General features: G+C 40.2%; 4 protein-coding genes across 4 annotated transcripts; 1 reads left to right on the top strand and 3 right to left on the bottom strand.

The window, feature by feature from the left end:
• Window positions 1-27459: 27459 nt before the first annotated feature.
• On the bottom strand, window positions 27460-42753 carry LOC140243505 (uncharacterized). The gene is made up of 13 exons (XM_072323176.1): window positions 42714-42753; window positions 41824-42053; window positions 40874-41086; window positions 40312-40453; window positions 39376-39701; window positions 38488-38629; window positions 37158-37579; window positions 36033-36113; window positions 34679-34775; window positions 33630-33758; window positions 32567-32758; window positions 31668-31733; window positions 27460-30461 (listed from the first exon to the last, which is right to left on the bottom strand). The coding sequence occupies exons 1-13, from the start codon at window positions 42751-42753 to the stop codon at window positions 27466-27468; spliced, it is 5076 nt and encodes a 1691-aa protein (XP_072179277.1). The 3' UTR covers window positions 27460-27465.
• A 1788-nt stretch (window positions 42754-44541) lies between these two features.
• On the top strand, window positions 44542-62517 carry LOC140244112 (uncharacterized). The gene is made up of 16 exons (XM_072323757.1): window positions 44542-44707; window positions 45377-45428; window positions 45824-45873; window positions 46491-46607; window positions 47376-47550; window positions 48151-48284; window positions 49163-49346; window positions 51158-51238; window positions 51830-55893; window positions 56532-56687; window positions 57948-58037; window positions 58738-58846; window positions 59291-59416; window positions 60082-60159; window positions 60655-60732; window positions 61726-62517. The coding sequence occupies exons 1-16, from the start codon at window positions 44585-44587 to the stop codon at window positions 62232-62234; spliced, it is 6126 nt and encodes a 2041-aa protein (XP_072179858.1). The 5' UTR covers window positions 44542-44584; the 3' UTR covers window positions 62235-62517.
• A 6936-nt stretch (window positions 62518-69453) lies between these two features.
• On the bottom strand, window positions 69454-88828 carry LOC140243504 (low-density lipoprotein receptor-related protein 6-like). Its single transcript, XM_072323174.1, has 14 exons — window positions 88741-88828; window positions 87641-87724; window positions 86539-86706; window positions 85598-85751; window positions 84598-84732; window positions 83514-83631; window positions 82843-83011; window positions 82405-82521; window positions 81501-81785; window positions 80579-80741; window positions 72487-72614; window positions 71537-71815; window positions 70594-70756; window positions 69454-69919 (listed from the first exon to the last, which is right to left on the bottom strand). Exons 1-14 carry the CDS (start codon window positions 88826-88828, stop codon window positions 69454-69456), a joined length of 2517 nt encoding a protein of 838 aa, XP_072179275.1.
• LOC140243960 (E3 ubiquitin-protein ligase TRIM56-like) lies at window positions 77140-78417 on the bottom strand. The gene has a single exon (XM_072323625.1). It carries the CDS (start codon window positions 78415-78417, stop codon window positions 77140-77142), a length of 1278 nt encoding a protein of 425 aa, XP_072179726.1.
• Window positions 88829-108656: the final 19828 nt, after the last annotated feature.

The raw sequence follows: 108656 nt of genomic DNA, 5'->3' as shown, positions 1-108656 counted from the left end.
AGCGTGGCCTAATGCGAGGCCAATTTTGGCCCCGCATTGGGCCTTTTGCGCATAATTTACACCGAAATGAAGGTGGGCTCGGCGCGGCCGAGCCGCGGCCGAGCCTCGCACTGTAAACGGGGTCCAAGTGATCCTCGACACGTACAAATAAAACATGACAATTAAGTGTTTATAACCATCTTGGCTTTAACAGTGGCCTTTTAAAACATGACCTTTGACCATTATGACTCCCTCTAATCTTGCTATCATAATGATTCTTTCAGAGAGCTCTTACAGCTATATACAAGCCTGTGAGATTTACCAGCAGTAAAACCAATGAAGCCTCCGATACAAAACAAGGGATATTGAGCAAGTGAGTCTGTTTACATGAGAATGTGATTTATCCTGGACGAAAGTGATGCCTCAATTAAAGAGAAAAGGGCAAAAGAAACACGGGCCAAACGTACGGCTCCAGCGAAAGAGACATCGCCTTTAACCATGTAACTATAGGTCTCCTCCAACTAAGAGTACACTTTGAACGTAAGCTTATACGTGAATGATAATTTATGACGATCTCACGTGATCTACACACATTCAAAGGGGACAGTTAGAAGTGGAAGGAGTGCTTAATTGTGTCATTAATTCCTAATCAATGACACCACTACTATAGGCATATCATAATTTCTCATCTAAAATCAATGGCCTATAGGACTCAAGCACCATTACTTGTATCGTGCATAAACTTTGTTTTTTAAGCTTTGAGTGAAACGTGTCATAACATAATTCTGTAATTCCATCAGCAGTGATTGACATAATAAAGAAGAGAGATATATCACCGTATTGAACGCTTAGAACCTAACGGGGGGGGGGGGGTATTATAGCATGATACTCGGTTCTTTTCTGCCCAGATGCCAACAACACCCATCACCCACGGCCACGCATAGAGAAACAGCCATGGCGAAAATAAAACTTTGCTTTCTCATAGGCAGAATGACACAGAACCCCGTCAAACACACTTCACTTTTATTGGCAGGGATGGACATGAAAAAAATCATTACTAATACTAAACAGCGTATGCATTCCATTCATGTGGCGCGAGATACCTCTATAGCAACATAAAGCCTGTCTTCAACTCCGTTGATCGAACAATGACAACCTGAAATTTCAAAGAGATGAGCGAGACGCTATATACACCTGGCCTAGAGTTAATCTATTCAGTTCTCATTCCTACTTCAAGTTGGGTTATGTTATTGTAATCATTCCCATCTGCAGTATAACAAAACCAAAGTGAGGGAAAAGGGGAGAGAAAAACGAAAGGTGGCGGAAGTAAAACTGCATACACAACTGCAATCCATATCATTGCGTGTGACAAGTGAAGCAAATGTATTAGTTGTTATAGCAGTGTTTTATGAGCATAAACAGGCAAATAGACAGACAATGTCAAATATAAAAACCATCAATTTAATGTCAGAGAAGATGGTAAACAAGATGCATTGAAACTGTAACTAAATCGCTGCTCGGTCACGGAACGTCCAACTTTATATTCAACCAAAAACATGTTAGGGGAAAGAAACACATTTAGATATAACATTCTTAAATTAAAAACAAGAAAAAGAAAATGTCCACGTCAGGATTTAAAAAAAAAACGCCGCACGAACATGCATTATATTCTAGATGGGAATACGGTTTGATGCAAAGGTCCAATGATTGTCTCATTACTTTAAAAGCAATCTATGGTTCCCTTACCATCACCAGTACCACACCACAATGACGTCTCTAAAATCAATGGTAGCACATTTATCATTGCATCATGCATTAACTCCCTTTTCCTAAACTACCAATGGAACGTGTCATATAATATTGTGTATTTCGATCAGTAGTGATTGACTTTAAAGAAGAAAGATAATGCAAAAAATTGAACGCTTACCACATTGCTTATAGGGCTATTCCAGTTTGGTACTCATCTGTTCTATTCTCCCAGATGCCAACAACATAATATCACCTATGGCTAAACTAGTGAAACAGCCATGACGAAAATAAACGACAGAGAACCCCGTCATAATCACTACACTTGGAAAGGTGTTGCCCGAAATTCCTCATTATGAAGCAATATCAAGTCACTTCCTTCCCTGCCTGTCTTTAACTCCGTTATTGGTCAAACAATAACCGACAACCTGGAATTCCAAAGAGATACAAAGCGAGACGCCATGCACCTGTCCTGGACTAGAGTTAATTAATTCAGTTCCCATTCCTGTTAGTTATGTAAACGTACACGTTCCTAAATATCCTACTACAGTATAACAAGAACAAATGAAGAGAAAAGGAAAGAGAAAACGAATGGTGGCAAGCGGGGTACTGTTTCAAGGGGCAATTTACAACATAACGTGTGACAAAATTAAAGAAGCAAGCCCAACCTCCAAACTCCAATACAAAACAAGGGAAATAGAGTAGCTGTGTTCATGACATCAGAGTGAAGCTGAACTGCAGAAAAAAAAAAGAAAAAAAGAAATAAAAGGAAAAAGTCCTGCGGGACTCGATTAACTTCTCTCCTTCCGGTCGGGCATTATAAACACGCAGCGTGCTAAGCGATTCTGCCTCACGGAAGATCCGAAGATCTTTTGCGAAACTTAAATCTATCTATGGATGCTATACACAACACAAATTTACATTGATATTCAGTTTTTTGGCGATATACGTCAAGTGACTGATAGCGCTATTCAACTTCCCACGAGTGGCCGCGTAGATTCGATCAATATACAGTTGCAAAGATAAATCGGGAATCGGTTCGACCAGATTCCATTCTCATTTTCAGTGATCGACAACGAAAATAATGTTAAGTAGCGACTTGAAGTAATATTGAGAAATATTCGTGAAGTCCAATTCTTTATACAGTCCTACATAATTCAGATGGAATTGTTTCTGTCATGCAACCAATTGAAAATTTCGTGTGGTGTCGGCGTGTCCAAGTAAGTTGATTGGAAAGGATATGTGAATGAGTATTTACCAATAGGTCTTTATATTGTAAAAGAAAATCAAACATGGCCATGCGGTCTTTTAAGAGTCATCTTCACTTTAACATTTGTAATTTCAAGTCCAAGTTGACAGTCAAAGCAATGTGGTCTCCAGCACAAAACAAAGGGATATTGTATGTGTGTGTGTGTGTGTGTGTGTACCTGTGTTTGTGTGTACGTTTACATGAAAACGTGATTTCTACATGGACGAAGGTGAATACTCCATAAAAGAAAAAAAGCAAAAGATGTAAGCATTTTAATTGTTTCGTGCTCTTATGGGGTTCGAACCCGTACGTATGCAACCTCACGTCTCTTGTGACGTCGCCTTTATCCTCTCGGCCATGTACGTCTTGACGAGAAAATATGAGGAACGTAAGCTTATATGTGAAAGATGATTCAGGAATCGTTTGGTCCACATTCCATTCTCATTTTCAGTTTTTAGCTGCAAAATTATCAACCTGATGAGGAGATTTGAAAAAAATAAAATGCATGATTACTGCAGCTTATTGTCTGAGCTACCACATACTTAAGTTTCAGAGGAAATGGAGCAAAATCAGCTGAAATAAAGGTGCTTAAACGTTGTCAAGTCAATGCATGGTTTAAAAAAAAAAAATCACCTCCCATAGACATAACACGTCAACTTGTCTGATTTTGAGTCTTTACCTTTAATCATAATTTGAAGTATGATGGTAAGTCTTCTCGAACTAAGAGTGTGGAACGGAAGCTTCTACGTGAAAGATGAATCACGATGATCACCCGTGACCGACACATCTTCAAAGGGATCAGTTATCAGAAGTGGAAGCCCTCGTGCCAAGATAATTATTGTCTCAGCAATTCCAAAGCAATGATACCCTTACATTTAGGTATACCATAATTTCCCTCTGAAATCATTGGTATTATTCATGTACAATTGCTTGCCTTGTCCATAAACTTTGCTATACAAACTTTCAGTGAAAGGTGTCATAACATAATTCTGTAACTCCATTAGCAGTGATTGACTACATAAATAAAGATATATCAAATTGAACGCTTAGCGCGTATAACTAAGGGGGATTTTAGCCTGATGCTGTGTTATTCACTGCTCAGATACCAACAACACTCATCACCTACGGTTACGTATAGAGAAATAGCAATGACGAATATAAGGTTTTCCTTTTCTTCGGCAGATAGACACACAACCCCTTTGAACACACTATAATTGACATGGAGGGACATGAAAAAGTTCATTACTACTACTAAACAGTGATGCCTTCTACTCATGTGGCACAAGATACCTCTATAGCAACATAAAACCTGTCTACAATTCCGTTATTGGGTCAAACAATAACAACCTGGAATTTCAAAGAGACGAGCGAGACGCCATACACCTGACCTAGAGTTAATTTATTCAGTTGCCATTCCTGCTCCAGTTGAGTTATGTAAATTATTTTCCGACCTGTCTTGTGCAGTGTATAACAGGAACAAACGTAGAGAAAAGGAAAGAGAAAACGAAAGGTGGCAAGCGGGGCACTGTATACCAAGGGCAATTTACAACATTACGTATGATAAATGAAGCAAATCTAACCTCCAGCCTCCGAGAAAAAAAAAAAAGGAACTTGAGTGACAGTGTGTCGTGGGGTAATGACATCGGAATGAAGCTGAACTGCCAAAAGAAAAACAAAGAAAGAGAGAGAAAAAAATAATAGCGTCCTGCGGGTCCCGAACATCTCGTCCTAAGGTAGTGCATAATGACCATGCAGCGCGCTAAGCGACTATAAGGCCACACGGCTGTCCCGAAGATTGGATGTGAAATTCATATCTTTATATCATTTACAACATGAAAAAGTTCATTACTACTACTAAACCGTGATGCCTTCCATTCATGTGGCACAAGATACCTCTATAGCAACATAATACCTGTATACAACTCCGATATTGGGTCAAACAATAACAACCTGGAATTTCAAAGAGATGAGCGAGACGCCATACACCTGGACTAGAGTTAATCATATCAGCTCCCATTCCTGCCAGTTATCTAAACGTACATGTTCCTACCTATCCTGTTACAATATAACAAGAACCAATGAAGAGAAAAGGAACGAGCAAACGAAAGGTGGCAAGCGGGACACTGTAACAAGGGGCAATTTACAACATTAAGTGTGACAAAATTAATGAAGCAAACCCAATCTCCAAATCTCCAATACAAAACAAGGGAAATAGAGCAGCCGTGTTCACAGGTTACGTATACTTGATAAAATAATTCGATAAATGACATCGGAGTAAAGCTGAACTGCCGAAAAAAAAGAAAAAGAAAGAAAGAGAAAACTCCTGCGGGAGTCGAACTTCTCGCCGTCCGGGTATGGAGTTATTAACACCCAGCGCGCTAAGCGATTACGCCACACGGCTATCCTGAAGATCCCATGAGAAACTTAAATATATGATAATACTATCGTGACACTGCTGATTGAGATGGCGCTATTCAACTTCCCACATGTGGCCGCGTGGATTCGACCAATATACAGTTGCAAAGAACAATCGGGAATCGTTCCGTACAGATTGCGTTCTCATTTTCATTCTTTAACTACAAAATTGTCGACCTGATGAGGAGATTTGAAAATATAAAATGCATGATGACTGCAGCTTATTGTCTGAGCTACAACATACTTAAGTTTCAGAGGAAATGAAGCAAAATCAGCTGAGGTAAAGGTGCTTAAACGTTGTCAAGTGAATGCATGGTTCTAAAAAAAATCACCTCCCATAGACATAACACGTAAACCTGTCCAATTTTGAGTCTTTACCTTTAATCACAATTTCTAGTATGATGACGTCATCATATTTCAAAACCATCACGTGGACTTGAGAGGCAAATGTTCAAAGTACAACATATCTGAATTTGGGATAATATTGAGCTTAAACAACAGAGATACGAGCAAATGAATGTCAGAAACAGTACCTCAAAAAAATCAATTCCACTTTTTTTATTTAAAATGACGATATGATGACGTCATCGCGTTTTCCTGGCAATATTGATACTTGGAATGTTATTTACAATTCATATGCTTTTGTAATATGCAATAGAAATATAGGGTCGACGGACGATTTAAAGAGCTATGGCGAAATAAACAAAGACATATTTTTTCACTATATTTGCAGAAAGACGCGCACGCGGAAATTCAACTTTGACGCCAGTGCATTCCTTTGTTATAGGTCGAAATCGATCGGAAATCAATGGATATTGTTACTCAAAGTATCAGGAATCCAAATCAGTCAAAAAAAATGCATTTTCATGTTGCTTACCGGCTCTGCGCGCGAAATTGCGCGGACGGACGCGCACGCGAGAAAATGTTTGAAACGCTTAAAATTGTCTGAAACTTCGAGATTTCCCATTGGGAAGTCGTTTTGAGCCTTTTAAAATTTTGACGCGCGCTTATGCGCGCGTAATGATGACCTGTGTAACTAGCGTTAAAAAGTAAGATAGAGCGTGACCTGAACTTCATGTCCACCGAAAATGATACAGAAATGACATCTAGTTATGAAGTTATGATCGATCATGTGACAAGGTCCGAAAATCACAAAATGGCGCCTAGATGACGTCATAGATATGTTACTGTAATGAAAACCTTATTGTGGCTAGATTTTGTCATGAGACATGTTGACTGAAAATGTCATGTTATTTCGTAATGTCATTCTTGAGATATTGACGACACAAAATTGTCCAGAAAGAAAGAAGAATAAAAAACGAGATATGAAACTCGTCACACTAAAGACGAGTTAGGTGATACGCTTGGGGTCATCAGATGTCGGTCATCCGTGATCGACAAAGAAAAGAATGTAATATAGCACCTTGAAGTTATAATGAGATACTTAGTTGAACTTTTTTGGGGGCCTACATTTATTATTCAGATCACATTTGTTTTTCTGTCACACAAACTATGTGGAAATTCTGTGCGTGTACGACTAAGTCGATTTACGGACTTTTTGAGCCTCAATTGCGCGGCCGAGCCCCGCAATTTAGTCCATTTACACTGCCGGGCTCGGCCGCGCTTTTGATTCAAACCTTTCAATATTTTGTCGTAGTGGCGAAGTCGCCGTTCGGGCAAAGGCCTTTGCCGAAGGAGAAAATCCTTTGCAGGACAAAACCACCTTAAACTATACTAGTTTTCGACGTTGAAGTGGTTAATATCCTGAATAGCGAAATAGTACAGGCGAGTGTTTGGAAGCCACAATAAAATTGGCCGCGCATTTAGCCCAGTTTGCGTTTACACTGAGAAAAAGGCCGGGCGCGACCGCGGCTCGGCCGCGGCCGAGACCACATTAGCGTGGCCTAATGCGAGGCCATTTTGGCCCCGCATTTGGCCTTTTGCGCGTTTACACCGAAATGAAGGCGGTCTCGGCGCGGCCGAGCCGCGGCCGAACCTCGCACTGTAAACGGGATCCAAGTGATCCTCGGCACGTACAAATAAAACATGACAATTAAGTGTTTATAACCATCCTGGCTTTAACAGTGGCCTTTTAAAATATGACCTTTGACCATTATTTACATAACCAATATGACTCCCTCTCATCTTGCTATCATAGTGATCAGTTCAAAGAGCTCTTACAGCTATATACAAGCCTGTGAGATTTACAAGCAGTAAATCCAATGAAGCCTCCGATACAAAACAAGGGATATAGAGCAAGTGAGTCTGTTTTACATGAGAATGTGATTTATACCTGGACGAAAGTGATATCTCAATTAAAGAGAAAAGGGCAAAAGAAAAACGGGCCAAACGTACGGCTCCAGCGAAAGAGACATCGCCTTTAACCATGTAACTATAGGTCTCCTCCAACTAAGAGTACACTTCGAACGTAAGCTTATACGTGAATGATAATTTATGACGATCTCACATGATCGACACACATTCATAGGGGACAGTTAGAAGTGGAAGGTGTGCTTAATCGTTTCATTAATTCCTAATCAATGACAATCCTACTATAGGCATGTCATAATTTCTCATCTAAAATCAATGGCCTATAGGACTCATGCACCATTACTTGTATCGTGCATATACTTTGTTTTTTAAGCTTTGAGTGAAACGTGTCATAACATAATTCTGTAATTCCATCAGCAGTGATTGACATAATAAAGAAGAAAGCTATATCACCGTATTGAACGCTTAGAACCTAACCGGGGGAGGGGGGTATTATAGCATAATACTCGGTTCTTTACTGGCCAGATGCCAACAACACCCATCACCCACGGCTACGCATAGAGAAACAGCCATGGCGAAAATAAAACTTTGCTTTCTCATAGGCACAATGACACAAAACCCCATCAAACACACTTTTATTGGCAGGGATGGACATGAAAAAGTTCATTACTAATACTAAACAGCGTATGCATTCCATTCATGTGGAGCGAGATACCTCTATAGCAACATAAAGCCTGTCTTCAACTCCGTTGATCGAACAATGACAACCTGAAATTTCAAAGAGATGAGCGAGACGCTATATACACCTGGCCTAGAGTTAATTTATTCAGTTCTCATTCCTACTTCAAGTTGGGTTATGTCATTGTAATCATTCCCATCTGCAGTATAACAAAACCAAAATGAGGGAAAAGGGGAGAGAAAAACGAGAGGTGGCAAAAGAAAAAATGCATGCACAACTGCAATCCACATCATTGCGTGTGACAAGTGAAGCAAATGTATTAGTTGTTATAGCAGTGTTTTATGAGCATAAACAGGCAAATTGCTTTATAGACAGACAATGTCAAATTTAAAAACAATCAATTTAATGTCAGAGAAGATGGTAAACAAGATGCATTGAAACTGTAACTAAATCGCTGCTCTTTTACTCGGTCACGGAACGTCCAACTTTATATCCAACAATAAAAAAATGTTAGGGGAAAGAAACAAATTTAGATATAACATTCTTAAATTAAAAACAAGGAAAAGAAAATGTCCACGTCAGGATTAAAAAAAAAAAACTCCGCACGAACATGCATTATATTCTAGATGGGAATACGGTCTTGATGCAAAGGTCCAATGATTGTCTCATTACTTTAAAAGCAATCTATGGTTCCCTTACCATCACCAGTACCACACCACAACGACGTCTCTAAAATCAATGGTAGCACATTTATCATTGCATCGTGCATTAACTCCCTTTTCCTAAACTACCATGGAACGTGTCATATTATTGTGTATTTCGATCAGTAGTGACTGACTTTGAAGAAGAAAGATAATGCAAAAAATTGAACGCTTACCACATTACTTATAGGGCTATTCCAGTTTGGTACTGATCTGTTCTATTCTCCCAAATGCCAACAACATATGTCACCTATGGCTAAACTAGTGAAACAGCCATGACGAAAATAAACGACAGAGAACCCCGTCATAATCACTACGCTTGGAAAGGTGTTGCCCAAAATTCCTCATTATGAAGCAATATCAAGTCACTTCCTTCCCTGCCTGTCTTTAACTCCGTTATTTGGTCAAACAATAACAACCTGGAATTCCAAAGAGATCAGCGAGACGCCATGCACCTGGACTAGAGTTAATTAATTCAGTTCCCATTCCTGTTAGTTATGTAAACGTACACGTTCCTAAATATCCTGCTACAGTATAACAAGAACAAATGAAGAGAAAAGGAAAGAGAAAACGAATGGTGGCAAGCGGGGCACTGTTTCAAGGGGCAATTTACAACATTACGTGTGACAAAATTAATGAAGCAAACCCAACCTCCAAACTCCAATACAAAACAAGGGAAATAGAGTAGCTGTGTTCATGACATCAGTGTGAAGCTGAACTGCTGAAAAAAAAAAGAAAAAAGAAATAAAAGGAAAAAGTCCTGCGGGACTCGATTAACTTCTCTCCTTCCGGTCGGGCATTATAAACACGCAGCGTGCTAAGCGATTCTGCCGCACGGAAGATCCGAAGATCCTGTGCGAAACTTAAATCTATCTATGTATGCTATACACAACACAAATTTACATTGATATTCAGTTTTTTGGCGATATACGTAAAGTGACTGATAGCGCTATTCAACTTCCCACGAGTGGCCGCGAGGATTCGATCAATATACAGTTGCAAAGATAAATCGGGAATCGTTTCGACCAGATTCCATTCTCATTTTCAGTGATCGACAACGAAAATAATGTTAAGTTGCGACTTGAAGTAATATTGAGAAATATTCGTGAAGTCCAATTCTTTATACAGTCCTATATAATTCAGATGAAATTGTTTCTGTCATGCAACCAATTGAAAATTTCGTGTGGTGTCACCGTGTCCAAGTAAGTTGATTGGAAATGATATGTGAATGAATATTTTCCAATAGGTCTTCATATTGTTAAAAAAAAACCAAGCATGGCCATGCTGTCTTTTAAGAGTCATCTTCACTTTGTAATTTCAAGTCCAAGTTGCCAGTCAAAGCAATGTGGTCTCCAACACAAAACAAAGGGATATTGTGTGTGTGTGTGTGTGTGTGTGTGTGCCTGTGTGTGTGTACGTTTACATGAAAACGTGCTTTCTACATGGACGAAGGTGAATACTCCATAAAAAAAAAAAGATATACGTATTTTGTTTCGTGCTCTTATGGGGTTCGAACCCGTACGTGTGCAACCTCACGTCTCTTGTGACGTCGCTTTTATCCTCTCGGCCATGTACGTCTTGACGAGAAAATATGAGGAACGTAAGCTTATATGTGAAAGATGATTCAGGAATCGTTTGGTCCACATTCCATTCTCATTTTCAGTTTTTAGCTGCAAAATTATCAACCTGACGAGGAGATTTGAAAAACATAAAATGCATGATCACTGCAGCTTATTGTCTCAGCTACCACATACATAAGTTTCAGAGGAAATGGAGCAAAATCAGCTGAGATAAAGGTGCTTAAACGTTGTCAAGTCAATGCATGGTTAAAAAAAAAATCACCTCCCATAGACATAACACGTCAACTTGTCTGATTTTGAGTCTTTACCTTTAATCACAATTTGAAGTATGATGGTAAGTCTTCTCGAACGAAGAGTGTGGAACGGAAGCTTCTACGTGAAAGATAAATCATGACGATCACCCGTGACCGACACATCTTCAAAGAGATCAGTTATTAGAAGTGGAAGCCCTCGTGCCAAGATAATATTGTCTCAGCAATTCCAAAGCAATGATACCCTTACATTTAGGTATACCATAATTTCCCTCTGAAATCAATGGTATTATTCATGTACAATTGCTTGCCTTGTCCATAAACTTTGCTTTACAAACTTTCAGTGCAATGTGTCATAACATAATTCTGTAACTCCATTAGCAGTGATTGACTACATAAATAAAGATATATCAAATTGAACGCTTAGCGCGTATAACTAAGGGGGATTTTAGCCTGATGCTCTGTTCTTCACTGCTCAGATACCAACAACACTCATCACCTACGGCTACGTATAGAGAAACAGCCATGACGAAAATAAGGTTTTCCTTTTCTTTAGCAGATAGACACACAACCCCTTTAAACACACTATAATTGACATGGAGGGACAAGAAAAGGTTTATTACTACTACTAAACAGTGATGCCTTCTACTCATGTGGCACAAGATACCTCTATAGCAACATAAAACCTGTCTACAATTCCGTTCTTGGGTCAAACAATAACAACCTGGAATTTCAAAGAGATGAGCGAGACGCCATACACCTGGCCTAGAGTTAATCTATTCAGTTGCCATTCCTGCTCCAGTTGAGTTATGTAAATTATTTTCCGACCTGTCTTGTGCAGTGTAACATGAACAAACGTAGAGAAAAGGAAAGAGAAAACAAAGGTGGCAAGCGGGGCACTGTATACCAAGGGCAATTTACAACATTACACGTATGATAAATGAAGCAAATCCAACCTCCAGTCTGCGACAAAAAAAAGGGGGGGGGAATTGAGTGACTGTGTGTTGTGGGGTAATGACATCGGAATGAAGCTGAACTGCCAAACGAAAAACAAAGAAAGAGAGAGAAAAAAAAATAATAGCGTCCTGCGGGTCTCGAAGGTAGTGCATAATGACCATGGAGCGCGCTAAGCGACTATAAAGCAACACGGCTGTCCCGAAGATTGGATGTGAAATTCATATCTTTATATCATTTACAACATGAAAAGGTTCATTACTACGACTTAACAGTGATGCCTTCCATTTATGTGGCACAAAATACCTCTATATCAACATAAAACCTGTCTACAACTTCGTTATTGGGTCAAACAATAACAACCTGGAATTTCAAAGAGATGAGCGAGACGCCATACACCTGGACTAGAGTTAATCAATTCAGCTCCCATTCCTGCCAGTTATCTAAACGTACATGTTCCTACATGTTCCTAACAAGAGCCAATGAAGAGAAAAGGAAAGAGCAAACGAAAGGTGGCAAGCGGGACACTGTAACAAGGGGCAATTTACAACATTAAGTGTGACAAAATTAATGAAGCAAACCCAATGTCCAAACTCCAATACAAAACAAGGGAAATAGAGCAGCCGTGTTCACGGGTTACGTACACTTAATAAAATAATATGATAAATGACATCGGAGTAAAGCTGAATTGCCGAAAAAAAAAAGAAAAAGAAAAAACGGGAAAAATCCTGCGGGAGTCGAACTTCTCTCTTTCCGGTATGGCATTATGAACACTCAGCGCGCTAAGCGATTACGCCACACGGCTGTCCTGAAGACCGAGTGCGAAACTTAAACGTATAATAATACTGTCGTGACTGGTTGACTTGTGATGGCGCTATTCAACTTCTCACAAGTGGCAGCGTGGATTCGATCAATATACAGTTGCAAAGATAAATTGGGAATCGTTCTGTACAGATTGCATTCTCATTTTCAGTTTTAAACTACAAAATTATCAACCTAATGAGGAGATTTGAAAACATAAAATGCACGATTACTAAAGCTTATTGTCTCAGCTACAACATACGTATGTTTCAGAGGAAATGGAGCAAAATCAGATGAGGTAAAGGTGCTTAAACGTTGTCAAGTCAATGCATGGTTTAAAAAAAAATCACCTCCCATAGACATAACACGTAAACTTGTCTGATTTTGAGTCTTTACCTTTAATCACAATTTCTAGTATGATGACGTCATTATATTTCAAAACCATCACATGGACTTGAGAGGCAAATGTTCAAAGTACAACATATCTGAATTTGGGATAATATTGAGCTTAAACAACAGAGATACGAGCAAATGAATGTCTGAAAGAGTACCTGAAAAAAATCAATTCCACTTTTTTTATTTAAAATGACGATATGATGACGTCATCGCGTGTTCCTGGCAATATTGATACTTGGAATGTTATTTACAATTCATATACTTTTGTAATATGCAATAGAAATATAGGGTCAACGGACGATTTAAAGAGCTATGGCGAAATAAACAAAGACATGTTTTTTCACTATATTTGCAGAAAGACGCGCACGCGGAATTTCAACTTTGACGCCAGTGCATTCCTTTGTTATAGGTCGAAATCGAGCGGAAATCAATGGATATTGTTACTCCAAGTATAAGGAATCCAAATCAGTCAAAAAAATTGCATTTTCATGTTGCTTACGGGCTCTGCGCGCGAAATTGCGCGGACGGACGCGCACGCGAGAAAATGTTTGAAACGCTTAAAATTGTCTGAAACTTCGAGATTTCCCATTGGGAAGTCGTTTTGAGTCTTTTAAAATTTTGACGCGCGCTTACGCGCGCGTAATGATGACCTGTGTAACTAGCGTTAAAAAGTAAGATAGAGCGTGACCTGAACTTCATGTCCACCGAAAATGATACAGAAATGACATCTAGTTATGAAGTTATGATCGATCACGTGACAAGGTCCGAAAATCACAAAATGGCGCCTAGATGACGTCATAGATATGTTACTGTCATGAAAACCTTATTGTGGCTAGATTTTGTCATGAGACATGTTGACTGAAAATGTCATGTCATTCCGTAATGTCATTATTGAGATATTGACGACACAAAATGTGGCAGAAAGAAAGAAGAATAAAAAAAAAGAGAAATTTTGACAATCACAATAGGTGATACGCTGATAGCGTATCACCTAATAAGTGATTCTTATGAATAGCAGGGGATGTCTCTACCCGACACAAGTGTTGCCAATTTAAAAATTCACTGATTATTTTCATTTTACGTATTGGCAACTAGAATGGTATGTATAACAGAGAATCAGGGAGGAGGGAGCTCCTCTCTCCACTGGGTTAAGGAGCCCTTGAATTTCATACGTATTGTACATAAAGTGTAAGAAAGAAAATGTATAAGACGGAATAAGGTGTAAGAAAAAAAAACAATATGGGACAGATTAAGGGGCTGGAAATGACGGCCAAAAGGCATATTAGGGATTAAATTACTCAGGATCACTCAGTTTTACATGGCCGGAATACGCGTGGGTAACCACAAAAGAAAACAATAACAACTAATCTTATGCGGTTAAAAGATTGAGTAATCTTATTAAACATGCACAATAATTATGATTGACCACATTCATATAAACATGCATATTTTCCGTGGATCAATGAGTAGCAAAAATAATTTCCGATCTATACTATCAAGTGACTCGCCAAAGGGATTGACGCAAATCACATCAAATCATTCAACATCTGAATAAAACGACATACCCTTGAGTTGCGTGAACTCGGGAACCAAACTCATTCGGATAGAGTCATAGCCGAAGACCAAGCAGTGTGGATATGTGAAATACAAAGATAATTCCAGATACATTTTTCAGCTAGTTCAGTCAGGTTTTGCGGGACATAATCTCAATTGTAAATGAAATGTGTGCTTGACAAGGGATAGGAGTAATCGTAAGAATTGAGAGCAGCTGGTATCATAGCTTGGTGGTATAGTTGGTAGAATTTATAAAACACAAAAGATATAAGACGAAATCACCGCATACATGTAGGTTAAAGACCTTTTATCTATGGACTGGTTGTATCACATGAGAGAAATTCAAAGACGTATGGGGACAAAAAGTATTGATTGCCAAGCACTCAAACATGAGGACAGGTGAAAAGGACTTCACTTCTATCACAGATAGACATTAGTAGCATAACAGTTTGGGTTCATTCACCTGCGATTTCACGGCAATGTGAAAGAAATTTGGCCTTTGAAGAAATAGAGTCTGTTGGTTTAATAGACAAAATTGCTCACAGTTTTGTAGGTTAATTGTTGCGAATAGCTATCTAAGCCGATGACTGAAAACATACCACTGTGAAGCCAACGTTTGGCCTGTATGTAAACATTTTACATCATAATATCATAATGATAGCAATGCTCGTGATTGTGATTTTGACGGAGAGTAGAGACATGATTTTGTAGAATGCTATAGAGCGCAGATGATCATGACATCTGCACTTCATTTCGAAAAGCTATCACAGACGTGTAATTAATTGCCGGCCAACAGATCGTTATAGTCTTACGGAAAATTAACTTTTAGGTTCAAATGGAGTCAAGTTTACAGACGATTAGTCATGTAAATAAATATTGTCGCTTTTAAAATTTTACTTCACAAACATCTACAAATTCCAAAACGTTTATGGACTTGAAAATTCGAAGAGAGGCTGTTAATATGATATGAAACCTTCCATTTCTGAACAAATATGATATTTGTTCTAATCTTCCCAATCACGTATATCGAAGTTTTTAAGATAACAGCCGTGTGAGGGTAACTTGCACTGAGATAAGCTTTAATATAGGAAAGCGGCTGAAAAACTGGCTATAGCAAAACAACCTGTAGCATGTGCTTACTTTTTATTCAGCTCTATATACCACGATACAGAAGGGCTCTGAGGAAACAATCAATAAAAATGTGTTATCATGATCCCATCCCTTTTTAAAATGGGCTGTGCGTATATTGTGTGTGATACGAGTGGTGTGTTTGGTGTGTGTGTCTGTGTGTGTCTGTGTGTGTGTGTTCATTGGAAGAGAGAAAAAGAGGGAAAGAGGAGAGAGAGGGAGAGAGAGAGAGGAAAAGATGTAAAATTTAAAAAAAAAAATGAGAGGAAGAAAAAAAAGAGTCAGTGTAACTTCGCTCTTGCCGCGACAGGCCTATACGGCACACAGGTAAGCTGTGAAACAATGGTGTGAAGATTGTGTGAACTTTGTACGCCAGCAAAGGCTTAGTACACACAAACGTTGGCTGTGTATGCGTGCGTAAATGTGGTGTGTGTCCCAACGAATCAAATCAAGCCCATGAGGTACAATAAGGAAATGAAGGGTGAAAAAAAAAGCACAGCAAAGGCTAATGAATGTGTCAATTACAATATTAATGATTGTGTTTTTGTTTTGTTTGTTGTTGTTTTTTCAGCGTGCTTACCATATCTTTCATGTCTTATGTCCCTAACTGGTATTCATACAACTGTAATTTTACAATCTGGGAGGATTGTTTGTTTATTTGTTTGTGTGTTTGCGTTCATTCTGCTTCTCCAGTCAATTTGAAATTTATATTATTGTAAATAATCAAACAAAACTAAACTAAATTACAAAGGAACGATACTATCACATGTAATTCTAGTACATTCTCATTATGAGATAATTTATGGTTCCATAAATCATAAAAGGCAGTACATGTATAGGCCTACATATGATTCAACAAGGAAGCAGAAGGGTTTAAGTTCGTTATTCCGAAGGTTCGTTATTCCGAAGTTTCTTTAGTCCGGAGGTTTGTTATTCCGAAGGTTCGTTATTCCGAAGATTTGTTATTCCGAAGGTTCGTTAATCCGAAAATGTGATAAGGTTTGTTATTCCGAAGGTTCATTAATCCGAAAGTGAAATAAGGTTCGTTATTCCGAAGGTTCGTTACGGACCCTATTTCATTTCGGATCAACGAACCTTCGGAATAGCGAACCCTATTTCATTTTCGGATTAACGAACCTTCGGAATAACGAACCCTATTTCATTTTCGGATAAACGAGCCTTCGGAATAGCGACCCCTATTTCATTGTTGGATTAACGAACCTTCGGAATAACGAACCTTCCGAATAACGCCACAAATGTTCGGATTAACGAGCCCTTTTTCATTTTCGGATTAACGAACCTCTATAGGTAGAGGGAATTTGTGTGTTCCGGATTAACGAATCTTCGGAATAACGAACAGCACCCAACAGAAGATCGTCAGCATAAGAGTGGAGCTACCAACTAAGAACATAACATTTATAGTTCCATGGTATAAGCATGTCTTGACTGAACTAACGGCATGACTGATCACTGTGTGTACGGCCCGAACTCGAGCATCTGAGCGAATAAATTAAGAAAAAAGAATATCAGCAATGGATTGGGAAAAACAGGTGATTATAAATAGATATTAATTGATGTGTTGGAGGCAGGCAGGGAGAAAATGCAATAGAGGTTCGGAAAAGTGCAGGATTCCATCCATCTGCATTGTAATTTCACGAGCAGTTTGAAAAGTTCGGTTGGATCACAAAACTATGCTCTATTTTGATAGTGCAGCAGTATTTGTTTATATTGACCTACATTTATTTTGCTGTAAATGACTGCTTACCGGAAAGGTGATACATGTGATTTCGTTAAAAACTGCAAAGTGCAACAATATATCGTTTCAATGAAACTTCTGTGGTTCAGACAAGCATTACCAGTGCGAACATGAAAACAAAAGAGATAGTGGTAATAGGCCTAAGCATGATGGTAGAATAGTAGAATTCACAAATTTCTCAAAAACTATCGTGGCTTTAAGGCGGAATGGGACGTAACAGAGACGGATGTGGGCAAAACTTATGCACTATACGCTCCTTTCTGTTTACATTTATCTTATCTGGCTTAGACCGCTTCCGAATTTGCCATTCTGTCTGAACTCCGTTTCCATGACAACTCGTGCAGACAGACATTAACTGTTGGCAGCGCTATCTCGGGTCACTGTACTTTTCTTCCAGCGGTGATCATACGATCCCAACAACCTCATGCGATAAAAAAAAAACAACAACAATAGTGTGTCGAAAAGTTCACACTTTAAAAAGGCTGTAGCATCATCAAGCGCAGACTCCCACAGTTCGGAATACCGTCAGGGAAATGGATTTTTTCCGATTGGGATATTGTTCAGGTGTGTTTTTCCTTTCATTTCTTCAATTTACCACCATTATGTTTACTTTAACATGGAACCTTTCATCAACGAAGCAAATTCGAGGAGGTTCATAGTGTTTGTTATTTGGAAAAAGTGTCCCCGTTACAGGAACTTGTGCTTCGTAATATTTTCACACAAAACAACACAAATGACTGTAGAAGATGTAGTCATTTCCATCAGCAATGATTATGCGATATTACTTGAGAGATGAAAAAAACAACATTGATAGTATTAAACGATGACAAAACTAATCAAAACATTAATGGTATAATGACGGAGATGATGGCAATGATGATACCAATAATGATAATAAAAATGATGCTACTACTTCTAGTAGTAGTAGTATAGTAGTAGTAGTGGTAGTATTACTACTAATACTAATACTAATACTAATACTAATACTAATACGAATGCGAATACTAATGCTAATAATAATAATAATAATAATAATAATAATAATAATAATAATAATAATAATAATAATAATAATTATAAAAAGAAGAAGTAGAAAAAATGAGATAATCATAATGATTGTATATGTTATATTTAGCAGAATAAGCAGAAGCAGCCGAAAAAGGTGCCAAAACCGACACAACAGAAAGAGGCAGCAGAGACCAGTGTGTAGAATTAACGACGAAAATATAACACACGCCAAACGTGGGTAAACACCGTATTCAATCTATTCTCTATTTCTGACGTACAGATTCTCAACGATGCATGGGTTTCCTATAATGTCTATATGCACCGTGCGTAGTTCTTAAAAGCCAGTGATGGATATCCCGACTGTTCGGAGTAATCAAATTATTAGATTAAACGAGACAATGTTGGCCAATAATGCGGGATGCGGGGAAAGACGAATAATGACTTTTGGGAGGCAGCATTCGGATTTACAATTCACTTAATGCCTTCATTATAAGACAATATTATGCATGCATTGCGTCTCTTCCCTCCCCACCCCCCTCAATTTCCATCGCTCGCGAAACAGGACCAGTAGAGATTCAATTTGATTAACCCTTAAATTCCCGGGAGGATTTAACTGCAGAAAGTATCATCTTGTCGTCATCATCAAATTGGCACCTCTCAATTGCACTAAATAATCATAAAGGATAAACAAAAACGTTATTTAGATAATTAAAGCTGCGAAAAATCTGACAAAATTGTATTTTTCTGAAATGTGTTGCCAATTTGAGAATCAGATATAAATCAAGCAGCTATTTATGTGACTCTTGAAGATTTTGCAACTGAAATAAACAGGGGGCTCAAATGGAGGAGTTTTTTTCACTCTGCCATTTGAAACACTGATGGTGCGTGACAACTAACACATCATCCAGATGATTTCCAAAATGTCAAATCATGAAGTACTATTGTACATAAATTAAAACGAGTGAATTGCGTATTGGAAAGTAACAGTTTAGAGTCCCATGACACGTTTTTTTATAGTAAAAAAAGTAAAAGATTCTTTTTAAAGATATGTTGTAAGCCTTTAATGATAGTTAATTTTCTGTCGTAACGATACTTCGACAGAAGACATGATGGAGTGGCAAGAGGTGCACACCTTCTATTATACAGATAAGCGAAAGGAGGCAACGTTCAAGCAATCAAGACCGAACAGAACACTTACAAGGCAAACAATACACAAAAGCAAACAAAAACTCCTCTGATTTTATCCCGTATACATTTAAAGACAGTTTCTAGCGAAAGGTCCAATCCTTCCTCCTATCTTTTGCTTCCTCCGCGTCTTCGAACTCTTCTCCTTTCTCCTTTTATTCTCCGTCATCGTCTTCCACTTCTTCATCTCCTCACTCTTTCTCTACTTATTCCTGCTCCATATGCTTTTGTTCTTCTTCTTCTTCTTCTTCTTCTTCTTTTCCTCCTCCTCCTGCTCCCCTCCCCCTCTTCCTCCTCCTCTCCTCCTCCTCCCCCTTCCCTTCCTCCTCCTCCTTCTCCTCCTCTTCATTCTCTTCCTCTCCTAAAAATTGCGACATTTGCTATTCCCCTTCAAATTTTCTGTCAGGACAAATCAGTTACATGGCTCAAAGGTTTGGTTTAGAATAATAATGACTTGGTGTGTTTAACCCTTAAAATCCGAGATACTGTAATTCACAATAGGGGTTGCATATTAGGGGTTGCTCATCCGGTTCACGTAAGCGATTATGGGTCAACATATAACCGCGGAAATGCGGTTACGTATCTGTCTTTCTGCGAGGCAAAGAATGATATTTTTAGACGCATAAAAGAGGCGGGAATGGCCGCCTATCAGTTGCGGTTAAACAGTGTGTCCCGGGGTGATGGCAATTTCCCGGCATTCCCTGCTGAGTGTAAACATTGTGGACTTCCTGCTTACATGGATGGCCTTTGACCTCAAAAAAAAAATACTACAGATATCTGGATGCACGGTGTGAACGTTTGAAAGTAGGAGTGTACTAAAAAAAAAAAAAAAAAAAAAAAAAAGATCCCTTAAATGCCAGGTAGGGTGAGGTAATAGGGTGTAGATGATGACCAGAAGAAATTGCCATGTATATTCAAAATCCAACGTTCTCCTTGTCTAGATTGAAATATATTGAACATGGAGATGGAGATATATTATCTTTTAAACCGATTCCCAATAACCGCCCCCCCCCCCCAACATCCCACACGTCACAGAGCTACCTTTTATCAGAATACAGTATTACATAAACTGTAGTCTGTCTTGCAGTATCCTTAAAATCCGTAAACTTAGACGTGTGTACTCTCAAATAAATTCACTCTCAAATAAACCTTCCTTTTTGGGGAGAGGGATGCGTTTACGGGAAAAGTGACGCCGCCCATTTCCAAATTACGGGAATATGTACGGTGAAAACACAAGTTCTGTGCAATCTTTGAGATAACGCCCCAACAACCTTGGCTGATCAAGTTGCACTGTGCAGTAAAACTTCGTAAAAATATAAAGGGGAATTATAGTTCAACAGGGTGACATCTAGAGTAGGTGACTCAAGGAAAATGCTGATGCTCAAATTTTCTCAGTATTTAGTCGCATTTCGCCTGTCTTTGCGGTGCCGCTTTGCTCCTCCCTTTCCTAGTCTTTTGCCTCCTTTACCGCGTCCAGACATGATGGCGTGAGTTGATTGTGGTTTAGCTGATGAGAGATCCATTTCTGATGGTAATGGTTATGTCTGCACCCCAATAGATGCATTTATTCTGTCCTCTCTGTACATTGTCTGTGCTCGCAAGGACAATCATCGATTGGAATCAATACGGTCGTGTTCTTTTGGACCACTTTATATAAGATTATACTGAAACACTAAGTTAGCACATGACAAACCATGTACCAAGCAGTGGGTTAAGACATGATTATGATGCAATATTCCTTGTAAAGAAATAATAACCGCACCCATTTCATTTTAATAGGTATAGTTCTTACGGTCACAATATGTATTACTGTACAAATATTTGTAGATAGCATGACAAATCATGTTATGCTTTTGTGGTATTCCTCAATTCATACAGGAGAACCCCAAAATCGACATGCTAGTGTTCATCTGATATTATAATTGTTCTTACTAACAAAGTAATAAGCATAAAATTATTCTATTTTCAACGTGGTCTTTGAAGCAAGAGCATACCCCTATAATATATTTAAAAAAAAATGAATATAAGTTGAGGAATATCACGGTAAAGAATTATAGCGCATAACACGATATCATGATAGGAGGTGTTACGCACTACTTGCATAATGTTAAACGGCATACATGAGTGCGTACATGAGTGAAAAAACAATGAGAGATATGTTGTACCAGTAATAGGGGGAAGAAATAAGTGGCAATTGGTTTCACAAAATTTACTATTTCTAATAATCACAGCATTCAAAGAATCCGTACTCAAAAATACAGAGGAAAAAATACATTCAAGGTCCTGTTTTATGTTGACGTAATATGATGAAGAAAAGTGCACTCTTATACTTACAGAAAATGGAGATATCACGCAACAGTGGCAGAGGAGCTGAGACCGCAAAGGGAAACTACCGCCTGGTTAAACACGCGCGGAGTGTGCGGACTGTAGCTGATCGAATCGGCGGTGGATGTACAAATTACACTTTTTTTTTCCTTTTTAAATTTCGTCGGTTCTGCAGACGATCAACGCTCATAACGCTTCGATTTGCCTCCCTCTCTCTCCCTCTCTCCCCCTCTCTCTCCCTCCCTTTCTTTCCCTCTCTCTCTCTCTCTCTCTCTCTCTTCCCACCCTCTCTCTCCCCTCCTCCCCTCTCTCTTTCTGTTTATGTCACTCACTTTCTCTGCTCACAAAATCATCGATTATCTGCTAGGATGTGAGATCATCATGCAAATGCAACGCCAAAGTTTTTGTTTTTATTCATTCAAATCATATAGACACGCAGCTGACGCACTCCGTCTGAATCTTGCCCCACCCCCACCTCCCTTTTCCCATTTTTTCCAGTGACTAAATAAATTGACAATGTCGTACTTTAACACAGCTGGTACCATTTTAAGTACCAGATGTTGTATACTCTGTGTTCCACATAGTGGATTACAAGAGCCATGATAATACATGTATATCATACGTGGGCAAAATGAAAACTGATATTCCAGCTTTCTACAAGAAAATCTTTGCCTCTATACCCGCTTTTCTTTCATCTAGGCCATTGAGATGCAGTGTCATACAATGCCTACTGTCACACAGTGAGCCTAATTCTTTCCGTTGTCTTAGCCAGCATCGATAAACTCGTTGCACACGGTTATCGGACTTGTCGTGTACTATCCCTTTAGGGGAAATACAATATCTAGGAGGGGAAGGGGTACGCTATCAAAGTACATAGTGCTATAGTTCTATAACCTGATTTACCAGACAGTCAATGGGCTTAGTTATGTGAGGCATCTGAAGGGAAGCTTGTAGCATAATGTCCTCAAGAAGATACATTTGCTTTAATGAGTACAGTGAGGTAAAAATTTATAGTGATAATTCAAATCACCCTTGTGGTGCATCATTACCATTGTATTCACATTGCGTCTTCACGTTGTTCCACACAGATGATAGATGTTAAAGGGATGGTATAGTATCGGTTGAGGTGGGGATTAAGCTTTTAACTTTTTGACAGATAATTAGAAACCACTCTACGAAATGTTAAAAAGCATACAATTCTGAGAGGAATTCAAAGTTTATATGATGAAAATCCGTTTTAAAATGGCTGAGATATCTATAAACAAAGTGAAACAAAGCTATCCTATCTATAAAAGGTGGGACCCAACTTTTATTATGATTTCTTCGTTTTGGATATCTCAGCTATTTCAAAACCAATTTTCATCAAATAACCTCTGAATTCCTCTTAAAATTATACGCTCTTTCATATTTCATATAATGAGGTTTTCAATCATTTTTTTTAATCATCATCAAAAAAAAAGTTGGAAACCTTTATCCCCATCTCAACCGAAATTGTACCATCCCTTTAATACCGAGATCTTTGAGTTGCGCCTGGAACAATGTCGGCAGTAACGATTTGCAACAAAGCAAATCAGAACAGTTACTGATGTGCAACGAATAGAAAAACTTACATCCTCGACAGCCTCTGTGGTTACAGAAATGGCATTAAATGAGAAAACGAAATCAAGCACGTGGCATCGACTGAAAGTTTTATGGCAAGTAGCACCACCTCTATGCTTGTGCAAATATTAGGATAACATGATCAGAGGGTGTGTATGAAATTAGAAGAAGCAATCCCCCCTCCCCCCTTGAAAAAAAAGAACTTAATTATGATAAGATGCCGGGTGATTTTTGAATTTCTAGCAACATCGTTCGAAAAATTCATGTCGCAGTCCATGATTCAATATCAATTTTATATCCCTAGCTGTGAGCTCAGCGAGCATTTAAGAGAGAGAGAGACTCATTTACTCTCAATCAATTCGTATTTACCTTTTCCCGCGTTGGTCTTATGCGTCTATTTGCATGTAACGCATAACACACCTGTTGCCAGCACACGGTGTCGGAATAACGTGCTCTCGTAATTACATTCGCGAGAAGCAGCTTTGTGTGGATTGAGTTGGGTAATTGCAAGGTGGAGATACCAGAGGTAATGGTTATAATTGCACTGCACACTGAGTGAGGTGTGCATGTGTGGTAAACAGTTTAAAGGGGCATTAAGCCTATATGTACGTACGTATGTATGTATGTATGTATGTATGGATAGATAGATAGATAGATAGATAATAGTAGCAAGATAGAGAGGCAGGAAATACATATCATATATATATATATATATATTGTACATTTGAAAATAGATAGATAGATAGACAGATAGATAGATAGACAGTTATGAATTCAATAAATGCGGATCAGCGAAGTCAGAGCAAAATTGGACTATCGTTCAAAAGTTTTGAAATATTTAGCACTTGGTTATATCTTTGTGCCATTATTGCGGGATGAGAATACAATGCGTCATGTCACAGGCTGAGGTAGTGATGAAATTTCATTAAAGATTCAATGCGATTTTGTTAAATTCACCCCATTTTTTTTATTATAGGTTTTCTTTACATCGTTCCAATACTGTGACCACTACAAAACGAAAAACTTGAACAAATTCACAAATTTTAGATAGAATGTCCGATTGAACTAAAACTTTGTCACAGATGTGTTTTACTAATACTCCTGCACTTAAGTGAATCCATGTGTATTTGGGTGAATTCTCCTTTATGCTGATGTAAAACACACACACACACACACACACATATAGGCACGCACACATAAACACACATACACACAGCACAGTCGCACATACACACTCAAATACATCGTGTTACGAGATATCTAAGAATACCAGAATATTCAATTTAGAAAATTTCCGTTCAGATTTTCAATGTTTTCCTCATACTCTCATAATAAAAGTAGATTTGCGTTAAGAAAACAAAAATCGTGTCGTGAAACGGTAGGAATAATCAAGAGCCTCGCTACAGGAATCTTCTTTTTTCTCTGATTTCCTACATAAACGAAGAAAATTAATGTGAGGATGGAAGCAATTGCACGAGATTACAAGACGTGGAGAGTTGCTTCTCTGTGCCAGGGACTATGGACAGTGCTTACAACACGGATTTTGTGTGCCAATCAACACTTACAGTATACAAAGGGTTAATATGCAAGGGAAGACAAAAACAAAACAAAGACACAATGAGTGAGGCAGGGTGCTCAAAAAGGGATTTTCTTTTTGGTCCAATTATTAACTTTCTTTGAATTGTAAGGTATGCTTTTCACTGATGTGCTGATACTCGGGTAATTGGTACTACCAAAGAGGTATACCTCCTTGGTACTACGCATGTGAAACATGGATACAGGCACATTCACTCGCACACACACACACATACACATACACACACAAATATGAGCAGATTCCTTTATTTCAAATTGTTTTACATGTTCCTATGCGCTTCGTGTTTCTGCATGGAGTCTGTGTGCGCAACAGCCGCTTAAGTAGTAAGTATCTAGACTGAGACCACGATACCTGCATATCCATCCCCATTACACAGACACACACGCACAATCAAATTAACCCGCTTAGAAGAGATCCAGATATCCCCATAGACGCCGTACATGAACGTCTAGGCTCTCTCTAGGAGTGTTGGTGGCAATGAATCGCTTTGCTCTTTGCAATACGCCCTCATACATTGACCAAAGAAGTGCAAGTGGTAAGGCTCTAGGCAGTTTTGTCGTACCTTCACACACAGACACACTCCCAAACACGGCAACTGTGAGCATTGGACAGACACAAGGAACATCCCTGTTTGTCAGATGCTTGAGAAGAACTAAGACACTTTCTTATTCTGTTGATATATTTGATTTTATGATAAGTTCATAACAGGAAAACAGAATTGGACTTAAAACATCTCATCTAAACTGCCACAGAAATATTCGTCATCACAAGGATATCAAATTCTGAAACTGCCACAGAAATAACAGGCTATGAATGAAAGTGATCATTCCGGCAATGATTTTGTCGTTCTTTATACATACAATACGACATTATACACAACACGATGAATATTGACACAAATGTTTAGAAACTTTTCTCTTTTTCGGAGGCTTCCTTTCAAAATCCAACATAATATTTTACTCTCCGGAAATAGCCACTGTTGTAATCTTACATCAGCAATCGTCTTGTAAAAGGGATTTATAATTGGAATGGGATTCACTCACTCTTTACGGGGAAAGGCTATTGATTTGTTTTGAGAAAATCAAGCAAAATAACTTCCTTTTCTAAAATCCTTAATCATAATTAAGTCATGAAAGCGCAGAGGCAAAATTCAAATGTTTTAAATGCAAACACTGTTTCTTGATAGATAATAATTGCCGTGCATGGTCTAACATGATCTTATCAAATTTTCCTGTTACTCAGCGTCCTTCGTCTCATTGAGACGGTGAATGAAAGTGAAGTAGAATATTGCAAATAAAGCAAGTGTTAAAACTGCGTCACAAATTGACATGTTAATAAGAACAACACGTAATTTTTTTTTTTTTTGGGGGGGGGGGTCATAACTGAGCACTCTCATGATTTACCCTCTGTCGTGTAAGTTTCTTTCTCGTTGCATTAACACGGTCCTTTGACTCATCGTGTGAATGTAGACAGTTGTTATAAAGTGTCCTTGGCGCTTTTAGGGATTTTTGTTTCGCAGTATTCTCAAGTGTCTTTAAAGGGGAAGGCTAGTAACTGATCAGTGGGAATCAGTGGAAATGCTGGGAGATGATTGTTCCAATCCTTATGGGATTCATTCAAGAGTTCATTGTATATCTATTGTTGTGTGAAAATGATTTGCTTCAGAATGGTCTCATATTCAAGTAATGTGCAGTTTAATGCTTCCAGGTTAGCGTCCCTGGTCAGTGACGGGGCATTAATCTGCACATTACTTGAATATGAGACCGTTCTGAAGCAAATCATTTTCACACAACAATACATATACAATGAACTCTTGAATGAATCCCATAAGGATTAGAACAATCATCTAACAGCATTTCCACTGATTCCCACTGATCAGTTACTAGCCTTCCCCTTTAACCCTGTGAAATCTTTTGCATCCCCCCCCCCCCCCACAATCTGGAGTATACGCTGTTACTAATGTGGTCATCCATTTATGATCACCATTTGGTCGATGTACGGTTCGTTTTTCATTATACCTTTTATACTGCTTGGTAATGATTCACATCCACATAGATCTCCGTAGATCTTTTCACATGTTGGGCACATACCACTTTGAATGATTTCCGAGATTATTTTCCTTTTCTGGCCTCTATTGAATGACGTTAAATTTTCGAGATCAAAGATAATGAGGTTTCAGCAAAATAGACTTAAAATTCTATAAAGTGGATACAGAAACGTGATTTTTTTCCCCCTTTTTAAATTGTGGTCTCATGGACAGACACGGAATTAAGTGAATTGAGCAAATTTAGTTAGGGTCTTGTGCCGTAAGGGTCATGTATTGGTACAACATTTTGAGGCTCGTAATTTGGTCTACTATCTTGAGGCAAATACTGTCCTGATCGTGCAGGTTCATACGGCCTTGGTCTAACTTCTGAAGGCTCGTATAGTTGCGGCCGTACGTGTTGCTCGTACAGCTGTGGCCTAGTTTCTTCAGGTACGTATGGTTGCGGCCTCGTCTGTTCGGGTTCATATGGTCTGGGTCTCTCGTAATCAGGATTATATGGTATTGGTCTATTTTCAACAGGCCCATATGGCTGCGGCCTAGCCTCTTCAGGCTCATACGGTCTTGGTTTAACATTTGTAGGCTCGTATGGCGGTGGTCGTACCTGTTCGGGTTCGTATGGCTGTGGCCTGGTCTCTTCAGGCTCGTATGGTCGAGGTCTTGTCTCTCCAGGTTCATATGGTCGAGGTCTTGTCTCTTCGGGTTCATATGGTTGTGGCCTTGTCTCGTCAGGTCTGTAAGCTTGAGGCCTTGTCTCTTCAGGTTCGTATGAATTTGGTCTTGTTTCTTCAGGGCGGTATGGTTGTGGCCTTGTTTCTTCAGGCTCGTAAGGTTGTGGTCTTGTTTGTTCGGGCTCGTACGGTTGAGGTCTTATTTCTTCGGGTTCGTATGGTCGAGGTCTAGTCTCTTCGGGTTGATATGGCTGTGGTCTGGTATCTTCAGGTCGGTATGGCTGCGGTCTTGTCTCTTCAGGAGAGTATGGTTGAGGCCTTGTCTCCTCAGTTTCGTATGGACGAGGTCTTGTTTCTTCAGGGCGGTATGGCTCTGGTCTTGTCTCTTCAGGCTCGTATGGCTGTGGTCTTGTTTCTTCAGGTCGGTATGGCTGCGGTCTTGTCTCTTCGGGTTCATATGGATTTGGTCTTGTTTCTTCAGGGCGGTATGGCTGTGGCCTTGTCTCCTCAGGCTGGTACGGCTGAGGCCTCGTCTCTTCAGGCTCATATGGACGAGGTCTTGTTTCTTCAGGGCGGTATGGCTCTGGCCTTGTCTCTTCAGGCTCGTATGGCTGTGGTCTTGTTTCTTCAGGTCGGTATGGCTGCGGTCTTGTCTCCTCAGGCTGGTACGGCTGAGGCCTCGTCTCTTCAGGTTTATATGGAAGAGGTCGTGTTTCTTCAGGGCGGTATGTCTCTGGTCTTGTCTCTTCAGGCTCGTACGGTTGAGGTCTTGTCTCTTCAGGCTCGTATGGTTGTGGTCTTGTTTCTTCAGGTCGGTATGGCTGCGGTCTTGTTTCCTCAGGCCGGTACGGCTGAGGCCTCGTCTCTTCAGGTTTATATGGAAGAGGTCGTGTTTCTTCAGGGCGGTATGTCTCTGGTCTTGTCTCTTCAGGCTCGTACGGTTGAGGTCTTGTCTCTTCAGGCTGGTATGGTTGTGGTCTTGTTTGTTCGGGCTCGTATGGTCGAGGTCTTGTCTCTTCGGGTTCATATGGCTGTGGTCTTGTTTCTTCTGGTCTGTATGGCTGTGGTCTCGTTTCTTCAGGCCTGTACGGATGAGGCCTTGTCTCTTCAGGGCGGTATGGCTCTGGAATTGTCTCTGCAGGCTCGTATGGTTGTGGTCTTGTCTCCTCTGGTTCGTAAGGCTGTGGTCTTGTCTGTTCGGGTTCGTATGGTTGTGGCCTTGTCTCCTCTGGTTCGTATGGCTGTGGTTTTGTCTCCTCTGTTTCATATGGCTGTGGCCTTGTCTGTTCGGGTGCGTATGGTTGTGGCCTTGTTTCTTCGGGTTCGTATGGTTGTGGCCTTGTTTCTTCTGGTTCGTATGGCTGTGGTCTTGTCTCTTCGGGTTCGTATGGTTGCGGCCTTGTCTCTTCGGGTTCGTATGGTTGTGGTCTTGTCTCTTCGGGTTTGTATGGTTGTGGCCTTGCTTCTTCTGGTTCGTATGGCTGTGGCCTTGTTTCTTCTGGTTCGTATGGTTGTGGCCTTGTTTCTTCTGGTTCGTATGGTTGCGGCCTTGTCTCTTCGGGTTCGTATGGTTGTGGTCTTGTCTGTTCGGGTGCGTATGGTTGTGGCCTTGTTTCTTCTGGTTTGTATGGCTGGGGTCTTGTCTCCTCTGGTCCATATGGCTGTGGTCTTGTCTCTTCGGGTTCGTATGATTGTGGCCTTGTTTCTTCGGGTTCGTATGGCTGGGGTCTTGTCTCCTCTGGTTCGTATGGCTGTGGTCTTGTCTCCTCTGGTTCGTATGGCTGTGGCCTTGTTTCTTCTGGTTCGTATGGCTGGGGTCTTGTCTCCTCTGGTTCATATGGCTGTGGCCTTGTCTCTTCGGGTTCGTATGGCTGTGGTCTTGTCTCTTCGTATTCGTATGGTTGTGGCCTCGTTTCTTCTGGTTCGTATTGCTGTGGCCTTGTTTCTTCTGGTTCGTATGGCTGTGGTTTTGTCTCCTCTGGTTCATATGGCTGTGGACTCGTCTGTTCGTTTTCGTATTGCTCCGCTCCAGCTTGTTCTGGTTCATATGGCTGTGGTCTTGTCTTTTCGGGTTCGTATGATTGTGGCCTTGTTTCTTCTGGTTCGTATGGCTGTGGTCTTGTCTCCTCTGGTTCGTATGGCTGTGGCCTTGTTTCTTCTGGTTCGTATGGCTGTGGTCTTGTCTCCTCTGGTTTATATGGCTGTGGTCTTGTCTCTTCTGGTTCGTATGCTTGCGGTCTTGTTTCTTCTGGTTCGTATGCTTGCGGCCTTGTTTCTTCTGGTTCGTATGGTTGCGGCCTTGTCTCTTCGGGTTCGTAAGGCTGCGGTACTGTCTCTTCAGGTTCATACAGTGGAGGTTTTGTTTTTTCAGGTTCGTATTGATTAGAGGGTGATTCATAGGGTCTATTCTCCTCGGGGATTTGAGGTCGGTAAGGGGTGGTTTCTTGAGGCCTGTACGACTCTGCTAGTTCTTGTTTGACTTCCATTAGATCCTCTTTTAGGTCCTCAACGTCAGTTTCTAGATTGGTTGCTCTTCCTTCTAAGCTGACGATGTTTCCCACCAAAAGAGCAACTAGAACCAAATAATACAATCATGTAACAATGGGTTACGATCAAGAAAGTCTTTGAAATCTAGTATTTTGTTTCAACATCCACGAATGCAAATGCTGGGTGTTTCTTATGGTTTCTCTGCTATGTAGTTCGTTCTTCTTCATACAAATCACGTCTAATATGATTGATAGAAGACAATGTATGGACAAACGTTGAAGTTGTGCTCAGTTTATATGGAAATGTGCATCCCTATGACTTTTGTTCGTTATATAAGTTATTTAGCAGTAACTGACAGATGAGACGATGTCATTTACAGAATCTTGGGTGGGCAGCTTTTTTCTTCGTGAGCCTGTCGAAATGACTTGAAGAAAGATGAAAAAAAAAAACCTTTATAAAATATAGGACACGTATTTAGATTTTTTTTTTTTTTTTTGGCCACATACGTGATGATCAGGGTATCATAAATCAACACAAGTAAACATGTATTTGCTTTGCACAGGTCTTTTAAGCGCCTTTTTTGCAGTCATGGACAGACAGCGAATGCCACCGTCATGTTGTCTGCTATAAATAGACGATGAGTTCAACAACAGAGAGACATGACGGCTTCATGTGACCGAGTGTATCACAACTTAATCGTTATGGGAAACCATTCATTCAACTCCATAATGTTGCATGATTAGAGTGCTACATGAGTGAATGATATTGTACAGTCCGACCTCTCCTATCCGGACATGTTGGGACCGGCGCTCATCCGGATGAGGGATTTGGCCGGATATGTGAAACTCAATGTTAAATACACGCAGCTGCCAAAGAACGATCGCCTGTACCATGCCCTGGCATAATGAAAAGTTTTCTGTCTATGTTCTTGCGGTGATTTGGGAGAAGTGAATGTCTGACTGCATGTTATTTTAATACATGAATATTTTGATGTAAATGTATATTAATTGTGTTGGGAATAATATGTAATTCATGTGAGTTTGTGTAGGAATTTTGTTTTAGTTTGACATCCCCCTTTTCCGCATAATTATTAGCTGAAAAAAAAAAAACATGCAGAGATGGCATCCGGTTGATAGAGAGATCCGGATAGGGGAGGCCGGATAGGAGCTGTCAGACTGTGTTTATGAATTTGGAAATGGATTGACCGGTGTAGCGTTTGCTTGGATCGCATTCGAAGCGTCAGTTAACTGCATTCGAAGCGTCGGTGAACTCCACAGAGACAAAGACTAACCTTCATCGGCAATGATATCAACTTCTGTCCGTAGATTCGCCAAGCTCTTTTCGACGTCCTCGAGGCCTGATACAAGGAAATTTGCGCGTTTCGATAAACAGTGAATTAACTTTCATAATGCACCACTTTGCAAAAGAAAAAAAAGGCCCTGTTGCATAAAGAGACGAAATCCAAGACGAATCAGAAAAATCCAACACGAATCAGAAAATCAAAAATCAAAGTCATGTATCAGCCAATCAGAATTGAGTATTCAGAGACTTATGTTTCATTTTCTGACCTATGTTTCATCCCACTTTAATTCAACACGGCCTTTTTTTTTTTAATTTACGCATTCCTCCATTACAAATATTATTCTTGACAACCTCACGATTGCGTCCAACTCAATTTGTATTGATACTCAAATAGTAGTATCATGCATTTAAAATGACTAACAGTACGCCCTTGGAGAAAAAAAATAACATAAATATATTTCAATACCATGGTAGTAAAGCGACTTTACGAATTTCGTGCAACAACTTTTGTGTTTCTTGTCTTCTATAGATGTTGTACGTGATTTCGTTTTTCACAATTTGCGGAGGCAAGCCTTGTGTCTAAGCCAGCTCCTCCGCCCCCTCAAAAAAGGCACAGAGATTTATGTGTTAAAATGTATTTGATGTATGATACAATTCATTAATTGTGCACATTATTGCAGTCATATTTAACGACCACCCTTTCTGCTCTAGCTGGAAAACGGCGAAGGTAGAAGACTTTTGCCGAGTTTGATGGAACAAGATGTTTTCAACAGTATGAAGGAAAACCCTCGTACTACTACTTCTCATGTTCTTCTGGTATCACATGAAGTTGATTTTCACTGGTATTGAGGAAGTCAACTGGCGGCTGAGAAGAAAAAACCAACTAACCTGTAAATGGGAGCTGGACGAACCCTAGCGGTAGCCTGCAGTCAAGGCCACACCCCCGAGGAAGTGGACAACATTTCATTTCACCTGGACAGTCGCCATCGTGGAAACAGGCATCGATGCAGAGATCAATGTCGTTGTCGTTGCGCTCATAAGTACCCGGATGCGAAGGACAGATCCCGGGCTTTACTTGACCTGTTTTCCAAGACAAAAACGGAAGCAGAATGGCCATGCTATTTCTTCTCACATGGTATTTCTACCTAGATAGAATGCTGGTTAAATAGTTGTTAATCATGCGTATTCTACTTATCTTTGATCTAATGTTTATCCCTAAACACCATAGATGGAGAGGCATTAAAGAAGACCTCCAGATTTTTTTTTTTTACTTTTGTATTAAAGTATCTCTAAATTGGTTCTGCTTGGTAAAGAATTTCAGAATTTATTGTGTATTTTAAAAACATTCTTCTTTCTCAACCCAATGAGAAAGAAAAATGTTTTCAAAATTCATAACAAATCACAATAAAGGAAAATGATAACATAGCAGCTTCACGTATAAGAATTCATAATTGGGTGTTCAACGAAGCACCACGAAAGAAGAAAAGTATGCTTAAATTCTACCCGAGTTGATTTGTTAAACAAGTGGTATTGTAAAGGAATCATATTACTTATTATATTATATTTGCATGTGCTAGCATCTTAATGTCACCATTATTGTTCATTATATTTTTTTTGTGTGTGTTTTCCAGAGTATTATTTCATCTGCTCAAGTAACACAATAAACTCCACAAATATGTACATGACACTATTGATTTATGTACTACCTGACGTGAACTGTCTGGACAACCTCTTTAATGGAGGGTATGCATATTTTTCAGGGACATCCGGGAATTCTTAGAAGTTTTGCTTATCTCATTTGATACGGCGCACGAAACGTTTTTGTTTTGTTTTTGTGGGAGCGTGACACTCTCTGTGTTTTGGTATAAATCTCTATATTCATCGTTGAGCCATTACAAGACGTGATTGGAATCGATTTCAGTGGTGATGGCAGGAGTCCTTTCCGACTCACTTTCAACAGGCGACACGCAGTCGTCTTCATCCTCCCCGCTGCCGCAGTCGATAACGTCGTTGCATCGATGGTAGACCGACAGGCATTCTCCACTCAGGCAGGCAAAGCCATCTTCTGAGTTGCATAGATCTGAGTGTACAAACAGAACAGTTATTATTAGCAGGTCGGTCGAGAGCAATAACCTACCATTCTGTGGGGCCTTTATAACTAGCCACAGATCGCCGTTGGTGGGGTACGACTTTCCCAACAAACCAGCGGTATCGCATTCTTCTTGGAATGTCAGACATCTCGTTTAATTCTCCGTGCGCCACACTCATTTCCTGTCCATTGGTTTATGTGTGAAATCCGTGAAATTTCCTGTCCATAGGTTTATGTGTGAAATCCTTGCATATTTGACTTATTGGCACAAAGTTTTAAACGATTCATTATGTGAGGCTAAAAGTACTTGTTCTCCAGCATACGTCTTGACGTCAGCGTTAGCTTTGCTTTGATAACTTACGTTGGAATAAGGAAAAGCTGAAGATCTAACATGTCTTCGTGATTGCTTTAATCGCCTAAGTTTTGATTAGAAAATACCTACTTTTATCTTTCCGCAACATACAGCTACATTGAAGTAACACATGATTCAAGATTTTATTCATTGCCCAACAGATACCTTTCCACAATCTATGTCAGCCGTGAAGTAACACAAAATGGAACTAAAAGTCAATTTCCGCAGTGTGTAGCCCGAGTATAAATCTTTTTGCTCGCAAATCTACAGCGTTCAAAACTGTCCGGAAAGAATGCGCGTTACAAATCAAAGACAAGCTTATCATTGGATCGTACTTCTTATTTGCCTGCATAATTATCAAAGCTTACTATGAGATGTTCAAGAAACAATTTCGCAAATTTGCATAGCCGACGCCTAGCTTTGCCTTGGAGAAAATTCTGTAATCGCATGCAGGCAATATAGGAATAGTAGGAAATGTGACGCGTGTAGTTTATTATCAAAATAAGATATAGGTTTATGACTAAAATGTTGTTGCAACGGCAGAATCGCGATAACTTACTGAATCCGCACTGGTCAACCGATTCATCTGACCCGTCGGGACAGTCCAGATATCGGTTGCACACCAGACTGGAACTTAGGCAGCCCCCGTCGTCACACTGGCAATAAAAGTATGATGAATCCCAAAATACGTATCAATATAATGCCCTTGACAACTTAAACAGCTGTTACCAGATGGTGTGATAGAGACTTAAGAAGTCGGAGTAAAAGTTCAATGTGCCCACACATTCATTTTTACTCTGATAATGGAAGGTTATAAAATCAAAGCTAAAACATATTTCTCTGTACCAATATAATCCTCTTCAGCATGAACACTGTTCCCTCTGAGGACTATCAATCCTAGATTTCTAGGGACCAATTTACGTATGTGGGTCAAGAGGGACAAAGCATGTAAAATTAGTGCAAAATGGATACGCGCTGGACAGAATTCAGACCTACAATTTCCTCTTTGCCGAGCATGTTTATGCTTAACGTCCGAGTTCCCGTTGCTAGAAATGTGGCGTTCAAAGACAACTCGAAAAATCAACTGCAAGTCCCCGATACACTGCCATATCGCACGGAATTTTTCGTTTACGCGCAACTGAAAGGCATTGTGTTCGTTTGTTGTTGGTTTTTTGGTCGCACATATCCAACACAACTTTGATTAATAAAACGTTAAATTGTGTTTGATTTAGAGTAGCCAATTTGTTTGTTTGTTTGTTCATTTCCATCTAAGAAGATAGCTGGATAGCCCATATTCAGCTACACCAAGCTAGTCTTCCATGGGGTCCAGTTGGATGTGAGGTGGGACCACTTCACCGAGTTAAACAGCCTGCTCTTTGCGATGAATGAATGAAGCGGGATCTTTTACGTGCATGAGTTGTGACTCTCTCATACATGGGACCTCCATTTTATGTCCTATCCAAGGGACAGTGTGTTTTGCCTCTTGCTAGAGGGGACGGTATGCTTACACACAACATTGCTCAGTCCAGACTCGGGTTCGAACCCGGGCCCTTAGTATCGTGAGGCAGACGCGCTACCGACTGAGCCAACTCACCGCCCAATTAAACTGTTGGCATTATAGCAACAAGTCTTAGTTACCATCATTGTGCTGATAGTACGCGTATAATCCAGAACAGGAAAAGACCCTTGGGAGTTTTAATAAAGATCAGAATTTTACTACTTTAGGCTATAAGTCATACCACATAATTGATAGAGGTTAGTAGGTTTTGGGTTCGGATCTTGGAAGAAGAAATGCAAATAATTTTCGTTGATATGAACGTTTAAGAAGACTTAATGTCTCATTAGACCACAAACACATTTGAAAGGGGAATACAAATTTCGTCTAAATGACTTTAAAAAATCTGCGACCTCACCTGAAACTGGCCGTAATTGCACACGTTCACTGTGACGCAGCTGCCCGGAAGCTCGTCGGCGTTGCTGTACGGACAGTCGGCCTGTCGAGAATGGATCCGAGATAAATGGCTATTCATATTGATAGAGATAAAATCCTGTAAAATGTTGATGTCTTACCATAGCCGCCACTGGCAATACTTTTTTTTCCAGTTCCCACTAAAACTACATATTATAGGGAAATTTTCCAAGCCCCTGCAATTTAATACTCTCGACATTTATGCAGTCTGAATGCACGCAGCCGAAATTCCAGTTCCTGTTTGCCGTGCCTCCAATGGCGGCGTTTGCATGCTTGTTTATTTTGATGCCCATGCGCACACCTGATCCAAACTTCCAGTTTGGTCGCCAATGTGAACGGACAAACAAACTTCCCTAGGAGTTTTCGAAGTTCAACATCGAGAAGTTTTGCCAGTGTGACTGCGGCTATATTATAGTCTTTATTTTTACACCACTTTTCCTCGAATGGAACCATCTTGTTCATCATCTTTCCCTTTTCTCATTTGAATAGACGGAAACGTATCCTGAAATGTTTTTAGTAAAGACTAGCAAAAAAGCGTCGAGAATTGATCTTATAAGCAAACTTTGTTAGTTGTTTCTTGTTATCTGAAAGGCAAAGAAAATCGGTTTGTTCATAACTGTAATTCTCTACTGTGGGTAAGGACATGTACAGATCTGCAATTCTTATATTCCCAATAATCGATGGGTTCCCATTGTACTATCAAATAGGGAGCTTTAGATTTTGACGCGCGGATGTCTGAGCCGACGCTTGCGCTGGACTTTCCCCTTTCCCTGCGTCGTGTTGAAAAGTAGCTTTAGATTACTCTGAGACGCAACCTATAATCATAAAAAAAATAAGATGGCGCCCCCATATGATCGGTGCATCAAGTAGCTCTCTACGTCGTGAATTGAGCGGACGTAAAAATAGCCCAGAACGCGTAGTGAAAAACTCAGACGACGCAAGCTAGAAATAGATCGACTTGATGCGCGTTTCTGCGCATGCTCAGAACATTTTTTTCCTCTGAACGTCCCCGTCGCGAAAATCTAAAGCTCCCTAGATAGCTATTTGCAAAACAACAGTTACAACTTGCCTTTCCATCGCATAACAGCGTTGACGATAAGCAGGCACCATCAGGACACTCAAATGACTGTGGTGGATTGCACACAATGTTCAGGGGCTCGTTAGGGTAGTTTGGCGTCTCCTCCACCGGATACACTGCGGTTGGCACTGGATACGGCGGTTCGGACTCGATAGGTTGTGGCGTGGTGGGTGGAACAGGAACTTCGGTGGGATAGGTGGTCGGGTAAACCGGGTAAGACGGGTACGTTGGAGGTCGGATGGGAGCAGGAGTGGTCGGTTCTACCACTGGACACTCGGCCAGCGTCTCGTCCTCTCCCCCGCTGCAATCTGCATAGCCGTCGCACTTGTCCCAGGCAGGAATGCACTCGCCGTCCTCGCATTCAAACTGCCAGGGTAAACACTTGATTTGTGGGCAGCCGATCTCGTCTTCACCTGGCGGAATGGATGAGAAACAGAGATGTTGACAGTTTTCCGTGTGTTTCTTGACTTGTAAACAAAACAAGGCCTGTTTAAGTCTGCTTAAGAGAGTTGTCCAGCTATGATACTGACTGCTACTTTATTTCCCATTTTAATAGTACTCTATGAGGTTTAGTGTGTATGGCGTTGTGATATTCTTTTCAGATATCTATGTATGGTATTCTATTGTCAATCCAGACCCCTCTGAAAACCAGCAATATCGTTGCTGGCAGGATTATCCAGCCGTTTATTATTCTATGCAACAGGTATATTATCCCTTTCAATGGATTTCTTGGCAGAAAATTAGATGCAACACAATTCAATAAACTCCTTGTTATAATACAGTTGATATTGTGACTGAACATGTTTTAAACGAGTTGTTTGACATTTATCCACATGCTTAAAATTTACTTTATGAATCCAACACTTTCAGTCTATTCACGTGTTCTCTGTCTTACTCCTAAATCGCCCTCCGCTTTCCCTCTTTTGTCCTCTTTTCTCTTTTAGCTTTGATATAGGTACGTACAATTGTAGCCAAATACTTTTTTTAATCATTCGTATACATCTTTTGTATTTGTTTTATTTTAGCACTGCCTGTCTTTTCATCTGTATATAGAGGACGCCATTGTAAGCAGCTGTGAAAAGGAATGGGCCTACCTTGTAGTCTTTTTAACAAAACGTGATTGAAGATATCGATAATCCTCCCCCTCCCTCCCATTAGAAGCCGAGGAACATTATGTATGTATGTATGTATTTGTGTGTGTGTGTGTGGGAGGGGGGAGAGTAATTGTTTGAGGTTGGTTGCGTGAAGGGTCAACCCCCCCCCCCCCAGTATCACTTAGTAATATTTCACAACAAACGAGGCTCTACGAGGGCAGAGTTACCTAGCACTGGACAGTCGATTTCGCCGTCGCAGACGACACCACAGACTCCTCCATAGCGGCATACAACCGAATTCGTGACGTCACACTGTGGTGAGGGCGTGCCGGGACATCTCGACTCGTCTGACTTGTCCATGCAGTCCACCTGGAAATTGTGCCAAATGAGCTGATTTTGACGACGCAAAAACTACTCGTGGCAGACATCATTGGTGTAACCTCATGATGTACCATATAAGTAAAATACTTCATTGTATCTTTATTGACGAGATTATTGTGGAACGTAAGGGAATACTATACAGAGTGGAAGTCACGACAACTTACTATTGCCTGGTTACAGTTAAATCCGGAAAGACTTTTTAAACTCTTACTCTGCCTTTAGCCATAACAGACAAATCAAGATTTAAAAATGAAATAACACTATGTAAGTGACACGAATATTCCACCATTAGTTCACAACCATCTATATAAATTATTTGAATACAAGTTAAGATGGGCTTACACTTACATATTCGGTGATAAAATCTAAACTGGAACTTTGAATATTGAAAGGTTGATTCTTAGAACCATAATTGAATACCATGACACCATGACATACCATGACACAGTAGTCAGGTAGTAGGGCGTGCAGATGAGAAGGCCGTTCACAAGCGTGTTCAATACAACTCACATTGTTTTCTTTGTAACTGGTAACAAAATAATCAAGTACAGTAACCTGTTCCTATTTATGATCATACTATGAATATTTCAGTACGTTGAATCCAATTTGTATGCAGCACTTGTTGTTATGTCTGGAACGCGTCTTGCAAGCGGGTTGGCCTTCGTGAACGACCTGCGTAATATAGAACTATGCCTAAAAATTCTAATAGTTATGTAAATGAATCGGCCTCTTACCAAGTTGTTGCATTCATACGCCTCTGGAATACACTTCCCGTCATCGCACTCGAATTCGTCGTCGCCGCAGCCGCATCCTTCCTCGTCGTCGCCGAGGACGCAGTTAGGGTAGTCGTTGCAGCGGAGTTCGCCGGCGATGCAGATGCCCGATTCGAGGCACTGGTAAGACCCAGGCGGGCACAAGATATTAGCCGGACATCCCTCCTCGTCCTCGCCGTTAGGACAGTCCGACACTTGTCCGTCGCAGCGCCAGAAGTCCGGGATGCAATTCCCGTCGTTGCACCTGAATTCATCGTCGTCACAACATTTCTGCCCTTCGTCTTCGCCTATCGACAAGACAATGATATCGACCGTGTGAACATAAAGCATTGTTCACCTGCTCCTGTCCACTAAGTCGTGCAACAATCTGGTTTTTTTTTTTTAAAAATTGATCTTTTAACATAATAATATTTGGAACTAAATCACGTATACACTTTAGTTTTCCTCAGCTAATTCCTTTCGTTAATCGTAGTGATGCAAGGCAGATGTGTAATTTGTTCGTGAACAAAAGAGAATCTGGAAACTGATACAAAGTTATTTGCTATTAATGTAATTTTGACGAATTCAAATTGTATGTGGAATTTTTGCTACGTGTCAATACGGCTTCTTACGCATAACTGAAAGCAATAATCGCGGTCGAGGGAACATGTCCCAATGCAGAATTATCTCGGAAATACAAACCCCAGAATCCGTGGCATCCTTCTATCAACATCGGGCTAATAAGACGAGTTTTACATCTTCGATACGTTTGTCTTTAATAATATCATGCGTTCCCCTCGCGACTCAAAAGATGTTTCACATCTGAGGAACACGTTACCTGGTAGTTTTCAGAGAATAGGAGGTCTAGTCGAAATTGAATCGCACTCTGTTCGTGTGTTTTAATAATGGATCACTTACCCCCCGGGCAGTCTGCGATCCCGTCGCACACGCGATATGGAGGCACGCACGAGAGGTCGTCGCACTGAAAGTACCCCTCATCGCAGCTGGTGAGTGGTTCCTGGCAACCTTTACTCTCGTCTTCCTCGTGCGGGCAGTCGGCCTGTGAAAGGTATTCAAGAAGAGTGAAGAATTGGAATTTTTTCCTTCTTCATTTTTCACCCTTCCCACGCCATTCCCCAACCTAAAATAGGACAAGAGTAGGTAAAAAATGTGTAGTTTCATTCTGCAATTAGCTACATTTATTTGCTTGAATCAAACGGTATTAATAAAGAATGAATGTCACTCGTAATTGCTTTAATAGCTAGATTTACCGGATCATAATGTCGGACAAAAACATCAGTGAACATTGTGATGGCTACGTTTAATAGTGTTGTTTGCATGAGGCCCTAATAATGTACATCTGATTAACACACAGCTTAATTCTGTTGGTATCACTAGTAACTAAACATCGTAGCACGCTACAATGGTATATGTCGTGGATTCAAAAGGGGAGAGCAAAACTTAGGCCTATATGGTATACCTGCCCGTCGCAGACCCACGGTCGAATGATACACGCCCCCGTGTCGCACCGGAACTCGTCGGCGGCGCACACGTTGTTCGCGCAGCCGCTCTCGTCGGCGCCCGACGCACAGTCTTCGATCATGTCGCACTTCCAGTACGCCGGTATGCAGCGGCCGCCGGGACACATGAAGCGACCGCTCTCGCACTGGTTCGCCAGGCAGTCCTCCTCGTCCTGGTTGGGAAGGTCCGGGTAGTAAAGCCAACATGTAGCAGGTTGAATTCAGTGCATTGCCAACAATTTTGATGGACGGGTAAAACGAGGAGTCGCAATTGTAAAAATTGCTAAGAGTGATAACGTTATCCGTGCAGAACTGTTGCTAATAGTTTTGATAGCAGCAGTAGTATAGTGGAAATGGTGTTGGTGATAGTGGTGATAGCAGTTATAGAAGTAGAAGAAGTAGTGGTAGTAATAGTAGGGCCTAGTAGTAGTAGTAGTAGAAGAAGAAGAAGTAGTGGTAGTAATAGTAGGGCCTAGTAGTAGTAGTAGTAGTAGTAGTAGTAGTAGCAGCAGCAGCAAAAGTAATAAAACCGCGGTAGCAGCACTGACATGACATTATTAGTCACTGTTAGTATCGCAATGTAATTATTTCATTGTATTGTTTAAATGATATACAAAATATAGTTTTTAGATTATTGTCACTTATCTTGGTGGTGTATGTAAAAGTAATTTTACTAGTTAACAACAGTATGATGAATATGATTGTTATCAATATCATAATGTCGTATCACTCTTGTGTAGTAGGAAGTAGTAGTAGTAGTAGTAGAAGTAGTAGTAGTAGTATACAAGTAGTAGAATAGTAGAAGGTCACATGTGAACACACGCGGGGTAAAAAAAAAAAAAAAAAAAAAAAAAGCCTAGCTCGTAACGAATTTGAATTTGAAATGAGGGACTAACTTGGACTTGCTCACCCTTCCGTCCCTGCAATCGTACGTTCCGTCGCACACGAACTCCGTAAGCAGACACGACCCTTCGGGGCACAGGAAGCCCTTGCACGCCACGGCCGCGCACGCTTCCGGCGTCTCGTCGTACGCGTCGAGCGCGCAGTGGCTGACTCCGTCGCAGACCAGGTTGAGCGGGATGCAAGCCCGGCTGGTGTGGCAGCGGAACCCGTGGGCGTCGTGTCCGGGTGGAATACAGTCTGTGAAGGGGGTCAGAAGAAGCCGCAGAGAAACAGAGCAAGACAGACAAACAAAAATGATTAACGGATACAATTACAAAGTCGGAAAGTGAAAATATTATAAAGACCCATAGGCCTACACTTATTACATGTCATGCATGATCTAAACAACAACCAAAAATGTTTCATCGGCACGACTTCAATAAGGGAAAATCTTATATAAGGCGGGTTTGTTTTTGTTGTTGTTGTTGTTGTTTTATTGCAACAACTGCTTACGTTATCACGTTTTAACATAATGTGATATTTAAAGTGAATGTTACTGGTCCATTGTAGATCCTAGTGAGACGTAAACTGAATGGTATAGATTTAGTTCTTGAAATAAAAATTTGTTATACATAGGTCCTACTGTTTAAACGTTGCTGGTTTTGATAGTTGAGTACTCGAATTCAAATTCATTAGCAATGATACGACTGCTCCTTTTTCTCTTCGTTGAGGAACGATATGGTAAAGAATATCCTCAAGGCAAGAAAACAATAGCCGCTCCGTTCCTTTAATCAGCTTAGATGTTCTTTAAAAAATACCTTTGAATCAGTGAACGTGTCTCATGCCTATGCGACGACATGATTTTCGCATTGTACACTTACACTTTTCTTCTTATCCCCGTACACATTTAGCACATACTTCTGTACTTGTCAAATGGTAAATTTACAACCCAGTGCATCCAGAAGGAAATCACACAATATTTCTAACTCAGTATCTTGTGGAATTTACTGAACAAACTAATACTTACTGCCGAAGGCGTCTCTTTTGCCCAGGTCTAAGTTGTCTTCGTTGGAATTGGGCCGAGTATTTAGAACCTAATATTGAAATATTAAGAAAATATTGAGGTAAAAAAAAAGGACCATCGGTTGCGGTAGCTGGCTGTTACCAAGATTTCTGAAGAACGTTGGTCATGCATGAAGACACGATACTCGATATAGAGAGCTTGACAAAATTAGGTCTTGATTTGGTGATTTTTGTTTTTTGTTTTCCTTTGGATTTGATTTGACTTTCACACTTGCTTTAACGTACACAAATACTCATGCACACAGAGCACATACACGCACGCACATACACGCACACACACACACACACACACACACACTGTTTACACTGACACATAGGCACGCCCTAAGCAAATTGACGCTAACAGATGCAGAAACGTGTAAATGTATAGGTTAAATCTATTATCTAGTCATATCAGCACGAGTTCTAATTCAATATATGTGCCCAAGAAATTGTTAAAGTTTAGCTTGGTCACTGCTCTAGATCTAGATCTAGACCTGTAATGTAAAATTTATTCCAAATATAGTTTACCATGTGTGCCTTGATGAAGCCATAAATTTACTTTGGATCGTGCATTGCAAATAATTTCCGTCAAGATTACCTTACGCAGAAAATGTGCTGTATATTAGAAATAAATTAATTTTCAATTACACGATAGACAACGCAAGCAAATTTGTTTGTCCTGTATATCGTTAAAAAATGTGTCATTCATCAGCGAAAGAAATCATCATATAAAATGGCTACAGAATAACATCAAAGGCATAACAAAGCAACCCAAAGGTGACTATCAACTTACCGCAGTTTTCTTAGGTGACCCGTACCACCTCACAGTCCTTTCAACCGGTTTCCCTTGCGAAGAAGAACCAATTATCAATAGCACTAATATCCTCAATATGCGACTCATGGTTTCCTCAATCTTTGAAATACACAGCTTTGACGTTGGTCAATTACTACAGCTGGTGAATTCTGATCACACAACACTTGATAAAGTGTTCTTCTGGGCCTCGAAAAGTCGCTAAAATCTCCCAAGACCCAATGTACCGTTGGCGTTGCTGTGTTCTGAAAAGATGACATGTAATTACAGATATAACGTTGTGTACGAAGATGTGCATCCACATGGGAATGGCCCCGACCATTTTTGGCGATGCCTTCTCATTAGTGTCTTAAAAATATGGATGATTGATTAACATTAGGGGTCGTCACATTCCATCTTTCGAAAGGGGGAAAGGTCAATTATCAAACAACTAGACTGCTAAAATTTTAGTTGTCAATGGACACTAAAAAGAAAGTAGCATAAAATAGATTGATTACATGAAGCGTTACAATTTTCAGTTTGAAGGAATATGTCACTAGCTCTTTCGTAGGCGACAAAATTCATTTCACATTCATCTGTAGCCACTTTCGAATACAAAAACTAAGACGCACCCCTATTTAAAATGATCAATTCCTGTTTGTGAATTGCAAGGAAACACCTGTTCAATACATATTCTATTGTAATGGACGCATATTTGGCGTCTCTATGTGCGCATAATACGATACCTTAACGGCAAGTATGATGGCTTTTGTTACGGACGTTATGCAAATCAGTGCTAGGTAAAAATTTTCGACCAAGACAGACCACACCCGATCTACCCACTTCGTTTTCACGCTTAGCAAGAAGTTACTATCTTCCGGGCGGAAAAAATGCTTACAATATAGCTCGTGGTTGCTGAAGCTTGTTTTTCAAAATGAAAACATCAAGTGGAATTCTACTTTTGTGGTTTTCCTTGATAATCTCTGTGGTTCAGGAGGTTGCCACAAGTAGAAATAGCGTCCCGAGAGCTCGGAGGTTCTTGAAGCCAGGTGTACCGGTAAGTTTACAGTCCCACAGTCAGTTACTGCTGGTAACTGATATAGCTCGTCTGACAGGTATCCCGCGTAAAGCTGGAGCTCTGTTTGTTTGTGTGTTCTTTTTTTTTAATATTCAATATGTTGATGTTACCTTGTCAAAGTCCTGAAACTCTGTGTTCTGAAAGTTGATGTTCTTTTCTGTTCCCATACCATGGACAGTGGATGGAATCATGGCATGCATGATGTGTATTTTTATGCAGATAAATGGTAAGGAAATTTGCATGTTGTCGGATTAAGATCTTGAGAACAATGAGAATTTGTCATGAAATCATCAACCTTAACATATTTCCGTATGCCACAATCAAACTAGAAATTTACATGATGGCCCCAACTTTTCCTTAGATAATGTTGCACGCAAAGCGGTTAGGTAGTACCAAAAAAAAATGCAAGTCGATATAAGCTGAGAAAACAACCAGCATGCCTAGTGCCACACATAATTATTTTAAGTATTATTTTAAGTATTTTTTTTTAATTCTTCATTTACGCAGGTATGCTGTTATGTCTAAATATTTCACTCGGCCTTAGCATTTCTGTATTTGTAAATTAATAGTGTACATTTTAACCAAATGATCGACTAGCTCTATTCAATTTGGTTGGACATAATCACGATCATCCTTCTACATTTACAGCTAACCAATGACAGATCCATAAAATTGCGTGTTCTACGTCACCTTGGGAACGGTAAGTATTATGATCAAGACATTGACGTAATTTCCATGAGGAGTTTGACAAAACTGTGGAAGTAGATTAATGGCAAAGTTTTATTATCACTCATTTGGCATGATTCATACTGTTTTGAAATCGTTCATTTAAAACATGATTAAGAATCGTCGGGTCCCTAAAGTGCAAATATCTTTAGTTTTATGTCATCCTCCGCAAGGCCTGCTTGCATTAGCGAAATAATTGATGAATGCTATTAGTTTTGTTAGTTGGAAATGTTTTGAGATCATTTACCGATTCGCTTTGTTATTTTTTTTAACACATGGTGATTGGTTTTTTGTGTTGATGTTTTTTCTACGCTGTACTTCGATTTACCAAAGTTTTATAACTCTGCTTTCATATCATTTTGCTTGCAGCTTTGCCACCAAACTCTACGGAATTTACCCTAAAGAAGCGATCTGCAAGAGTAAGTGTCGCCAGGGAGAGAGAGAGAGAGAGAGAGAGAGAGAAAGAAAAGAAACGACTGAGACGGCAGAATTATGAGAACAATACCAGTGAATACTTGAGGCCATTTTTCACCATATGTATCAGATGTTATAAGTATTCCCATTGACAAAAGCTGGAACACACCAGACTATAAGTCATGCAAAGAGTAAACTTAGGCAATGAAAAAAAAAATTGCACTGTTCATATCCATTAAGCACAAAATCAAAATGTTGTGATGGATAGTATACATTTCCCATAAGTTTTCAAAGTAAATGCTTCCTTTGGTATTAGTTGCAGCATCGCTGACTAGATTTGGTGGTTAATTGTTTCATCCAGCTGCTCCAGGAATGTGCCTGGGTAATAGATATCCGTTTTTCGATGTGTGTGTTTGTGTGTGTGTGTGTGCGTCCGTCTGTCTGTGTCTGTCAAAATAAAACATGACGTCATATACTTTTTGAAAAAAAAAATCTTTATATTATTGTCAACTGGTAATGATTTGAATCATTTCTTTTTACCCTACCGTTCTTACTGTTCTCGTGTTTCTCTTTTCCTGTCATTTTTTTTTTTCGCGCCGTTTCTTTTATCACCATCTTGTAGCCGAGTAATTTACGACCACGCCCATGTCCTCCGAATTCGTTCCGATGCAGCAATGGTCAGTGCATTCCCGCAGACCAGGTCTGCGATGGACGGTTGTACGACTGCCCAGGTGGAGAGGTATTATAAGCATCCGTTGATGTGACATCCTTTTGAAATGTAATGCCACTACATGGTAGAAGTTTCATCTTAAATTGACAAAAAGAAAGTCAAAGAATTCTGAAGTTTCATGTTTTCACCGGACAGCGATGACGATTGCAAATACACAATGAGTTGGCAGTGGCGACGATGTCGTCACCTCACACGCAGTGGATCATAGATACTAAATACTGTCTCACATACAATAGGCATTCAAAATGACACCATGCCTAGTGTTTGTGTTTATGGTTGAGTTCAATGATTATATCAAATTGTTGAAGCATTTCATACAGTATTAAAAGTTATTATCAGCTGTATTTTAATCAACACATATCAAGCTATTTTGAAAAGACGTATACTCTGTCAAATGTTGAGGAGGGCTGAGAAAATTTCATTCCCAGCGTAGTTTGAATAGCAATTTCAAACACTTCAACTCACCAAAACAAAATTTGTGAGACCAGGGATAAAGGACTTTTAAATCACTGTTTCAAATTCGCCAACACCTCCTACGTCTAGTCCAAAGCATCTCTTGTTATCTCCATAGATATATAGATAAATACAGATAAAGATAGACTTCATAAATAACAGGGTATTCCACTTGTAGTGATAGGAATTAAGCCAGTAGAATTTCCTCGATAAAGAGGGACATGGACTTGAAACAGATCGGAGCAATTAGTTATTTACATCGTTTTGTTTAATTTGTGGGATTTTAATAAGAGTGCAGCTATTTGATGACGTTTCTTTGAAAAGGACGAACAAAGTTGTCCCCAGACGGCTTGCCCAGCGGACATGCTGCAATGCCAAGGCGGCAAGTGCATCCCGCCCTACTGGCTGTGCGACCTCGTGGAAGACTGCCCGGACGGAAGAGACGAGGTGGCCTGCGCGCAGAGGAGATGTGTCGACGACGAGTTTCGGTGCCGAACTGGTGAGTGGCGAAATCTTAATCATGTTAATGGTCGATGTTGAGGCGGAGAGGCGTGTCTGCCTTCAAACGCCCCTGCATCCCCTCAATAATGTACGTGGATACAGTTCTCGGTAACCTTGGTAATGTTCCAGGGAGGTGGGTGAGCCATCAATTGCTTCCTCTCTCCTGGGTCATTTTGCCATGCTTGCACAAAAGTTGCAACCAAACATTACTCAGAATATCAAACGCAAGTCTCTAAATACTCCCACTCTGATTGGCTGGTTATGTTTGATGTTCTTACTTATTACTTTTGGTTGATCTCAAACTTTATGCAATAGGGCCCTGGACTCGTTTTCTCTTCTTTTTTTTTCAATTGCTTCTTTCTATTCATACAATCCTCCCCGTTAAGGGCATTTGATTGTCTGTTTCTCGGGTATAGTATAAACTTGATAACGTAGAATGCGCGAAACGCCGTCAAGCCAGTTAACCTGACAGTTTTATTGGTTGTTGTCTTAATATTGTTTGTTTAAAATCTCTTTTCATCTTACTTTTTCCCTCGTATCATATTGATACATATCATAAATTATATTGATGATCATAGTCTCTTAATTCTCCCTCTAGGATCATGTCTGCCCGGTGAGTGGGTGTGTGATGGGCAGGTTGATTGTCATGATGGTGATGATGAGCAAGCCTGTCTGGAGAGTGGCTGCCCTGACGGAGGGTTCAGATGCAACAACGGCGCCTGCGTTGTCGAGGTGAAAAAAAGTAGCGAAGTTCGGACAGAGCAAAATGTTCTTTCCTGACAGCATCTTTCAATTGCTTAAAGGGCAAGATCTATGTGTTTTGGAGATTAGTTTTGGGCAGCTATAACATCCCTATCGAGACTTATTTTTTCATGATAATAAACCAAGTTAATAAACCTGTTGTGAAGGATGCCTTTTTTTATAGGGAAAGATACAGAGGTGCGTATTTTAACCTTTGCCGCCCGCTGGGACAGGACGCTTTTGAGGCCCATGTTTAGCCTTCTAATCGCTCTTCGGAAAAAAAAAAGTGAGAAGGGGTGAGGGTATGAATTAATCCTTTGAGCATTGAGTGCAAATTTGCATGGAAAACCCCAAAAGCATTGAACACACCATCCACAGTCGCTGACACAGAAAGGATCAATCCTAAGGTCTGCAGACACTGGTAAAAGATCTTTCCAGACCAGTAGAGCAGTGGCGGATCCAGAGGGGGGCGCAACCGGCGCACGTCCCCCCCCCCCCTTTATTTTTCGTTAAAAACAAAAGAAATAAAAAGAAAAGAATGAAATGAAACCCGGAAGTGGCACCACAAATATTAGTCACGCCCCCCCCCCCCCCCTTTACAGAATTCCTGGATCCGCCCCTGCAGCAGAGTAACATATTCTATATTTTCTATTCATACTTCTACATTAAGAAAGATAAGAGCTCCTAACTCTATCCTTGTCTGACACCGCAACAACAAAATTTATACAGGCTGAATGAGATTTTTTTTCCATGTATCGACATAATAATATTATATACGAAAATGGAAACTTGAACAGCTTGTTACAATGTCCTGTTCAAGATAAATATAAATTACTATAAATCCATTCTTAAATTGCTCTACTTTGCAGTCACAAGTTTGTGACGGCATACACGATTGTTACTACGGCGAGGATGAAGAAAATTGCGCCCTCAGCGAGCCCTGCCAGGGTCGCTTTCGATGTGACAACAACGAGTGTGTGACGTTTTCCAGGGTCTGCGACGGCCGCTACGACTGCAGCTACGGCGAAGACGAACAGGGATGCTCTGAATGCCGTAAGCTTTGCTATAATTTGCAATATTGCCATTGCCATATGTGGAAATAGTAGCAGCAGTAGTTATAACATTTGAATCATAATGATATTGTATCCATTTAATGGCTATCATTGAAATTATTATTTCAATTCAATTCAATTTAATTCAATGATTTATTTATTTCCATCAAAAAGGTACATGATACAAAGTAGTATACAATGTATGTGTCAATTTGGCTTTCATCCAGCTGCATGGGAAGGACAGATCATTGAACACAATATAAAATATAACCCGAATGGCATTATAGCAACAACAACAAAAAAAGAATCAATATACACTTTGACATGGTAACAAAAATAGAAGTAATCATTAAGATGGAAAAGAGTGTTCCACTATAAAACGCTAAGCATGTAGCACGTGGAACACTGAAAAAAACAGCAGCATCAATAACACCATTTAGCTAAATTTATGTTAAATTCATCTGTATATACCATTGTACTTTGGTCATTGATATATGAATTATGATGCTGATAATACAAGCATACTAGCATACTATAATCAAATAGGCATGTTAGAAAGAAAAGTATTATTTCAGTTATTACCGTCACTCAATCGAGCATAATGGTCATGTGCCCTTGTGCCCTTGTGCACTTTCAAGCACTTGCACGCACATTCACCACCATCACACATCAGAGTTTATTTTCCCCTGCTATCTTCGCAGCAGAATTTGTATTGTTACAAATCTAGTACGTCCCTACCTTTTACTCGGGCCGGCCATCTTTTCAAGCAATGCTTATAATGGCGGCCCTCTGCATAATCGCTTCTTAACTACAATTGTTATTGTAATCCCTGCTGCATAGACATGCATACTGTATATTATATCTATAATTTCCTTTTATATCGTTGTTTATGCAAGTCAAACGACTCTGTGTTAAATTTACTTTGTATATTTCCTACATGTTCATGATTATGTAACTTATGTATATTGATTTGCAGAAAATAAAGTACCTATCAAACAAACAAAATGTGAACGACTATCCACACCGTCGTTTCCCCATGAATTTATAGGCGAAATCCACCCAGGCAACTGATGATGCTAGCGGCTGGCCGGCCAACCTTCACTTCTTTCTTGAGTTTTCTACCTGAACACAAGTCATACGAAAATGAGGAAAAAATGAAAACATTTATTCTTCTTTAATTCCTTAATAATTTATGAAATCAATGATGGGTATAGCTTTGTGGGGGCTCTCCATGGTGAGAGCGCAAATAATTAACATCGATTAGCAAGATGAGTGTTTGTGTTTGCTTGTGGATGAAATCCAGCTACGTTACAAACAAAATCACTGCTTTTCGCCGTGTTCTGTGACAATCCCTGTGCAGAAGTGGGATACGTACATCCTCGCACTAGGTTGTCAGGATAACTTCTGTGGGTTTGTGTTTGTTATTATTGCTTCGCCTTGTTTTAGCTCAACGTTGAGGCATACACGGTATAGAAATAGATGTAAAGAAATATTGTTTTGAATGACATGCTCATTTCTCAATCCAAAGATCAACACTGCCGATATCTATTCTGCATAATCCACATAATTGAATGGGAGTACAATATGTTATAAGTCATCAATTAACCTGGCACACACAAAACTTGGCAAGAAGCAGTTATGATATGAGACGTTCGATATTGTAGAAAACGACATTGTAGAAAACGATCATCTTTTAGTCCCTGTCGTTTGAAATGACTTTGTGTTCTGTGATTCCATGAATACAAATTGTACAAAATTAGAATCTTTTATATCTGAATCGTATTGAAAATGATCATTAAACTGTCTTTCCAGGAACCGATGAATTTCAGTGTCGACAAGGAACATGCATTCCCATATTGGCTGTGTGCGATGGAGAAATCGACTGTAATGAAGGTTTGATTTAGAAGTACTTCGTCTTTAAGAAATGAATTACAATTAACATCCCGTTTAACAAAAGTATTTGTGAAATCATTGTTACTACAATCATTTTTATCATTATTATTGTCGTTATTATCTATTCGACCAAGAAACGATACACTACACCATCAAAATACAGTACAAATACATTACGCATCATGGTAAATCGAGTGTCCCTTTGACTACACTAATCAAATGGGTCAAGGAATCAGACTGCACTTAATTACATTTGAATATGAGAGATCAAGTCTCAACTGCCGGGACAATGTTTTAAATGTGTGAGGCACCGTTACGTAAGAACTGGTGTCAGCAACATGTACGTGTTAATAGCTGTGCACTACCGACTCTCTCTCTCTCACACATACACACACGCAAACAAAGAAGCATATATAAATATAATATATAATATATATATATATATATATATACAAGAGAAAAAGAGACATGTGTTATGATATACATACATATATATTCATATAGGTACATGTTATGTAATAACATATGTGATTCGCTTAAATATCTTTAGTAGTTTCACTCATGTGGAATTTCTTGTTTACTTTGTTTCAGGGGAGGACGAGAATAATTGTCCGACTCGCCGTAGATGTCCTGGTCAATTTGAATGCTCAAACGGTCGATGCCTCGGGCACCGATACATCTGTAACGGGCGAGAGGAATGCCCCCTGGGGGAAGACGAGGTAAACTGTCCGGGATCGCCCACCTGCAGGAACGACGACTTCCAGTGCATCGATGGCTCGTGCGTTCATCATTCCAACGTCTGCGATGGTGAGCGCCATTGTGTGTCAGGCGAGGATGAGCGAGACTGTCCGTGCAGGAGCGACCAATTCGACTGCGGCACGGGGGAGTGTGTATCTGCGCTGCGTGTCTGTGACGGGCGTACGGACTGTCCACTTGGCAACGACGAAGAAAACTGTCCAGTTGTTGGAACAGATGATGATGGTGGCTGTTCCGGTCAGTTCCGCTGCAAAGATGATGCGTGTGTGCCGACGGACCGTGTCTGTGATAGATTCTTTGACTGCATGGGCGGGGAGGATGAGGAGGACTGCGTGATGACCAAGTGTGGAGACGAGTTTCAGTGTAAAGATGGCACCTGTATCGCAGCCGAGATGATGTGTGATGGGCGTGAGGATTGTCTAGGAGGAGAAGATGAAGAGTCGTGCAGGGACCTTCCGCCTTGTGACACCAACGCCAACCTAAAAATGTGCAGCACTGGACAGTGTGTGACCAGCAGCGCCTTCTGCGACGGGTGGGTTGATTGCTACGGGGCCGTTGACGAGGTTGAATGTCCGGACATTCCGACTTGTGATGGGTTCTTCATGTGTAGGCTCGACTATTGTATCGATTCAGAGAGAATATGCGACGGAGTAACAGACTGCGCCGACGAGAGAGATGAAACCACGGTTCTTTGCGCTGTCGGTGCAACCTGCCTCGACGGATTTGAGTGCAACGACGGAGAGTGCATTGACGTAGCGCGGGTCTGCAATGGAAGAAACGATTGCTCTCAGAGGGAAGACGAAGAGAACTGTCCGGAGATTGAGGAATGTCAACAATTTACCTGCAATGACGGTTCTTGTATTGATGTATCACGGGTTTGTAATCGACGCACAGACTGCCCAGGTGGGGAGGATGAGAACAATTGTCCTGCGGAATGTGAAGATTTTGAATGCAATGATGGTTTGTGCATTCCCCTGTCAATGGTGTGTGATCGGCGACGAAATTGCCGCGATGGCGAGGACGAGGCAAATTGTCCGGAAGAATGCCTCGGGTTTGAATGCTCCGACGGCAGTTGCATCGATACTGCAGACGTATGCAATGACAGGTTTGACTGCCCGGGAAGAGAAGACGAAGACAACTGCCCTACGAGCTGTTCGGATTTCTTGTGCAGTGATGGGGTCACATGTATCGACTCTTTTCGACAGTGCGACGGACGCCCTGACTGCCCGGGAGGAGACGACGAGCGCGGCTGCGCGGGTGTCGGCTGCTTCAACGGCTTTCGTTGCAGGGATGGAACGTGCATCCAGTCTGATCAACTCTGTGATGGTTACTTCGATTGTGAGGATAGATCCGACGAAGACGCTGCTACGTGTGTGTACGATGGAGGTTACGATCACGGATATAACCAGGGATACACACAAGGGTATGATGAGGGATATGGTGGTTACGAGTCAGAGCCGAGCTATCGTGAGAGCTACCATCGTGAGCCAGTTTATCAGGTGCCGGACTGTTACAATGAGTTCCAGTGTGAGGATGGAAGATGTATCTCCAAAGAAAATGTGTGTGATGGCTACTTCGATTGCCTTGGTAGGGAGGACGAGGAACATTGCGATCTTAATATCCAATATGACTGCCCTGGAGAATTTGCCTGTGATGACGGCACATGCATTCCTTCAGTAGCAGTTTGCGATGGCGTTGTCGACTGCTACGACGGTGAAGATGAGAGCGGAAATTGCGACTTCACGAGCCCATGCCACGATAGTTTCCAATGTGGCAATGGACATTGCATCCCCAACGAAGTTGTCTGTGATGGCCATAGAGATTGCTATGATGGGGAAGATGAAGACGCAGCGAGGTGTGCCAACAACATCTGTGAGTTCCGATGCAATACTGGGAACTGCATACCTCGGAGATATCTCTGCGACGGTAAGCGAGACTGCTATCACGGCGAAGACGAAGGTCGGATTGAGTGTCCAGTGACCAGCCCTTGTGATGGCTTCCAGTGCGGCGATGGCACGTGTATCTCAGACGACCGGGTGTGTGACAACTACAAAGATTGTCCGGATAGGGAAGATGAGAGCGCGTGTAGCATACAGCAGTGTCCAGGACAATTCAACTGCCAAACTGGCTTCTGCATAGACACCCGGTATGTTTGCAATGGACGAAATGACTGTTCAAACGGTCTAGACGAAGCAGGATGTAATTTGCACGAAGGGTGTGATGCCTCTGAATTCGAATGCTACAATGGGCTATGTATCTCTCTGGCCCTCGTTTGCGACGGACTGCCCGACTGTTCAAGCGGTGAAGAAGAATTTGATTGTCCGGAGACAACGTGTGTTGGACAGTTTCGGTGCGACAGAGGGAACTGCATCTCGGCGTCCTACGTATGCAACGGGAGGCAGGACTGTGAAAATAACGAAGACGAGCTCCGTTGTCCGACTCGTGAACCGTGCGAATTTGAATGCAACAGTGGCTTTTGCCTGATGCGGGCTCAGGTTTGTGATGGGATCGGAAACTGCGCCGAAGGTGAAGACGAAGCAAATTGTCCTATCACCGGCCAATGTTCTGGAAGATTTGCTTGTGATGACGGTACGTGTATTGCGAGATCATCTGTTTGCGATGGTTATAGGGACTGTTTTCGGGGAGAGGATGAACGGCAAGGTAGTTGTGGTATTACCGGAAGGTGCTCAGGGGAGTTCCAGTGCAACGATGGATCTTGCATTTCGGTGTCCAGAGTTTGTGATGGCTACAGAGACTGCCCTGGACGGGAAGATGAGGACAGGTGTGAAATGCCCCAACAGGATCAGGCACAGCCAGATGTTTGCACTGACGGGTTCCTCTGCAGCACAGGTGCTTGTATCCCCATCACGTCTGTGTGCAATGGCATCCGGGATTGTTATGGAGGTGAGGATGAAAAGCCCGGAGTCTGTTCAATTACGTCGCCCTGTTCAGGCCGTCAGTTCCGCTGTGATGACAATTCGTGTATCGATGAAGACCGAGTCTGCGATGGCTTCAAGGACTGCTCTAGGCGAGAAGACGAAGCCAACTGCGAACTGCGCAACCCTTGTCCCGGTCAGTTTCACTGTGGCGAAGGCAACTGCATCGATCTACGGCTCAGGTGCGATGGGCGTGGTAATTGTGCCAACAAGAAGGACGAAAGCGGCTGTGATGCAGGAAACGGCTGTACCTCTGCGGAGTTTGAATGCTACAATGGTATTTGCATCAGCGCCAGCTTAGTGTGCGATGAAATACCGGACTGCGCTTCAGGGGAGGATGAGGAAGGGTGCCAGCAAGGCTGTGGTGACCAGTTCGAATGCAATCGAGGAAACTGCATTCCTCGCACTTATGTATGCAATGGTAGATCTGACTGCCCGGAAGGGGAGGATGAAAAGGGCTGCGTAGAATGCGGCTTTGAGTGTGACGACGGTGTTTGCATCGTCATCGAGCAGGTGTGCGATGGCAATCCTGATTGTTCGCGGGCTGAAGACGAACACAGCTGTCCTTTTGTCGGCGGTGTGCAATGTCCTGGTGAATTCCCCTGTCAGAACGGGTACTGTATACCGGAAACCGCCGTCTGCGATGGGGTGCCGGATTGCTACGATAGCGAAGATGAGGAAGACTGCCCGGCAGAAAACATTGGGTGCCCGAACGGATTTCGATGCGGCAACGGATATTGTGTCCCCCAGGCAGTAGTCTGCGACTCCCACGAGGATTGTCGCGGGGGTGAAGACGAGCTGGGGTGCCCTGTTGTGGGATGTGGGAGCGAGGAGTTCCAGTGCTCAGATGGTACCTGCATCCCTCAGTCTTACACCTGCGATGGTTTTTATGAGGACTGCCCCGGAGGGGAAGATGAGCAGAACTGTGGACTAGAGAACCTCTGTGGCAGAGATCAGTTCAAGGTATGAAGGACCAGTCAACTAGTGATTTCTTTTTTTTTTCTTTTTAGTTCAGTGCAGTGTTTAAGATCCTAACGTGCAATTCCTTTTCTAGAAAAGGCTTGTGTGACCCTTCAAATTCACATGGACGATGAATGTTTATGACAAACAAGATGAGTTTAGTAGGAAACATGCGTCAGTTCAAACAAAATTGAAATACTTTTGACATGTAAGTAGGGAAATCCATTTCCCACCTCCCTGATGTAGCTGATCGGGTCAAAATCTTACGGCTAGAATTTTCATTTTGGCATTTGCCGATTTATATTTGAATAGTCAATTTCCACGGAAAATAAGTCTTTTGATTGAATAATATCAATGTTAATTTGGGTTTCGGCGAGTAAATGTTTTGTATCTCTTTACGATATTTTTATGCATAATGACTTAGAACTGAAGGATAAAAATTGTCACATCTTTGTTTTGTTGGGGGTTTTTTCGAGTCCGAAAAGAATGCAGATTTTACGCCATATTTGCATTCCGCTAAACCAAAAATAAACATGAGCAGAGAATCTGGCAGACAAACAGTGTGGGGAATGTTTCTTGTTTTTATTCCCCTCTCCCTATCTGTCTCACTCACGCACACACAAACAAACACCCACATCAAGTGTGAAAATGGAGTCTGCATTTCGTCAAACTGGCGGTGTGACGGGTTCTACCGAGACTGTATGAAGGGCGAGGATGAAGAAGGCTGCGGGTCAACGAACTTAGTGGACTGTGGCAAGACGGAATTCAGGTGTAACGATGGTTCGTGCATCCAAAGGGTATGTCCTACAAAGTAGTTTATCGACATCCTTGCGACATTAGATTTTGTAAGATCCTCTTTAGATCATCGATTTGAATGGACAGAACATGATATTCTAGCCGTGACTTCTACGAGGAACGCAGATAAAGGTGATATGACACAGTAGGAGGGTAGAGGAGAGATTAAAGAGGATTATTGCAGTATAATGACATATCTTGGATTAAACCCTTATATTATCACGAATTCAAAACGTTATCGACATTTTACGCAAACAGCTTGCCAATAGCACTTAAAAGTTTAGATCCGAACTCTCTGACATGTTGATTTTTTTTCCCCTAGATATTACTTTTGAATTATCATTTACTGTTCTGGAAGAGGACTGAATTGGGCAAATCATTCCTGTTAGTGACCGTGTGCACAGGGGTATTTTCTTTAGATATGACAATCTCTCACTTTTTCCTGTACTGAATTCATTATTTTAGCACTCCTATTTTCAATTCAATTCAATTCAATTCGTTTATTCATCTCATTTTCGGATAAAACAATACAACAGTATTGGATTTTACAATACACAAAAGGATAATCAATCATTTACATATAACAGTGAAAATGAAAAAAGAGAACTTGAGAAAAGCCAAAAGGCCTTGTGAAGTAAGTTCCCTTACGATTATGCACAAAATAATTGATTTTTAAGGTACAAAGTGTATACATGGACAGAAAACCAACAAATACAACAAAACATAACATAACAAAACAAAACAAAACCATAAGACAAATGATATGATAAATTGACTATGACTATGTGTGATTTGCTAGAAGGTATATTTTCAAAAATTTCTTAAATTTTTCGAGGTACGAGCAAATCAGAAAGTATGGGAGGAGATTATTTTCATTCATTTTAGATTATCAAGCCATAAATGTTCAGGAATATGACATCTTACATGTGGTGGCCTGGTGAAAAAAAAAAAAAAAAACTTTCCCGATACATTTGATGCACAATGACAATCTTTTGATATAGTCATGATAGTATAATCATAACGACAATATTTTATATCATTTCTAACTCAGTTTGCTGTGTAAATTCAAAATTCTACATGTATGTCAATGATTGTTTTCTAATGTTTGATACAGACATACATTACTACTTCGTTGTTGTTTTCTTTAATTGATGGACATCTTTGTGTATCTATAATGTTTAACACTCCTATAACCCTGCAAGACTCCAACAATAATAAGCCGAATTATCTCATATATCTTTACTATCCATCTTGTTGCGAAGGACTATGTGTGTGACGGACAATACAAGGACTGCAGCGGAGGGGATGATGAATTAGCCTGCCCAAGCTCCTGCGGTGCCTTCGAGTTCGAGGTAGATATTAATGAGAATTAGTTTCAGATATCTGTAATAACAAAGATGGGTAAGTATGATGGTAACAAAATCGCAGTGTACCTGTACTTTAAAAAAAAATCCTTCGCCACAATTAAGGTCATAATGTCTAATTTCTTGTAAGCAAAGAAACATAATAAATAGCCCTTTATGATCAATCAGTATAAGTCAATGCAGGTACCACACTTATTACCGGCGTCATACTATACAATTCTCATCTCATAGTTAAGACTCTTGTCTCTTACAAGCAAACTGTACTAAATCTATTTTCTGGATGTTAGCTGGATAGTGTTTTTATGAACTTAATTATCAACCGCTGAGAACTGTCGAAGAGGATTATATGTCACGCAGTGAAAAACGTCATTACTTCTATGAGGTCTTTGATTGAAGTTACGTAAACTTTAGGGAACAGTAGTCATTATTACATCGAACGTTGTAAATTATCCCAAATGAACATTATCATATTATCATCATTATCATCATTTTTATTCTTATAGAAATAATCATCTTCATCTAACAGATATAAAATGTCATTATCATTATCATTGTTATGACATTTTTTTTTCATGAAGTTGTACTTTTTAATGAGCCCATTCGTGGATCCCCGTTGAAACGTTGATCAGTTGCCTGGTTTTCTGCCAGTTACTATAACAAGAGGTGATATGACAATTTCTCTTGACAGTGTGAGGACAAGACCTGTGTAGCTGCCCATCGCATGTGCGACGGTCGGGAAGACTGCCTGTATGGGGGTGACGAGATTGCGCTGAACTGCAACGATTTCCTTAATCTCGGTAGGTCCAACTCTTCACATGGAAGTCAAGAGTTAGGTAACAAGTGAGGCGTAGATCTAACTTTTCGGCACTTCTTCTCAGGATTGACGTATGGAGTACACTCAGCGCAAACGACTTTAAAGTTTTGGTTGGGATGGGACTTCAGCCTTTCAACATTTTTTGTGAGATAATGACAAAATATCTTATGAACTGTATGAGAGCTTTCAGGTTTCCTCAGTAAGTACTTGATATCAATATATATTTAATGTTTTTCTTATTTAAATAAAACCAATACCATCTCTTATACCCAATACCACGAACTCTCTGTCTCCTTTTTATGAAGTGAATACGGACACTGGTAACGTTCACGTTTGTTTTTTAGCTGTTAGGCCAAAGCCCTAAATGTTCAACCACCAGTCTAATGGAAACGACAAGTTATCGTGAATACAAACTTTGCTCTTTCAGAGGAGTGCGATCCCCATTACGAATTCCGTTGCTATGCCGGGCAGTGCATCCCGAAGGAGGCTGTTTGTGACGGACAAATTGACTGCGTAGGAGGAGAGGACGAGAGTGTTTGTTCGTCGCCGCAGGGTAGGTTCGGGGTTCGAATCCGCTTGTCTGTATGAAATGATTCCCTGCTCACAAATTGTAAGGGTATAGAAGCATTTCAGGGTTCGAAATTCAGCATCTTTATGTCCGTTTGTTTGTTTGTCTTTAGGCGTATTGCAGTTAAATGGCAAATCCCGTGAAACATTGCGGAACTAAAGCTGACGAGACTAACATATTTTGAGCATTCAAAAAGAAAACTGAAATATCAATGTCCTACAACAAGACAATGCGTGACATTTCATTTCAGAATATAGCAGTAGTTGAGCTCCTATATCATCTTTTGTTTAAAAAAAAATCTTTTCAAATGTCATTGATATCCTTTTTGAATGATCATATCTAAGTTGTAACGTCGATTTCATTACTACACGGTATAATCTTTCAAATATCGACTCCTTGGTAAGATGCCAGGACGTCTGGGATATTAAAAAGCAAACAAATTATCTAAAAGAAATGAACTTAGCCAATCTTATTCCAAAGATAAAATAATGTCAAAAGACTTGAGTCACCAAATGTATTTTTTTTCTTTTGCTAGGATTAACATGTCAATGAGTGCTGTGTGAGTAAAAAAAAAAAAAAAAAAAAAAAAAATTAAAAAGGACAAAAAAACGCATTGTGAATCTATCTCTATGATTTCTCTTTTTCCCTAGACACCAGCGACGGACTCTCATACATGCTGTCTAAGCTAAATGAAGACTTGGAGGATCTGGTCGACATGTTGGGGAAAGGTGAGTGTTTTTATACAGGGAACTTCCCTGGTTCATACAGTCTACTTTTTATAAGTCATTTCAAGATTCATTCAGTGTCTGACCTTTTAAATTGTGTTCAAGAATACCGTGATGTTAAACCAAATGAAATGCCGTTTTCTCATTGTTTTTATTTTTGGGGGTGGGGGTTGTTAACCCTTTAATGCTTTGTGCGTATTAGTACGTGTGTATGTGCGTGTGTATGTTTATCTGCATATTATGCATGTAGAAATGTTGATATGTATATATAAGTAACCATACAGCGTAATTGCCACGTAGTTAGTAACCGTCAGGATGGACCGACGGGGTATACGCAAAAGCATAAACATCTGAGGAGATGAAATGGCAAGAGCTAAGCTTTGCAAAAACACTTTGATTAAACATATCTTAGTGTCATGGATACTCTGAGGAGTGTGAAAACACATATCAGTTACCAGTGACAAGTAATTTCCCTTTACCGCTCTTCAATAATAATAGATGGCCAGGGAGCGGTATACAGTGCGAGTGGACTAGCGAGCACCTTGTACCACATTGAGGAGGCGCTAAATCGTGCAGGTAAGTAAATGGTACACCAGCAATAATCTTTCTAAAATATATTAAAAAGAAATAGAGAAAATCTTTCATCTCAGACTTTTACCTCGGGAAGGATTTTGTGATCAAATCAACTGTAAGAGTAACTGTGATAGAGCTCATTTATGCTGGAGTCACAAATTTTCAATTTTTATCGACCAAGGCATTTTTCCGCCGATTCATCAAACCCTTCACAAAACGTTCACAAACCAATTACAACATTCTCATCAAATCAAGTAATCACTTCAAATTTCAAACAACCAGAAAGAATATCTATCTCTAATTTACAAAGAGAAGAGTCGTTTATGAAGTGATCTGGGTACAAACTTTGGTGAAACCTTCATGGGCCACTTTTACACGGTTGGTTACGGTTATTTTCCTTTGTAACATATGAACAAAACACAACCCCCAAATAGGTGCGTTTGTTGATAAAATCTGAACAGTAGAGGGCGTTGAGTTGAAAATGACAAGTACAGGTGGAAGGCAAGATACACATTCTACGCACGTCACAAGATTCATAATATATCCCTACACTGAGAAATATACATTGTATGACGTATCGCTGCTTTGCCATATCTTGGCCAATACTAATAAGGTTCTCATCTATTTACATCTCAAATTCAGTTTGGTTCAAGGTCGTGGAAAAGATCTATTCTTAAAGAGTTTATAATGTTCTCGTAAACCTTAAAACCACATCGCACGTTGGAACATCGACCGATAGTGCTCTTTTTCAATTTGCTCCTTCTATTCAAAAAGCAAAGGCGCAAGAACTTTGACCTTCTTGCCACATTTATCAAAGAATTGCTTTGATAAGGATGTACGTCGCAAAGAAGCCAATATCATACAACTTGTCTCTTGCCAATAGATGAAATCAAGTTTTTAAACTAGGGGGTGGGGGTACTCTAACCATCACAGCCTCATGTGCAATGTCACTCCTTTTCCATAAAATTTTATGCAATTTTGTATACATTTCTGCAGAAGAATACGTAACGCCCGACCGGCGAAGTGAAAACATTATTTCACCTGCTTTGGATCTGGTTGGCTCGCAAGATAACGATTTGGTTGAGAAAGGCGAGGCGGACGTCCCTGCCAAAAGCATCGAAACCAGCGTCAAGTTTCCCGCCCGGACGGGAGGGAATGGAAAGTCTGCTACATGGCGGTCGTACGACGCCGCAGAGGCTTCACCCGCTCGAGAAGTCATGGAAACCAATACGTTCCCTTCCCTTACGAGGGTCGTCAACCCGTCGAATGACGCCCGACGCGAGTTAGATCGGCTGGCGAATTTGGCAGGAGCGCTGTCACGAAAGTTAGCCCGACGTGAGAAGGAGGGTATCAACGCTATCCCGAAATCCAAAGACATGGAAGATAGGGATGACGTCACAATGGACCAGTCCATGCAGCTCCCGTTTTATGGCTTACTACAGCGAATGATAGTGTTGGAACATTCCATGATGAATAGGGAGAGAAGATCGCTGAGAAAGCGATAGTATCGTTGTCCGACTGTGCAGATTTTGTTGAGTGCTATTGATAGCCAGCTTTGCTCCTGGCATTATTTTCTTTTGTTTGTCATTGTTTATAACAAGTTCGTCGATACCAAGTCATCAGATCTTTAACAGTAATGTGTAATCAACAACAAATGCCGAAGTTGAATTCAGCAAACAGGGTAAATGTAATGATTCATTTGATCATTAGCATCACTATTACATCCAATACTCGAGCAATCAGAAGTCTGCCATAAAGCAGCATATTTTGGGGGGCAAAGCACGTCTCCACTGAAATGATTTTTTCAGAATACTCGCCTCTCTCTTACTTTATAAAGTAAGGAATCACGTCATCATCACGATGAACTTGCATTTCAACATTGTCTTCTATTCTTAATAACAAAAGTCATTTGTATGTCCTAGGTAATGTTATACTATATTGTTTTATTACTGATTTTAGTGCCTTTTATGGCTTGTTTTTATGAATCTTCTGTCATTTTCTTATGAAAAGTAATGCAGGATGTCACTTAAGTAGTGACTTAATTGCCTTTACCTGTACTGGTTTAGGAAATGCTAATGTTAATGATTTGGTCAAATGCTTTTGGACATTTAGTATTGTTTGTGGAAGAAGTTCACAAATTTATTTGAATTATTAAATTGACCGTGAACGAATAATGGCAGTGTTGGGTGGCTGTTCGTTCCAAGAATGTAAATGAATTTTGAGGGACAAAAACTACACACTGTATCATGAAATCAGGGCGTCGATTATTGTGACTAACGTTTGAATAATAATTCTCTCTCATTGTGCAGAGCGAATGTGATTAAAATAATTTTGGTCTGAACTTTTGGACAACAGTAATGCGAATATTTTCTCAGAGTTTACACCAGCTAACATGGCGTCTTTCGAGCACAAGACACTAATCTCAGTAACATCACGAACATGAGCTGGTGAATGTGACATCATCCGCTGTCCTCTCATCGTTGTTACTGAAACATAAATGCAGGAACTAAAAAGAAATGTTTCTATTTCAATATTTTCGTGGCCTAATTTCTGTCCTTTTGAATGAGAGTTTAATGTCATCACAACCACGATGGAACACGTGTATGAAAAGTCAAGAGCATACTTAGACAATCACGTTCATGCCTAAACATTGGAATAGTTATTGATACATAATTTTTCTCAGTTCTGTTCTCCGTTCTATCGAAAGATATAATCGAATGTAAATTCCCTTGCCACACAGGCTGTCATTGACTTATGATAGAAATCAACTATATAATCAATTATAACTCTTCATATGAACAGAGCCCTGATTTCTAGCATTCGAGTATATTCACAGAATCACTCACAGTTGATCTGTTGTTGCATGTTGCTTATATGATTGTATCTTCCAAATGTACTCGGCTTGGAAGAAGCTTCACCCTTTAATAAACGACGCCTCCGCAAATTGTATCCTAAAGAAGGCACAGGGTTAATTTGGATTTATTGTTCCCTGTGTATCATTAAACTTACATATGAGTACCATGTGACAGAGAGTACGTGAAAGTAGAGAGTGAACGAGACAGAAATACAAAGATACAGGAAGCTCGAGAATGAGAAGAAAGAAGAGGGAAAGAAGTGAGGGAGAGCAGGTAAGAGGAGAGAGTGGGGAGGCAGAAATACAAATATCAAATTGAGAGATAGAAAGGAGGAAGAAAGAATTCAAGCCATGCTCTCTTGTATGGAGAGAGAGAGAAAGAGAGAGATTTTGACAGAGGGGGAGAAGGGAGAGGGGAGAAAAGATACGAGGTTAGGAAAAAAGAAAAAAAAAAGAAGGTTATGTCGCGATCGTGGCGTCTGCACGGATGTCCTTAGTCACTCGCTCGCCGCTGCGCCTCTATGCAACTTGGTATTATAGTTATTACTCATGTTTGATCCGATCCGCGGGAAATTCATAGTAGCATGTTGCGGAAGTTCAACAAGTTGCAGGCAATTTTGGGAGCAGTCTGGGGAGACCGGACGAGTCTGAATCATCAGCCCTCAACAATCGGGGTCTTGCAAATTTGTCTTCGAAAATGTTCCCCATTTTTACCTTCTCCTTTCTTTAACTTCTTTCTTTCGTAAGTAATCCCCTTCTCATATCTGCTTCTTCTATCCCCCTCTCCTTGGTATTCATCTTCGTTATCGTAGTCGTAGTCGTGGACGTAGTCGTCGTTATTATTCTCTTCCTCTGCTCATTCCTCTTCCCCTATTCCATCGCTGAAATCATCAACATCAAGGTCATTTACGAACTACAAATAGACCGTTTTCATGATTTATTGTGTTCAAATTTTTATGCCATTGACCCGCTTTTCTTAAATGAAATTAAAACGCTGGAATCCAGTTTGCATATATTACTTGTTGCTATGTCGCACAAGCCTCGGACAAGCTTTCAGGATGTCAAGAACAGCACTGGTTTAAAAGGTCTGCATATAAGATTTGAATATGTTACGAAAACCGCATATTGCTATTTTTCTTTTCTCGCCTTCTGTTGATTGTCATGAAGAAAATGGAATTAAAGGGGAAGGCTAGTAACTGAACAGTGGGAATCAGTGGGAATGCTGGAGGATGATTGTTCCAATCATTGTGGGATTCATTTAAGAGCACATTATATATCTATTGTTGTGTGAAAATTATTTGCTTCAGAATGGTCTCATATTCAAGTATTCATATGTGCAGTTTAATGTTTCCAGGTTAGCGTGCCTGGTCAGTGACGGGGCATTAATCTGCACATTACTTGAATATGAGACCGTTCTGAAGCAAATGATTTTCACACAACAGTAGATATATAATGTACTCTTAAATGAATCCCACAAGGATTGGCACAATCATCCCTCAGCATTCCTACTGATTCCCACTGATCGGTTACTAGCCATCCCCTTTAAGAGCCTGGCGCCTTAACAGATAACGTGAAAACTAATCAGAACAGAACCAAGTATATCTGCATGTGTGAATAATATGTGATGACCACCGTTTGTAGCCTGATTCACAATGCTGAAGTCGATATCCAACGAAGATTTCCCTCCATTTCTCAACTTCATTTTCTGATTAGTAAGGAGACAATGATTTTGACTGATCAAGACCGGCATTTGCGGAATTTAACCTATGGCACAGTAAGTATCCGATAAAAAGCCATTCATTCATTCATCAGTGAATTTTGATAATAGGAAAAAGAATCAACCTCGCTGGGACCAAGCAAACTTTAGGCAACCTTATTGTTGCCATCTGTCCGGCATGGGAAGCGCAGAATACGAGTACTTATAGTGCACCATTATGATAACACAGAGAATTTTAGACCAATCTTGTAAGTTCTCTGAACAAAAATTCAACAGCACTTCCGGAAAAGAAAGAAAATCGCAGTGTACAGGTGGTAGTTATAAACTGCAGATGATCATGAGAGAAGTTTTTTTTTTCCAAATTTGTATGATGATTCTTTGGTTTTGTGGTTGTGTGTGTTTATGTTGTTAATTTGTGCTTTTTGGTGTTTTTTTAACAGTCTTGTGAAGTCCGACGTGCAGTATTATCGTAGGCCATTTTATAGCAATTTCGTCTAGAATCAGCCTTTTGCAAAGGCAGCTCGCAATTGACTCGCACACAGCGAGCGGTGGACTCGCAAGCACACGTTCAGCAATCGGATCGGAGCGAGACTCGCAGCTCGCCGCTCGCGCGCGATGTGTGAGAGTCCACTGCTCTATGTGTGTGTGTCCTCAAATTATAGCGAGCTGCCTTTGCGAAAGGCTAAGAATCATGGAGCCGCAAGTACATCTATGATGATGATGATGATGATGATGATGATGATGATGATGATGATGATGATGAAACTGCATTTATATAGCCCCATTTACCTCTAGAAACATTCAAAGGCGCCTGGCTCTCACAATGTGTCACACAGTCGTTATTTACAAAGTTGCTGGAAAAACTAGGTTTTCTGTTCAGATGTTAAGTTATCGAGGTTGTTACGTCTTTTTCTTTTTTCAATCAAATACCTGTGCACGTTTTGGTGACTGAGAAAGCAATTATGACATAACAACGAATTGGTCCGTTTCAACCTCAAATTTGTATTTGCTAATTGTGTCATTACCGAATCGGAAGGATGAGACGCTTGTGGGAATAAAATACACTTATTAAGACACAAATATAAAACTAAAATCACATCCAGGTCAATAACAAAAAAAAAAAATGGATGATCCCCACAGAGAAGGTGCCGGAACAGTGTAATAATCAGATGCCACTAGAATCTTTCATCGATGTTAAAGGAGACCTCCGGATGATTTTCAGATTTTTTTCCATTTGAACAACTATGAATTAGTTATACCGAGTACAGAGTTTCAGAATTTATAGTGACTGGGTTGAGGAATAAGAATATTTTCGAAATTTATAACAAATTGCAATGAACAAGGATGATGACATGGCAGGGCCACCATAAGAATGCATGAGTTTGGGCTCAAGGAAGCAGAACAAAAGAAGGAAGCATGCATAGATTATACCCAGGTGAACCCAGGTAAGCAAGCGGTATTGCAATGGAATTACACTGCTACATTTCTGAAATATGTGAGCCTTCTATGTCATCATCCTTGTTCAATGTGATATGTTTAAGGTTTATCAAAGTATTGTTTCTCTGCTCAAGAACTACAATAAATTCCACAAATCTATACATGGAGCTGTTGATTTATGAACTACATGATGAGAAATTATGAAAATCGTCTGGAATGCCCCTTTAATTTCTCTTCGTGAGAACGTAGGCCTATAAACATTTATAAAGCTAAAGACACACCAGCAATAAAACAAAGAGCATCACTTGCAGAGAGCGTAAACAACAGTTAAGTACAGTGTAACAGCATGATATGCACATAAAAATAACAACTATGGAACTGTTTTTCAATCAATGCTATTAACCAAATGCAATTTCAGTCAATCACTTTTTTTTGGGGGGGGGACTTAGGACTCATATGGTAAACTGGACAAACAATCTCAGCTGTATATATCCATAAATATTTACCCCAGATTCCCATACTCATATTTTGTATGTTACCCTCAATCCGTACGACAATGCGAAAAATAGCATGCACCAATAATGAACACTAGAAATGAAGCAGTTTTGCGTCAGTGTTTGTGCATTGTGCTGATGTATCGAAGATTAATTGATGAGTCAATCATAATGCCCCATATGATTCTAATTCGCAAACATCGACATACGAGTTGACTGTTTGCGTCGAAACCCGTCTTGGGCATCATAATGTATCGTGATTTATCAATAAATCAATTTTATCAAGTCAACCTCACTGTGACAACCCGTATAGACTCTCCACTAATAAAAGAAGTGGAGCTTAACAAACAGCACAGAAAAAGCTCGATAAAGTATAGATAAGCCTATTTTTTTCCAATTCTTAAAAAGACCGCAACATTGTACATTTATTCAGTCTAGCTCAAGCAGCCCCTCCCCATTTCACAGATGACCTAAACGAACGCAGATGCTGTGTTTATGTTATATGTTGTAGTAACAGTTGTTGTTGCAATAGTAGTAGTAGTAGTAGTAATAGTAGGAGTAGTATAGTAATAGTAGGTGTAGTAGTAATAGTAGGTGTAGTAGTAATAGTAGGAGTAGTAGTAGTAGTAGTAGTAGTAGTAGTAGTAGTAGCAGTAGCAGTAGTAGTAGTAGTAGTAGTAGTAGTAGTAGTCATAGTAGTAGTAGTAGTAGTAGTAGTAGTAGTAGCAGTAGTAGTAGTAGTAGTAGTAGCAGTAGTATAATCAGATAGTAATATTCGTAGAAAGTGGTCAATATATTTGAAACAGAATCGGCAGTAACATTAGATAGAGAAGTAGAAGTAATTGTAGTTGCCGTATAGTATACAGGCGTCTCGTAATGTGAATGTTCATGCCCAAGTAAGTATATTTAAAAAGTATATAAAAAAATAAAAGAGCAACATCAGTTATGCCAATTTCACAAATTTGCACGACTTAAAATAAATCAGATGTTCTGCTAATCGAAGATTTTGAATAAATACAATTCGAAAGTAATAATCTAACTTGGGATTACCCAAGGCGGCTATACTGGCTTTTAAAACTCGCAGGAATATCGTAGTACTGTCACATTTTCCTATTCATTCATCTCAACGCAACAATAACATCATAACATTCTCACTCGCAGCAATAGTCTTTTGGTATAACGCACGTGTTACTCTGCTGTGCTCGTCAGGCATGTATCATTCTATGGCGACGAGACTGCGGTGCTGTCTTTACAATCCTCTATGGCGTCATTATGTAACGCCGAGACATTACATGGTAAGGCTGAATGGCTGAATCCAATCATTGATTGGTAATACTACAGTCACACACGGCCGGGTCACAAAACGGATTTGATCCGGGTGAAAATGAGCCGGATTAGTCCCGGAATGGAGGGTAATTTATGCTACAGTCACACTCGGCCGGATTTCGAACCGCGTCCACGAGGAATTAAAACCGTATGGACCCGGTTCGAGCCGTAAATACCCGTATGGACCCGTATCGAACCGCATAAAAATCCGATTTAAATCCTTAACTGAATCCTATTCGACCCCTATCGACTCGTGTCAACCAGCTTCGACCCGTACCAACCCGGATGTAAAACTTGTCATCATCCGTTGCATGAAGGCAATGTGGTATACGGCAAGGGTCCATACAGTTTTACGCTGCGGGTTGCAGCGGGACGATGCGAGTCAATGCTGTTCGAACCGAATCAGTTCGGATATCACTACGGAATAGAAATCCGAGAGAAAATTTTGAACATGACCAAAAAATTTTCGCCGCCGTATCGTAGCCTCCGGAATCCATCAGGAATTGACTCCGGTTACGATGCGGGTCAATGCAGGTCTCTCCGGCTCAAACCAGGTCGATACGGTTTTAATTCCTTATGGACCCTGTTCGAAATCCGGCCGTGTGTGACTGTAGCATAAAGCACCAGCCACTTGCAGGAAAGACATTTACTAAAAATCAAAGAGTTAGCGCACGCAGCGCGCTGCGTGATCTTCTTACTCTTCATACAAGCTCTTTGCTATAGAAATGTAAACTGTTGCCCGTTGAAGCTAGTAGGGGTGCACTCTGAAGCAAACATTCCAATATTTTTCCCACTTTTGCGTGGCACAATAGGTGGCACACTACACCCGTGTAAGTCTCTAACTTTTGAATCTAAAAGAGACTATAAAAAAAGAAGAATTAAACAAAAAGGAATAACTATGCATTTGCCACTTCATAAAATGAGTCCGCGTTTTCTGCTTCCGTGGTCCCGGACGGGTTATCTGGCGTCATGTATAAACCTTCCTGCTCAGCGTTGTTTTTCAAGTAAGGCATGTATCCACCCGCCGCATCGACCTGTGCTTTGTTCACCCCGGGCGGCAAGGGGGCCACACCGTCCGGCATGTCGTATATCATTGAAGGGCCTGCCGCGTTCTCGCCGGACTCGAAGGCTGGGTTTTGATGCGATTGCGACGATGACGACGGACCTGCGCCGTTGGCGGTTTGGAGATTGAGCGTTGTGTAAGGGGGAGGCGGCTCCCTCTGGAATGCGTCCAGGTCCATGTACAGCGGATCTCCGTCGGGATGGCCGTCGGGAAGCGGCGGCGGGTCAGCGCATTTTTCAGGGAGAGGTCGGGAGCGGTAGTCGTTCGATCGCTGCCCCTGTCCACTGCTTGCTAACCGTCTGCACAAGTTGAGACGAAGAAAAGAAACCTAACTATAAAACGTCGTGCCATAATTATAAGTAATTGTCATTCAATATTATTCTAAACAACTGTTTATGTGTAGTAATAAAGAATTCTTAATCTGGTCAAATGTTCCAAAATAGGCGTACTTCTTTCAAACTCTCTCTCTCTCTCTCTCTCTCTCTCTACACACACACACACACACACAAAATCTCGTTAATCTAATCTTATTTTATTGGGCAAGTGACAATTATTCGACGATTTTCAATGCCAGCACAACACATTCATGACATTTTAAGTTCATCTACGCATATCACGCAACATGTTTCATTTCTCAATAGGAAATCAATTAAACTAGTATAGAACAGTGCTTGATTTGATTCGTCTACGTAGCCACTTAAGAATCACTGAACGTCCATCAGAGTGACAACGGGCAGATTTTAGGTCCCCTCCGGAGGAGATTTGTATTGAGGATAACGTGCCTTGCTACAGGCACGACAGCTGCAGCCAGGGGAATCGAACCAGCGACCTCGGGTTTAATAGTCCGTTGACTCATACACTAAACTACAACAGTTCCTAACATGCCAGCGCGGGCATTTTTATTGACACTGTGAGGATACAGCGAATCGCTTATTTCAAAACAAAACAAAACAAAATGATGATAATCACTTGCCTGTTTTCTTTCAGCTCTCGAGCACGTTTTGCACAGAGAACGCCCACGACGACAGCGATGATGACAACGACCACGCAGGCCCCCGCGCCGAAGGCGGCGGGGATGGCGTAGTTTCCAGACTGCCCACCATCCACTGCTGTGACAGCCGGTGGTAGAGTCGTAACTGCGATGGAGAGAAAAATAACAACCATGCGTTGATTTGCTCATGACGTCATACACAATCAACAATTTGTAGATTTCAAGGATAAATATCGCTTGATGCAATGGTATACTTCCTTGCAGCAAGATCCACACGCAGACGACCAGTATGTGCATGGGCCTGTATACAAGCGCTTGGCCTGCGACAGATCTGAAAATGTAAGAGATCTTGGTTCTGCTCTCACAATGATACATGTAGTACTGTATGGTAAAGTGTGGAAAAAAAAAGTGACTGCTTCATCATTCTGATCCTAGTTCAAATCTTTGAACGCTTTGATTCTAAACCTCTCCGACCAGGCCCTGCCTCTAGTCACAGCTTTTAATATTAAATGTAATATGTTAGAATCAACGTATATTCTGACAGCATTCTGACATCCTGTCTATTCAGCAACTTTTAGTACAATAAAAACGATTAATAGAAATTCACACATGATTATATGAATTGTGTAAGGGACACGAGCAATGTGCCATCATCTTTATTGTCAGAGGGTCAAGTGAACAAATGAAATTGCTTAACAAAGTCGCTAGCATTTTCACTTTTCAAAGAGCCCTGTTTCTGAAAACTTCGATTTTGTGTGTTATATTATAATTCATAATTTTACAGACCAAAGACATTCGTGTATCTTTGCGGTGATTTTCCCGCCTAATGAAATTTGAACATTTGCGATCAAAAGAAACCAAGTATGATTAAAACAGCAACATTACTGCAAAGCAATTTACCACTATAACGTATATGTTCCTTTACCTATTTGGAAGACCTGCGAGGTCGCAATTCCCTGCATGCCGAGCATGACGGAATCGCCCATGGCTTCGGCCAGCGCGTCGTCGGCGAAGCGGTCAATGCGGTAGACGGCGCTCTTGGCCCAGTCCGACCAGTAGACGTAGTCGCCGTGGACCGCGATCCCGTACGGCTGGGAGGGCGACGGGAGCGTCGAGAGGAGAGTCCGCTCGTTGGTCCGGAGGTCGTACATCTCTATCTTGCTGTCGTCGGGGAAGTTTGAGTCGCACCAGTAAAGGATACGAGCTGGAAGACGAGACGGAAGACGACGGTCACTTTTAATTCGGAATCAACGTCTCTTTGATTTAAACGGTGGAGAGCAAACATGAGGAACTGATGCTGCTCAACATAAGAATGATCCATTCTTGAGTCATTTCCACTCCTGATAGAGGTTCGACATCCTTGCCCCCCACCCCACCCCGCTCTCTTACCAACAACCCTCCCATTGTCACGAGCAATGGCATGAAATCATGTCACAAGCCGTGCCCATGTGCCTCGTCATCTCTATACCGATACAGAAATAGTGCGAGAGAATTCTTCTCCCGCTGTTCTCAATTTAGACATTTGTGCCCAGAGGGAGAAGCGTGACGCACTCACAAAACTAGTAACTACCGTGACGTAAGATCCTACCAGTTCGCAAGTCGGCGAGAAATATATTTAGTCTCGTGTTTATGAGTTTCAAGGGTGACTGTGGCGTTGAATTGACTAAATCCTTGCGGCGGATATAACTCTCCCTCCAGAGCGATATTAAGAAAATTGATTTTGATTTTTTTTTCCCCGCTTATATCATCGGGACATGACTTCGTGATTATCTCTTTCAATATAGTATTAAGAGTACTCGTTACCTCGAAATGTTACACCAAGGAGTAGAGTCTAGTCATAATCAAATATTTGCAGTATATGTGATTGGAACTCACCTTCGGGGTCGATTGTAATCCCGTTCGGGAACATGAGGTTTTCCGTCACCAAAATTTCCCGTCTGGTTCCCGAGCTTGAAGCCTTTTCTATCTTCGGTGAATTACCCCAGTCAGTCCAATAGATGTCTCTGCGATAAACAAAAGCGCACGCATTCTTTTGAGTGATAAATCACCATAATTGTATTAACGTGTGTGTGTGTGTCTGTCTGTGTGTCTGTCTGTCTGTGTGTGTGTCTGTGTGTCTGTGTGTCTGTCTGCACACTATGTGTGCAAAAGCAAATGCACTCTTAACGAGATGATGAAAATATATTTCAAAAACTAAGAGTGGTTACTCATGCTTCGGAAATATATTATATGTATTATATAAGTATTCTTATCGACATGACACCACACTAATGATTCACGTACATGTATCTATTCACGAATGCAAACAGACGACTAGACACGCATGCAGATGCTATTCCTACCCCTCCTCTCTCTCTCTCTCTCTCTCTCTCTCTCTCTCTCTTTCTCTCTCTTCAAACATAAGTTTAGATATGTATAATGATAATAATGATAACATATCAATTTATAGACATGTATAATTCTGCGCTGCAAAAGCTTCTGATGTACTTGATGATAGTAAACATTTAAATGAAAAGATGTGTTTTGAGTCGTGATTTAAAGACTGCTACAGTTGGGGATTTCCTGACTTCTAATGGTAGGTCATTCCAGAGTTTGGGAGCTGCACAGGCAAATGCTTTTTCTCCCAATGTTGCTTTTGTTTTACGTGTTGGAATTTGTAATTATGTGTAATATAGATAGATTGATTGATAGATAGATAGATAGATAGATATAGATAGATAGATAGATAGATGAATAAATAAATGAATAAATAAATGAATAGATGAATGTGAAAATTTGTGATCATCTGTAACAAATCACCAGAAATTCCGTCAGCGAGAATGTAGTCTTGCATTGCTTGCCGCGTCTCAAGTCTTTGCTTGGATACACCTTTATACGGGAAATTTGCGAGCACATGCAGAGAACGCGAACATTCATTGCAAAGACATCAATATCAATTGTGACTTCCGCATGCATGCTTGGATTGTGTTCAAAAGGAAATGAAATATTCGTGAAGTGATAGTGCTACAACGAATATGCAACTAATTCAAGTCACAGACTAGTTGTGAAGTACGTTTATACCAATTTGAAGAATAGCAGACCCAACCTTTCCATTTTCTTCACAGCATAATGTACTTTTGAAGCATTTTTTAAATCTTGTTAAATTTTGTTTGGTCTCGTTAATTCCACTCTGATAAGCTTTAATAAAGAGGCGTATCCTGTCGCATTTTAGTTTGGATCGCGTGCTATATATAACGTGTCATCATTGTGTCCTTTATAGCTTCTCTGTCTCAACAATGTGTGCAAAAAAAAAAAAAATGGCAACTAATTTCAGATCTATCATAGATCCTCGACTTTGTTGAAGCTGACTCATGTCACTGGGTATCACTCTCAATAGATCTCTGGGGAGTTTATCCCGCATGTGAGATGTGCTACAAGATGACGGGTCGAGTCGCATTAGAATATCTCAAAATGGTTGCTTTCATGGAGAAAACATAGCATAATTATGTTATAGACTTGGGAATCTCTTCATAAGCAAACAGACATAGCACTATCGGCTCCCAGTTGAACTCACACCTCGAGGTGTCAAAGGCGACGTGTCATCTGCGAAAGAAAAAATGGTGATTTTTCTTTTTTAATCATTAAAGGGTCTCGTAGTATGTAATGGCTTACCAAAACACGATAAATATCTTATTTTGTTACATGTTGCCACTTATTTCTGTGTAATTATGGTCCTGACCATCTTCCTCAGAGTTTTCGGGACGTGGCTTCGCGCACTCTGTTAACCGTATCACACCAGAAGGCAAGACAAGACTGTCATAACAGACAGCAATGTAGCATTTTAGGTTAGTGGTTTTGGCGGGATTATGAGGAAAGATGGCTCCCGAATGTGCAAAAATGATGTGGCTCGCGTTATATTCTGTAGCAGCTGAAAGCGACGAGTGTTTTTTTTTCCTTCTGACGAGCCTATTAGAACGGTTTTTGTTCTTGCCCTTACCAGTACTGTGCTTTTATTCGTGTAACTTTGTGCTTTACGGCTCAATGTCCTACACGAAACGGATTATCAGTGTCTAATACCTTGATATGTGGACGAAATACCTCACACATGCAGTTACAGTGATCTGAAGATATCGTGACAAAGCGCTTAGAGACACGAAGAATGAATGCATTGAAGAATCAAATGCATGTATATAAACGTAGTGACCTTCCTTCATAAATCAATAAACATAGTTGTAGAGTGTGCTGAAGAATTTTCGGGCAGAGCCAAAGAAATGAGCGCTTTTCGCAGATTTCGTTTTCGTTTTGTTAAGGGTTTCCTTGTTATTTTATTGAAGATGATCATTATTGTAACGAAATTATGACGGTTTGTCGGGATTTCAATATGTTACTTCATGAACAGAGTGAAGAACACTTTGACGTAAGCTTCGATGCCCTGACGTCGTTGGAATATTTGAAGTGGGTCTATGCGATAATCTAACAACCTAACGCATGACGTTAATTAATGACCTAGCGTTCCACGGCGGATTGAATACAAGGGATCTAGAACTCTGCATACAAGAGTGCAACAATCACCGCAATCTTGACAGTTGTGATAACTATAGGTGTAGGTGTGTAAGTGAGTTTTGTTTTTGTTATAATAGACCGGTTTACTAACATACTCAAACTTTAGGCATGCATTGCTGACAATGGTCCTTTTTTAACAATCTAAAAGTTTGCCTGAGGTTTAATTGCAACTAACGTGTGCAAACTTTATTCTAAGTCTTGGAAAGTGTTTTTGAAGTAAAGGTTGATACAAAAGATCGTTACTACGTCAGGAGGGAAGAAACGTCTATACATTGGAATGAATATGTTAGTAAACATTTGGTAAACCGTTTTTCAACGGCCTCTTCTATGTGTACAACGGTTGGACACTCCCTCAAACACACAAACTCCCACAAACTTGTATCACCACACATGTGTATTTCATTGTGTAAACATATGGCTTTATCTATCACCCAGTGTGGGCCCACGCAAGCTCCAAGAATTCCGGGCCAATTGTGCATAAACAATGATAATGGAGCTTACTCTTGCATGGCACATTTTCGCCGTGTTGTGAATGACACGGTGTATGAGCCTATTGTTCCCGGTTCTGTTATATGCAAATCGATAGCGTGACTATGATAATGCCACGTTTTGGCAGATATCTGTAGTGAGATCAAAACAGAACTTTGTCAGATATTGTATTTGCACAGTCTTTTCGATAGCTCTAGATACAAAACCCAGCCTATATTTGTACCTATTATGTACATAAAATGTTATCTATAAACGTTTCATAATTATTCGACTTAATCATCAAAAAGACAAAGCACACACAGTGCACAAAGAATCAGGATCTGCTATTTTGAATAAGTGTGGTCTTTAATGTTTATATTGTAGTTTATAGCATATTGCAGTATAAAACGTGCACATGACAAGTACACTCGCTAATTTCCTTATTCCTGCCCGTTTAAATAAACATTCTGGTCGCTCAGTTTTAGATATTTTGTCGTAATACACTGTGCATTGAAAGACGCTTGTCTAGGAAAATATTTTGAACAATTCTTCTTGGCTTAGAGAAGCGGCTAAAACTTTTGACAAAGATTTATCATAATCAAGAAAACAATCACAAAATTGTAAACATCCAGGAAATGATATGACATTGATGGACTCCTTATTATTTTTGCAATAATGGGGACTCTTCAGTTGTCAGTCGCAGACAGAGTCGATACCATAGTGAAATACGATCCATCAGATAACACAACCACATAATGATCGGAAAAAGAATGTTCAACGAACAATGATTGCCACACTTCCAATCTTCCCTTTACTTGAGACGAAAAAGTTAAGCTTTGACCTTCTTCAAAGAATAGAAATATGAATAAATAAAGACTTATTTTCATAATTCATGGGGCGATGACCTCATAACAATTCTCAACGAGTCAGTCGAAAACGATAGGGGTGAGTTTAGATGAAGAGTCCACAGGAAATTATAGTCCGTGCAATCACTTGTCAACGTACCAAAATGAAATGTATTCTATACCATTTACAAACCATAACTTCATATCTAAGTCCACATACTACTTAATAACACTCTGAGATTTTTGCCACTTGGGGTGATAAATACATGACAAGAGATTAAAAAAAAAGTGAAGGCTTAATTCTATCCACAATCAGCTGTCACTTATCCCAAATGATCCTATGTATCACGTTTCCAGGCAAAGAGTTAACCGCCATGTTAATAAGATGATAAAGACATAATGGTGATTAATATCAGGACGTATTCTAAACTTTCAATATATCAGGACATATTCTAAAAAGCTTCCATGTACGAGTCAATTCTATTTAAGTTTTATTTTTCTCTCATTAGTTGGAACACCCTCGTCAGCCAAAGGCTGCTTTTCAGATTGGTCCACATGTTGGTATGCCACATTGCGACATAAAATAATAGGTATTATGATAATAGTCATCGACTTCGTGAACGATTTCACTTCTCCATTCCGACTGTTCTGTACATTACTACGTAAAAACACCCTAGCGTACCACAGAGCGTCTTGTGGAGAGTGGCGGAAACATGGATGTGGTTTGCCGGTGGACACGGCCCGACAACCTGGGCGGGGTTCGCCTCTTGATCCTGTCACTGTCCAGCGGGGAAGCATCGGCCGCCTTGCACGGATCGAGCCTGCCGACTCCCGCCTCGTAGTTTGACGATGTCCAGTCCAGCGGGGTGAACGAGTACCTCTCGAGTTGCCCCGCGTCGGAGTCGATGACCGACAGTTTTCGCATTTCGGTGCGAATGTCTTTCAGCTGGTCGACGAGCGTGCCCTTCGCTGCCAGGATGTCGGCTGAGTTGCCGGTCGCCAGGAATTCATCTGCGTAGCCGTCGATTTTAGCTGCTCGGGCGCGTAATCGCCGAACAGTGGACAGTGCTGTGGTCACTTTACGACAACTTGTCTTCTCCATATCAAGAATGCGCGTATTCAGACCTGCGCGCTTCGCCTCAATCTTTGCGTAGACGGAGGCGATCTCGTTCTGTGCGGACTCGTTGACCTTTGACCTCAGTTCTCGGGCTCTATCCCGGACTTGTTTGAGGCGTTGTTCATACAGTTCGGACAGTTGATCGAAGTTTCGAGGCTCGATTTTGCCTCGTAGCTGCTGGACCTCCTTGCTGAATTCTTCCGTCATGTCATTGATGCTCACGCAGTCGTGATCATCGAGTTCGTGGTGATACAGATCAGCGCATTGTGGACACACTGGTTGACGACATGTCCTGCAATACATAGAAAGCGAGTCGCCATGCTTATTGCATTGTCTCTCGCCTAACCCTTCATCACACCCGAGTACCTCTTGTTCTTTCAGGATCTCATTATTCTGAAACTCCAGGACACCAATAATACGATGACACCGGGTGAGCTTCAGAAGATTATGCGCGCCGACGCATTTATCGCAGATCAGTAGCTGGCAGTCCACGCAGTACGACTTGGCTAGACACACTGCGCCCAGTTCCTTGCAAGACTCACACTGGCAGCCACCATCGTGAATTTTTGCTTCTATCTTTTCCCGAGCCCGTGCCTCCCTCGCCCTCCGCGTGGCGGTCAAGTTTGGAAGCAGCGAATCGATACCCTTGGAGACGCTGGTCACCTCTCGGCACAGCGGGCAGGATACCTTGAGGTTTCGCGTGCAGTGCTCGAGACAACGCGTGCAGAAGGAGTGAAAGCATCGCAGGAACTTGGCGTCCGTCAGTTTGTCCATGCATACGGCACACGTAACATCCTCCTTCTCCATGCTTTCTCTATCAGTGGCTTCCGCCATTTCTATCGCTTATTTCAATCCAGTCACTTAGACCGAGATAGACCCGTTGCAAACATGTGATAGCACTTTTCCAAGCTGGTGTATCATTTCAGTCAACAATCAAGTGTGTAAAGCGAGCTGTCAATCACTTTGGTCAGTTATTGTATAAACATTGTGCGCTTTCTACCGATCCAAATGCTTGCCTTCACCACTTTGTAAAAGACGTCTTACAACTCTGGATGATGACGCGATAAGGATGTTCAAGCAGTAAAGATATCCATTTCCCTGATTAGCTTACAGAAACAATTTGTCTAGATCCTACAACGCCAAGCCCATGAGTAGTGTTTTTCATCGTAACACTGACACGTTAGACCCTATTCTCTCTCTGTCACGAACAACACGTGACATGACGAAATAAATCACAAGAATTTTTCAGTATGCGCAGTCTTCCGCAAACTCGGTTGCTGTTAACCAACCTCACACGCCCCAGCAGAAGAACAATGCAAAAATCAATAATCACCGTAATTTTCTGCCTATAATAATCATGTCAGACAAAAAGCACTGAAGTTTACAGACACGCGGTCGCCCACCACATATGCAAGGGATACCACGACCAAGGTCATTTTGTTTACTATTTTTTGATTGCATTTGTTCCACTCACACTTCATGATTTCTAAAATGACAATAATATGTTTCTAATTATAAGCAAACGTCACAAATGTTCGCAGTGAGGCATTTCGTTTTGGATTGTTGTTGTTTTTTCAACAAATCTACATTTTACAGAGTCTACAGCCACTGGCAGTGCAACGATTTAACCTCGGAAGAATAGTTTTTTTTTTTTCGTTTTCCAGGATTTGCAGCATTCAAGATTCACTGCCTAAGCTCTCATTAGTAAGCACAATCCACATCTTTCTTTTTCTTTTTTACAACCACTTCTGCTGACTTCGACGTTTATGGAAGTATTATTCCCCGATAACAGCCCATAAAATCTTTGAAGGTTTCCATGGAGGTAGATCATGTAGCAGAGAGGACTTCGCGGTGCACTACGTATTTTTTCTTGGGTATGTATGTGGCCCTTTTACACACCCAAGAAAGAATACGTGGTGCACCCTGAAGCTCTCTACGACGAACTCGGTAACAGCTCCTTGAAGAGAGGCAAGTAGATAAACAATGAATTATGGGGACGTGATCCACGTTCAACGGCATACCAGGCCAATGAGAGGGTGGATATGCCTGGTTTCGCTTCACCGAGTTCGCGTTATACATCAGTGTTTGACACGTGTATCGCTATCTTTTCAGAAATAATTCTTTGGAAGCAGTTAATTGCTCTACATATCATAACTGTCCATCACAGAAGAGGCAGTCGAACATTTTCCTCCCACTATGCTCGATTTGGTTTGAATGGTTTTACTTGAACTTCGGACAATGGTGGATTGCAGAGGTAGGCTGGGCATACATGGTAAACGTGTTTGTGCTTACTTGGATTTACAATGTACATAATACTGTGAATTTAACAGTTCCGATTCTTGCAGCCATGTTTTGTGTTCATTTTGTATCTTCTAATGTATAAGTTTCTTCCGTCGTAATGTTCTCATAATTATTCCCATTGCTGAATTTGACCTGGTATGTCTTTGTTGCATTCTAAAAATAAAAGCCATATATTTTCATTGATTTTTAAATAGTAGAGCGTAACTGTAAGCTTCCCGAAGGGCTATGATAGGTGATCAATAACACATCTTGCGACAAGTCTGCGCCAAATTGTGTGCTGATTTTTCTTCCAACACTTTGAAATATTAGAAGTGCTTTTTTCGGGTTTATTCTTGTTTATGTACGTGTATACCAGTGCGAACTTTCAGATTAACCACCGAGATTCCTATTTTCCAAACTTGTAAAAAGTACATACAATCAACGCACACCACAAGTGACAAATTATTCAGACCGACCCAGTTTCATTGAGCTGAGTAGCCTACAAGCTAGGCGCGCTTTATGATAACTGTCTTATTAAAATTAATTAGATGTCTGTGATGTTGCACCTATTTCAGTCACTTTTTTTGCTTGCCAAATAAGATTGATTTACAGGCCTCTGCAATAATCACACCAAGCAACGGCAACCACACAGCAAAATGAGATGAGTATATAATGCTAATGATACATGATTTCTGTATTATTTTGTTGAGCTTACCCGGTTTGAATGTCGACCACAATACCCCTAGGTTCGTTCAGGCTGCTCTGAATGATCACTTGCCTCCCACTGCCATCCAAATTGGCAACTTCGATGACGTCACGATCTTCGTCTGTCCAATAGATGCGTCGTCTTTCTGGGTCAATCGCCATGCCAACGTGAACTAGGGGAAACAACCAAAAAAAAAACCAAAAAACATTGCGGTGCATGGAATTGTAATTATAACTGTACTACTATTCTACTACTACTATATACTACTGCATGCTGCTGCTACTATACTACTACTATACTACTACTATGTGTACTACTACTACTGCTACTACCTACCTACCTTTACCTACTACTAATGCTGCTGCTGCTATACTATTACTACTACTACTACTACTACTACTACTACTACTACTACTACTACTACTACTTCTTCTTCTTCTTCTATTACTACCACTAGAGAAACGAACGGTCCGGATAACGAGCCCTATTAACCTATTCATTTTCGGTGAAATGAACCTTCAGAATGATGAACCATTGACCTTCCAGAATAACGAGCAGCAAAAAGACCTTTTCTGCTAAGGACATTTACCATTACAACTAGCCCTTCCCCATTGTACGTTTCAATCTTGTTATTTCAGTCATAATTGTGGTGGATTCATCAGATTCCAAAGTCATATCTAGTCCCAATTCTAGTGAATTGACAGGTACTTGGAAACAAATTGAGTTATTTTTTCCTGAAAATCAAAGATAATTAAACTTCACCTGAAGAGTGACTATTCCTTCCTTAGCCTATATTCTTCCCTCTTGCCCCAACTCCCCCTCCCTCTCTCCCTCTCTCTGTCTGTTTCTATCTATCTATCTATCTATTTATCTGTCTGTCCATCCAACATTCTACCTATCTATCTCTCTATCTCTCGTTGCTGATTTGTACCATTGTTGTCAAAGACGATGGTCTGTATAAAGCTTCCGTCCAGGGCAGCTTTGCTGATGCTACCCGTTGTCAGGTCAGTCCAGTATACGTGCTTATCAACGGGGTCATAGGTCACGGCTATCGGATACTGCAGATTGTCCAGTGGAAGCGCCCTCACGCGTTCGTTGTCGGCACCGTCGCCCCCGAGGCCAGTGTCACCGTCTCCCGTGTCGGTAACGATGGGTACCTGGAAAATCTTCCGTTGGGCGCTGTCGACCACGAGTACAAAGTCGTCCTCGTAAGGAGCTGAGAGCATGACATAAGTTGGTAGCACATGGTGCATTGTAAAAGAAATTTTACTCTTTTTTTTTTAGAAATATCGGCTATAGCTATACTTGATTAGTGCCCTCGGATGGCGCCTCATTATTTGCATTTCAAAAAGAGACCTTTATTACCTATGGTAGTGACGGTATAATGCATCATCTTTGTGATCAAAGTTTCCGATAATTTCTTTACTCAGTGGAACGTGCTTTTGTATGGTGTTCGACGTTTCAAAATGGAACGACATCGATTCTATCTAAAAACAACAACAACAACAACAACAACAAACAGAAACGTTTTCCTCGTTGCGTACCGGAAAATAGTGTTTCGTGATTACCACATCTTTTTGACAAGGCTTCCAGGCTGAACGGTCATAACGAAACGACAGAAAATACAAGAACATTAGCAGAAGAGTGTTGAGAGTCTTGCTAGTTCAATCTTTTATGTTCAGCTCCGTATCCTTTAAAAAAAAAAAAAGAAGAAGATTGCAATCACCCAGATTGACATGTAACGAAAGAATAAATGCAGAAGCTAAGAATAATTCTTAGTTGTCAATGACTGAACCTGGTATCCAAGAGAAAGGATTGGCGAAGCTATAGCTTACTCGACTCGCAACTCGTGTCGCTGGCCGTGTAGCCGGATGAACAGCCACACGTCCGCTCGCTGTTCGCTGTGGGGAAACACAGCTGGGTGCACCCGCCATTATTGGTGGAGCACGGACCTGTATCACGGCAAACAAAAGTTTGATGATATCGTCAAGTTGTAGCTTTTGAAGTCACAGAGGTGTTCACTTGTATTAGATAACGACATGTTTGAAATAACAAATGTAAAACGTATCACGACAATAAAAATGAAGCTCTAAAAGACATAATCATGACAGTCAACAATGAATCTGCTTGCTATAGGCCCTGGCTTGATTATCATCTTGAGTTTGTCCAGTGGTTGAAAATCATTGATTTCCAATGTTGAGACCCTTACGAGTCCGTATGAGTCTGTTAGCAGCAGTGGTATATAGTACTCCCATGCAAGAATCTCTACTTACTGCTGATAGTTGGTTGAGTGTCCGCGTCGTCCGCTGTGATTCCGAGTGCGTACCGGTCGTGTTCGATGGCCCTGTACTCCACGGTCTGGTTAGTCTCGCCGACGTCACGAATTGTGGTGATGTATCCCTTAATCGAGCTCGACGTCCAGCTCGTCACGAAGAGATATTCCTGAGAATCAATCATCGACGGATTATATGATATCTTCATTGCACAGGATCACTTCCTTTTTCTGTTTTTTTTTTTATGCCTTGATTCATTCACTGCATAACCAGTTCAAAAGCGCCGTCTGTACTTAAAAATGACTGAACATACATTCGAAGCTATCACTGTAATCACATGTTACTTGGTAGTATCAATTTCAATTAGATATCCATATCTTTTCACACACACACACACACACACACACACACACACACACACACACACACAAAGATAAGTTTGAAATCGTTTCACAATTGCTTGGAAGTCTACACAATTATGAACGTTTATTTGGGTCTATTTAACTAGTTGGGTTACTGATTTGCGTATTACAAAAATATGCTCTACAGGGGAAGACACAGTATCTCAATGCAATTATGATGAGTAAAATGTTGATAATACACAGTAATTCTAACCATCCGGAGGGGACTGGAGTTTACTACCATGGCGTTTTTCGACATTCCAACATTACCTCTACGAGCACCATGTCGAAGAAGTCGCCGCCGAACTCGTAGTGGACCAGTTGTCGGTCGCTCCCGTCAAGGTTGACGGATGCGATGTTGTCACTTCCACGGTCTGCGAAGAAGAGCCTGGAGATTGTAAAAAGTAGTGAATTTCCAGTGAATATCCGTCTAATATACGGTTTTGACAGCTGATATTTTCTAGTCATTGCAATGGCGTATGTGTGTGTTTCTTGGAAAAATAAGTTATTCTTTATCACTCCAATACTGTGCGTTGTGCGCTCACGTTAAAACGACCACGGTCATAGCAAAATTCCGGTTACAACGAAGTAAAAATTCAGGTCCAAAAATCATCATCTTCACATCTTTCTACACTGTCCTGTTTGGTTACGACGAAATTTCGATATAACGAAAGAAAACCGCCGGTCCCGACGACTTCGGTTTAACGGAGTGCACTGTATTTTTATTTCACTTCCTGTCCAGCCACACCTGCATTTTCTCCCCTTCTGCATATATTTTTCTCTTTACCCTCTCCTTGCTTCTTTCTCGTATTATACATTCCTTCTTTCCTCCTTCTCCTTCTCACTTTTCTACCTCTCTTTCTCTTCTGTTTTATTTCCTCCTCTTTAATTTCCTCCTTTACGTCGTTTTGCCCTCCCCAACCTCATCATGTCCTCTCTCTTTATTTCCCTATTCATTCTTCTTTTACTCCTCTTCTTGTACCTTTTCTTGTGTGTTTCGTTTGCTATCTGTTGCCAAATTAATGACGCTTTATTTCGTATTGATTGCTTTCAACTGTGCTCGCCTATACCTCGCCTGTACCTACATCCCTGTTACTCAGGCGGCATAATCCTTTTCCAACAATTTACATAATCCAAAACTATAGTTGTACACACACACACATAAACACACACACACCCCTAATTCGCTCGCATCCAAGAGCTGACGCTTTATATAAGCCTTTATTCTTATTCAGTGCATCTTGTGTACGGTTTCAGTTTAAGCGTTCACCTCGTAGTTGAAAAACAACATGAAGATACGAAGATGAATAAAATGAGATAAAATGAAGTGTTACAATGAAGCGACCATACATACCTGTTCCTGCGGAAGTCGACAGCCAGACCATTCGGGAATTGAATGTTGACGTCAACAATTGCTGTCCTGGAAGACCCGTCTAGCCCAGCTCGCTCGATGCTCGGCAACCCACCGTAATCGGCCCAGAACATTAGCCTGGTGACCAACCAAGCATCCACGGCCGGTGAAGGCAAACCGCATCGGTTAGAATGAAAATAAAGTAAACAAGGAGACCATGAAATCAAGAGTTAGAAAACGTCAAAATAAAGCAATGCAAAGTATAATCTAAACAAAACTGGGAACTTTTGATGGGTACACACCACAAGTTGGACACACACAAGTCATACAACTTACGACTTATACAACTCACGAGTCATACAGCTCACGAGTCATACAGCTCACGAGTCACACAGCCCATGAGTCATACAACCACGAGACATACAGCGCATCCATGAGCTCGACATTACGCAAATAAGGTACATGAGTCCGACACTAGGCAAATGAGGCCCACGACACCCAGAGTAAGACACTCATTAGGCCTACATCACGGGGCTCAATGTATGCAGTGACGGTCTCGGGGGCGTGTTTTTTGTTTTTGTTTTTTTTTTTTTGCCTAGTATCGAACTCGTGTGCCTTATTTGTCTAGTGCAGGACTTAATAGACTTATTTGACTGGTGTCGAGCTCATGGGCTGTATGACTCGTGGATGTTAAACCAGTGGACCTTCGTTCATTCAATGTCGAAGTCATTATGACTCGCCGGTCTCGTGAGGTGACCCCATTTTGATTGACTGACAGGAAGAAAATACAAAGAATATGCAGATGGAAGATAGAAGAAGAAGGATCGATGATGTCTGTAAGGTAATACAGTGTATCTGCGTTTATTCTTTCATTGTATTCATCCATCCATGCCTTCAATCATCAAGCCATGTCCATCCATTTATTCTTGCATCAATCAATCTATCCAGTCATCCATTCCATTCACATCCATTCACACTATCTGTCCATCCATCCTGGACTCACCCTTCTTCTGGATGGAGGGCGATGCTGCGTGGTTTTCCCACCTCTTCCTGTACGAGTACAGCCCGATGCGATCCGTCGTAGCGAGAGACTGCGATCTGTCGGAACGACTGGTCGGCCGTGTACAGGTTTTTGGCCACCCAGTCAACGGCCATGTCTGGATGAGAGAGCAGAAAACGTTGTGATATAAATTATTTCTGTAATTTTTATCTGAGGAGCTCGTCATTACGCCTTCCAGTCTCTTCGCAGATAAAAGTTCCCCAAAATGATAATGGTAGGGTTTTTTTTTTCCTGTGAATGAATAGCTTCACAGTTAGGCCTATCGAAAAAGTGGAAACTGTAGTGGAAAATTACTTTGTGTTTTGCGATTTTGTTTTGCGAACCATCGCAGAGTATATCATGATTTATCATGACCTATATCGCAATCATTCAGTTCGCCCCTCCCAGATCAAATATTGTTATCTACTGATATAGGTCCTTCTGTTTGCATCTATACATTGATCAGTTATTGATATGATTGCATGATATAATGCATTATTGTCTAGCAAAGAGGTTATGTATGCTCATGCATTCTTCATTGCATTATTATCATCATCCTATCAAAAAGGGGCTTTAGATTTTCTCGACGCGGACGTTCAGGGGAAAAAAAAATGTTCTGCGATTGCGCAGAATCGCTCATCAAAATCGATCTCGCGTCGTCTGAGTTTTCACTACGCGTTCTAGGCTATTTTTTGTGTCCGCTCAATTCTCGACGCAGAGAAGTACCTGATGCGCTGATCTGGCGGCACCATTTTACTTTTTATAAGTTGCGTCCTCGCGTAATCTAAAGCTACTTTGCAACACGACGCAGGGAGAAAGGAAAACGGCCAATGCAATCGTCGTCCAAACGTCCGCGTCGCGAATCTAAATCACCCTATTGTTTGTCTGCATTTCCAGCAACTTACCTTCCACGCTGCCAAATCCGTACAGTATCCTGTCGCCGAGTCCGGCGGGGCGCGTCACTGGGTTGTAGGATCGAATCTCTAGGGTGCCGATGTCGGAGTAGAACATGAGATCGTCTTCCTGGTCGACCGCCACCGCGACGGCATAACTGACATCGTTGAGGAAGCACCCTACGCGACGTGATAGTCGAAACAAACGTTTTAACATGGTGTGCGCTTTAAATCACAAACACTTAAAGGGTCAATACAGACTATCTTCACATTGACTAGAATACAAATCCATAAGTAAACAGAACAATGAAAGTTTCATTTTAAAGAAATGGTCAATAATGTCAGGAAAGTAGAATTTCTTAGGTTGAAGCGGTTCTACTGAACTATTAGGACGATCGGTTTACAATGTAACATGTACAAATTAGATGAGTCACTGACGTCATCGTTTCAAGTCTCTCATCACATCCGTATTTGAATAAAAATATCATGACGATAATTTTACAGGATAATGACTATAACTAGTTCGAACGTATGGTCTGAGGGTAATCTTAATCATTTACAAATCTAGAATAATTGCAAAATATATACATATATATATATATATATATATATTTTATTTACTGTGTATAAGAACAACCAATGTGGCATGGTTGAGTACAAAACTCATTGCGAATTCACCACAAGGTACGTCACGATCACATGACCGAGCAGGTGTGTTCGTTTGTTTGTTTGTTTGGTTGGTTCATTATTTTGGAGGAATTCTCTATTATTGATGGAACATCTTGTGAGCCGGCTCGTTTACATTAATACTGCAGTAACTTTTATAACTTCTCTTTTTCTGTTGTTTTGGTTTGGGCCAATTATCATATATATATCAACAAGAGGCACTTTCTGTCAAATTCTTCATCGTGTATGTTTTAGATTGTGCCAATATAAGTATATAGGTTAATTACTAACATGGAAGTATCATAATCATATTGATATTGACATCTCAAGCGTGACATGCATGAATAAACTACTCGTTGTGGCTAAAAAGAATAAACAAGGAAACGGGAGCATATACATCACAGTATAAGACGATCTTCAATATTCGTGGTTGACTTCCACAGCTTACCTGACAGTACGAGTCCAACATCGAGGGTCCTATTGACGTCATAAGCACATATCCGGTTGACCCTTGACTCGTAAACTAAACCATCTGTTGGCATGAATCAGAGACAGTCAACCCTTAAACGAGACCTTTTTTCGCAGGTTTGGATGAATCACGTACACTGACACAACATTAGTTTCGAGCGATACGAAAATGTTAGAAGCAGCCAAAAAAAAAAAAGAGTTTAACATCCCTCCTTAAGGCCCTATATCAAACCAACGCAAAAAAGACGGTATATACGATGATGAGGCTCAGCACGATGATTGTGATGATGATGATGATGATGATGAGGAGGAGGAGGATGGTGATGATGACGATGATGATGATGATGGTGATGATGATGATGATGATGATGATGATGGTAATGATGGTGAGGAGGAGGAAGGAGACAAGAGAAAGACGATGGAATAAATAGAAGGTGAAATTAACCAAACAACAATGCTACCCCGCCCCCCCCCCCCTCCCCATTGCAGGAAGAGAAGAAACTAATAAATTTGAGTTCCGTTAATTTCAACTGTTTGACGTTAACAAAATTTCCAGGTATTTTCCAGAATTTGACTAAGTACTTCAGACTCATCGGAACTTCCTTCACTTGTTGGAAATTATCCCGTAAATAGTTATCGTCAACAATGCAAGGGTCGATCCCCAGTAAATACAGTTTACCATTTTACAGGAAACAAAAATACCACCAAAATGACCACCCTCAGCAATATTCATATCAGAAGCATCTAATTTCTAGGATCTGTATGCCAATTTAAAATGTCTTGAGCCAAAACTAACGTTCATGGTTTTGACTTGTAAAAGCTTTGATTAATACAATAGTATGATGCCAGCTACCATTGGGATGTGCAGATATATTTTGGGGTGGTTTCAAAAGAATTCTCGTTGGAACCGTGATAGGACGGTTAAATTGTAGAATATGTGTTAAATGAAGAAGGTGGCAACAGAAGAGACTTTGCGTGCATCAGAATATGACGACTGCCTTGGTGCATCACCATGACGCACCGTAAGGCAATGAACTTCTGAGAGAAAACGAAGCTATCATTGCGCTACGGTGGACTCACCCGACTTCTTGGCGATGAGCAGAACGTTGATGATGAGAAGAAAGAAAAGTTTCGTCATCTTACCGAGTCCGCTCTTGTCCCATATCATGGTCGATGTGTGTGAGTGCGATTGCGACATTTTGTCAGATATCGTCCGGCCGATCCTTACAGAATTCGCGTAAATTCGCCGACTTATCCTTTAACCCGCTGCTTCCGATGTATTATGTAGTTACTTTCCTACGTATCTAATGCACAACACACATTCGCTACCCGCGGGCGATGGGTTAAGACGAGCCTTCCCCCTTGCTTCCCAGCAATGTCATTCGAATGACTGTTTCTTAAAGTAACAAATGAAGTTTTCACAAGTTGAGACGATGCAAACTGATATCTGAAGTTGCTTTAATTTTTTGTTTTTCCCCAGCCTATCAGGGTCTATAATTCGTCTTGATATTCCTGGCCCTGTCGCACAATCGATCTTAGATATTGATGGTCTACACACCAATCGCTTCCTCCTTCATAACTTGGTAATGACACGTAATGACTTTTAGCCGCAGCCTGAGAGCAATATTATCGCGATCATGCGTTAATGATTGCATTTCAATAACACCTGTGTAGTCTGCGCACCTGTCGTTGAAACGGCTTTTAGCAATCATGCGACGTGATGGTGTACGAGCTCCTGTGCGATTTCGAGCGGCGACGACGTCAGCTGATTATAGATAGTTTGTTTGGGAATGGAAAATCTTGCTCAATAGGACGTTTCGAGGATTTATATTTAACCCAGCCTCAGTATATATTGTATATATTGCCGAGTGGCTCGCAATATTGCATTATCACTTTGGAGTGTTAATGATGGTTTAACGGCGAAAAGTTATTCCGCTTTCAGCATGTCACGTATAGCTTCATTAGTTGATTATCCACGAAATGTCACGTCTTAAATTAACCTCCGACAGGCGACATCGTTAAGGCTCATCGTCGACACCAGCAGGTATGCAACCTAGTTTCCCCTGCTTGGTATTCAAGTTTGGATGCTAATAGACAGTTCTGATCTGCTGGGAATACCAGTGTTATCCTTTTTTCCCGCGAAGCTCAAGTTTTCTGAAGAAAGAATTCCAGTGCTCCGGCTCGATCGGTTTCTGTCGCGTAAAGACGTTCTCACATCTAGTGGAGTTCGAAAAAGCGAATGGTACTGATTTGCCGATTCTTCCTCCCCGGTGACACACAGCAACAAGTCTAAGATGATTTTATTTCCTCCTTCTTAACGCTGGCTTCGTGGTATTCTTTCACTGCAGGCTAACCTCTCACCAATGACCCGCTACTTTGACAAACAACTGGTTAACAACGTCCGTCTGATTACGTACACTTTCGTATACGTATTTTGTCTGCTTTCTTGATTGTCTGAATTGACGAGTCTCGATGCTCAAACCCGGAAATAAGATCGCCTTTTCAACGGAGAGCGCACACAAAACACAGTGAGACGTCTGTCATCATTACGTAACAATAGCTACGTCACATTAAGCAAGTGCAAAATTACTTTGTGGCTTCTTCACCCACTGAATCACTGTACCAGGCCTGGATGAACAAAGCACAACGGGCCCGTATAGCAAAGCAAAAAAGACAACTTCATCCTTCATACCCCACATCCGTGACTTTTCTTTGACGGGACAAAATCAGGTCAGACTCATCACTTGTCTTTGACGCTCATCCACGACGTAAGACTGGCTTTCAAAGAAAGTGGTGAGTACGACCCTCGCTTATAAAGTCAGTAGAAAGGGATTAGTGACGATGCGTGTTGAGACGTAGTTCTTGGGCTATACTGACAAAAGGCCGAGTTGCTTACAGTGAACGCTCCGGCGGGCAGGAGAAGGAAGAAGTCGGTGGGGTAGGGCGAGAAAAAAAAAAAAAAAAAAAAAAACCGGCAGGCTTTAACTGTACAAATCACTCAGAAACCTATAAGTAAGCGTACCGCCACATGATTCGTTGAACATTGGAATTCCGGAGTGCTGTCGCAGTGCCGCCTTCTTAAAAAAAATGTCGCCTAAATAGTAGTTATGTACAAGATACAATCCAGTTTCGCCCATGTAAAGATGTTAAAATCACAGTGCTGTTTCCAATTTGTTTTAGGTTTGGCATTGACGGAAAGATTTTTTTTTTTAATAGAAGCCTATCATTGTAGCCTTAACAAAAACATTTTCACTTCACATTGTTCTGATATTTTAAAAAAAAAATGAAGGAAGGAAAATATCGTCGCATTACGGTAGTAAAGTAGGCCAGATTCACTCTTACTATAAGAAGCACCAAAAGACACGCAAAGACCAATGCAAGACCTTCGAGACCAGTTAAAGGGATCGTATAGTTTTGGTTGAGACCTAATTTCAGGTTTCTTAAATTTTTTTTGGTGAGATAATGAGAAACCTCTTATGAAATATGAAAGAGCATGTAATTCCATGAGGAATCCAAAGTTTATATGATGGAAATTGGTTTTGAAATGGCTGAGATATCCAAAACAGAGCGATTCTAATAAAGTATGGGACCCTCCTTTTATTACGATCGCTTTGTTTTACTTTGTTTTTCCATGTTTCAATCATTCCAAACCCGATTTTCATCAAATAAACTTTGAATTCCTCTAAAATGGTATTCTCTGTACTATTTCATAAGTGTTTTCTTGATATCTCGCAAAAAGTTGAAAGCCCAGTTCTCATCTCCACCAATACTGTACCATCCCTTTCAAGTGTCAGTGACGATCACATTACTGAGTGGTATTTTCATTCGATTATGTCGATGCTACCAGTGAAGATGTCAGTCGAATTTTCGTATTTTTTTTTTAATTATTGATTAAAATATACTTTCTTGCCTCATTGTAGATGGGTAAAACGTCATAGTTATGTGTATCGACCGTAGATTCCCAAAGGAATAACGTGGTACGGACTGTCCACGACAGTATATCTCAAAGAGATTTACAATGATTACATGAAAGCTTTTGGTTGTATACTGCGGATAGAAATATCCGGAATATCAAACTTTGAATATATTCGCATCAAACCAACTCTTAGCACCCCTGTCAATACCATCACCTCAAGTATTTGAGAGTGAAATTTTGAAATGAAAATGAATCCAAATGCACACGTGGGCTGAGTGAATGCAACAACATTAATACGGGTAGAACACATCGATGAGATTTGAAGAAAACCGAACAATCCGCTCAAAAGTTATGAGTCTTTATAGTTCCGCTACGGCCATTGCTGGATGAGAAGACTACAACATTTCGCGACGTCACACATGGTCAACGATATAAAGGAAATATAATCTGATTCTTTTCTAGCATATAATGAAAAAGCAATGGATTTAGGAAACAAGAGGAATTATACTATTCTTGACTTGTATTTCATTATGTCAGTATCCAAGACGAGGGAATGTTTATTCTTCATTAAAAAAAAAAAAAAAAGAATTTGTGAAATTATCTTCATTATTTCCTTTATATCGCTGTCCATGTGTGACGTCCCGAACTGAATGTGCCGTCTGGTCATCCAGCGATGGCGACACCTCCAACACCTTAAAATTCATCGCTTTTGAACGGAATGTCCAATTTTCCTCAAACTTCGCTGATGTGTCCTGCTGGTATTATCGCATTTACTCAATCCATATGACTTTCTTTTCAGGTTCCATTCCCTTAAGTCTCTATACATGCACACGGGCTGGTTACAGTCATTAACGAAGTTAAATATAGTATCGCATTGGGAGAAATTTGACGGAGTCAAATCTCAAACTCACTCCATTTGTTATCGTTTAGTTTTTGTTTACATTTGGTCTACTTTCAAAACAGGTCGAACAATACAAACTTATTCAAGGAATGCTCCAGCAGAACGTGCCTATAATTGTATTAATGGATTCCATTAAAAGACGTTTTCAAATGGAATAATTTCTTGTAGATGAGGACGCACAATTGATACCAGGGGATTAAGTAGACAATCAAAATTGTAATGAATATCTATACTGGAATGATTTTCAGTTTTCAACATAGTTCATTTTCATATTTCTGAAAAAAAAAATATTTAAAAAACGCGAAACAAATAAACAATACTTTGTGATGACGCGAAATGCACAACATGCACCAAAATGCATCGTGCAAAATAATAAACAGTAAAATTTAAAGAAAGAGAGAGAGAGAGGACTGGTCTTGGAGTGATGACTGCTTTCCCTCGACGTTCATTCGGATATTCGATACTGTTTTCACAAATCGTTATGAGAATGAGTTTGATTTCAAACAGTTCGAAAATGATAAGCGAGCGAACGTGTAAGAGAATAAACAGGGAACAATATTAAAACGAAAAGACAGCTAGTAGTATAAGCAGACGTGTACCTTAGTGCTGCCAATGAGGCAGAACAAGATCACTCTTTCAATGCCAGATTAAAAAATGAATAGCGCCATCTTTATGATGAATGTTCGCTCAGCAGAGCAGCACGCCTTTACCCTTCTTTGATCAATCCTCTGCATCGCTACTCAGCTGCCAATGGCTAACTGCTGATATTACTCGGTATGTCAAAATTGATAACGCCCTTGATAACTCGATTACTTGATAACTGACGTCCTTTACCATGCATGCAGAACCAAAGAGCCATGGAAGATGTTAACCCAACTATTTAAGGGAAAATTTCCCCAAAATACGCACGTGGATATGAAATAAATTTAATGCAGCAATAATTACCAGCATAACACGTCTTGGAAGTTTGAGAAAAATTAGACAATACATTCAAAAGTTACGATATTTTCCCAGTTTCTGTATCACCATTGCTGGATGAGAATTTATAAAGAGAATTCAATATAATGTTACTTTCATTCTTTTAGCAGAATGAAACAAAACAAAAATGCTATCTCTTTCAGAAAACAGGGAGAATTGTAATAATTACCTTTAACATTTGTCAGTATCAAGATGAGGAAATGTGCACTTTTCATAAAGATGACATTTTATGGAATTCCCTCTATTTTTCGTTATATCAATTCTCTGCAAAGATGTCATGAACTGTTACAGTTGTAATCTTGTTTTCCAGCAATGGCGGCATCGAAATTCTAACAAATCATAACTTTTGAACAGAACGTCCAATTTTCCTCAAACTTCACTGATGTGTTGTACTAATTTGCTGCATTTGCTCAATCTATTATGTATATTAAATGCTTCATTTTCCTTTAGCTGTCAACTGTCTCAAATATATACTATAGTACCTAAAGTCAGTGTTATTTTGACAGGGTGGTAACGAGAGAGTTAATTTGTTTACACTTCAGAGAATAACCATCATCACGATGAGACATATACCACGAAATGTTGTGCAGTGCCACGGATTGTATTAGCATTTTGATGAAAGGTGTCACGTATACGTCCGTGGCAAAGCGTTTTGAGCAGCGCATCACTTGAACAGTATCCAGCGAAGTACAGTAGTAGTTATTCATAAAGCAATTGTGCCATCTGAAGGTGTGTTTATGTACTTGAAAGGAAGAAATGTCTTGATTATTATTGATTTATGGATAGAGCGGTAAATTATGTAAAAGATGTATGAATAGATAACAACAAAGTTGCTTTAGTTAGATTATGTGACAGACAGACACGACAGATAGACAGATAGGTAGTTAGATAGATGATTCGATAGACAGGTAAGTAGATAGAGAGATGGATGGATGGAGATAGATAGACAGACAGATAGATAGATAGATAGATAGATAGATAGATCGCTATAGATAGATGAATTGATAGACAGATATATGAATAGATAAATTAATAAGTAGGTATAGATAAATTGGTAGGTGTATGATTGACAGGATTGATTTTAATAGCGATAGCTGGATGGCTGGAGGAGTGTTTTTTTTAGACGTATTCGTTTTATAGAGATATAAGTAGAACTGAGAGATTGTGAGAGAGACAGAGACACACACACACACACAAACACACACAGAGAAAAAGAGAGAGAGAGAGAGAGAGGGACAGAGAGAGGAGGTAGAGCAAGACGAACAGAAATTAGAAAAAAAAATAATGTCACGAGAGGGGCTGGAAGCAAAGGGCAAAAAAAGCAATGGCAATCGAGCAACATGATAACCTTTATTTATCATGACAAAAGAAGTGCATTCTGAATTATCGCCTTAATTTTCCTACCGCACCCCCACGCATGTGAACAAAAAGAGCTTAAATATCCACTTACCCGTGAGTTAGATGAAAGGTGTACTCCGTGTCGCATGATCATTTAATTGCAAATTGCTGGAGCGCGCTTAATGATCGCTATAAATAAACCCTAATGTAAAACTAAGTGAGCATGGACAATTAGAAATTATAACGGTACGGGTGCTGAGTTAAATATGCACAACTTTCTCACGTTCACTTAACTTCATTAGATTAAGTTAATCCATGTTGGATAATAAATTGGAACTGCAAAATAGATTAACGTATATTGATAAGGAAATTGTGAATTAAGCTTCTGTATTTCACCGTGCAGTTATGAAGTTCATCTGAATTTTACGTACACCCTCCCACGGCACCCTCCACGAAAACCAATTATCTAACCTAAAGTTGTATGTAAACACACAGGTTGACGTTTCCAACTTAAAAAACATGACTTACTTTGAATTGTTTTCATGATGACAGAGTTCAGTTTTGAATTTACTCTTTTCTCTGAAATTTGAATCGAAACCCGCATAAAAATGCTGATTATTTCTTCCCACAAAAAGCAGCATAATCAGGGACAGTTTCGAAAAAGAATCCAGTAGAGCATCTCATTCTCAAATTAATCATTATCATGCCGTCACCCTTGGGTGGAGAGTTAAAAGAGGAGAAGAATTTCGAAAGCTAAAACAACCTCTTCCTGAAGTCTTAATTGTACTTATATCCCTCTATCTTGAACACTGTTGAACTTGCCAAACGGAATATACTACTGTTATCATTTTGGAAATAGATCTAGTGGTTTTGTTTGGGCAACGTTTAAGGTTCTGATTCAGTTGCAGCAGCATGGCGTTATCACACCAATTAAAAGGGCGGTGGTATTGTTAACAGTTTTCACCTTGCATAGTAATTATATTACTGCGCCGGTTGCATAAAACTAGTGCTCACAATCTGGTAGATTCTGGCACTGTAAAACTGTAATGCATTCACTGATGAACAGTTTCGTTTCTTTGTGTACACTAGACTTGTGAAGGCCTATGTCGTCTTGAACTCCAACTGACTCCAACATTATGATTATGATACGAAAGAATGAGACGCAGTGTTGCGTTGAAATGTTTCGTAAGCTGTTGCTCAGAGACGGAGATGATGTTATTTCACTTTTGATGAAGTATTTGTTGTCATTATAATCACAGGTGCAATGTCTTTGACATGGAACCCCGCCCGATTACCAGTTGTACATGTATTCATAATGAAGACAGTAGACGTGCAGGACGTGTGTCGTTGCAATAGCGCCCCCTGTGGAACTGTTACGAAAAATTCTCTTCACATCTGCACTGAAAAGTGAGCAGTATGCTTGTAAAGACTTGAAAAAAAAAACCAACAAAGCTGATGGAGAGAAAACGAATGCAAATAGCAGTGACAACAATAATGAGAGTATTAACCATGAAAGTAATAGGAACGATAGAGTAGAGTTCTTAATTTGATTCTATCGTATTGACAGCTATGATGTGGTTGGAGAACGTGGAAGTACATCACATTACCTGGAATCTGTATTGAAGATGAGAAAAATTCATTATTACCGCACTGCACCACTGTACCACTCTCAGAGTGCACTGCATTCTTTACATCAGGTGTCCGACTAGAGGTTTGTTACTTAAAGGCTTGTAAAGATGATGATTACCCGGTACATTTATTTATGCAAATGAAAAAAGAAATGCTTCACAGATCTTTACAACGAGAAGTGATGAGAGACTCAGTTAGATTAAGAGATCCTCATGTATCTCATGAAGATTTCAAGAGATGTCGTGGGACACAGATGTGTTATGTCAGCTTATTCCAGATGCTTAGTGTTTGAGATAGGGATACGGTCGTACTGTCTGTCCAATAATGCCACACTGGTATTTTATAGGGTTACAGCTCGTTATTCCGAAGGTTCGTTATTCCGAAGGCTCTTAAGTCCGAAGATTCCTTATTCCAAAGGTTCGTTTTTCCGAATTTCATTTTCGGATGAACAAATCTTCGGAATAACGAACCTTCGGAATAACGCCACAAATGTTCGGATTAACGAACCCTTTTTCATTTTCGGATTAACGAACCCCTAGGTATAGGGAATTTGCGTGTTTCGGATTAACGAACCTTCGGATTAACGAACCTTCGGAATATCGAACCTTCAGAATAACGAACAGCACCCATTTTGGTTATGATGGTTACATCACCAAAGGGGTAGATAGTGGTGGCAACTGATTCCACAGGGGTATAGACGGTGGGGGCATTTTATACCACAGGGGTAGATAGTGGAAGCATCTGATACCACAGGGATAGATGGTGGCGGCACCTCATACCACAGGGGTAGGCGGTGGAGGCGCCTTATACCATATCAGGTTTAGAGGGTGTGTACAGTTCTGGTCGAGGTGAGGATTTAGCTTTTAACGTTTTGCGAGATATTCAGAAACCACTCTATGAGATGTCAAAGAGGATGCAATTCTCGGGTATCAAAAGTTTATTTGATGAAAATCAGTTTTGAAATGGCTGAGATATCCAAAAACAAGGTGAAACAAAGAGATCGTAATAAAAGGCGTGGCCTGTAGTCTTTTATCATTATCAATTTTTTGGATATCTCAGCCATTTGAAACCCAATTTTCATAAAAAAAAAAAACGTTGAATCCTTAGAATTACACGCTCTTTCATATTTTATAAGAGGTTTCTCATTATCTCACTTAGGAATGTTCAAAACATGAATCCCCACCTCAGCCAGTACTGTACAGTCCCTTTAAGAGGTGGAGACACCTGATACCATAGGGAATAGATGGTAGAGACACCGGGGGAGGGGGCATTTCATGAAGCATTTTGTCCGACAAAGTTGTCCGACAAATTTGCTCTCAGCCAATCAGATGTAAGGATTTCAGCAGCTTATAACAATTTGTCAGAAAAATATCCTACCAAACTGCTCCATGAAATGCCCCCAGATATCAGAGGGGTAATTGTGAAGACGCTTGAAAGTTACAGTCAGCATATTGAATAGTTTGATAAGTCATAATGGGGGTGTTGGAGGAAGAGGGTCACGTGATGTTGTTCTTTGACTGTAAAATAATATTTTCATATCACACTCAAGTTGTCTCATGATCGTGATATCTGACGAGCAGATTGGTGCCAGTTTTATCAAATTTGCTCGTAAAAAGAGAAACTTTAAAATTAGTTATTATAGTTTCATGTTTTCACAAAACCAGTTACATTATCATTAACCACATGCCATGTATGATTATCAGCGTAATTGATGCCATGACGTCAAAGGTCTTCTATTCCATTGGCTTCCTCACAAGTCATCCGATTTGACGAAAATTCTTCCATATTGTTCGTGAGAGCCCACATTGTATGATGAAAGTCAACCGGATCGTGTTAGATACAGAATTGCACTTTCGGTCGGATTTTGATGAAATTTCTACCTTTATACTCTCCTCAATCATTTCATAGAAGTCAATCGGCATGGTGTTGAATTGCGCTCTTGAAGATCAGCCTTTCTTGCAAGATTCTAAACACGCCCGGCGGATGCTGATATATGTCCTGAGGAGAATTCACCCACTCACAAAATGGGTTTGCAATACATGTACTTGCATAGTCAAGTCGAGACAGCTACCACATCAGCTCCACAAGCATGCACTTCGCGCTTACGTGCCTCCTTTGTACGCGGAGGTGTGAGGCGTGCAATGTGTGATCGATGGGGTGTGTAGTCCCATACTGTCACTACCGACACCTTGATGACTAGCCATCCTCACTTAGGCATTAAACCGACCATGCAAGCATCTCACGACTCTTTTTTAAGAGCTGTGACTGGAGGTATGGAGATGTGAGGCGTACAGGTATAGGAGGAGAGAGGTGATGCGGAGCCAAAATAGAAGGATGCAGAGGGGGAGAGCTAGTAGACAAAGAGATAAAGGGAGAGAGAGAGTTGGGGTGAGTGAGATTATTGAAGGAGCAGTCAGCAGAATGATGTTGCCGAGGTGTCGAGATATTATATTCTGTATATCATAACAATAATTATGTTTAAAGGGCTGGTATGGTTTTGGTTGAGATGGAGGATTCATTTGTGAGATAATGAGAAAGTAGTAAGAAAATAGAGAAAATATGTGGTCCACATGCATCTATACAAATCTATACTAAATTTCTCCTCAACTCCCCCCCCCCCCCCCCCTTTTTATTTTTGTTGTTGTTATTTTGGCATGATCAAGCGGAAGAATTCGTGATATCGTATCGGGTAGTTGCAGGGATTTGGTATAGTAATATATGTGTGAAGGAGAGAGGGCTATTGTTGCTGCATATTTGACAGATAAGATTATCCTATCTATTTTTCTGTTACAAGCCGTTGGAAGTGATGTAAGCGGTGACATCAGCACTTTCTCTGCCTTATAAAAGTGATCATTCCCAATATCACTCTTTGAAAAAAAAAAAAAAACCCAGAAAGAAAGCAAAACGACATGGCAACAAACAAACAAACGAAACCAGCTAAATTTCAAATCTCATGATTTTTACCTTCTTTCTGTTAGATTCCAATAAAAAAAAATATAAAACATTGTCTGGTTTGTTTACTTTTGCTAAAACCTTCACAAATGGTCCATGTAATGGCCAGCGGATGGGAAGTTAGACCTTTATAAAGGGGTCGTATAGTTTTGGTTGAGACCTAACAGCAGGTTTCTAACATTTTTTGATGATATAATGAGAAACCTCTAATGCGATCGCATTTCACATCGATGTGAAAGAGCAAGTAATTCCAAGAGGATTTCAACGTTTATTTGATGAAAATTGGTTTTGAAATGGCTGAGATATCACAAACAGAGCGATCAGGTGGGACCAAACCTTTATTACGATAGCTTTGTCTTACTTTGTTGGGTTTTTTTTTATGTCTCAGTCATTCCAAAACCGATTTTCATCAAATAAACTTACATTCCTCTTGGAATGGTATGCTCTGTACTATTTCATAAGTCGTTTCTTGGTATCTCGCAAAAAGTATAGCAAAAAGTCCAATCTTCATCTCTACCAATACTATATACCATCCCTTTAATGAACAGACCGGATCATCGTCCTAAGAAGAAGAAAAAGAACAAAGAAGAATAGAAATAAAACAAAGGGAAAGGAAAACGAAAACGAAAGAAAAAGACCAAGAAGAAAAAGAAAAACAGAAATGAAACAAGGAAATAAAAGAAGTAACTGAGGCCCAGTAATGGCATATGTTTATAGTGACTGGCGTCAGTTTACAATGTGACAAGTGCAGTTTGTTATTGAAGCTTCGGCGAGCTCCAGTCGGTTTGTTCATGAAGCTGTTGCTATGTATATTGAATTACATGTAGTTGGGTTCATCACTGGTAAAGAGCTAACCTTTTAGACTCTTGTAGTTTACATTTTGAAGCCACCATCGATAAGCTGCTTTCGCCCAACAAGAATGTGACTTTCAAAAACAAACTTGTTGTTTCTGCCAACGATCGACTAACGTCTACTCAAATGGCGGTTATTTTATTGCGCAAGTCTGCCTAATATTCTTTAATACATCTTTCGCTATACAGAGGCTTTCTATTATGTCTCCTGTGGTGATTGCACTGATATATATTAAACATATAATTCTCGAGTGTTTTCTTTTGATAAAGAACACTTCAAGAAAAGTTATCTTGTCGCCATCTCATCGTCGCTTTCTTTCTCAACTTCTGATTTCTCGGCCATTTTGCGGTTTCACGCATTTTAGGTCCACACTTATTCCCCTTTTATTTGTCCATCTGAAGATCTGTACATCTCTCTGTATATCAGTTATGTGTATATCAGTTATGTGTATGTGTGAGAGAGAAAGAGGGGGGGGGGAGGGGGAGATGGGGGGGGAGGGAAAGCCAGCGTCCTCATAATGTTTTTGTATAGAAAATATAATACATCTTGGCTTCACAATCTATTGTATGTTTATTTTGTATTTCTATATTGTAATATGTAAAATATGTACATTGCTTTTTTTTCTACATGAGTATGTTCTGTACTCTCATATTCTTTGTAGAAATGAAAATGGATGAAAAATACAATTTATATTCACGCATAATAGAAATCCACAGGAGATGGAAGTGACCACGTCTCAATTAAGCGGTAAGTGAATAATTAATTAAACAAAACCATGTGAGGTCCATTGATAGGTAAACTTTCGTATACTAGTATATTGCCTATAAACACACCTCACAGGATCGAAATTACACGACGTACATTAACTGTTATCTCCTAGAACTAATAAATACTTTTTCCAGGTCTATTTATCGGTATCATCTGAAGTTTGGTTTTTTATTGCAAAATATCAAATACGTTGTATGATACATATTCCGCAAATCCTATAAGCTATAAACGAATTAGTCAACTTTGCCAAGCAGAGGAGTTTGATATTGGGACGGCAATCCGTCATACCCGATGACACTCGTCATTTTCAGATGCATTCAAAGTAATGTCTTTATACCCCACACATTACACCAATGCTCCACGTTTTTTACAGGTTGTTATCAGAAACTATACCACGTAATGCACACCCCTCCCCTCACCCGTTACGTGGAAAATACACTTTACATCAATTCATTTTTTTTTTAAGAAGTAAAAATAAAATAGTTAAAAATTCCACGTTTCATTCAACTTGGATTTTTTTTTAATCTCTTATTTGTTTTGTGTTTTTAAAGAAATTTAAGTGTTTTTACGAAGAAGTAGTATCGTGTAAAAACACAAATGGAATTTACATGGATGATGATATAGTTTTCTCAAATGTTAGAATCATTATGATTATACGGAACCTTTTATTTGTCACTATCAAACTCAATCAAGTGCTGCAGCTATACCTATTGAAATGGTGACGATACAACGTATCTAAATTATCACTATTATACTCTTATGAAAAAGTTTAATGCATCTAATAGCTATGACACATGGGGAGGAAAGTCTGTACAGAGCTGTTGATGAAAAAATAGATTATGTTGTGCAAGTAAATCCATTTGATAGTTGAAATTGATGCAATTGTGCTAGGTTAGGACTTGGTTTGTTGTAATTTAGTTTGGTGTTGTTTGGTTAAATTTCTGCTGATTCGGTTAGGTTCTATTTTTTTTTTTCAAATTCTCGTCCCAGTCCGATCGACGTGCATGATAAAAAAGCAGAAGAAGAAAGTCAATGAACTCCCATGCCGCTTTACAAAATCAAATCTGTTTTGTTTTGTTTTGTTTTGTTTTGTTTGTGTATCTGTGTGGTTTTTGCTTTTGGTTATTTTGTTTTCATTGCTGATAGCTGAAGTCCCGTCAGCATGTTATTCTACGCTGCCCGCATGTCTAGCATATAGTGTCGCCCATGTTACTGTATGTGAAAACATATACCCACGTGAAGTGGAGACTGATTTTGATTGGTGTGGGCCTAAACATCTTTGTCGATGAAATTCACCCAGACTGATACAATAGTGGGACCTGAGGAAATTTCATGAGATCATAGCCTTCTCCTATATCCATAAAGGAGTGTAATAAAACTTATCCGGTCAGAAAGAATTATTGCTCGCAGTTTGTTTTGCCATTATTGTTATAATTGCTTCTTTCAGCAGATTTATAACAGTGTGTTTTGTCACACGAACCTGTTTACATGGCGAACCTGTTTTTGTTTTGGTTTGGTCTCAGTTGCATTACATAATTAAGGCACTACAATATATACAAACACTATCACCCACGCCCCATCTATTTTTGTTGCATGTTCACATACATGCACATTGTGTACCCGCAAGCAAAACTTGCCCGCCATCCCACCATAATTCCACTTCCATGTATATCAGTCATCATTTTGACCAGTAGCCCATCTTCCTCGTCATCCTCTTAATTTCATTTCATTTCATTTCATCTCATTTACGTCATTTCAATTTATCATTTCATCTCATTTGATATAATTCAACTTCATTTCATTTCATTTCATTTTATCTCATCTAATCTAATTCAATTACATTTCATTTCATTGTATGCCATTACTTTTCATTTCCTTTCATTATACTTTTCATTTCATTTCATTTCATTTTATCTCATCTAATCTAATTCAATTACATTTCATATCATTGTATGCCATTTCTTTTCATTTCCTTTCAATTCAATTCGATTTATTTCATCTTCATTAAAAAAAAAATCGTTTATCTTTCTCTGCCTTTGAAAAATGTAGAAGGGGAATCGTCTGTTCTATTCCAAATCTGCATAGCGTCCTTACTCCTGAAGTACGCCCTACCTGACTCTACTTTTTGGTGGGGTTTCTACTTTGTTTTTTTTAACAGTGGGAAACTTGAACTAATTTGCTCTCTACTGTCAAAACAACAACGAGAAAAAACGTTGTATACTGTATTATGAAATTGGAACTAAAACGGCATAGTGCTAGAGAAATTACAGCCTCTAGCGCTAAGCATGGATATGCCGCAGGCTGCTATCGCGTACACGTCTACTCCTTCAATTACATCAAGCTCCACAAACTTATTGAAAGCCGAAATCGATTTCCAAATCATCAACGCTTCTTATTACAGAATGCCTCCAAAAGAATTAATAATATGAATGTCGTTAAGTATTCGTTTAACCAAAACTGCATCGGCTTATGGACGAGCGACTTGTTCTTCAAGTTCGTTGAACCGCTCGTGTGACGTAGATGGGTATAATACGTTATATGATTTCCGTAAAGTTTACTTTATTTCTGGGGGGGGGGGGTTATCGATTTATGAGAGTTGCCCTTGGCAATCTTATTGCACATCAGACATTGATCGAGTAATGCACTGAAACTAAGTGCATTTATTTTCAACTTGGTACACGATGGTAGCTTCCCCTCCAAAGTACTCCTTAAGGAGTTTTAGGTGGAGGTGCGTCGCCAAGAGTGGTCTACTTTTTTTTTCTTTTATTTAGGCTTCTATACTAGATAGATTCGTATGTAAGAAGAGTATTTTTGAACATCTCAAGCGGTGCTTTTTGTACTACTAGTAATCAGAAGGCATGAGTTTATTCCACTCACCAGGTGAGCCGTTAAAAGAATTAATCTTGTGTGTTTCTGTAGAAACTGGAGTCAAAAGGGGCCTGAGCTTTCGATCCTATAGCAGAGTTTTCGTCACAGACAATTAATGATAAACAGGCAGGGTCAGCAATCACATAAAATTATAAGGACTACAGTCCATAATGTCATTGCAGGGACATGCATTTAGGATCGCAGGGACTACAGTCCTTCCATGTGCATGATTGCAGGGACAGCAATCATTATAAGGAACAGTCCTTAGAAACTGATGTGATTGGTTGTCTGCCTGTTTGTCATTTTGCCTCTGACGAAGATTCTGCTAGGATCGAAAGCTCAGGCCCCTTTTGACTCCATTTCACTCTATTGGCTAGCCACAAGTGTTAGATAAGCAGTTTTCAGCAGTTTTTGTTTTTGTTTTTGTTTTTGTTTTGTTTTTGGGGTTTTTTTTGCTACACTTTGTAGAAACTGCTGCGTATGAACTCTTCTATCTCTTACTTCAGTGGGTTTTGGCTCAAGGAATCTTTCATATTTAATACCTAAAAAAAAAAAAATCACATTAAAAAAAAAGCAATGTAATGAGGGTCATTCAAGGTTTTGATTGTCTGTAAAAATATGGTGGATATCAATAATTCTAAAACACACATACACACACATACACACAACCACACAAAAGTTTGTTCAAAAGACTGCTACAATTTTTGAAGAAGCTGTAATATATAGGTGCCTAATTGACAAATCACTTGAGTTCGAAAACTTATGGGAAGATATTCAGAATAAACATTATGATTGTATTCGGTACCTTTCACGCCATACATTTCGACAGTTCTTCCATTTTGCAAAAATCCCTGAAAGGTAAACTGTGTATAAAACTAAAGTATTATACAAGTAGTAGGCCCCGAGATAACTCGAGTGTACCCATACTTTGTTGCACTACTACACTCGCCCGCACAAAAGTCCCAATGCACCGAAGGATTTGAGAATCCAAGGTAGCATTTCATTTTGCTGACCCACATATCGCTTCTGTTGGTATTGTACAACCAACGTATAAGGAATGACAACAAACCCGTAGCGATTTTTCCTCTCTCTCCGTCTCTCCTCGGTCTCTTCCTGTCAGTGGTGGTGAGTGTACAGTTGTCATGGATGGGCAAACTGTGTACGTACGTCACCGAAGCGCTCAGGGAATCGTAGAAGTCGGAAGTCTGTACCGAGCCTCAACAACGTGTTTTCGCCGCAGATGATCGACTCCGACTCGTTGTATACGTACATGTCAAATATACTCGTAATGACAAAATAGAGCGAGGTATAATACAAGCGCCTTGCAGCGAGCCGAGAGGATGAGGCGAGGGAGGATGGATGTATTTTATTTTTGGAAGTCACACATCACTGCACGCGTCTTTGTTGTCACTGCTGCACGGAGGAAAAATCATTATCTGGGCGTTAGGGCGTTTAAATGGCAATCAAATCAATGAATGGAGACGCATCCCTCGGTATGAATGATGATATCTGAAGGTAAGTAAGTACCGTAGGTCTCCTAGACGACATTCATCTTTATATCCAGGCGATTTTGATCATAATTATGTTTATAAGTAGTGGTGTGGTGGTAGCGCAGCTTGTATTCTTTCTAGTAAATTATCTAACGTTACCATTGGCATTGTCTACTGTTGACGTTATGACGTTGATATTTTTTAGACACAAAGTCAGGACACCTGTGATCCTTGAATTGATAATGATACAGTCGGCGACGGATTTTGGGTTTACAGCCGCCTTTCTATTGCAAGACTTCAACACTCTTAAAACGGAGCATATAGACAGACACTAGGGTCTAGACCCTATATAGTATAGTCTGTCTAACGTTAGAGAAGCTGTAGACAGTATTAGATATCTTATATAGTAGAAACTCTAAATCATGTTAGGCTCACCTAGTGGCAGTTCTAATCAGTTTACACCTACACCAATGACCATGACTATGAGGCATGATGACCTCGGGGCGGATCTAGCTTTTTATAAAGGAGGGGGTTGGGGCGGTATGCAAGGGAGCGTAGCGACCAAGCCCGAGCGAGCGGAGCGAGCGAGGGGGGGGGGGGTGTCCCCCCTCCCACAGTAGGGAGAATTTTTGAAAATCTGTGTGTGAAAATGGCGTTTTCTTGCGTCTAAAACACCACTATTTTGGTTATAGAGGTCATTGCCATAAATAGAAAAAAAATAAAATTACAAGTTAAAAAAAAAGATAAGATAAAAAGAAAAATGGCTCCCGGATTTTTTTTTTTTTTTTTTTTTGGGGGGGGGGGGGGGGGGGTTGCAACCCCCCCCCCCCCCTAGATCCGCTTCTGGACCTACTACCATTTGACCAGACAATCCTCACATTTGTCTTGAGGGTGTCTAGATAACAAATTGTAGGCAACCTAACAGTTAGGTGTCTCTCTTTATGCTACTGTAGATCTATGTATAAAGTTAATTAACTGAAACCGTATTCATCATTAATCATGTTCACACACTACTTACTAACGTTAGGCCTAGGCCTACTAGTTTATGTGTATAAGTAACTGTGTACAAGGAGCGCCCCGGGGTAATATATGTGTATCAACATTTTGAAGAGCCTTTGAACCTTAAGGAGTAGATCTAATCCCTGTTGCACTGTTTCGTCAGAGTCTATACTGGAATCCTCCGAGTCTATCAGATATCAGTTACAAGAATGGCTAGAAGTCTTGATACAGTTGTACTTTAAAAAAATTCATGAATGTATGAATTTAGTCGAAGTTGTATGTTAGATGATCTGGGAATGGATACAACTTGTCAAAATTTTAAGACTGTTGAGTGTTGTTATTCACTGTTATAGAGAGCGAATTTACAGTACTTCGCCCAGCAGACTACATGTAGTACAAATAACAGGAGAAACACCTGTCTGAAAGTGCTAAATAAGATTCTAGATCGTAAACAGCTTGAAATGTGTGTACATCTACTGTAATTATGAATATAGCATTGTTAAAATTGTCATGGGATGCATCTCTTATTATCACTGCAGCCTGCTTGTTCTACACTGCATATATATGCTTCATCTGTTTGTGTGTGTGTGTGTGTGTGTGTACAGCCATTGATTCTCATGTGCACTCTGTGTTGAGGTAATCAAGATGCTCATACTCATTTACCTTGCCTTAAAAAAGTGTCTGTATATATACACTTTAATAGCTACTCATCTACAATATTTTGCTGAATTACATTGTACAATAGGATTTGAATTGACATGGGTCTAGATAGATACAACCACTGTACTCTGTGACACATGTCTTGATCAAAATCATGAATTAAATTAAAAGTCACTTTGTTTTGTGACTATGCAAGAGCTCGGATACTCTCCTGTGATTTTATGCCCTCTAGCTCCCAACTTGCTGATTATCTGAAGCCGGATTGTAGAGAGACAGTACGTGGTAATATAGTATCCATGCATTCTAAACCAGAATTGCATCTACATGTAGATCAATTTTTACATCCACCCTGTATTGATAATCCTCTAAATTCTCACCCAGTATATTATACATGTAGATTTATAAATCATTGACAGTTTTGCATCATGGGACATACATTTGTACAAGAGCCCTTGTTGATTGTATATACTGTATGAGGAATCACAACCAGCAAGAGAAAGGTTTGTTTGCAAACAAGGAAGTGACGATACTATCAAATGGTTTTCTTTTGCATTGGGAAGATATTTAAAAAGTGCAACTTAGTTCTTTTGAGCACTACTTCAGTGAGACCAGAAATTTGCGGCAACTTCCACTCTTCCAAAATATTAAATTTAGAAACTTGTGCATTGTTCAAAGCAAGCCTGCCAACGTGATTGGTTTAACTGCATTCCAGTCTTTTTTTTTTAATCCCGTTTTTTTTTTTTTTTTTTAATGTACTGGTATCACATTTGATGTGTTTGCACAAACAAAGTCTCTCTGTGAATAGTCAGGGCCTGTTCTGTCAAACTTGAAGACATTCTGTCGACACATGCACATTATGATTTTGTATATGTAGCAGCACACTTGTTTGACTTTGGAAATGTCAAACTCCACCATTATTTTGAAGTTTTAACTTACAGTGTAGATTTGTACACCAGGCACTGATTATGTGCCTTGTGAGAAGTGTTTGAAAATTGCTGCTTCACACAGAAGAGGGATTAATGACTTATGTGACCAGGGCAAATATTTGCCCCCTGAAGGACCTGAAACTGAAAGACGTATTGCTCAATATATCAATCAAATTGAATGCTGCTGTTTAATACAAAGTGTACGTTGCGGCTTGCTTCAATGTTTTCTCTTGGACCGGATTACATATCAACCAACCTCTCTCAGCGGTGTGTTGACAGAGCAAACTGACTACCTACAATGTATTATTACAATGATACATTTAAATGCACACATGGAACAGTGGCAATGTGATCACCCATAGGAGTGAACAGGATGCAAACTGGACATGTGCAAAGACATTGAAGGTACATTGTACATGTAGCAATGGCGGATCCAGAGGGGGGCGCACCGGGCACGCGCCCCCTCTTCATTTGTTTTGAAAACAAAAGAAATAAAAAGAAAAAAAATTAGATGAAACCCGGAAATATATAGCACCAGAAATATTGTTTGCGCCGGAATTCTTGGATCTGCCCCTGTGTAGACTGTAGCACTCGGAGTGAAATGTCAAACTTTTTCCACATTTCAGCACATTGTAGTCGACAATATCAACAATCTGAGTTAAATTTTTTGAAAGTACTTGCTTGTGCTGAACATTTACACATTAGTATTCGTTGAACGA

Source organism: Diadema setosum, chromosome 20, assembly GCF_964275005.1.
Source record: "Diadema setosum chromosome 20, eeDiaSeto1, whole genome shotgun sequence".
NCBI lineage: Eukaryota > Metazoa > Echinodermata > Echinoidea > Diadematoida > Diadematidae > Diadema > Diadema setosum.
The sequence above is the reverse complement of the archived record's forward strand: the minus strand, read 5'-3'. Positions and strand labels throughout refer to the sequence as shown.

Excerpts from the sequence above, each read along its gene's own strand:
- LOC140243505 (XM_072323176.1), bottom strand. The coding sequence starts at position 42,753 with ATGCACTGGGTTGTAAATTTACCATTTGACAAGTACAGAA. Across the intron at positions 41,087-41,823 it reads ACGATTGCAGGGACGGAAGG|GACGAGGAGGACTGCCTGGC; the intron begins GTGAGCAAGTCC and ends CTTCCCAACCAG. Across the intron at positions 30,462-31,667 it reads TGATATCATTGCCGATGAAG|TTGCTCTTTTGGTGGGAAAC; the intron begins GTTAGTCTTTGT and ends ATTTGGTTCTAG.
- LOC140243960 (XM_072323625.1), bottom strand. The coding sequence starts at position 78,417 with ATGGCGGAAGCCACTGATAGAGAAAGCATGGAGAAGGAGGATGTTACG.
- LOC140244112 (XM_072323757.1), top strand. The coding sequence starts at position 44,585 with ATGAAAACATCAAGTGGAATTCTACTTTTGTGGTTTTCCTTGATAATC. Across the intron at positions 46,608-47,375 it reads ACGACTGCCCAGGTGGAGAG|GACGAACAAAGTTGTCCCCA; the intron begins GTATTATAAGCA and ends TTCTTTGAAAAG. Across the intron at positions 47,551-48,150 it reads CGAGTTTCGGTGCCGAACTG|GATCATGTCTGCCCGGTGAG; the intron begins GTGAGTGGCGAA and ends TTCTCCCTCTAG.
- LOC140243504 (XM_072323174.1), bottom strand. The coding sequence starts at position 88,828 with ATGATATGGGACAAGAGCGGACTCGGTAAGATGACGAAACTTTTCTTT. Across the intron at positions 80,742-81,500 it reads CATCGTCTTTGACAACAATG|TTCACGTTGGCATGGCGATT; the intron begins GTACAAATCAGC and ends TGTTTCCCCTAG. Across the intron at positions 71,816-72,486 it reads GATTACAATCGACCCCGAAG|CTCGTATCCTTTACTGGTGC; the intron begins GTGAGTTCCAAT and ends CTCGTCTTCCAG.